The sequence below is a fragment of the Podarcis raffonei genome, chromosome 10 (genome assembly GCF_027172205.1).
Source record: "Podarcis raffonei isolate rPodRaf1 chromosome 10, rPodRaf1.pri, whole genome shotgun sequence".
NCBI lineage: Eukaryota > Metazoa > Chordata > Lepidosauria > Squamata > Lacertidae > Podarcis > Podarcis raffonei.
In genome coordinates, this window is record NC_070611.1 from 75056813 (window position 1) to 75188771 (window position 131959).

The window sequence follows — 131959 nt, forward strand, 5'->3', positions numbered from 1 at the left end:
ATTCAGGCCTCCTCCTGACTTCCTTTGGTGGTGCGTTTTGGTCAGGGCTTTAAAGCTCCATGTCCAAGCAGGGGCTTTTGTCCTGGCTCTCTCTCTCCCCCCCCCGGGAAAACCCTCATTTTACTGCTGAGTTGGTGGAAACAATTGCCTCCAATTCAGTGGTAAAATGCAGATTTTGCCCGGGAAAGAGCTGGGAGAGAAACAAAACTGTTTGGACCTGGAGCTTTCAAGCATGCACCTGTGGCTGGAAAATGAGGTTTGGCTGCAACTCCAGGGAGCACCATGACTTCAGGAATCCCTTTCACCTGGTGCAGGTAGGCCTGCCTTAGCCAATAGAGCATTGCAGCACCCTGGGAACAGCCCGGATCTGCAGCTGAAATATCAGAAGTAGATCACAGCAAGTGACACAAATAATTCACCTTACAGCCTCCCAAGCATGATTCAGGAGAGCTGTTGCTTTGGGTTGCAAAAAGCAGCACACCAACACTCACCTGTTTATCCATTCATTCATGGTTTTATTCATTTTGAGAACTTTGATATTTTGATTTTGTTAAAAAGTGTCACCAACAAGCTGTTTGCAGCATTAAGTCCTCATTTGGAGCAACTTCATATTCAAGCCAGGACCAGCAAAGGACGGGTTGTGGGCTCTGAGATCTGGCAGGGGCAGCCCACCCACCATGCCCATGGGCACCTCGGCATTGCCACCCAAGCCTAGCAGTCCTTATCAGCCCTCGACTGCTACTCTTCCAGTGGCTGAGCTAGGGACCATTTCCATTGTAAGAAACTTGGCTCCCGGGTGGCTCCTGCGCCTGGAACTCAATCCATGGTGGGGGTGTGTGAATCATGACCCATGGCCTGTAAATCTGTGCCTGCAAAGCTGGGGCCCTTGTCCTCAGACGCCACCTTACCGGCTGCCTATACCGTGTACGGCGGGAGTTGGGTCTGTTCGTATACCAGAGCACAGGACGACGCTGAGGGCGGGTCTTGGAGGGTGGCCAAGGCCTGTTTGTGTACCAGGCTGTTGGAGGGGGCCTGGGATATAGCAAATTCCCATTTTGTCCTGGTTGGGGCTGTGGCCTTGGAGGTGGGTGCGGCCGTGGCGTAGCCTGTTGCTCTGCCATTAGCGGTGTGTGGCTGGGTAGGGAAAAGTCCTCCTTGGTCGTCTTCCTGATCCAGTCGAGGTAGAACTGTGTGGAGGTGTAGACCCCCGGCCTCTTTTCCTGGCCGCAGAAGGACGGTCCCCAGCTGGTGATCCCAACCAACCAGTAGCGTTCGGACCTCTGTTCCCGGCACATGAGGGGGCCACCGCTGTCTCCCTGCAAGCGGGAGAGAAAAGGCTTCTGTGAGGAGGAGCGTGCTGACAGCCAGATGGTTCAGAAGTGTAGCTTTGTAAGAGGAAAGGTTTGTGAAGATGTCATATGAAAACTCCGGCTGTGGTGTTGGACCTGTAACAGCACTTTCGCTTGTGCAAATAATCTGTTGCTGTTGGCAGGATGAAGCAATATGTAAGGACTGGCGCTTTGGAAGGTGTTGGGAGCTGCAAAATCAAAGAGCTGGAAGCATCACAAAGTTGCATCCTGCACCATGGACCATCCATTGAGCTGATGGTTGACCTGGGTGAACTTCCAAGGAAGCTCATCTTATCTAAGGGAAGGCTGTAGCTCAGAAACAGAGCCACTGCTCTGAATATTGAGGGTAATAGAATCACAGAGATGGAAGAGTCCCTGAGAATCATTTAGTCCAGGGGTCAGAAACCTTTTTCAGCCATGGGCTGGTCCACCGTCCCTCAGACCATGTGGTGGGCCAGACTATATTAAAATAAAAATGAACGAATTCCTGTGCCCCACAAATAACCCAGAGGTGCATTTTAAATAAAAGCACACATTCTACTCATGTAAAAACATGCTGATTGCCGGACCGTCCGTGGGCTGAATTGAGAAGGCGATTGGGCCGCATCCGGCCCTCGGGCCTTAGGTTGCCTACCCCTCCTCTAGTCCAACTCTTTGGAGCTGTCCCATATGGGGATCGAATCAGCAACCCTGGAATTCTCAGTACCACGCTCGAGCCAACCAGGACAAAGTAGGGCTTTTTGTGTCTGCTGAAAACCGAACCGAGGTCAGCTGTTTGGAGTGCAGCTATGCTCATCACTAGAACACCACCGTCAGTCTCTTGAGGCATCTCCAGAAATGTGGCCACTGTTGGTGACACCCTTCCACTGTGGGGTTTTCTCTTTTGGCAAATATCTTGTTGGGATCTCCACTCGGCCAAACTGATAAAGCTCATTTTCCTCCCGATGAATAATTATCGACCTGAGCCTTTGATGAGGCCTCAGGCACATTTCCATCCAGCAGAGATTCCAGCAGCATGCAGAAGTGATGAGATTTATGGCTACATGCTGTGCTTTATTACTAAGCTACGCAGAGAGCAAAGAAAAATACATCCTCTCTCTGTGAGAGCAGAGAGCAACTCAAACAAAGGAACAAAGGAACAGGAAACCACTAACGTCACATCCCATCTTCCGTGAGACGTCCAACAGCCTGGACTGTCTCTGGAATGTAAACAGAGTCCTGTGACTCTAAGCAGCTGCACAGTGGCAAACAGAAACTAACATATCTAACGTAAAATTGAGCTGACCTTTTTGGTGGTTTGGCATTAAAGGACTCATATCCACCGGTGAGGCAATGGCCCCTACTTGGGTTGTGACGCCTTCTGAGTCCAGATGCTAAGGGTGGCGACCTCTTGAGCAGAGCTTGGAGGGATGCTGAGGGCAAAGGGGATCATTTTCATCTGCCCTGTGTCTGTTAAGGAAGACCCCTGAACTCCAAGCATTTAAGTATATGCAAATGCCTTATGCCAAGTTTTCCACTGGTGAATCTCGCCCTGCATTTTCTGCTCTGGCCAGTTGCAGCATTCCAAGGATTTGTCCTTGGAGTGGCCTTTTCCTTCTCTCACGGCTGATGCCTGTGATGCTGGAGGCTGAATTGCAGGGAAGTTTTGCATGTTCAGAGCAAGTGCTCTGCTGTTCCAGGAGCACCGGAAGGTTTTGCTCCCAAGCCAAACCCGTAGCCTTGATTTTGTCAGAGCTTCACCCACCTTGCATGTAGCTACGCCTCCTTCCAAGCGTCCAGCACAGATGTTCTCCTCGAGGATCAGCTTGGACCACCAGACCGGGCTGCTGCAAGTCGCCGTGGGGATGATGTCAACAGAACCTTCCAGCATGATATCGGGCTTTTCCCCCGCTGAGAGCAGAAAGGGAAAGTGGGGGAAGGGGGAGTCTCAGTTCAGATTTCACTCTCCACACAACTTGCACCCCCAGGACTAATGGAGAGAGACATGAAGGCAGGTGCAGCAATATCACCCCCCCCTAAAACCTGGTTGATGGACTGGGGTGAGATCAGAAACAAGGGTACGTCAGGCTGCAGTGTAGGGTGAGCTCCTGGTTTCCAGGGGCCCTTAGAGACCCCAAAATTCTCCGTTTCCTCCTGAAACCACATCCCTCCCTCCCTATCTCTCCATCTGTCCTAGTATTGCATACACTGAGCGACAGCAGCGTTAGACAGGAGTTTCCACCAGCCCTACCCAGAGATTGAAACTCAATCTTCTGCGTGCTAAGCCATCATTACTAAGCTGAGTTTTGGGGGCAAGCATCTATGTCTGGAGAAGGCGATCTGCCCAGAAGCCGTGAAGTGGAATGGCTCTCAAAACCAACCATCTCCATCCCTTTCTGCCATGTGAAACATGCACACACCTGCCTCACCCCTAAGACTCAGGGCTTCTGATGTACACAGCCCAACCGTAACTATCAACTTAGTATCCTAGAGTGGGAAGGGACCCTAAGGGTCATCCAGCCCAACCCCTTGCAACGCAGGAATCGAAATTCTAGACTGCGATTGCGGCCACTATAATTTACACCCTGACTACCATTGCTATTATGTTTCTTTGGCAAAACTGATCAGCAGGGAAGGTGTGGTCTGCAAATTTACTTTAGGTACACAGCCAGGCCACTCCTTCTGGGGGCCTGGTTTCCCTGCAGATCTCACTTTTCGGGTCCATGGTTCCAAAACCGCTGACATAGCAGTGCTTGAGCAAGGAAACCACCACGCTGTCATCCGGCAAACAGGCTGGCTGAATGTAGTCCGTGCAGTTGACTGGCTCGTTCAGCTCCACCAAGGAAATGTCGTTGTGTATTTTGTTGCCAGAATCACGCCTGTAGAGCTTGTGGTTCACCAGCCTCTTGATCGAGCGCCTCTGGGCATCGGGGCCGGGGCTGGAGATGCGGTTGGCACCAATGGACAGTCTTATCCATGGTATGTCCCTGGAACAAAGAATACGCACAGGGTGGGGGACTGTGCTCCTGAACAAAATGAAGGTCAGCCGGAGTTGGCTGGATGTTGGAGTACAGGGAGCACAGCTGGGTCTGAGGAGAGAGGGGAGCAGGCAGGCCTCACCGCCCTTTGCCTCATTCCCCTCCCCCAATTTGGTTCTGAGCTGCACATCTCCCTTCTCGCATAATGCCACCAGGTGGATCTGGAAAACCAAACGCAAACAACTTACTCATTGGTGGTCCCTGATCAAACTGGGGCGACGTTATGAGTGGAGCGATGAAGAGTTGGTTTGATCCATGACTTTGCTGAAGGGGTGGAGGGAAATCTTTGGAAATTACATTTGGGGTGTTGGTTTTGGTTCCTACCATGTTTCTAATCTTCTCCGCATCATTTTTTTAAAAAGTCCTCATAAAAATTCATCATTGTTTTACTGTAAATTTCTCTTAATGTACACATTTTTGCAGAGCAATTTGCCCCCAAACCAATTGCTTATGTACACTCTTTTCATGAAATATTGCATTTTACAGGACACTTTACCCCAACGCATGCATTCTTACAAACATTGCTATTCATTAATTCTGTTTAAAACCTCTAGTAAATATGCCAATTACTCTTCTTTTTTTAAGTGTAATAAATTTGACTTTTCATCTACCTCTGCTGTTTTCGTTAAACTCTGGAGTGGCAAATTTTGGAGCAAAAGTTTCTCAAAAGAACTCCAGAAAGGCCTGTCCAGTTTGCAGATTTGTGGGCCTGAAACTGAAAACTTCAGTAACACTTCATAGTTGAAAGAACCTATAGGATGAGTCCTGGAAACATGAATCAAAGAGTAGGGGGCCAGCTTAGTCCTAGTGTCCTTCTTTCAAGTTTTGCAGGAGAACCGCTGGACCAGGCATGTCCAACTTCAAGTCAGTTGTGATCTACTATCCACTATCAAATACTGGCAGTGATTTACCACCCTCCGAAGTCATTTAAGTTTATGAAATAAATAAATAAATGGATCTCTATTTCACAAATGCAGTAGTTATGTTTGGATATCATAATGACAGACCCAAATAGTTACCGGATAGACAAGTAACTAAACAAGTGAGAAAAGTCAAACTACAGTATGTTTCTCTCTATAAGATGCACCTTTTCCCCTTCAAAAATTAATGGGAAATGTGTGTGCATCTTACGGAGCGAATGCAGGCTCCTTGGCTTCAGCGATAGCAACGTGAAGCCTCCGAAGCGCAGAGGGAGTGCTCCTGCCACACTCCGGAGGCTTCACGTTGCTTTCGCTGAAGCCGCCTGAAGTCTCCGGAGCGCAGTGGAAACTCCTGCTGCACTCCGAAGGCTTCGGGTTGCCTTCACTGAAGCCTGGAGAGCGAGAGGGGTCGGTGCACAGCAATCCCTCTTGCTCTCCAGGCTTTGCTTTGCTGGAGAGGCGCTGCAAAGTTTTCCCTCTCTGCGCAGCGCCCCTTCAACGAAACAGGAGGAGAAATGGAAGGGGCTCTGTTTCTCCTGCTGCTTCGCTGAAGGGGCGTTGAGCAGAGAGGGGGAGGATCTTTTCCCCCCCGTTCTGCCCCTCTAAAACAAGGTGCGTCCTATGGTCCGGTATGTCCTATAGAGTGAAAAATAAAGAAATGTTTTTACATTACTTTACATGGATCAGAGGAGATAGTAGAAGCACACAGGGCTTTTCTCTCTCCCCGCTCCCAAAGCAGCCCTCTCTCCCCCACCCCCAAAGCGCAGAGCAGGTGGACTTCCGGAGGCGGCGCCTCTGACAATGGCGGATTCCCTCTAACTTAGAGGGAGACAGCTCCGCGGAAATTGGGTCCTACCGCTGCAGCGAAGCGGGGACCCTTTAAAAACCGCAGGCAGAAGAAGCCTGCGGACCTGGGACTCGGCGGGCACCGTTGGCGCCCCCGTTTGGCAAAGGAACCCTATAAAGGGCTCCGGAGGGAGACGGGGGTTGGTGTGGTGCTGAGAGTCAATCGCTATCTCTGCGGAGCGAAGCTGCACAGCTGTTGTCGGAGAGCGCTGTCCTTCTTCCTATGACAATTCGAATTCTAAACAACAACCCGTGAGTAGGACAATTGAAAAATTTGCATTAAAATACAGCCTGGAATTTGACCTGAAACAGGAAGGTGTAAAAAGGAAGTCCACCTCCCGTCCTTTGTATAAAGATCAAAGCAAAGATTTTACAAGCTAAAAGCCGGGAAAACAGATAGCCTGAAGGTTCCTGCACTTTTAACCATCAAAACTCCCCTTGACAGCAGGAGGAAAGGGGGAAAATTTTGACTTTTTAAGCCTGCAGAGAGAGAGTTAAGAAAATAAATTTCCACTGTCCCTAACCTGGGGACGGAATGACAGGAAAGAAACGGTCGGTGATATTTACAATTTGAAAATAGAAAAATTGATATATAGAACTGGAAAAGGGAAAAATAATTCCAAAGCCGCTTTCTGCCTGTTTGTTTTATATTGAAAGGAAATAAAGTATCTGGAAACCGAAAGGAATTTTTCCTTGTTGGATACAATTTAAAGATGGATGCCAAAAAGTAACTACAACCCCTAGAGGAGGCCTGCCAGTGTGTCTGTTTTTCAGCTATAAAGAGAACATTGTATCAGGGAAAACTAGACCATGGGACCAGCTCCCTGACCTTGACAGAAATGAATAGAGAGGAAGTCTTATCTGCTCTGAACAAAATATATGAAGGGCTGCGACAGCTGGAGGAGAAAATGATTTTGTTGAATCAAAAGAGGGACATTACAGCAGCTAAAGTCAGTAAAGAGGCGCCAACGGAAAATGCAGCTACAGAAACTGTACAACAATCTACGCAGGAGACAGATTCAACAGGGCAACTGCAAGGTCAGAGAAAGATGGATGGGATTGTGAATGTATTCCAAAAGACACAGAGAACGCAATACTGGAGGATGGAATTTGGAGGACACTGGCCAAACTTTGGAGTCAAGAAAATGTTTATCTTTGGTGGGACTGTGAAACGAGTGGAAGAATTTTTTTGGAACAATTACTTTTTGGATTACAAACTAAACACTGGGGAGTGCAACACCGGGGAATTGGACAATTGGAGAAAAGGAAATGAAGAAAGTTACTGTACGGAATTACCCGGTGTTTGGACCCCCAAGGAGAAAGAGAAGGAAAGGCGAAAGAACTCAACAGGGATCAAGGATGTATGTAACTACAAACAGGAACAAGAAAACTCGCAGAAGGGGCTTGGAAATGATTTGAGAGCCTCGGACATTAGGACACCTGACTGATAAGGATATAATGATATATGGACTGACATTGCCGTGAACCAGGAAAAGGGGCGCTGGACTAACCTAGAATGAGAAATGTCTTGTGTAATTAACCTATATTTATGGAATTAGTTCAATACTAATGAAATATTAAAAGATGTTGGAAAGGATGTGATTGGCTTTAGCAAAATTTAGTTTAAATTTTGAAAGTTTAATGATTTGAGGACAAGATAAAATTAATGAAATTAATGAAATTATTGTAAAAAAGAAGTGGTTTGAGTAATAAGGTGAAATAAGAATTGGTAAGAACGGTTTGATTATAAATGAAATTATGAGGATATTATATGGGGATATATAATCAAGGGTAAGATAAGAGGTATGAATTTGCTGAACATATTGTGAATTGGAATACAAAGAGGGAGGTGGGAGGGAGTCAGGAAAATAAGTTAAAAAGTGAAAAATGGTGAGAAATTGAAAAGAGAGATTTTTGATTTTCTTGTTTTTTCTTCTTTTTTTGTTTTTCTTTTCTATGTTTTTTTCTATGTTTTTGTGTTGAATTTATTGTTTAAGATTTTGTAAACTTTTTTCTGGTTTGTTAAAATCCAATAAAATATCATTATAAAAAAAAAAAGCGCAGAGCAGGTGGTGGGGAAGGGAGGCAAGCTGACTTTGGAGGAAGAAGGCTCGGCTGGAGAAGGAGGAGCTCAGGCTTGCATGAGAATGGTGGCAGCAGCTACAGCTGCTGCTTTGTTCGAGGCTGCGGAGAAAGGATTTTCTTTCTCAGCCCACGATAGACCAAGATCAGTCCCGCAATTGATGAGTCAATTGCAATTGACCTGTTGGACATGCCTGCAGGGCTTTTCCTGGGCTTCCGATTCCATTGTCCTAAGAGGATGACTCTGAGTTTTGACGCCCTGCGATGCTGACAGCAGCTACCCGTCTGAAGGCAGAAGGTGAGACTCTGCTCCCATGAGATGCCCCCGCCCTGGGTGCCAGGTTTGCAAACCCCGTGACAACACTTCTTGGGAACCCTTTGCTTACTTTGGTTTCTGAAAGCAGTGGGCTGCACTGAGGACCCATCGAGGGCTGATCAGGGAGCCTCCACAGAAACTGACATATCCTTTCCGTGTAATGACTTGGAAGCTGACCATCCAGGGCCACGTTCCAGGGAGAACGTTGCTGCCGCCCACAATCCGGAGGAGGGTATGGGTGCCCGCCATGGGACGCCTTCCGCAGACTCCGCTGAAAAGCAAGACACAGATTGCCATCTAAAGAGGATCAGAGACATTGCATATATATCACCTCCCCCCAGTTTCCTCCAATACTGGTCAGTCCCCTCCTCTTGGCCATCTTGGGAAGAGAGGGATGAAATTGGATATGCCCAGCTGCACCTCTGGATGCCTCCCAAATGCCCATCGCTCCCAGGCTTTTAAGACAGAGGGAACTTTTTCTAGCCCAGGGGCCACATTGTCTTCTGAGGGCCACATCTCAGTGGTGGGTGGGGCCAGAGGCAAAAATGGACTGTTCAGCAAATCCAAATTAGTAAGCTATTTTCTACCTCTTTCTCCCACCCTCCCTCTGTCCTCTTTCTAGAAAAGAAATATTTCCTTTTGTCTGTCCCCCTGACTGGTCCCCCATTCCGCTTCCTTGGGTGACACAGATGGATTCTAGTATTCTGAGATAGGGAGAAAGATGCCCTCTGAGAACAGACTCTGTCTTTACATGCTAGTTTTGACCCACCACAATGAAGGGGAGTGAGAGCAACCATGGGTCAGCCATGGGTCAGCCATGGTCCTCTTCAAGACCACATCCAGAAGGAGTTGGTGGTTGGGATTCCCCCTCCTGCCTCCTCACCATGTCTGGCCTCTCTCTCCACTTACTCGCAGGTGGTTTCCTCGGCATGGGTGGGGCGGAAAGTAGCGAGGGCCAGAACAGGGAGGAGCCACCACCCCATCCTTCTGCCGGCTCCGGGTGCTGCTGCTTCTTCCATGTTTCCCTGGAATCCATGACATCACAAAATGGAAAATCTGTTAGATCAGCAGGTGGAGAGTCTGACATCATCACAAGTTCTCTTCTCTTCTCTTCTCTTCTCTTCTCTTCTCTTCTCTTGAACAACCCTTCCGATTGAGAAAAATGTTTATGTGCCCAGAAGCATGGAAAGAGTAAGGCTTGCACCCGACTTTCTGCCCCATGGAGTGGGCATTCTGTCATGCTGATCCCTGCAGGCGCTGGCCAACTGCAACATCCATTCTTTGCAGCACAGGGTGCCCTTCCTTGTGCCTATGAGAGTGCCAGAATGCCGCTACTTCTTGAAAATACTGATGTATTGGATTTGGAAGGGTTCAATAATGTTTTTGGGTGGCATGCATAATTGTGGTATGATAAGGTCAAAGCACATAAAGCGTTTAAAAACCATATTGTCAGGAAAGCACTGTTTAATGTCTGGATAAGATACAAGGATTTGCTTGAAAACAAAACTCCAAGGTGGTTGTCACCAATGGAAGCAAAGGCTCTGAAAAAGCTCAGTATGGAGGCCAATTGGCCAAAATATTGGGAAATATTGGAACAAGAAGGAGACAGATTAAAGCTGCAGAGTTTTGAAAAACTACAAAACAAAGTACGGGATTGGCTTCATTATTATCAAATAATGGAGGTTTATAATTTGGATAAGAAAATTGGGTTTCAGGTGGAGAAATCAAAATTGGAAACAGAATTGTTAGATCCTAAAACTAAGAATTTGTCAAGAATGTATAACTTGCTGTTGAAATGGAACACTCAGGATGAAACGGTGAAATCAGCTATGATTAAATGGGCACAAGATGTTGGACATAATATTATGATAGCTGACTGGGAACAGTTATGGACCACAGGTATTAAGTTTACGGCATGTAATGCCTTAAGAGAGAATATAATGAAAATGATATACAGGTGGTACATAACACCAGTCAAGCTTGCAAAAATCTATCATTTGCCCGATAATAAATGTTGGAAATGTAAAGAGACCGAAGGTACATTCTTTCACCTTTGGTGGACATGCCCAAGGATTAAGACTTTCTGGGAGATGATCTATAATGAAATGAAAAAGGTATTTAAATATACCTTTCTGAAGAAACCAGAAGCCTTTCTCCTGGGCATGGTCGGCCAGTTGGTGCCAAAGAAGGATAGAACTTTTTTTATGTATGCAACAACAGCAGCAAGAATATTCATCGCAAAGTATTGGAAGACACAAGATCTACCCACCCGGGAAGAATGGCAGATGAAAGTGATGGACTATATGGAACTGGCGGAGATGACTGGCAGAATCCGAGACCAAGGTGAAGAGTTGGTGGAAGAAGATTGGAAAAAATTTAAAGTTTATCTACAGAAACATTGTAAAATTAATGAATGTTAGAAGGATGTTGGAATGAAGTAATGTGGTTTTAGCAGAAATGATATAAAAATTAGGTAAAAATTGATTTTTTAACTGCTGAAAGCCGAGAGTGTAAAATTATAACATTAAGATAAACTAGTAGGATAAAAACCAAGCTGGAAAGGATTTGCTGAAATATTTAATTGAACTAGAATACAAAAAAGGGAGGTGTGAGGAGGTCAGGGAAATAAGTCAATGAAAGACAAGACATGGAAAGATGGAAATGTTTTTAATTGTTTTTATTTTTCTGTATTTTGTATTCTCTGTTTCTTTCTTTTTCTTTCTTTTTTATCTTTCTTTTTTCACATTTTTGTAACTTTTTTGAAACTTTAATAAACATTATTAAAAAAAAAAAAGAGAGAGTGCCAGAGTGCCAAGGCAAGGCACCCATTATAGTCCTAGAAAGAGAAGCACTGGCACTGTGCTCTAAAGCCTATGTTCTAGAGACAGGTTGTGTGTGCAAAGGGCTCCTTTCTGTTCCGTGTGCCCCTTTCGCCCTTCATTACCCATGCACACTCAAATTGTGTACAACAGCGGACCCTCCCAGGGACCCTATTTTCCAGGGATAGTTCCTGGATTTACGGGATCTGACCCAGGTTTTGATTTGATCCTGGAATGTCCCACTTTTCCTTAGGATGTCCCTTTTTTCATCAGAGAAAGGTAAGGAGTTATGGGACACACACACCCCGGGCCAATGAGATAAGTAACTATACATTTTAGAAGACATAGCTGTGATTTGTCTGTTGAAAATAGCATCCAGGCGCAATTTCTGAAAATTGGGACATCCTGGGATCCAAACAGAAGCTGGAAGGGCTTTTGTAATTCTGGGACGTCCTGCTCAAGGTGTGACGGTTGAGGGGTATGCGCTGTGAGCACAGGATGCTGGACCAGATGGGCCATGGGCCGGATCCAGCAGCCTCTTCTTAGGTTCTTATGTCTGTTCACCAGTAAACACTGAGGTCAAAGGGGTTACACCAACGCCTGCTTCATCTACCCAGTGCAACTGGTCAAGGGGATGGGGTGGGGGGAAAGACCCATTGCTTATCTTTGTTGCTGAAAGCTGGCCCTGAATCCTATAAGCCAGTGGGCAGGTGTGGGATCCCTCGACCAGGGATACGTGAGCCTTCTGTGGGCCTCATCCAGCTGCTAAAACAAGTCTGCATTTGGCTCTATTGGCAAACCACAACTAGACACAGAAGGGGGACTAATCAATAATAAATTTCCATATTAACAATAAATTTCCAGAAAACGTGGTTGCCATCTGTCACGGATGCTTTAGCTGAGATCCCTGCACTGCAGGAGGTTGGACTAGATGACCCCTGGGGGTCCCTTCCAACTCTACCGCTCTATGATTCTGTTGCCCAGTGCCAACGTGACTTAGGCCCATTAATTTCAGCAGCTTTCCTCTGAGTAGGACTAGCACTGGGGGGAATAGCAGCCCTTCTTACATTTGTGCTGTATGGGAACCTTGGTTTCCAGGAAGAGACATGCAGAGATGGTTTTCTTAGATCATAGAGTGGGAGATTTAAATGTAACACCCCCTAAGTGGGTATAGACGCCAAGGGTTTGCAAAAAAAGTTGAAAGAGAAACCTTGCTGCAATTGCATCAGATCTTTTAAACCACTTGTCAGAGCTGCCCCAGGTCCCAGCTCACAAAGGACCAACGCTGCTTCGTTGTAAAATACAAAAGTCTTTATTGAAGTTCAGTTTCACTTCCAGAGCCGCAGCGCGCAGCTCTACGTCTCATTGTCAGACCGCTGATGATCCGTCTGAATCTCCTCCCCCTGTACACCAATTTAAGACCCTCGCCTTGCTCCACCTTTTCCGCTGCTCTTTCCTCCTCTGGGTCCGCCTGCCCGCCGGGGTCTCGCCCTTTCTAGCCTCTTCTGACGCTGATTCCCCTGAGCCTTCTCCCTCCCTCCGGCGGGCTTTAGGAGCTGGTTCCCCATCCGGGTCTCCTGCTGTCCCCCGCGCCTGCACATTTGAACTTGGCGCGCGCGCCCAGCCAGCAGCTTTCCTCCTGACCGTTTCACTGCTGCTGTCACTGCTTCCCCCTTCGGGGGGGGCTAGCTGCAACTGACCTCCCCTCCATTCCCCCACTCTCCGATGGAGGCGTGGTCAGCCCTGACTCACTCTCTCTCCCCTCTGGAGGAGACGCTGGCCCTGACACATGTGACTCTTCCCCCCCACTACGCTCTGGTGGGGAAACTGGTCCCGATCCTCCACTGCTGCTTTGGGGTTCCCCTCTGGCTCCTTGTTTCTGGTGCGTCCCCCCTGGGACCCCCCTTGCCCTGACCATAGGCGCCCCCTTCTGGGAATCTTCTGATTCGCTGGAGAAGCTCATGGAATCTCTCGGGCCACTGTCATACTCCCCTACGCTGCCCTCGGATTCTTCCCCTTCGCTCTCCAATTCCTCTCTCCCCAGTGCTCCTGCTCCTGATTCCCTGACACCACTCAAAGAAAGGGGACACAAAGAACAAACGGCAAAGAATGGTCCTGGATTGGATCTTTTTTCAACAAATCTGGGTCCGGCGACAGCACAAAACCTATTGGGTCCAGCGATGGCACAAAACCCATTGGTGCCCACTGCCCAAAGTCCAAAAAGTCTCATCAATTTGCCTTCATTCACATATCTTCATAGGTACATTATACATATCAATGGCGTCCTGGCTGCTTTGACTTTATGCCATGCTCCCCTCATGGCGGCAGCTGCCCGGGTAGCAGAACTGGTGGCTGAGCTTGAGGCCTGGGTTTAATGTACCCCTGATCCCAGCTGTAAAAATCCCCATAGCCTGGAGGTGCTGCCCCCTGGTTTGGCTTGGCACTAGGCCTGGCCTGGCCTGGGGGCCTTCCCTTCTTGGGGTGCCACCTTGTGTGTCTCAGCCGCCCAGATGGTGGTGTAGGACCCTGCTGGGTGGGACTGGTGCAGGGAGCTGTGAGCCGTCTTGCGGGCCTGGGCCAAGGCCTGCCAGTGGCCATGGGCAAAGCCCTACGGTTCTGCTTTGTGCTGGGTGTGGTTGCATCTGATGCCTGGCTCTGTGCCAGGAGTGGTTGGCGGCTGGGCGCAGAGAGCCTCTCCCGGGTGGTCCTTTCAATCCAGTGGAGGTAGTGCTGCGTGGAGATGTAGATGCCCGGCCGCTTCGCCTGGCCGCAGATGGGCACCCCCAAGCTGGCAACGCCAATCACCCAGTAGCGCTCAGACCTTGCTTCCCGGCACATGAGCGGGGCACCAATGTCAGTCTGTGTGTGGGGAGAACAAAGGATGGAGGGAGGTGGTCAGCAGGTGGGCAGATGGGCATTCTGGGGAAAGGAAGCTCTAAGGAGCAGCTGGCCACTTTTGGAGAAGGACAGTGCCACCCAAACCCAGCTGCTGGTTCCTCAGTGTAGCTCAATAGAGAGCTTTGGGTCTGTAGAAGCTGGACTAGGAATATGGAAAAATGCTGGGTCAGATCCAGTTCTCCCTTCTCCTCTCCAGCAGTAGCCCTGGAAGGCTTTGGCCCTTGCCTACCTCACAGGGGCTGTTGCCTCCTTCTTCCTCGTATCCAGCACACAGGATCTCATCGGCCACCTTCCGCTTCCACCAGCTCTTGCTGCCGCAGGTTTGTAGGGAAAGGAGTTTCATCTTTGATTCTTGCAGGATGCCAGATATTTTATGCTCTGTGAGTGGAAGGCAGGAAGAAGCGTTCAGTTGCATCCAGGAATTAAATGAGAGATATTTACGGAGAATGTTGATTTATGACCCTTCGATCAATGCCACGTAGCAAAGGCAGCTGTCAAGATGACTGCCCTCCAAGCCCTCAGAGATAGCCTGAGGATTATGCAACAATATTTATTTTGCTGTCTCTCACTCTCAGGCTAACCTACCTAACAGGGCTGGTCCTGATGATGAACAGGGGTGGAGACCTATGTTTGCCACCTTGAGCTCCTTGTAGAAAACTTGGGATATAAACCTAAGCAGTAAATAAATTCAGGGAGGTAGCCATGTTGGTCTGACGCAGCTGAAATAAATATATATATTTTTGTCCTTAGAGACCAACTAAGATTGTTCTGAGTACTGTATAAGGTCTTCCTCCCAGAGCTTGAGAAAGAGAACTGTCATTGTCTGGGAGGAAGACCTTTCATTGCCTACAGACAGCCACCCAATCTTAAACAACTCCTCACCCACAATAATACAGCAACCAGACTTAACATGGACACTGGTACCAGAGCCTGCAATAAACCCAAATGCCAACTTTGCTGCCACAGACATCCAGACAACACCATCACTGGACCCAACAACATCAAATATACCATCTTAGGCTTGTTTAATTGCTCATCTTCTAACATTGTGTATGCCATCAAGTGCTAGCAGTGCCCTTCAGCTCTCTATCTTGGACAAACAGGCCAAACCCTACGCCAAATGATAAATGGACATAAATCTGACATCAGGAATCATAAGACAGAGAAGCCAGTAGGAGAACACTTCAATCTCCCAGGACATTCAGTACAGGATCTCAAAGCAGCTGTCTTATTACAAAAGAATTTCAGAAATAGACTTGAAAGAGAAGTTGCTGAATTACAACTTATTACTAAACTGAAAACTATGAAGAGACCTGGTCTGAATAGATATAGTGGATTCTTATTTCATTATACATGCTAAAGCTATTTTTGGTCATCTGCATATTTACGGGACCGCCTCTCCTGGTCTGCCCCGCAGAGGACCTTAAGGTCCATGAATAACCATAGTTTAGAGGTCCCGGGCCCTAAGGAAGTCAGACTATCTTCCACCAGGGCCAGGGCCTTCTCAGTGCAAGCAAGGCAGCAAGGAGGGAAGAGAAGGTAGCAGAAGCTCCCCCCATGAGCAGCAGTGTTTTCCCCAAATACGTGAAGGGACATATGGTCTTGTTATACGGTGTTTTCCTGTCATGGGCTGGGTGGAGGATGGTAAGACTTTGGGATTTGGACACAGCTCCTGAAAGAAGGAAATGGGCATTCCAATCCTAGAATCCTAGAATTGGAAGGGTCCCGGGTCATCTAGTCCAACCCCCTGCAATGCGGGGATAGAAGGCCACCCAACCTCGGCAAGGAAGGAGAGTCCACCACCTTCTGTGACCAGACATTTGTTCACAACCGTTCTTGCGATTCTTGTGTGTTTGTTACACTTGGCATTGAAGGCATGGGACATATTTGCACTCTGATCTCCCAGGGTGGGGTCAGTCCTCGCGCGGGGCTGCTTTCGTGGGGAGGTCCTGGGGCTCTCACTTTCCTCACCCATGTCGCCCCAGCCACTGATATAGCAATGAGTGAGCATCGAAAGTACCACGCTGTCGTCAGGCAAACAGGCCGGCTGGACGTAGTCACTGCAGCGGACCGGCTCCATCAGCTCCACCACAGAGAGGCCGTAGCGAAGCGACTCGTCGTCCTCATAGAGTGTGTAGTCCACCACCCTCTTTATCCAGCGCTGCTGGGCATCGGGACCAGGCTGTGAGAGCTTGGTGATGCCAACCACCACCTTAAAGACTTTTCTCAATCTGAAAGGGAAGAATAGGTTCATTGCTGGTGGGACAATGTTCTTGGACCGCAGAAAGGTTACCCAAAGAGGTCTGGATGCTCCCGTGAAAGGCCTAGATCCCCAACCCTGACACAGCTCAGCTGATGGAGGAATAAGACGGAGAGGCAAGTCAGCACCAAGGAGTTTGGTCCAGCTGTCTGGCCAGGGACCCTTTTTCACATCTTTTGCGACCCAGGTGGGAAGGGGCATCGGATTAAAGGGGCTAGAAAGGGGAAAGGGAGGGGTTTGTAAAAGGGTAGAAGGAACCAGCTCATTGTCTGGCAAGGTCATCTCCTGGGTCACTCTAAGGGCTGCATAAATGCCATACATTTAAAGTACATGATGGCTCTGCTCTGCCTCAATGGTTCAAGGCTGCAGTGCTTCTGAAATCCATTTGCTGGAAGCTGCAGAAGGAGAGAGGACTCTTCATGGTCAGACTGCACTTTCAGCAGCCCTAAAGACAAGATTCTTGCTTTCAGAATGTCAGAACTGAGACAGATCCCCCAAGGACTGATCTAGCAGTGGCTTTCACCCATCACAGCTAAAGAGACCTTCACGCTCCATATTGGGCAAAGGCAGAAGATGGGACTCTGCTTCCATGAGATGCCCCCAAGCTGCCTGCTTTGTAGACCCTGCCATGTTCTCCTACCCGAGGAGCAGCTGCTCCTTTGGCTTACATCTTGATCTTCAAGCAGTGGGCTGCACTGAGGACCCAGCGAGAGCTGATGAGCGAACCTCCACAGAAATGGACCCAGTGCCCAGCTTGGTTTGGGTACTGGAAGCTGACTTGCCAGGGCCATGTTCCTGGCAGGACGTCAGTGCCACTCATGGCCTTCCTCAAGTACTGACTGACTGCCAGCGGACGTCTTCCACAGGCTCCCCTGGAAAGGAACATTTTCATTAGTTTTCAGCCGCACATGTGTTGCTGCCGCTGTAGAACCGAAAGGAGTTTGGAGGCTCCATCCGTCAAGGAATTTACTTCCTTTCTTATGCTTTTCACACTATGTGCTACCTGCTTGTTTTGATGCCCAATAGATAGTTGCTGAAGGACCTGTGTGTTGTATTCTTTTAAAATGCAATGCCAGCAAACCGTGGTGCTTAGCACCACATGGAAGGCAGAGCAAGCTTATTTTCTGTTGCTCCAAAGGGAAGACCTGAACCAATGGATTCAAACTGCAAGAAAGGAGATTCTGACTATACACTAGGGAGAGCTTTCTTGAGAGCTGCTCAAGAGTAGAAGTGATAAGCTCAGAAGGTGATGGACTCTCTCCTTCCTTTGTAAACAGAGGTTGGATAGCCTCTGCCCGGAATCTTTTAGCTGTGATTCCTACATTGCAAGGGCTTGGATTAGATCAGTGGCATAGCATGGGTTGCCATCACCCGGGGTCACACAGAGGGGGTGGGCGGGCAGGAAACAGACAGAGTGCACATGTGCATACAACTGTAAGGCGTCCGTGTCACCCAAGAGATCACAGCTGGAGAGATAAGAAGTGTCATTCTGGAGAGATCTCTTCCTGCTTCACATGGAGAAGTCATTTTCTTTTTTAAAAAAAAGATATTTATTGAAATTTTCAACTTTAGTACATTAAAAAAGAATCAAAAAAGAAAAAACAAAAAAGTTCAAAAACACATAAAGTTCACAAATCTTATTTTTCTATAACATATTTCCCTGACTTCCCCACACCTCCCCTTCTTATATTCCAATTCAAATTGTTAGTTCAGCAAGTTCTTATTGACCTTTTTCTATTTAGTTCATTTTAAAGAACCAATTTTGCCTTATCCAAACTTAAACCTCAATACTTATACATCAGTACTCATTCTTAAAACATTTTTCTAACGTCGACCCAAATTCCCTTCCACGAATTTCCCAATTTTCATACAAATAACAAAGCAAAGTAAAAACAAAACAGATTGTAATTATGCACCCTTTGGATTCCCAAACTCCACCCCCCCTTTCCCGGTTTCAATCCCCAACAAATGTCCATCAGTCTTAGTCTACTATCAGCCTGAAGATCTCACGTCCGAGGCACTTAATTCTCTCTCAATTCCTCTCTGCCGGTTTTTTTGATAGTCCTTAATATTAGACACCAGATCTCGGAGAAGCTCTAGCCCAACGGGATCTATGTTTCTTCCAGCCAGACCTCCATACTTAAAAGTGGAGCCCAAATCATGTTTCTTACTCCTTTCAAGTCCAAATGTCCCCAAAGCTCCAACTTCCACCTTAAGCAAATTTGTAATCCTTGGGTCTTCAGATCTCCACATAAGGAGATCTCTCCATTCTTCAATCTCCAATTCAGACCAGATTTTCAACATGAAGTTCTTATTTTCCTTTGTAACCATCATGTCAGACCTCTGGCTCTCCTTTATCATCTGCAAAATTACAGCTCCTCCTTCCTTTTCCTCAGGAACAACATATATCTCCTTCTCCACACTCTCAAAGCTCTCAAGTTTCTCTTTTTGTCCAGCTGCATGGACTTCCTGAATCAAATCCTTATCAAATTCAGTGATGTTATTTACTGTTAAGTTCAGAGTTGCGACATTTGTAGCCAAAACATCAATTTGGCCTTGTAACTTTCCCAAGAGAACAAAAACTCTGTCCAATTGAGCTTGAATTTTCCCTTCTCCAGCCATTCTTGTAATGTCCCTAGAGGGATTTTGGTAACTTAATATTCCTTCCAGTTCAAATCCAAAAGTCAAGTTAGTTTGTAACAGTTCTTCCTTGTTTTCAACAAATTGTAACCGAATTGTAACAAATATAGCCAGCAGAAGCAACAGAAACAAAGTTCTCTTTTCCCATCTTGACAGCTAATTTGACAGCTGTCAAACTCTTCAATACCTCATCAACAGGCTCTCTTGTGGAGTACTCCCGGGTCCGGGGGGGTGGCACTTCAGCTCCCAAGATTAGCTCTTTATCCTCCAGTAAGGTTTCTTATACTGCCAAATCGTGAAATTAATGTCTTTTACCAAGTAAAAAAGAAAGGGTTCTCTTGACCTTAGTTAGCAGGTCCTTGCTTTAGATTATTTACAAGACGGGGAGACGGACTTCCTGTTTGCGCCTTCCCCAATCGTGCCTAATTCAAAAAAAAAATTTTTTTCTTTACAATTCCAATTTCCGTACTACTCACGGGTTGTTGCTTTAAAATCCAATTGCTCACAAAAAGAAGTCAGCGCTCTCCGACCATGGTAATGCGGCTTCACTCCACAGGAGAAGCAGTCGACTCTCAGCACCGCGCCGCTCACCCCGTCCCCCGTTCCGAAGCCTTTAAAAAGGCTCCTTCGCAGGTCAGGGGGCGCAAATGGTGCCCGCCGAGTCACCAGGTTCACAGGCTTCACCGCCTGTGATTTTTGAGGGTCCCCGCGTCGCCGCAGCGGTCAAGACCCAATCCTGCAGAGCCGATTCCCTACGGAGCTCGGAGGGAATCCGCCATTAGCCGATGGCGCTAACCCGGAAGTCTGGAGAAGTCATTTTCAGCTGAGCCCAGTGACAAAAGCACACAGCTGTACTGAAGCATCACTGAGTGTTGAAATGTTGTGCCCTTAACAAATTTTGCATCCAGGGCAGCTGCCCCTGTGCCTGCCTCCCCCATGCTACACCATTTGGGGTCCTTTCTAACTCCACAGTTTTATGATTGTATAATATACCTGTTTAGTCTAGAATAAACCTGTGGGAGATTTCACTTTGCCTAGTGACCTGGGCAACTCACAGTTGATCTAAATGCCAGGGATCTGAAAACACTTATTTCAAAGGCAAAAGATGCCAAGCACCTGTGCCCTCTCCAAGAAGAGGGTTTGACTTTCCTTAGTAGATGTCAGGACACTGAGTGGACCGCAGGGGATATAGATTGGGGAGGAAAATGCCACTCGGGCTCAGTTGTGCCTCCATTGTCATGGAGGCCACATCCAGAGGGAGATGCCTCTGTGCTACCTCCTTGCTACATTGGTCCATTTTGGCACTTACGTGCAGGTAGGGTCTCCGGCATGGGTGGGCCGGAAATCAGCCAGGGCCAGAATGAGGAGAAGCCACCTGCTCATCCTTCTGCCAGCTCCGGGCGCTGATTCCTCCACCATGTTTTCCTGGAATCCATGACGTCACAAACCAGGGATGCCCAGGTTCTGACATCACACAACTGGCTTTGGCAAAGGTGCAAGAACGGAAGAAGCCAGTTTGAAACTCAGCACTTGGTGAGCAGGAAGAGAAAGTGAAGGAAGCTGGAATCAAAGAATTGTCAAGCCAGAAGAGACCCCAAGGACCATCTAGGCCAACCCCTTGCAATACAGGGTTAGGGAAGAGAGAGAATGATTTGTGGCATCAGGGAAACCTGGGCAGAAAGCCGAGAACTACCTGGAAGTTGTGTGTATTTGTGCATGGAGGCAATATGTGTATGGAGGCAGGGAGCATGGCTTAGCAGCATTTATTTTACTAAAACATTTTTACACCACCCTCCCTTAGAAATCCCAAGGTCGTTAACAAAATATCGCAATGGCGTCAATACAACAATCCCAGATTGTTCAAAATATCCATAGCAGAAGCAGCTGTCTACAGAGCCTGCAAACTCAATGGAGAGGAGGAAGTGGAGAGAGGAAGTTAGGATGGGTTTGGACATTAGTTTAGGGGTCAGTGGGTGGAGAACCTTCTTTGTCCGGAGTGACCACATTCCCTTCCAAATAATCTTGCCCATGTTGGGCGGGGCCAGGGCAAAAGTTGGTGGAGCAACAATTCTAAAGCTTGCCTTGGATTCTACACACCAGCCCCATCTACCGGTCAAGTGAGGGGCATTATCAGAGTCCAAGGATACCTTCCATCCAGGTGAAAGCACCAAGGTTGTTGGGAAGCAGGGCTGACGTGGGGCATGGTCTATGGAGACCGGGTGTGGCTGGGAGCAAGTGAGGGCCAGTGAGTAAGGCTTGGAGCACCCTATTTGGCCCTCTGCCTGAGTTTTCCCACTCCTGCTTTAGTCTGTTTGTCTGACAAGGTTTAGGGACACCCCCCTCCAAACCCTAGGAATGAACAAAGTCTAAGATTTTGATCAACTGGGATATGGATTAAAGCACAAGCTGCAGGGCTGTGCCAGACAGGGAATTTCTGGGCTGGCTTTGTCAGTTTGCATTTTGTAGAGCGGAAAGTATTGATCCGATGTATAGAGATCTTTGCTGTACTACTTAATTCAAGAAGGTTCTGGAAGCTTCTCTGTGTGAAAGAAACAAGCAGAAGGTTCTTGATGTTTGGGTTATTCCTTCAGAGAAGCTGAGTACAGCTGATTTAAACTGGTCCTGTTATCTCTTTCAGTCAAGGTTATGCTAACTATGATAATAAGGCCAGAAGGAGCCTGGGTTTCACTTTCTCTTTCCCTTATGTGATGTTCTGTACATAACATACTTAGTGTTAAGGGTTTAGACTTATTTTTGTTAGGATCGTCCTACTTGTGTGTTGGACCCTGGCAGAAACACATGCCCGACTGGCATGTTCTCTCCCTCCTGGTCAGTCAGTCGGGAGCTTCAAAAGCTTTCTTCAGCCCGAATGTCACAGCGACTGATAGCAAGAGGCATCGGCACGCTTAGGATCCTGCAGAGTGTTAGCAGTGCACATAACAGACTCAGTAGCACAGCATTTTGGCTAAGCCACTTTATTTACTGTACATATAATACACTCGGAGCGTTCTGACTCAGCTCCTTCCTCTTTCTCATCAGGCAGCAAACAAAAAGAACAAAGGACAATGGCCCCACACGGAACACAGAAGCAAAAACATCCTGTCTCCGTCACTTCCCACTATATGGAATGAAGACATACACCATCATGTGATAGAAAACAATTCCATGACTGCAAGCACAGAGCAAGAGTCCTAACAATTCTAAGATATTATAAGTTTAGGTCAAGTCTGCTGCAACTGGATTTCTTATGGACAGTGCCAATCCTGAGTGTATTGGATTTGTGACCATGATGCTCATTTGCCTTCAATAGCAGTAAAGCTCTGCTGGATGAAATACAATTGCCTCTGGTCTATTTTATTTTCTTTTTAAAATACTGCAATGTGTTAAAGTTGTTACTCTGCTAACTATACATTGGAATCTGCTCTGGATCAATACTGAGTAGAATTTCAATGGCAGTTGCCTCATTGTTTCTAACCTCCTCAAGATACAAAGGTCTCTCAGATACTGTACATACAGTGATCTTGAGATGGAGAATGCAATCAAAGAGGAGATGTTCTAGACTGGTTGCATATTTCTTCTAAACACGGCAAAGAGCTAACATGGTGGATATGCTAAATGGCTGTCTTAAAACAGTTAGTAATGTAATTGACCAGAAGAACAAAAACTCTGGGTTTTATCTCAAGTGACAGCCAGGATCTGGTTAGAGATGAAAGTGCTGCTGAACTAATTGGGAAGAGTGTCCACAGACTTCCGGTTAGCGCCAGCGCTTAATGGCGGATTTCTCCCGGAGCTCCGGGAGAGATCTGCTTCGTAGGTTCGGGTCCCGTCAGCTACGGCGGAGCGGGGACCCCCAAAAATCACAGGCGCGTAGCCTGTGAACTGGAGACTCGGCGGGCACCTTTGCGCCCCCCCGACGCTGTGAAATAGCCTTTTTAAAGGCTGCGGATCAGCGGAGGGTGTGTGGAGCGGTGCTGAGAGTCGTCTTCACCCAGCCTGCGAAGCGAAGCCGCGTCGCCATTAGCGGAGAGCGCTGACTTCTTCCAGTGAATTTGGACTAAAAGGAACATCTATCCGTGAGTAGGATTGACTGCTAAGACTTAATTGGGCACTAAAATTAAAGAAATTGGATACCGAGACGGACAAGCACCAAAAAGGAAGTCTGCTTTCCGTTCTGTAGCAAGATCAAAGCGAAAGGCATTTCAGCTGTAACTGTCTGAAAGGAGAGTGGTGGGAACTAATAAATCCATCACCAAGTAAAGAACTCCCTCCCCGAAGGCAGGAGGGGGGGGGGAGAGAAGATTTTAAAGTGTTTCCCTGCCATTTTAAAAGAAATTGAGCTATTCATCGCTGCTCCTGTACCAGGGGATCGGACTGCCGGAGAAAAGGCACCGGTTAAGGATTGTTGATATAAGAAGGCAAAAAAGTATCTTTAACTGACTTTGGCTACTCTCAACCTGAAACATTTATTTTGTTGCACAGAAAAGCTACTTGCAGGACATTATTGACTTGGATTCTTTAGAAAGAGAAAGAACAATAGAAAAGAACTTGGTTTATTTTCTGGAGAGTGGGGGACTAATTTGAAAGTAAAGAACTGACTGTACGCCCTCTAGAGGACTTATACATTGTTTCAGCAACAAGTGGAATTTAAAATCTGAGAGCTTTTGTCTGACAGCTCAAGAGTGTGGGAATGACCTTGAGTAAAAGACTTTGTTATGGCAGATGGTAAAGAGAAATCTCACAAGAAAGAGGATTTACAAGAAACAACCTTGAGATCTGGCAGACAATATAAAGTTGAATCTTTTATGCAAAGAAGGGCTTCTGTATCAGGAGCCCCTGGAACTACAGTTATTCCAAAGGCAAAAGTGAAAATAATGTCTTCAGAAGAATCCTTTGCTAAGGTATTGGAGAAGATAAATGACTCTTTAGAGGAATTAAAAAAGCAAGGTGCAGAAACCAAAGTACAAGTTGCTGAAACAAATAAGAAAATTGAAGAAATCTCTGGGAAAATTGATTCAAATACAAAAAGTATAACTGACCTTGGGAATAAAGTGAACTCAAATGCAGAAGCAATTGGGAAATTATTGGAAGAATCTTCTACAACAAGAAAGATAGCTGAGGAAGCTAAAGAAATTGCAACTGCTGCTGAGGGAAAGTTTCCACCAGTGTTCAAGAAACTAGATGAATATGAACTGGCACTTTCTATGCAGGATATGCAACGCAAGGAGAGGAATTTAAGGATCAGACTTGTGCCGGAAAAGGAAGAAGACAACCTGGTGGACTATTTGACAAAAGAATTTTCTGACTTTTGGAAGCAGGAGCTGGACAAAGAAGAATTTAAGATAGAAAGTGCATTTAGACTGGGAGCAAGGCAGAGGAAGAACAGACCCAGAGACTGTTTAATAACTCTGAGATCAAAGGAGGAACGGGACAAAATACTGAACCTGCATTACCAAACAACCCTTCGAATTGAAGATTTTCACATTGAGATTTTTAAAGATATTCCCAAAAGCATTTTGGATGCAAGAGGACACTACAAGGACCTGGTGATACTGCTGAAAAGGAACTACATTCAATTCAGGTGGGAGTTTCCCCAAGGCTTGTCTTTTAAATACAAGGGGAAGAAAAGAAGAATAAAGACAGTGAGTGACAAAGACAAGTTCTTAGGAGAACACGAAGAAGACCTACAGAAAGAGACGTTTCCAGGGCAAGGGCATCCTTCACTAGATACGGACACGGAACCACCGACAAACGAGGAACAAAAATTGGGAGCTGTAGGAGGAAAGAGTAAATAACCCCATCATGGCTCTGCAACTTCTAACCTGGAATTGTAACGGTTTGAACATTCCCAGAAAAAGGAAAAATATATTTCATGCTCTAAAGAAAGACCAATTGGACTTGATTTGCTTACAAGAGACCCATGTGACAAGAGCACATAGGAAATTATTAATAAATAAAAGACTGGGACAAGAATTTATATCTTCAGACAGAGTAAAAAAGAGAGGAGTAGTGATTTATGCAAAGGAAAAGCTGCAACCGAAACAAATCTTTAAAGACGACCAAGGAAGATATTTGGCAATTGAAATCCAATTTCAAGGAGAAAAGTATCTGATAGTGGGAGTTTATGCGCCAAATGAAGGGAAAGCTGAATTCTTCAAGAAGTTGCATGAGACTTTGATGGACTACATGGATTATAATCTAATTATGGTGGGAGACATGAATGGAGTGGTTTCAACAAATATGGACAAAGCACAAAGACAGGTAGTAACAAAAGATGGAAGACTACCAAAGACCTTTTTTGAAATGACTGACAATATGGATTTGATAGACATCTGGAGAACAAAACACCCATTAGAAAGAGAGGGAACCTTCTTTTCTGAAGCCAAAATGACATGGACAAGGATCGACCAAATTTGGGTGACTAGCAGTATGGCGCAGAACATAAAGAGAGTGGAAATCTGCCCAAAAACTTTCTCCGACCATAATGCAGTAAAGATGGTGATGAGGCAAACAACAACTGGCTCCTTCAGATGGAGAATGAATGACACCTTACTTAGAGATGAGGAGATTTGCAAGAAGGCCCAAAAAACTTTGAAAGACTATTTTGAAATTAATCTAAGGACTAAAGTAGAAAAAAGAATAGTATGGGACGCAAGCAAAGCCGTGATGAGAGGGTTTCTGATACAACAAAATACATTAAAGAAAAGAAAACAAAATGAGAGGAAGGAAAAAATTCTGGAAAAGATAAAAGAAGGGGAAAAGAAACTAAGATTGAAGCCAAAATCACAAGAGATTTTAAGAGAAATCAAATTTTATCAAACACAATATATGGAACTGACGAATCAAGAATTAGAGTGGAAAATTAAGCAAATGAGACAAAAGACTTTTGAATCTGCTGACAAATGTGGCAAGCTATTGGCTTGGCAAATAAAGAAGAGACAAAAACTCAACACGGTAACAAACATAGAAGTGGAAGGAAAGAATATAAGTAACCCAGCTGAAATCAGGAACTGTTTTCAGAACTACTTTAGACAACTTTACACACAAGGGCCGCAAAAAGAAACAGATATACAACAATTCCTCGAGAAAAATGGGCTGAAAAAGATTTCGCAGGAAAGTAAGACAATTTTGAACCAGGAGATATCAGCACAGGAAATAGAAGATGCCATTCAAAACATGACATTGGGCAAATCACCTGGACCGGATGGACTGACTTCCAAATATTACAAAGTTTTGAAGGAAGGGCTTATACAACCTTTGAAGGAAGTCTGTAACGAGATTATGGAGGGGAGGAAGGCACCCGATACGTGGAGAGAGGCCTATATTACACTTATACCAAAGACAGAGACTGAAAAGACCCAACTTAAGAACTACCGACCCATCTCGTTACTAAATGTGGATTACAAAATCTTTGCTGATGTTTTAGCAAAGAGACTGAAAAGAGTTTTGATGGAGGAGATTCATGGGGACCAAGCGGGCTTTCTCCCGAAAAGGCATTTGTCGGACAATGTAAGGAATATAATTGACATTTTGGAGAAGTTGGAAGTGAACATAAATACTAAGGCTGTTTTGATATTTGTGGACGCCGAGAAAGCCTTCGACAACATTTCTTGGAGCTTTATGTTGAAGAACCTCCGGGGGATGGGGGTAGGCCAAGGGTTTGAGAATGGTATAGGTGCAATTTATTCTGAACAGAAAGCAAAATTAATTGTAAATAATGTGGTTACAGAAGAGTTCAAGATTGAAAAAGGGACACGACAGGGGTGCCCTATCTCCCCATTACTTTTTATATCGGTCCTGGAGGTTTTGCTTAATATGATTAGGAGGGACCAGTTGGTTAAAGGGATTCAGGTCGGAGCTAAACAATATAAACTGAGAGCATTTGCAGATGACCTAGTACTTACATTGCAAGAGCCAGAAGCTAGTACGAAAAGAGTTTTGGAAATAATCCAAGAGTTTGGTCAATTGGCAGGATTTAAATTGAATAAGTCAAAAACAAAGGTATTGGAGAAAAATCTAACACAGGTTGAAAAAGAAAGGTTTCAGAATGAGACAGGGTTGACTGTGGTTAAAAAAGTGAAATACTTGGGTATAAACATGACAGCCAAGAATGTGAATTTATTTAAAGATAATTATGAAAAAACTTGGACAGAAGTGAAAAAAGACTTGGAGATTTGGTCAAATTTAAAGCTTTCCTTGTTAGGTCGAATTGCAGTCATAAAGATGAATGTATTGCCAAGAATGTTGTTTTTGTTTCAAGCATTGCAAATAATGGATAAAATGGACTGTTTCAAGAAGTGGCAAAAAGACATATCTAAATTTGTCTGGCAGGGCAAAAAGCCCAGAATTAAATTTAAGATATTAACGGATTCAAAGGAAAGAGGGGGGTTTGCCCTGCCAGACTTCAAACTGTACTATGAAGCGGCAGCTTTCTGCTGGCTGAAAGAATGGCTGCTTCTTGAAAACACAGACATTTTGGATTTGGAAGGTTTTAACAATATTTTTGGGTGGCATGCATATCTGTGGTATGACAAGGTCAAAGCACATAAAAGTTTTAAAAACCATATTGTCAGAAAAGCACTATTAAATGTCTGGGTCAGATATAAAGACTTGCTGGAAAACAAAACTCCAAGGTGGCTATCGCCAATGGAAGCAAAGGCTGTTAAAAAGTCTAATATGGAGTCAAAGTGGCCAAGATATTGGGAAATCTTGGAAAAGGAAGGGGACAAATGGAGATTGCAGAGTTTTGAGAAATTAAAAGGGAAGGTGAGAGATTGGTTGCATTATCATCAAATAAATGAAGTGTTTAAAATGGACAGTAAAATTGGTTTCCAGGTGGAAAAATCAAAATTGGAGACAGAACTGTTAGAACCCAGTACTAGAAATTTGTCAAAAATGTATAATTTGCTGCTGAAATGGAATACACAGGATGAAACGGTTAAATCAAGTATGATTAAATGGGCTCAGGACATTGGTCATAACATCATGTTTGCTGACTGGGAAAAGTTGTGGACCACCGGGATGAAATTTACGGCATGTAATGCCTTAAGAGAAAATATTATGAAAATGATCTATAGGTGGTACATAACCCCAGTCAAACTTGCAAAGATTTACCATTTGCCTGACAATAAATGTTGGAAATGTAAAGAAAAGGAAGGTACATTTTTTCACCTTTGGTGGACGTGCCCGAAGATTAAGGCATTCTGGGAAATGATCTATAATGAACTTAAAAAGGTATTTAAATATACTTTCACCAAGAAACCAGAGGCCTTTCTCTTGGGTATTGTCGGCCAAGGGGTGTTAAAGACAGATACAACTTTCTTTATGTATGCTACAACAGCAGCTAGAATACTCATTGCGAAGTACTGGAAGACGCAAGATCTACCCACACTGGAAGAATGGCAGATGAAGGTGATAGACTACATGGGCTTGGCAGAAATGACGAGCAGAATCCGAAACCAGGGAAGAGAAGCAGCGCAAGAAGATTGGAAAAAGTTTAAGGACTATTTAAAGAAATATTACAAAATTAATGAGAGTTAGAATGATGTTGGATTGGAAAGTAAATGGTTACTATTAGTAATGGTTAAGACAAGGAGAATAAGGAAGATTAGCCTGAATTTTTATTAAAATAAGGGAAGATTTGCTGAGTAATTGATAAGAACTTGGAATACAGAGAAGGGAGGCATGAGGAAGTCGGGGAAGAAAGGTGTAAGAAACTAAGATATGAAATGGTACATGTTTTTTGTTTTGATTGTGTTTTTTGTTTGTTTATGTATTTGTTATATGTTTGTGTTGTTATAAAAATCTGTAATAAAAAATTATTATAAAAAAAAAAAAGGGAAGAGTGTCCACAGTGCTATCAAATTCAATTTATATATGTAATGGACAATTGCCAAGTAAGTTCATTGTAGTCATGTTTGACTTCAAAGAAAGGGACTCCCCAAAAATGAGGGAGCTGGTAGAAAGGAAGGTGAAAGGCAAAAACCCTGCAGAACACTTAGGGGTTATTCAAAACCACAATAAGAGGATCTCAACAATAATGTATATTGCACTTGATGAAAAAATAACACCTGGGCCAAGAGGGTGCCAGCACAGCTAAAGAGCAGAGTCCAGGAATCAGGGAATGAGGCAGAGGGCCTTCTCGGTGGTGGCACCCTTCCTATGGAGTACCCTCCCTTCAGATGTCAAGGAGATAAAGAACTATACAACTTTGAGAACACATCTGAAGGCAACCCTGTATTGGGAAGCTTTTAATATTTGCTGCTTTATTATGTTTTATATATTCTGTAAGTTGCCCAGAGTGGCTGGGGGAACCCAGCCAGATGGGTGGGGTATAAATAATAAAATTATTATTGTTGTTACTATTATTATCCTCATTTTGGCATCTTGCCCTGGTGCTTCTGTTAATATTAATAACATTTGTCTGTCTCAAAAAAAGAGAGGAGGAGGAGCATAAAGCAGCGATGATGTTAGGCTGCCCACATGCTCTCTGGACAGAACCTGGATTCATGTGTTTTATGATGTCATGGATTCTAAGGAAAGGTGGTGTGGTGGATCTTGTAGCCTTGGGAGCTGCCCGAAGGATGAGATGGTTGGTCCTCTCTGTTCTGGTTCTTGCTGCATTCCAGCCCACCCATAACGCAACCGTCAGCAATTGCGAGTAAGAGGCCATTGGGTTGATGGGTGGCATTTTGTAAGGAAAGACAAAATAGGGAAGAAGTTTTTTTCCTGGAAAAAGAGCCCAGGTGGTCTTCTGTCTGCCTGTCCATCTACCAGGGTTGCTCTCCTTCCATTTTGCCTTGAGGGTCTCATGAAATTCAGTGGCATTTCAGCCAACCCTCTGAAGTAGACCGATTGAAAGCAATGAACACAAACAAGTTAGGCCCATTACTTTTGGTGGAAGTACTCTGAGACAAGTCTTGTTGATTACCACCTAAAGCCATGGCATCCAAACAGATCTCCCAAGGTTACTATCATGAATTACATAAAACTGACAAGGCTGGATTTTTTTTTAAAAAAAAAATAATAGTAGTAGAATTTTTTCCCCAAAAAATAAAATTTGTTGAACTATATAAAAGACCTGCAAAATACCAGATGATATCTGAGGAGCCTGTGTCAGTAAAAAAGGTAAAATGTGCGATCACAATATTCAAAGAGCTGCACAATCCACCCACGTCATGCACGTGTAGTGGTTAAGAGCGGTAGTCTCGTAATCTGGGGAACCGGGTTCGCGTCTCCGCTCCTCCACATGCAGCTGCTGGGTGACCTTGGGCCAGTCACACTTCTTTGAAGTCTCTCAGCCCCACTCACCTCACAGAGTGTTTGTTGTGGGGGAGGAAGGGAAAGGAGAATGTGAGCCGCTTTGAGACTCCTTAAAGGGAGTGAAAGGCGGGATATCAAATCCAAACTCCATGATCTGTTGACGCTCTCCATCTTTTTCAGTGGCATCTGCGGAAGACGACCCATGGCAAGCAGCCATAAGTTGATGCGTATTATGGGCGGCAGCGATGTTCTTCCAGGGACGTGGCCCTGGATGGTTAGCATCCAGACAAAAGTACGAGGGAACGTCTACTTTCCTAGCTGCGGAGGTTCGCTCATTGGCCCCCAATGGGTCCTCAGTGCAGTCCACTGCTTCCAAAAACCAAAGTAAGCAGAAGGGGAAGTCTACTTAGCAGAAAGTCGTTCCTGGGGAGGGTTGTGGAATCTGCCAGCCCAGCAGCCTGGGGGCATCTCAAGGAAGCAGAGTCCCTTCTTCTTCTGCCTTCCAGGTGATACTTGCAGGAACTGCAGTTTGCCTGAACACAGAGCCATCCTCTTGGGATGGTGGAGTCTACAGCCCAGGAACTGCCCTACCTGATCAGGACTAAGGTCCAGTTGGTCCAGCATCCCATTGGGAACTTCAGAGGGCTGGGCACTCAGAGGCAGAGCAAGGTGGGTGCGGTGACCCTGGGTGTCATCCCTGAGGGGGGGTGACATCATCACACCGCCACCCTGGGACGCTCGTCGTGGGCAGCACACCCCTGGGACGCACACCCCGCAGGACGCTCACTTCACCCCCCTGGGATGCCATCCCCGCCCCCGTGGGTGGCTAGCCCCACCCCCTGGGTGCATTCTGCTCCGGGTGCCAGAGCAGCTAGCTCCGCCACTGTGGGCACTAGGGCCGATCCGCCCCCTTTTGGTTCATAGGAATATAGGGCTTACCCACAATTCCATTTGTCCTGAGACCTTTAGGCATAGATCTGAGAAGCTTCTTCTTTCTCCCTCTGCTTTCCCCAGGAAAACACACTATTCATCGCTGAATCAGAACAAATGTCAATCGAGTTTTCTATGAATTCATGTTTGCTCCAATTTAGATGTAAACAGCAGGTTTTCCCAGAAAAAGCGGCCAGGCACAAAAACGAGGAATGAGGACATGGGAAAGCCCCCTTGTGCTAAAATTGTGCTTTTAATGGGGGTGATGTTATAACTTGGGTGGGTGTTGTTTATTGTTCTTAAGTGTTCTGTGTTAACTGGTATTTTGTATTTGTCTTTTTTGTTTTTGTTTTATAAAGCTGATTAATATTCTACAGTTTTTTTCTCCAAACTAAAAAGTCCCAAGCGTGGCAGCCTTTCCTCATAGGGGAGTCTCTCCACACCCCTGATAATTTTGGTGGTCCTTTTCTGAACCTTCTCCAGCTTTGCAATATCCTTTTGGAGGTGTGGTCAGCTTCACTGGATATCCAGGTGTTCCAGCCTTGTGAGAGAGGGAGGGAGGATGTTTTCTCCATCCTTTCTCTTACATTCAGAGAGTCCAAGAACATCCTCCCACAAGCCATATATCCCTGTTCTTGGTCCCACCTGCAGAGACCAGTACAAGCTTGTTCTTGGCTCCAACCGGATCAAGAAGCTGGGCCCCGAGGCCGAGCAGCGCTTCATTAAGAGGCTGGTGAAACATGAGAAGTATGACAACCAGCTGAATCAAGGAGAGGTGGTGTTTGCAGACATCGCCTTGTTGGAGATGGACGAGCCCGTCAACTGCAGCGACTACATCCAGCCAGCCTGCCTGCCTGATGAAAGAATGGAGGTTTTGACGCTCGGCCATTGCTACGTCAGTGGCTGGGGCGGCCTGCTGCCAAAAGGTGAGAGCAGCCTTGTGAAAAGCAGGACTGGCCTACCTGAAGTGTTTGAAAGAAAGTCATCACCTGTATCTTCACTGCCAGCTGGCATTTTCCAGGGTGGTTTAGGACTTGTCTGCACTTCCGCTTATCCTGCTGTTTCCCCCCAGGGAAAACCTGCAATCAAATTATCCACAGATTGCTGTTTGCTCCTATTCAGCAGTCAAGAGTGGGTTTCCCTGGGGAAAGTAACAGGGCAAGCAGAAAACCACTCGGACTCATGCCAAGGGGGCACAAACCTCTTGGACTCATGCTTTCTAGTCAGGGGATGAGTGGAAGTGTGGACAAGCCCTTCCAGTGGGAGGAAAGTTAGTAAATAAAATGGAAGTGACCATGGCAAAAATTATAGCTCTGAATGAATAAATGCTCCTGGTTGGGGAGCACAAGGTTCATTCCTCGCAGGAGAGGTTTTCTTTCCAGTTGTTCCACCCCTGTTCCACTTCCCCTCTGTCTTGCATGGATGAGTTTGTTTATTCCTTTGACATCTGGTGGGAGGGTGTTCCACAGGGCGGGTGCCACCACCGAGAAGGCCCTCTGCCTGGTTCCCTGTAACCTCACTTCTCGCAGTGAGTGAACTGCCAGAAGGGCCTCGGAGCTGGACCTTGGTGTTAGGGCAGAACAATGGGGGTGGAGACGCTCCTTCAGGTATACTGGGCCGAGGCCATTTAGGGCTATAAAGGTCAACACCAACACCAACTATTTATGAAATCAAAACATGGTTAGCAGGGATTTTTTCAGCCAGAACTCAGTGGAGCTGCATTCTGGCCCCTCTCAGGTGGGCGCCATTGCTGTTATGAGACGAGGGAAGGCATTTGTGCTGAGTTCCGGCACCTCTTTTTCTAGAAAAATAGTACTGCTGGTCCACAGACTGAGAGCAGCTAGCTGTTAGGCAGGTCTTAGTGCTTATCCACACATCTGCTTTCTCGGCGTGGCTCTGAGGGGTCTATCTCCATTTCCACCTTGCTGTTTTCTGCTTACAGATTCCACCCCTCCTGACATCATGCAAGAAGGGGCGACGACTATCTACACTAGAATCCAATGTGGGATGCGGTGGGGCAGGAGGATCCCTACACAGAACGTCTGTGCCGGACACGAAGAAGGAACAATTTCAATCTGCAGGGTAGGGTGAACCATGGTCAGGAATCATAGAATCATAGAGTTGGAAGAGACCACAAGGGCCATTGAGTCCAACCCCCTGCCAAGCAGGAAACACCATCAGAGCACTCCTGACATATGGTTGCCAAGCCTCTGCTTAAAGACCTCCAAAGAAGGAGACTCCACCACACCCCTTGGCAGCAAATTCCACTGTCGAACAGCTCTTACTGTCAGGAAGTTCTTCCTAATGTTTAGGTGGAATGTTTAGGAGCCAAGGTCAGGATTTTGTGCTCACCTGATGAGGGGGGTGGCACCCTGTGGCACTCTATGGCTCCACATCAGAGCTCTTTTGTGGCCCACCAATGCTCCAAGTTTCAACGCCTGGCAAGCTGAGGTGAGGCTGCTCTCCAAGACTGTCTACACACCACACGGTCAAAGCACATTCAAAGTGCAGGACTCTCGCTGCCCCCCCCCCCCCCGCCACCGGAAAAAATAAGAATCTTGAGGAACTGCAATTTGGGTGCCTGGAATCAGATATCCATGAGGAGTAATCTACAGTTCCCACGATTCTTGTGGGGGAGGGAGTCACACACTTTAAATGTAGGATGTTGGTATATGTTTCAATCCGTTTTCAGTTTGTAGCTGGTTTTATCTTCTGAATGTTTTCAAGAGTTGGTTTTACTCGTTATTGTTTTGTTCTCCTCGTGAACCGCCTTGAGGTTGCTGTTGTACAATCAAGCAGGGTATACGTTTAGAATTGTAGAGTTGGAAGGTACCTCGGGGCGGTCAACTAGTCCAACCCCCTGCAAGGCTGGAATTAGATGCAATTAATAATAAGAAGAATAAGCATAAGAATAAGAATAATTTATTCCCCGCCCAAAGCCGGGCTCAGGGCGGTTAACACCAGTAAAATTACAATGGAAACATAATAGGGGGAAAAACAACAACAACCCAATTTAAAATACAGGTTAAAATGCAATTTAAAAAGCAGCCTCATTTTAAAAGTAGCCCATAAATCAAAACCGTAAGGGGAGGGAAGACATAAGGGTCAGACTGAGTCCAAACCAAAGGCCAGGCAGAACAGCTCTGTCTTGCAGGAAAGATGTCAAGTCCTGCAGGGCCCTAGTCTCTTGTGGCAGAGCGTTCCACCAAGTCGGGGCCAGTACTGAAAAGGCCCTGGCCCTAGTTGAGAGCAATCTAACCACCTTGCAACTTGGGACCTCCAAGGTGTTGTCATTTGTGGACCTTAAGGTCCTCCACGGGGCATACCAGGAGAGGTGGTTCCGTAGGTGAGTGGGTCCTAGGCCACAAAGGACTTTAAAGGTCAAAACCAGAACCTTAAACTTGACCCTGTACTCCACGGGGAATAAGTGAAATTGATGTGCTGTGCTGCCCCTGACAGGATGGCTGAGCCTTGTATCCTTACCCCATTTGCCTCTGCCTTGATCTCCACAGCATCATGCCTGCACCTCATTCCACAACCTTCTTTCCCCCCTCCCAGGGTGACAGCGGAGGCCCCCTGATGTGCAGGGAAGAGAGGTCTGAGCGCTACTGGGTGATTGGAGTGGCCAGTTTCGGACCGGTGTACTGCGGCACAGCGAAGGTGCCAAGCGTCTTCATTTCCACGCAGTACTATCTGGACTGGATCCAAAGGACCACTAAGCTGCAGCTCTCAGTTCCCACACACACCCCGCTGCTGGCGCAGACCCAGGCCACAACAACGCGCAAGACCAGGACTTTACCTACAGCGGCCAGGCCAAGACCCCACAGGCCTCCCTGGGTGAGGCCCCCACAGTGGGGTGTGAGGCCTCCTCCCCAGGTGCAGACCACAAGGTCCTCCTTCCCTCCCTGGATGAGGGAGAACTATTTTTGGGGTAACCGGAGGCCTGGCCGCAGGACTAGGTACAGACCGCAGCAGTCCGGGCCCCGGATGGCACCTCGAAGTCAGTTCGCAGATCCACCAGGGTACTACCCTGGCTCCGAAGACTACTACGATCTACTTGTGCCCTCAGGGGAGCAGGATTGAGAGGGGCAGCTGGGGCAGGGGGCAGGCATTATGAAGCAGAGGGGCAGGTTAGAGCCCACCATGATAAGCATCAGATATTCTATAGAATAATAAAATGGAGATGGTTTGAGCAAGCTGCTTGGGATTTGGCAATGGGTCTTTGTGTCTTTCACACCATCATCTCACCAAATCTCAGAGAGATGTGTGGGGAAATGGCCAAATCCAGAGCCATATTCTCCTACTTGTGTTCATAATTCCTCCAGATCTTTCTTTCCATTAAATGGAAGTGGTAGAAAAAGAAAAAGAAAACAAGAAAGAAGGGAAGGGAAGGGAAGGATGAAGGATATTCCACGTTTAAGAATTCCACAATGTATTTTACAACAAATTAGAAACACTTTATATTTCACATTTTACAGTTTATACTCCAAAACTATTGCAGTTAATTTATTACCCCAAAAGAGTTTGCAACGTGGAATGCTCACCCAAAGGAAACATGGCTCAGCAAATGACCTGCTATAAAACCATTAAGACACTTTCCAGTCTCCCAGGCCTAATCAATCACCTACTCCTTTAAGATAGGACTACAGCTTATTTTACCACTGTTAGTAGGCAAATATAAACGTCCCCTGCATACCAGTAAAACCACTGCCAGCTGCCAGCCCCTCTAGGTTCTCCATACCTCCCAATGCTGCATCTGCACCAACCACTGACAGCCATCTCCAGAATCAAGCCTCTTCCGGCTTCTCAGCACTGCAAGGCTGTTCCACAATAGCTACCCAGCTCATAAATCACCACGGCCGGCATCCACTTCAGCTGCTTCACCACTGCTGCCCAGGCATGGAGACTCTCCAGGTCCTCCTCACCCTCCAGCATTTTGGTGCAGCTACTCCTTTGCTCATTCACAGCAAACACTCTGGCACTGCACAACCAGATCTCCTCAGCACTCTGCTCAGCCTCAGGAACCCATCAGCACATCAAAAGAACTTTCTGGGCCCATAACCTGTCAATAAATTCTACTCAATATTGATCCAGAGCAGAATTCTGACCTATAGTTAGCAGAGTAAAAACTTAAACACTTTGCAGGATTCCAAAAAAATAGACCAGAGGCAATTAATATTTCATCCAGCAGAGCTTTACTGCTACGGAAGGCAAATGAGCATCATGGTCACAAATCCAATACATTCACTGTCCATAAGAAATCCAGTTGCTGTAGACTTAACTTATAAAAACTTATAAGTCTAAACCTTAACAGTGTATACAGAACACCACACTAGAAGGAAGAGAGACAGAAAGAGAAAGTGAAACCTAGGCTCCTTCTGTCCTTCCTTTTATAGTCAGCATGACCTTGAAGAAGAGATAAAAAAACCTGTTTAAGCCAGCTGTACTCAACTTTTATGAAGGAATAACCCAAACATCATGAATCTTCTGAAGCTACCAAAACCCTCTTGAATTAAATAGAATAGGAAAGATCTCTACACATCAGATCAATACTTTCTGCACTAAGAAACGCAAACTGACACCCCACCCCCAAATCCTAGGAATGAATAAAGGCTGGGATTTTGATTAATTGGGATATGGGTTAAAGGGACAATCTGCAGAGCTGTGCCAGACAGGAAATTTCTGGGCTGGGTTATGCAAACCAGCCTGGCTGACTTAGGGAACAGCAAACCTGTTAACATGACAAAAAGTGTCAATAGGCCATTGGAGAGAATCCTTTCACTTGGGGAGAGAGACCTGACCAAAGTGATGGTGTGTGTTTGAGGGGACAGGAAAAGGAAGATATTTGAGCAAGGTCTGTTGGGAAAGAGAAGAAGGGAGAAGAGCTGAGATCCATCTTGGGCAGGCTGGCAGACGGTTGCCTACGTTGCTGCCTCTGGAAATGTGTACGCCGTAAGATCTGGACTCCCTCCATGTAGACTAGAGGTGTGACCAGGTAAATAAATTATATTTCTTAAAGCTGCAACCGTCTCTGCCATGTCTTCAGTTCTCCAAAGGAGCACAGACACTGTGTGAGTGTCTGGGACCCTGTGTGAGTGTCTGGGACCCCGTGGGCTCTTGCTATCGCTTGGCAGAGAGAGGTAGTGTCAGGCATGGAGAATCCTCTCCTCCCCCAGTAGCACCAAAGGCAAGAAGAACAAGCATGCCCGTATTTATGGTTTTATTCAGTCATCTGGTAGCAAGACAAAGAATCCATGTCTCCATGCAAAGGAGACGTTGCCTACTCTGAGCCCCCCTCTTCCGTCCCCAACAACATCCTGAGTACCTACGGAAAGTCCCAGGTGTCACACTCCTCTGCAATCTCTGTTCTTGAATTCAGAGGGACTGGCAGGACCTTGGGGAGGGAGGATCTCCCAGACTCTTCAAGGAGGTCTCTGCTTGCTGCTCCTTCCCTCCTCCCTCCTCCTCTACAATCTTGTAACTAGGCAATTCTTCATTCAGCTGTAATTCGACCCTGTCCCCTTCTCATCTAGTGTCAGGAGCCCAGGCTGCAGTCTTGATAACACAACACGCAAGTCATAGTTAGTTTGAAGATTTATTGCAATACAAACAATTAGCCTTGGACGTCTAACCGAGCGTCCACCTCTTACAAGTCAGTTGACCCTTCTGAGGAGTGCTTCCTGGTTCTGCAGAATATCCTGAACCTATGACCCTTACATTTCTGGGTTTATTTCCTGTGTAATACCTTTCCCATATGTCTACTCTTTGGACTCAGGGGATTTATTGCCACCTCTTCCAGTGAGGAAATGCTACCCCTCCTGCTTTCTGAAGCTGCCTGTGCTTCTTGAGCGAGCTGACTTCTCTCCCTCCCACTCTCTGCCAATGCCTTATCTACATTCCATTCCATGTCAGGGGAAGGAGGACTGCTCCCAGCTGTCTGACTGCTTCCTAACTCATGCTGTGTTTCTCTACTTGGGTCAGATGTGTTCATGACATCTAGAAACTGCTGGAGACAAAGGGTGAGGGTGAAGCTTCCCACTCCCCCTCCTCTTCCAAGAGGAGCCAAGCAGACTGAGGGTACACTCCCCAGCCTTCCTGTTTGGTCCAGTCCCTGACATCACACCCCTATCCAGAGCTTTCCTCCTCCCTTTCTTCCTCCCCCCACCCCTTCAGTATTGGTCTGTTGGTGTGGCTCCTATGAAACTCCCTTTGCAATTCCTGGGCATGAACATGTTCTGCATATTTCCACGATCTTTCTTCAGGCCCATAACCCTTCCATGCAATCAAGTATTGCAGTCTCTTTTGTGTCATGTGTGAGTCTAGAATTTACTCCAAACTCCTCCTCTCCCTCTACCAGAACAGGAAGTGGGAGTGCTTGCCTGAGAGTTTGTTAGGCGTGTGCTGGCACTACTGGGGACAGCACGGATCTTTGGAATACAGTGTGTATCTTCATTGATACTGGCAATCTGAGTCTGCAAGTACACTTTAAATAGCCCCACCTACCGAGAATCTAGTTTCCTGCATCTACCTCTCTGGGGCAAATCAAGTGTAGACAGACACCTTTATCTCACTACCTGGTTGTCTATGGGCATCTGCTGCTCTCTTATACAACTCCTTAGCATGGTCCAAGCATTTCCTTAGCAAACTTTGGATGGCTGTTAAGTCTCCTATGAAGTCCTCTGCTGCTGGTACTGACAGGGTGTCTGTCTGTGATGGGAAAGTACATGGATGGTATCTGTAACTGGCATAAAAGGGGGGGAGGCCTGCTGAATTGAAGTATGAAGTGCATTGTGGTACGCAAACACTGCCAAGAGCAATTTGGATACCCAATCATCTTGCTGGTAGTTCACATAACACCGGAGGTCCTGCTTAACATGGCGTTAGCCCTTTCCAACTCCCCATTAGTCTCTGGGTGTCAGGCTGAGTGAGGGACACTTCTACCTTGAGTAACTGCATGAGCTTCTTCCAGAACTGCAAGGTGAATTGGGTCCCCCAATCTGAAATCACTTTAAGGGGAGCCCATGTGACTTAAATACATTTTCTACAAAGAGTTGTGCCACCTCTTGTGTGGTCAGCAGTCCCTTACAGGGCATGAAGTGAGCCATCTTTGTGAACAAGTCTACCACCACCCAGATCACTGTCTTCTGCAGTGACTCTGGCAGATCAGTGATGTAGTCCATAGCTATGGCTTCCCATGGTCCTTGCAGTGTGGTTAGTGGTTGAAGCAATCCTGAAGGTGCTTCCCTGGGTCTTTTTACCCGCTGACAAACCTCACAGGCTTGGACGCATTCCTTGACCTCCTCCCTCAATCTTGGCCACCAGAATTGCTTTGTCACGTGGTATAGCTATTTGTGCTGCCCAAAGTGTCCCACTGTAGTGTTGTCATGGCATTGATGTAGGACCTTGGCTCAGAGATCTCCTTCTGGAACATAGCGAGCTCCCCCTCCATACAGTAGCCCATCCTTTTCCATGAACCCCTCAGCGCCACCTGGGTCTCCACGCAGCACTACTAACTTGCACTTTGCAAAAGCATCCTCCTGTGTCTTCAACTGGAATTCAGAAACTTTGACAACTGACCTAGCTGCTAGCTGTAGCTGCTCTGGTTTCAAGATGTGCTGATACACTGGAACTGGCTCATCATCCTGGTACTCCAGCTTCCTGGAAATAGCACCCGCCCTTTGATTCTGACTGCCAGACACATACTGTACTCTAAAGTCGAAGCTGGCACAGAAGTGTGCCCAGCGAATCTGCTGTTGATTGAGATGTCTCATTGTCTGCCCTTACTCCAGATTCAGATGGCCAGTGCACACCTCCACCTTGTGTTGTGCCCCCTCAAGGAAATGTCTCCACACTTCAAGGGCTTCGCGGATAGTCAAAAGTTCCTTTTTCCAAATGGTGTAGTTCTGCTCGGAAGAAGTCAGCTTCCTAGAGTGGAAGGCACAAGCGTTTGGTTGCCATCTTGGTCCTCTTGCAGCAGTACCACCCCCCACTGCTTTGTCAGAGGCATCTGTTTCCATGATCAGCAGCCAGTGAGGGTCAGCATGAACTAGGTACACCTCTGAGGAAAACATGGTTTTGAGCTGCTCAAACGCCTGTTGTGCCTCAGCAGTCCACTGGAAGCACTTCTTGCCCCTCAAACAATCCGTGAGAGCTGCTGTGAGTCTTCAATAGACCGGAACGATCTTGTGGTAGTTGTTGGTGAACCTCAAGAATCTCTGCAGGTTTTTCTTCATCTTGGGTTCCTGCCATGGCACTACGCTCTGCACCTTAGCTGGATCAATGTGTACCCCCTCTGCTGTGAGGCGGTAATGCAGGAAATCTACTGTAGAGACGTGGAACTGGCATTTTTCTAACTTAGCATAAAGCCGGTGGAGGTGTTCTCTCAGCCTCTACAGCACCTTTGCCACATGTCTCATGTGCTGTTCCTGGCTTTCAGAGAAGTTAAAAATATCATCAAGGTAAACAATCATGAATTTATCCACCAGGCCGCTGAGGATGTGGTTGATGAAGGCTTGGATCGTTGCTGTCCCTAACTGAAGTCCAAAGGGCACAACCAGGTATTCGAAGCTGCCATACCTAGTGCAGAACATTGTTTTCCACTCGTCTCCCTCCCTCACACGGATCAGGTTATAAGCCCCCCTTAAGTCCAGCTTCGTGAAAAATTTCTCTGACCTCAGCCTTTCTAACAAATCCCCAATAGTTGGTAGAGGATAATGATTAGGAACCATTAGGGCATCAATCTTCCTATAGTCCACACATAATCTAAATTCTGTAGTGTCCTTCTTCTTCACAAATAGCATTGGGGCACCACCTGGTGCCTTGGAAGGTCTGGTGAAGCCCCTTACCAGATTCTTCTCTAAAAAAACTCCCTCAAGGCTGTCATTTCTGTCTCGGACAGGCAGGCACGCGTCTTTGGTAACAATATTTTGGTATTTTTCTCCATATAGTGTTGTGAGTTGCCATGAGCACAAGATGTGGGTTGGAGCAGGTGAAGAAACACAGGCCTTAGTGTCAGAAGGGTGCAGCAGGACTTTTTTAAAAATGGCTGTTTTCTCACTCTAATTAAAGTGGCAATTACTAAGAAATATTGTGTAACATTGGGGGAGGGTTTTTATTTTCACAGGAACATAATGCATTTTATACATTTTGGAATTATTAAATATAGAATATCCTTCATCCTTCCCTTCCCTTCTTTCTTGTTTTCTTTTTCTTTTTCTACCACTTCCATTTAATGGAAGAAAGATCTGGAGGAATTATGAACATAAGTAAGAGAATATGGCTCTGGATTTGGCCATTTCCCAACACATGTCTCTGAGATTTGGTGAGATGATGGTGTGAAAGACACAAAGACCCATTGCCAAATCCCAAGCAGCTTGCTCAAACCATCTTCATTTTATTATTCTATAGAATATCCGAGGCCTATCATGGTGAGCTCTAACCTGCCCCTCTGCTTTATAATGCCTGCCCCAACTGCCCCTCTCAATCCTGCTCTCCTGAGGGCACAAGCAGATCGTAGTAGTCTTCGGAGCCAGGGTAGTACCCTGGTAGATCTGCGAACTGGCTTTGAGGTGCCATCTGGGGCCAGGGCTGCTGATATCTATACCCTGGCCTGTGGTCAGGCCTTGGGCGCCTCCCATAGTTCTCCCTCATCCAGGGAGGGATGGAGGATGTTGTGGTCTTTACCCAGGGAGGAAGCCCCCCACTCCACAGTGGGGGCCTCACCCAGAGAGGCCAGTGGTTTTTTGGCCTGGCTGTGATAGGTGAAGTCCTGGGTTTGTGCGATTTTGTGGCCTGCGCCAGCAGCGGGGTGGGTCTGGGAGCTGAGAGCTGCAGCTTAGAGTTCCTTTCGATCCAGCCTAGATAGTACTGCGTGGAAATGAAGACGCTTGGCACCTTCGCTGCGCCACAGTACATGGGTCCGAAACTGGCAACTCCAATCACCCAGTAGCGCTCAGACCTCTCTTCCCTGCACATCAGGGGGCCTCCGCTGTCACCCTGGGAGGGAGGAAAGAAGGTTGTGGAATGAGGTGCAGACATGATGCCGTGGAGACCGAGGCAGAGGCTACTGAAAAGAGGCAAATAGGGTAAGGATAGAAGGCTCAACCATCCTGTCAGGAGGCAGCACAGTGCACTAATTTCATTTATTTATTTCATTTATTGCCACTGGGTGCCACCCCCTTCATCAAGTAAGCACAAAATCCTGACCGTGGTTCACCTACCTTGCAGATTGCAACCTTTCCTTCTTCGTGTCCAGCACAGATGTTCTGTGTAGGGATCTTCCGGCGCCACCAGTTCCCACATTTTTTTCTGCTGAAGATATTCATTGGCGCTTCCTGCATGATGTCAGGAGGAGTGAAATCTGTGAGCAGAAAGTAGTGGGGTGGGAATGGGGATGACCAGGGGGTGCCCTGCCCTTGAATCCTAACTGGGTCAGGGGAAGGAGAGAGGAAAGGGGGGAAACCCTCAGAGCCATGCCTAGAAAGCAGACGTGTGGACAAGCCTTAAGACCTGCCTAACGGCTAGCTGCTCTCTGTCCGCGGACCAGCAGTGCTGTAGCACCCTGCTTGTGGTTAACGCTTAGCTGGAATGAAATATTCAACGCAGCAATAGAGAAATTAAAATAATAATTTATTTGTCAGACAAATAAATGAGAGGCACAGTGGTATATGGTTACCAAGCTCTGGCCTGCCCTCCTGCCATTATGGCCAGCACTTATATTTCCTCAATCCAGCCCCTTTGCTCCTCCTTTGGCTGCCTCTGTCCAATCAGCCTGGTTGAAATTCCTATTGGCTGTTTGCTAGAACCAATCATAAAAGATACACCCATTTCCTATTACCTTTTATGGGAGACAGAGAGCTATATTTTCTTCTATTTATAAATGGCAAATAAGTAGTCATATATCTTACATTTACCTCGACCAGGCACCTTAATTACCAGATAACCTTTGGCCCCTCTTGCCCTATTCCCTGCAAAACAGATGGCTAATGGTTCTGATTTCAACTTAAACAGATATCTTGGGTTCATCTCCTCACACACCATCTATGAAAGATCTCCTTCTTTGGAGGTCTTTAAGCAAAGGCTCGACAACCATATGTCAGGAGTGCTCTGATGGTGTTTCCTGCTCGGCAGGGGTTTGGACTCGATGGCCCTTGTGGTCTCTTCCAACTTTATGATTCTATGATTCTATGAAATAAGAATCTAACATTTCTTACTTTCTAAATCCTTTGCATAATTACATTTAAGCCAATATATTTCATAACATATATAGTTTTTTAGAAGAAAGGGAACTTAGTAAAAGCTAAGATAAATTATAAGTTTTCTAAAGATTCAAAGCAGTTTCAGAGAGCTGCTTTGCCTAGTCCAGCTGCTGTTTCTATTTGCCCTTTTAACCTTATGAAAATGTGGCTCAAGTCTCTAATGGGAGGCACAATAATTCTTACTATTTACCAACTCTTAATTGTGTTTTGCAACTTGATTATTCTGTAATTTGTATGGTCAGTGTGACCTTTTGCTCCTAGCCTGTAATTTCCTTTTACAACCGTGAGGCACTGCTATAGATCAGGGGGGCCCTTGATCAAGAAGATAAACAGCTGCCAGAGTATGGTTTCTGCCTGGCATGAGAGATACAAACATTTACAAATATTTTTTTTAAGCTCATTTTAAAATACAAATCTTGATCAGATGCCTCAGTGCTATTTTTCTAGAAACAAGGTGCCAGAACTCACCACAAACGCCTTCCCTGGTCTCTTATAATGGCAATGGCACCCACCTGAGAGGTGCTGGAACAGAGTTCCAGTGAGTTATGGCTGCAAAAATCCCTGCTAACCATGCTTTTATTTCATAAATAGACATCCTGAGCCTTCAACCATGAAGATTCCAAAAGTGATAAATACAGCAAAAAAAAACAACCCCCCGGTATATTTCTAAAGCAAAATAATTACAGGCAAGAACGAGGAAAATCTCATCCATGCAAGACAGAGGGGAAGTGGAACAGGGGTGGAACACCCCGAAAGAAAACCTCTCCTGCGAGGAATGAACCTTCTGCTGCCCAACCAGGAGCATTTATTCATTCAGAGCTATAATTTTTGCCATGGTCACTTTCATTTTATTTACTAACTTTCCTCCCACTGGAAGGGCTTGTCCACACTTCCACTCGTCCCCTGACTAGAAAGCATGACTCCAAGAGGTTTGTGCCCCCTTGGCATGAGTCCGAGTGGTTTTCTGCTTGCCCTGTTACTTTCCCCAGGGAAACCCACTCTTGACTGCTGAATAGGAGCAAACAGCAATCTGTGGATAATTCGATTGCAGGTTTTCCCTGGGGGGAAACAGCAGGATAAGCGGAAGTGCAGATGAGCCCTAAACCACCCTGGAAAATGCCGGCTGGCAGTGAAGATACAGGTGATGACTTTCTTTCGAACACTTCAGGGGAGCCAGTCCTCCTGCTTTTCACAAGGTTGCTCTCACTTTTTGGCAGCAGGCCGCCCCAGCCGCTGACGTAGCAATGGCCGAGCGTCAAAACCGGCAGGCTTTTGTCAGGCAGGCAGGCTGGCTGGATGTAGTCACTGCAGTTGATGGGCTCGTCCATCTCCAGCAAGGCAATGTCTCTATACACCACCTCTCCTTGCTTCAGCTTGTTGTCGTACCTCTCGTGTTTCACCAGTGTCCTGATGAAGCGCTGCTCAGTCTCAGGGCCCAGATTGGTGAGCCGGCTGGAGCCAAGAACAAGCTTGTACTGGTCTCTGCAGGTGGGACCAAGAACAGGGATATATGGCTTGTGGGAGGCTGCACGAGCGTTCTGAGGTTGGGGGTGCCATTCCAAAGGGAGGGTGACAAAATGCCAACCCCCGATCAGTGGCACGCCTCGGGACATGCACCACGCCTCCAGGACACGTGCCACGCTCTCCATGGGTTGTGCACCACGCCCCTGGGTGGCATGCCACGCCCCTGGGGGAGTGCCACACCCCCAGGATGTGGGCCATGCCCCCCATGCGGAGCACATCATGTCCCCTGGGATGCACACTGCTCTAGGTACCAGAGCAGGATGGGAGGCTGGACTCCCTGAATATCAGAGAAAGGATGGAGAAAAAATCCTCCCTCCCTCTCTCACAAGGGTGGAACACCTGGATATCCAGTGAAGCTGACCTCACCTCCAAAATGATATTGCAGAGCTGGAGAAGGTTCAGAAAAGGGCCACCACAATTATCAGGGGGTGTGGAGGGACTCCCCTAGGAGGAAAGGCTGCCACGCTTGGGACTTTTTAGTTTGGAGAAAATGTGGGGAAGAGGTGACATGGTTGAGGTTGCTGGAACTATGCATGGTGCGGAGAAAGTTGAAAGAGAAAAGTTTTCCTCCCTCTCCTGAAACGCCAGAAGTTGTGGACACCCCATGAAGATTCAGGAGAAACTAAAGGACATCCTGCATGCAGCACATAGCTAAGATGGGGAACTTGCCCCCACTAAAGGCAGCAATGGGGCACCAGTCTACATGGCTTTAAAAGACGATTGGGCAAATTCTCGGATAGTTATGCTCTTCCATCATAGTCAGAGGTAGCAATGCTCTCTGAGGCTCCTGCCCACTTCTGTTTCTTCCGTTTGTTCCCTTTGATTCTATGATTCCCCGTGATTTCAAGACATGGGTCTGAGAGGTTATTTTTTTTTATTTGATTTGACTTTTTTTATTTGATTTGATCACAAGATCTCAGGGTGGTTCACAGGATAAAAATCCAAGGGAAAAACACAATAGTCAAAACAAAAAAAAATAATGAAACAATGACTCCATTCCTACAAACATATTTTTTTAAAAAACTGTAGAATATGAATCAGCTTTATAAAACAAAAAAGACAAATACAAATTGACATGTAACACTTAAGAACAATAAGCAACACCCACCCGAGTTAGAACAACACCCCCATTAAAAGCACAATTTTAGCACAAGGGGGCTGGCCCACGTCCTCAGTCCTTGTTCCTGTGCCTGGCCATTTTCCCTGGGGAAACCTGCCGTTTACATCTAAATCGGAGCAAACATGAATTCATAGAAAACCCGATTGGTGTTTGTTCTGATTCAGTGATGAACAGTGTGTTTTCTTGGGGAAAGCAGTGGGAGAAAGGAGAAGCCTCTCAGATCTGTGCCTAAAGGTCACAGGACAAATGGAATTGTGGGTGAGCCCTATATTCCTATGAACCAAAAGGGGGCAGATCGGCCTGAGTACCCACAGTGGCGGAGCGAGCTGCTCTGGCACCCGGAGCGGAGTGCACCCAGGGGGCGGGGCTAGCCACCCATGGGCGTGGGGCTGGCATCCCAGGGGGGTGAGGTGAGTGTCCTGCGGGGTGCACTGCCCACCGCGAGCGTCTCAGGGCGGCGGCGTGGTGATGTCACGCACCCTCAGGGATGACACTGAGTGCCAGCCGCACCCACCGCACCCACCTTGCTCCGCCTCTGAGTACCCAGCCCTCTGAGGTTCCCAATGGGATGCTGGACTAACTGGACCTTAGTCCTGATCAGGTAGGGCAGTTCCTGGGCTGTAGACTCCACCATCCCAAGAGGACAGCTATGTGTTCAGGCGAACTGCAGTTCCTCCAAGTATCACCTGGAAGGCAGAAGAAGGGACTCTGCTTCCTTGAGATGTCCCCAGGCTGCCGGGCTTGCAGATTCCACAACCCTCCCCAGGAATGACCTTCTGCTAAGTAGACTTCCCTTTCTGCTTACTTTCCTTTTGGGAAGCAGTGACCTGCACTGAGGACCCATTGGGGGCCAATGAGCGAACCTCCGCAGGAATGGATGTAGACTTTCCCTCGTCCTTTTGTCTGGATGCTGACCGTCCAGGGCCACGTCCCTGGAAGAACATCGCTGCCGCCCATAATATGCATCAACTTATGGCTGCTTGCCAAGGGTCGTCTTCCGCAGATGCCACTGAAAAAGATAGAGAGCGTCAATAGATCATGTGCATGACGTGGGTGGATTGTGCAGCTGGCATAAGAGACTCGGACACGCTTGACTTCCACACTTCTCCCCAAAATGCTTTCTTGCAGCAGACAAGCATCTCTTTCTTGACCTCCTTGGCAGAGTGAGGTACAAAGCTGGAGACACCCAAGGGACCAGATCCCTGTGCACCAGAGATCCCATTCACTGCCCATGAGCTAAGTGAGCTTTGGACAACATGGTGTCCTCCAGGGCTGGCCACCTGCAAACACCCTTGCAGAAGACCAGGGCTGTTTATGTTAAGTAGAATTGCTTAATTCACACTGAGATGGAGAATGCTGAAAGGTTTTAACAGGAAGATTCCGCTGAAGAGCAAGAAGAGCTCTACAAGCACCTCAATGGGTTGATAATTAACTGCTATTGATCTCTGCTAGCTAGCGCATGGGTGTTTAACCTTAGGTCACATGAGTAAGGTATTCAATGTGCAAATCACCATCTTGGGGAGTTGGTCTTTGGTCCTTTGTTCCCAGTCAGAGTGGGGGGAAGATAATGCAACTCTCCAGGAGATGCATAGCCTTAGGTAGGTGAATGCAGGCTAGAATGGGAGAGAGACACAGTTTTGATTTCTGGAAGAAGTTATTTCTTATAAGATGCTGAGCCTGTGCTGGACATGCACAAGATATTGTAAATTTATTTAGATGCATTGTTGATGTTTCTGTCCTGTTTTGAATAAAGTTCTGCAATAAAGCACTGAATCAAACATATGGGCCTGGACAATGTTTTATACCAAAAGTAGCCAGTTTTGTATGCATCCAGTTGCTTCAAGTGGCACAATATAAATACCGTATATGCAATAGTTTGTGTTTTAGGACCTTCCCCTTTGGACTGCTCTACAGTCCAATCTTTGATCAAGATTTTGGTTGCCTCCAACATGACATAACCTTGGGAGATCTCTCTGGATGCCGTGGCTATAGGTGGTAAACACCACAATTAATTCACCAAAATTAATGTGTTCGTTGCTTTCAATGGGTCTACTCCAGAGGGTTGGATGAAATCTCAAATATCACAAGATCCTCAAGGCAAAATGGAAGGAGAGCAACCCTGGTAGATGGACAGGCAGACAGAAGACCAATAAAAAAACTTCTTCCCTCTTTTGTCTTTCCTTACAAAATGCCACCTTTGGCCTCTTACTCGCAGTTGCTGACAGTGGCGTTGTGAGTGGGCTGGAATGTAGCAAGGACCAGAACAGAGAGGACCAACCATCTCATCCTTTGGGCAGCTCCCAAGGCTACAAGATCCACCACCACCACCACCTTGTCTTAGAATTCATGACATCATAAAACATATGAATCCAGGTTCTGTCCAGAGAGCATGTGGGCAGCCTGACATAATTGCTGCTTTATGCTCCTCCTTCTCTCTCTTTTTTAATTAATATTAACAGAAGCACCAGGGCAAGATGCCCAAATGAGGATGCACCAATTTTTAAATATTGCTTCTTTTCAGCTTGCACTTTTTTTTGCCAAAGTTTGCATTCCTTTGTTTTCTCCTCAAGGAAGCCTTCCTGCCTCTAATAGCTTCCTAACAACAACAACAACTTTATTATTTATACCCCACCCATCTGGCTGGGTTCCCCCAGCCACTCTGGGCAACTTACAAAATATATAAAACATAATAAAGCAGCAAACATTAAAAGTTTCCCAATACAGGGCTGCCTTCAGATGTGTTCTCAAAGTTGTATAGTTCTTTATCTCCTTGACATCTGAAGGTAGGGTGTTCCATAGGGAGGGTGCCACCACCGAGAAGGCCCTGTGCCTGGTTCCCTGGTTCCTGGACTATGCTCTTTAGCTGTGCTGGCATCCTCTTGGCCCAGGTTGTATTTTTTCCTGAAGTGCAATATACATTATAGTTGAGATCCCCTTATTGTGATTTTGAGTAACCCCTAAGTGTTCTGCAGGGTTTTTGCCTTTCACCTTCCTTTCTACCAGCTCCCTCATTTTTGGGGAGTCCCTTTCTTTGAGTCAAAGGTGACTACAATGAACTTACTTTGCAATTGTCCAGTACATATATAAATTGAATTTGACAGCACCGTGGTCACTCTTCCCAATTAGTTCAGCAACACTTTCATCTCTAACCAGATCCTGGCTGTCACTTAAGGTAAAACCCAGAGTTTATGTTCTTCTGGTCAATTCCATTACTAACTGTTTTAGGACAGTCATTAAGTGTATCTATAAATGTTAGCTCTTTGCTGTGTTTAGAAGAAATATGCAGCCAGTCTAGAACATCTTCTCTTTGATTGCATTTTCCACCTCAAGATCACTGTATATACAGTATATACAGTATCTGAAAGACCTTTGTATCTTGAGGTTAGAAACGATGCTCAGAAACTGCCATTGAAATTCTACTTAGTATTGATCCAGAGCAGGGACGCGGGTGGCGCTGTGGGTTAAACCACAGAGCCTAGGACTTGCCGATCAGAAGGTCAGCGGTTTGAATCACCGCAACGGGGTGAGCTCCCGTTGCTCAGTCCCTGTTCCTGCCAACCTAGCAGTTTAAAAGCATGTCAAAGTGCAAGTAGATAAATAGGTACTGCTCCAGCGGGAAGGTAAACGGCGTTTCCGTGCGCTGCTCTGGTTTGCCAGAAGAGGCTTAGTCATGCTGGCCACATGACCCGGAAGCTGTACACCGGCTCCCTCGGCCAGTAAAGTGAGATGAGCGCCGCAACCCCAGAGTCGGTCACGACTGGACCTAATAGTCAGGGGTCCCTTTACCTTTACATTTAGGGATCCAGAGCAGATTCCAATGTATATTTAGCAGAGTAACAAGACCAGAGGCAATTGTATTTCACTCAGCAGAGCTTTACTGCTACTGAAGGCAAATGAGCATAATGTTCACAAATCCAATAGAATCAGGATTGGCACTGTCCATAAGAAATCCAGTTGCAGCAGACTTGACCTAAACTTATAATAACTTAAAATTCAAGGGCATGCAGTGCCTGCACCTCTTTCTTGTTGTTGCTAAAAAGTGTGGCACTTATGGTAACAACTTCATGGTGAGTACCATGTCTAGGAAAAAAGCACTGATTGGAAGGGTCATTAAGTACAACCTCCTACAATGCAGCAATCTCAACTAAAGCATCCAAGAGAGGTGACAGAAAAGAGATGACAGAAAACCTCCAGCTCACCCATCTTGGCTCAGAAAAATGAGAGGCACAAATACAAGATGGGTGACACCTGGCTTGAGAGCAGTACATGTGAAAAGGATCTAGGAGTCTTGGTTGACCACAAACTTGACATGAGCCAACAGTGTGACGCGGCAGCTAAAAAAGCCAATGCAATTCTGGGCTGCATCAATAGGCGTATAGCATCTAGATCAAGGGAGGTAATAGTGCCACTGTATTCTGCTCTGGTCAGACCTCACCTGGAGTACTGTGTCCAGTTCTGGGCACCACAGTTCAAGAAGGACACTGACAAACTGGAACGTGTCCAGAGGAGGGCAACCAAAATGGTCAAAGGCCCGGAAACGATGCCTTATGAGGAACGGCTAAGGGAGCTGGGCATGTTTAGCCTGGAGAAGAGGAGGTTAAGGGGTGATATGATAGCCATGTTCAAATATATAAAAGGATGTCACATAGAGGAGGGAGAAAGGTTGTTTTCTGCTGCTCCAGAGAAGCGGACACGGAGCAATGGATCCAAACTACAAGAAAGAAGATTCCACCTAAACATTAGGAAGAACTTCCTGACAGTAAGAGCTGTTCGACAGTGGAATTTGCTGCCAAGGAGTGTGGTGGAGTCTCCTTCTTTGGAGGTCTTTAAGCAGAGGCTTGACAACCATATGTCAGGAGTGCTCTGATGGTGTTTCCTGCTTGGCAGGGGGTTGGACTCGATGGCCCTTGTGGTCTCTTCCAACTCTATGATTCTATGATTCTAAGAAGCTTCTCATATTGCCATAGTGTTGCCCACCACCCCACAACCCTTGAACTCCCCATATATGACCCAATGCAACCGCACCAACATATACATTAGAGGAAATCCACACTAAAATGCTGTGTGTGTGTGTGTCCCCACCCACCACGAATGAAGAATTCTCAAACTGATATGGACATGTTTAGAAAGGAACGTGAGACTGCGAAAATGAGGGAATGAAACGGACAGCTCCTCCCACGCATAATCCCATACCAAGCAACAGAATAAGCAGGGAGAGCCAGCTGAGAAAGCACCAATTTATTGCAGATGTGCCTTGCACGTTACAGAACAGCTGCCGGGAGACAGCTGGAACCACAAGGTCTTCCCACAAAGGCTTTGGTGTGGACGCACAAGCGAACTGAAATGTCTGGGGTGCATTTGGGAACCCCCTTGCCCCTCTAGTGAGCCCCAGGGGGGGCAGAGTACAGGCAGCAGCGTTGGGTCCTCTGGAGCAGATTGATCTCAGAAGCGAGCTTTGCCCCTACATGCAACTCTTGCCTGTTTCCTGCCCCATCCCTCCAGCAATTTCTGTGGCTTGCCAAAAAAGTGCATATGTGTGTGATTGTGTCTGTATCTCTATGTACTTAAAAGATAACTATTTTGTCCCGGGAAGACGGCTTGCGAGATCTGATTTCATGTGCAGTAAGGGAAGGGGAACCGAGCTGACGGCTGCAGCAGCTTGTACAGGGTTAATTTGAAAAGGGGAGGGCAGGGAGGGCAGGGCAGCTGAGTGGCCAGGGGCCGGGATGGACTGTCCGGCTACTTGACTGGCCTGTTCTTCCTAATGTTCCAGTAGTAAGTCCCCACCCAAGAAGGCTTACCAAATGTCCACTTCTGCGTGAGCCTGGTCCTGGGGGGAGGCCGGGTCACCTGTATGTTCCACGAAGGGTATTGCTGCACAGTGTATGGTGGGTAGGTTCTGGGGGGTGGCTTAGTCAGCACCCACATATTCCACGCTGGTCGGGCTGGAGCCACGGTCCACGTCTGGGTCCAGCCGTAGGACCCCCAGGGCGGCTGGGTTTGCACGGGCTGCAGGGGGGGTTCGGTCTCGGCTGGCGGTTGCTGCCAAAGGGGAGGGGGGGTCGTCATGACAGGCTGGGTGTAAGCCCAGTTCTCGAACTGCTGGATTTCATTGGGGGAGGCTGGCCGCTGCCTGGTGGTTTTCTTCCAAGGATTGGCAAAGGTCTCAAGCGGCATGTGGATGTAGGGGCCCGTGGGCCACCACACCTGGGACGTTGAGCTCTGTGCTGGGGGCGGGGGCGGGGCTATCGTTGTAGGTTTCCCCACAAAGCCGCCCTGGAAGAAGTCCTCCTTGGTCGACCACTTTATCCAGTCGAGGAAGTGCTGTGTGGACGTGTAGATGCCCGGCTTCTGTGCCTTGGCACAGCCCGTCCCCCAGCTGGTGACTCCGATGACCCAGAAGCGCTCGGACCTCATTTCCCGGCACATGAGGGGGCCTCCGCTGTCACCCTGAGGCAGGAGGAAAAGACGGGAGACGAGTGAAGAGGGTGCAGCTGCACTCAGGAGAACTGGGTTGCACATCCGCCAGAAGCAGCACCAAGGAGCTCTCATGAGGACCACAAAGGATGGAGGCATCCCTCATCTTGCATGCAAGAGAGACGGGGTCACATAAAAAGCAGGGCTTCTGCAGATGGGCAGAGAATATCACGCTGGGGTTGTTTCACTCAGGCTTTGCCTCAGCTCTATTTCAGCAGTGAGGTGAAATTCTGGGAAGGGCAGAGCAAAAGAGAGCCATACGACCCCTGGAAGCCACTTTACACGAAATCCGCCTGTTGCTCCAATTAGCTCAGGACTGTCTATGTTGATTGGCAGCACCTTTCCAGGGTCTGAGGTCTCATTCACTCTTCCTTTCTGCCCGCTCTTTCCAGGCACTCTTTCCATGTTTTAAAGCTCTGAATCTGAGGGTGGATCTACACTGATGGTTTCAAATGTTAAGGAAGGGTTAAGGAATGACTCTGAAAATGTATATGGACACATGATGTTCCGCTTTTAACATTCATAATGTGTTATTAAGGCGTGGCACCAAAGGGCACAGCAGAGCAACCAGCAGCAGGAAGACTCCATTTTGATGAAAAAGACCAAGGTAAAAAAACCACCACTTTAATTAACAAGTATGCCTTGTGACATTTTAGAATGACATATCTAATAACGTTCTAATAACGTTAAACAGGTCAGTGTAGATCCAGCCTAAGTGTCTTTTCCCCCCATGAAAACCTGCTCTTGAGCACTCTATTGAAGCAAACATCAATTTGGGTTTTCCAAGGATTGTGTTTGCTTTCGCTGAGCTTAAAGCACAGACCTGTGCCTGGAAAGAGCTGAAGAAAGGTAATTGTGGATAAGTTCCCAGGCAGAGAAGCTGGCTGGAGATGCCCAAACCTGAGACCTTCTGCATGTAATGGAGATTCGGGGGACCAATCTTCTGACTTGGGATAAGGCAGCTTCCTATGTCCCCAATGCCAAAAAGATGAATAATCTGGGAGGAAGAGGACTCTGTGGTGGGACAGGCAAACCTTGCAGGGTGGGAAATTCTGAGGGACAGCCAAGCACGTCTTCTGGAGCAGGCGAGAGAGAGCCCCGAATGAGATTTACCTGCCTTTCCCTCCTTGCTGAGAGCTGCAGTGTGGCGTAGTGGTCAGACTAGGACCTGGGAGAGACCAGGGCTCAAATCTCCACTCAGCCAGGAAGCTCACTGGATGAGCTTAGGGGGCCGTCACTGCTTCTCAGCCCAACCTACCTCACAGGGTTGTTGCGGGGATTAAATGAGGAGGAGAAACACGTCCGACACCTGGATCTCCTTGGAGGGAAAGGCAGGAAGATAATAACATAACCACGGGGGCTGCCTGAATATGGAATGGAAGGGGGATTTCCCTGGGTGGGGCAGAGTTAGGCCATTCCTCCAAGAGGAGGGGGCTTCCCTCGTCCTGCCCCTCCCCCCCACTTGCCTCCCTCCCTGGAGAAGCAGCCTCTGGCTTTGCGTCACTGCATACCTGGCAGCTGTCGATGCCCCCTTGCTCATGCCCAGCACAGATGTTGTTGGGGTGGATGCGCTTATTGTACCAGCCGGTGCTGTTGCAGATGTGGGAAGGGATGAGGTTGACTTTGGCCTCTTGCAGGACGTCCGAGGTCACGCCTGGCTCTGCAAGCAGGAAGTCTCACTTTAGCATCTCGCCTCGGGACGCAACCTGGCTTCCAAGTCAAAACAACTGATCCGGGAACTCTCTGAACCAGCTCTCACCAACCTGGTGCCCTCCAGGTGGTTTTGGGATATGATTCCCATTGGCCCCTCTTATCAGCTGGGAGGTCGTACACCCTCTGGAGAAGCAATATCCGCTTCCCAGTCCTGCCATCTTTGGCCATCTGGATGCACCCCTTAGTAGGTAGGAATATAGCCACCCACCAACCCTTCTCGGTCCAGGAGCTGGGTGAATCACAACATTACTTTTAGTTTAGGGACTTCCAGTACATCCAAGAGGTGGCTGGTCTCTGGTTATGTATGCAGGTGTGGTGTCTTCCCACCAGGCGTTGCCAGGCAACGCTTCCCCTGTGAGACCCTCTTTGATGTACATCCCACCCCAGGACTCTCACTTGACACATCTGTTACTCCCCAGCCGCTGACGTAGCAATGCGTCAGAGACATCACATCCACGTCCATGTCAGGCAAGCAGGCCGGCTGGATGTAGTCGCTGCAGTTGAACGGCGCACTCATCTCCATCAAGGCAATGTCATTGAGGTTTATCCGTTGGATATACTGCGGGTGTACAATCAGGTCCTTGATGGTGCGCGCCTGGGCGTTGGGGCCAGGGTCAGAAAGCTGGTTGGCTCCCATCACCAGCTTCCATTGATCGAGAAACCTGTAGCAGAGAAAGATGGAAAACTGGCCCACCAAGGGGGAAGAAAGAGGTTCTCTTCGAACCGTGTGCCATTCATATATGATTTTGGGTAGAGATTCAGGAACCCCATGAAAAGCGGTTAGACTGAATGGTATTGCAGGTGTCTCTGAGTTTCCAAGGATGGTGTGAGGGAGGGACTATTTTAAATTGTTGTTGTTGTTACTATTCATTTATTTATTACGTTTCTATGCCACCCTTCACCGGAGGACGACAGGGCAGTTTACAATATAAAAACACAAAAATACAAAACATAATAAGAAATGAAACAATACCCACCACACTTTAAAAGGCCACAAATGGTTTAATTAGCCAGAGGCCTGAGAGAAGGGGAACGTTTTTGCCTGGTGCCTAAAGATATGTGATGATGGCGCCAGGCGAGCCTCCCTGGGGAGAGCATCCCACAAGTGGGGAGCCACCACAGAAAAGGCCCTGTTCTCGTGTTGCCGCCCTCTAGGTAGCTGGGGAAATATTCATATAATATAATGGCATATATAATTGTTATATAATATAATGTATATGCTATTTATTATCTCAGTCAGTAGAGCATGAGACTCGTAATCTCAGCACCATGGTTTTGAGGATGAACAATTCCTGCATTGCAGGGGTTGGACAAGATGATCCTCCTGGTCCCTTCCAACTCTACAGTTCTATGATTCTGTGATTTGAACAAGGAAATTCCTGGCTGCCTGCAGCACTGTTCAGGGCATTTTATGGAGAGAGATAAGTACCATGAGCGTGGCACCCAAATAATAATGCCAGCGATAACAATGACCATCGCTTTAGCTGTTATTATGGTTATTAACCTCTGTACAAGCAGTGCATGTAGGGCAACTATGCTTTCAGGGTGGCTAGCAGAATAGATCATAAGCAATCATTGCAATGCACCATACCCATGTGGAATTAATGATACAAAACAGTTCATAAAACCACAGGGTTCAGACTAGGCTGAGGTACCCCATAGACTTAAACTAGGTTAATGCTAATTTCACCTCCCCTGGGAACTGTAATGAGGTGACAAAATCTGTATCGTGTCAGCACTTGCCACTCTGGTGCCATCCAAATGTTTTGGACTACAACTATCCTGAAACATCCATTAATTCCTGGCTGAGGAAGGTCATAAACTTGGGGCTTTCTGGCACACACCTCACTGTACCAATTTTTAAATTCTAGAACTTCATAGCTAGAAACCTGCGTTTCTTTTTTCCTCCTCCATCCCAAGCCCCTTTCCTTTTGTGCCATGCCTTTCAGATATGAAGGAGGGAGCCATCTTTCTGCTGCTTGTTGCCTCTCCGACCCCCTTTTTTTGGCTGTGGTGAGGGGCAAAAATCTTTTAAAGGATGAAATGAGCTATAATGATCTCTGGTAGGCAAGCAGCCTAATAAGCAACAATGTCTCTCTGACATTATGTAGGTTTATTTACAAGAAAAACACATCCAGAGCATGCCTTCCCACCTGTTCATATTAATAGTAGTTGATCAGTCTGAATCACCGTCCCTCTCCCAACAGGAAGGACGCCAAAATCCTGCCTTTCTTTCCCTTCCCTTCCATTGTTCTCTGAGCCCCTCCAGTCTCCTAGTACAGGGACTTCTAATACTGCCTCCTCCTCACTCCCAGATGACGCAGCCTCAGACTCTGGCTTATCTGCTGGCTGCCTGGCAACGCTCTGGCCGCCTTCCAACTCTCCCTCTTCTTGAGAGCAAACAGCCTCTTCCCTGGGAATGAGGGGGGCTGGACTGCCCTTTCTGGACTCTGACAGCCAGCTCTCATCTGCAGAGATAGCCCCTTGCTCACTTAGTTCAATTTCTGAGGCCGACTCTTCCGCTGCACTCTGGGGGGCCATGTTCCTGACATGAGCTCCACAGCTCAGCTGGCATTACAAGTGCCAGGCTGAATGATCTACAGGGCCAGCACATCTGGAAACTCTACAGCAAAGTCCCCCACCCCTTGCCACATGTAGCTGCCCCCTGGTACCCTGCTCACCTTCTGTCTAAGAAGCAGTGTGCTGCAGTAAGGACCCAGCGAGAGCTGATGAGGGAGCCTCCGCAGGTGTGCCTGTAGCCCTGGTTGGATGGGACCTGGATGCTGACGAGCCAGGGCCATGTCCCAGGGAGAGCCTGTGTGCCTCCAATAATCCGAACTGAGCCACCATGGCTGGGCGCCAATGGACGTCTCCCGCAGACTCCACTGGAAAGGAACACAAAGCACGGGCAGCCCACACATGCCATGTGTGACAGGTGAGAGGCACACGAGACTTAGGAAAGAAGAGCGGCCTTCCCTGAAAGGTCCACCTTCTGCCACAGGAACCCGCCCAAGCCAAGCCTTTGCCAGAGGCCCTTTCCCAAGCAACCCCACCTTGGGATGCAAGGCAGGTGACTTTGTGGGGAAAGGATTTCTCTGTGATGGCACCTGAGTTGTTGTTGACATTGGTCTGTCTCAAGAGACAATGGGGTGCACCTCCGGGGGTGAAGTCAAAGTACTGCATTAGCAGGACTGAAGAAGAAGTGTTTTGGATTTGATATCCTGCTTTATCACTACCCTAAGGAGTCTCAAAGTGGCTCACAGTCTCCTTTCCTTTCCTCCCCCACAACAAACACTCTGTGAGGTGAGTGGGGCTGAGAGACTTCAGAGAAGCGTGACTGGCCCAAAGTCACCCAGCAGCTGCATTTGGAGGAGCGGAGACACGAACCCAGTTCACCAGATTACGAGTCCACCACTCTTAACCACCACACCACGCTGGCTCGAAGTGACCTCCCGGGGATCAAGCCTGGGCAATGTGTCTGGAGGTCCTGGGCTGCCCAGACGACAAGACCCCCCTCTTGGCCTCATTGATGTGGTCCAAAGGAAAGCAGAGCAAGATGTTTGGCACCAGTTAGGCTGCAGGAGTTGCCGGAAGGAGGCATACAAGACGCCATCCAACCACCTTAGGAACTCCACTCCAGATTTGTATAGGGTTTACTCCTGAGCCTTTTGGTTTAGGACCAGAGTTTTTCTTCTCCTCTATGGGCTCCCTTCCCAGGTGGATGATCCCCACCTGCCCCTCACTTCCATCTCTTGGTTTCTTCTGCTCCATCTGCTGGAATCTGTCTTCGCATGCAGGGGAAGCCCCTAACTCACCCAAGTTGTAAGAACGTGGCAACATAAGATGAGCCTGCAGGATCAGGCCAATGGCCCTTCCAGTCCAGCATCATGTTCTCACGGTGGCTGGCCAGACGCCCATGGGAAACCAGAAAGCAGGATTCAGTTATGGAACTCCCTCCCTAGATGTGTTTGCCTGGTGCCCTGCAGCCCATGTCTAATCACACCTACTCAGTAGTAAGTCCCATTGAGTTCAATGGGGCTTACTTCCAAGTAAGTGTGGTTAGGATTGCAGGCATGTTCTTGGTTGGAACACAGCTGAAAGGCACAGGGGTTGGCGGAACAACAGGAAGGATGTCAAAAAGGGGATTCACATTAAAAGTGATCTAAATGTCTGACGTGGGTGGCGCTGTGGGTTAAACCACAGAGCCTAGGACTTGCCGATCAGAAGGTCGGCGATTCGAATCCCCGCGACGGGGTGAGCTCCCGTTGCTCGGTCCCTGCTCCTGCCAAGCTAGCAGTTCGAAAGCACATCAAAGTGCAAGTAGATAAATAGGTACCGCTACGGCGGGAAGGTAAACGGCGTTTCCGTGCGCTGCTCTGGTTTGCCAGAAGCAGCTTAGTCATGCTGGCCACATGACCCGGAAGCTGTACGCCGGCTCCCTCGGCCAATAAAGTGAGATGAGCGCTGCAACCCCAGAGTCGGCCACGAGTGGACCTAATGGTCAGGGGTCCCTTTACCTTTAAATGTCTTACTTAGGGCTCATTCACACTTCTGTTTGCCCTGCTCCTTTCCCCCAGGGAAACCCATGGGGTAAAAGGCAACTCACAAAAAAGACGGTTGCCGATTGCTCTGGACTAATCCACACTTCCGCTTCTGCCATACTTAGAAAACATGGGGCTAAGAGGCTTTCCTCTTGTCACACTGCTTTTTCCTAGGGAAAGGTGCTCTTGAGCACACAGTTGGAGGAGTGGGATGTTGAGTATAATTGTTTAATTAAATTGTTTAATTAAATTTCCATTAAAATGGAAAATAACTCTGTATGCGTGCTGCTAAATGCAGAGCGTGCAAACTTCCACTGCAGCTAAACAAAGGAGTTGCATAATTAACTTTGAATGTATCTCTGCTACTCTGTCACAAGGTGTTTAACCTTTGGATCCCACGGGGTGTATGCAATTAGTATTCACTTGCAAACCTACATTTCGTGGGAGTTGGGTCCTTGTTCTCTCTCAAGCACCTTGGAAGAAAAGACGTGAGGAGGTGATTCTCTCTAGGAAAACACAACCTCCAGCTGTAATAGGGGCTGTGGGAGAGACACGGCTTTGTTTTCCGCTCTGGAAGAAGTAATTTTATAGTTCCAAGATGCTGTGCCTGTGCTTGGTCAAGCATGTGATATCATGAAACTATTTGGATGTAACTTACTTTGTTTTTGTGTCTGTTTTGGAAGAGGTTCTATTAGTAAAGCTTACGAACCATATTTTTGGACTGGGCAATTTTTAGTCGAAGAAGAGTGTGTTGTATTCATCCAATTACTTTCCTATGTGCAATACGAATAACTGCAAAAAGAGTGATTCAGATTCCACCCTGGTTGCCATTTGTTCCAATCTATCACTAAAGAGCGGGTTTTCCATGGGAAAGGAGTGGGAGAGGAGGAAGACTGCTTGGAGCCCTACATTTTATGCATGGGGAAAGTGGAAGTGTGGGTGAACCCTAAATTTAAGGAGGCCAGAAAAGACCAGCCAGGGACAAAGGCAGGGGAGAAAGTGTCTGCAGCAGCTGCAATATGTGTGACCTGATACGAAAGCCAAAGGTTTGGGTTGGTGTCCACCACAACGGATGCCTGTCTGAGCAGGAGGGCTGGGCTGGGGCTCTCATCTCCCTCCCACCTTCCCGCTGGATTCTGATGCCACTTACCTGCAAGGTTCACCTAGAGCATGTTCAGAGAAGAATACGGAAAGGACCAAAAGAGGAAGAGGAAGCCACTTCATCCTACATGTCTCGACAGGTGGCAGCTTCCGCCGCCTGTTCCCTTTGCTCATGTGACATCACAAACCATGCACTTCTGGAGCTCCGGGCAATCAGCACAAGGCAAGTATGACATCACGCCGGAAGAGCCTGCCATTCTCTTTCAGCTGGCCTGAGGCCTGAGGGGCTGGCCTGAGGCAGGGTTGACCGGGCAATGCAGCAGAACAACCCCTGGCTCTCCTCTTGCGCCATAGCCATTGTAACCCAAGAGTATTGTCCTCAAGAAGGGATGGGGATCAGGAGCAGAAGACCCCCAGCTTCAATCCCCGCTGCCATCTCCAGATGTGGAGAGCTGCTGCCAGTCAGTGTAGACAATACTAAACTAGGTGGACCGTTGTTCCAACTAACTATAAGGCAGTTCTGTATGTGCCACATATTCTGGTTGGGCAGGGGGTGGGAATCCTCATCCAACAGGGGTTGTTTCTGGCATTTGAAATCATTTTTATTGGTTTTCCATGGGTCTCCTGTGGCCAAAGCCAATGAGGGCAACTCTAAACCATCTGCAAAGCCTAGCAAGTTTGCACATAGCCTTTTGTCTGCTCATGTGGTGGGCAAGAGCTATAAAGAGGTGTAGCAACACTTATCTCATTGTCACCCCATTTGCCACAGTCTCCTGTCTCTGCTACTCCTTTTGCAATCTGGAGGTAGTTAGAGGATGGATGGCAGCTAACAGATTGAGGCTGAATCCTGACAAGATAGAAGTACTGTTTTGGGGAAACAGGGGGCAGGCTGGTGTGGGGGTCTCCCTGGTCCTGAATGGGGTAACTGTGCCCCTGAAGGACCAGGTGCGCAGCCTGGGAGTCATTTTGGACTCACAATTGGACTCACAGAGGCACAGGTCCATTCTGTGTCCAGGGCAGCTGTCTACCAGCTCCATCTGGTACACAGGCTGAGACCCTCCCTGCCCACAGACTGTCTCGCCAGAGTGGTGCATGCTCTGGTTATCTCCCACTTGGACTACTGCCATGTGCTCTACGTGGAGCTACCTTTGAAGGTGACCCGGAAACTGCAACTAATCCAGAATGTGGCAGGATCTAATCCAGGATCACAACTAATCCAGGATCACAGGAAGCGGCCGCCGGGACCATATAACCCCAGTCCTGAAAGACCTACAGTGGCTCCCAGTACATTTCCGAGCACAATTCAAAGTGCTGGTGCCGACCTTTAAAGCCCTAAACAGCCTCGATCCAGTATACCTGAAGGAGCGTCTCCACCCCCATCACTCAGCCTGGACACTGAGGGCCTTCTGGCGGTTCCCTCATTGCGAGAAGCAAAGCTACAGGGAACCAGGCAGAGGGCCTTCTCGGTGGTGGCGCCCGCCCTGTGGAACGCCCTCCCACCAGATGTCAAGGAGATAAAAAACTACCTAACTTTTAGAAGACATCTGAAGGCAGCCCTGTTTAGGGAAGTTTTTAATGTTTTATGTTTTATTGTGTTTTTAATATTCTGTTGGGAGCTGCTCAGAGTGGCTGGGGAAACCCAGCCAGATGGGTGGGCTATAAATAAAAAAATATTATTATTAATTATCATCATCATCCTTAAGCTATGAGATCCTAGCCCTGTCCTGCCAGCCCATGGCACAGGTTATGGGGTCACATGGCAGTTTGCTTCTGCCAGGAGTACTCTTTTCTCTGCCACAGCCAGTGCTGGTGAGACATCAGGGCCAAGTCCAAGGAACATCTTGTTGCAGTGCTTCTGTCAAAAACATGGAACTCTCTGAGGCCTCATCCACACTTCGGCCTGTCCTGTGTTTTCAAGGCCCAGATCCAAGAGGTTTTCATTTGCCCTGCTCTTTGCCTGGGAAAACCCAGTGTTGAATCAGAACGAACGCCACTCCACAGAAAACCCAATTTGTGTTTATTCTGATTCAGCGGTAAACAATGGATTTTTCCCAGTGAAAGCAGCAAGAGAAGCAGAATTGTGGGCAAGATCTCAGACTATCAGATTGTTGGTTGATTTAATGTGGGTTTTATTTTATCTTGTGTTTCCTCCGTTTTTAAGCTGCTTTAGAAACCCATGTAGAAAAGGAGGGCATAAATTAAATAAACTGAGCTGAGCCAAACATGACTCTGGTGTGATCTTTCCATGTCTGAACTATTGGTCAAAAGAGACTGCAACACCCCACACCCCACCCCGAAATGTTCATGATGTTGTATCTGCGTTCTGTGCAAGACGAAAAAGTGGATGGAATTCCTTGTTTTGTGTTCTACCCTCTAGATTTTATAATCAACAGCAGAGTAATTAAAACCAAACATTCCTAAATACTACCAGAAAAGAACATGCCAAAGAGAAAGAGAAAGACTTGTGGTACCAAAATTGTGCAATACGGGTTTGTCTATTTTGAAATTAAATTTTGTAAAATATTGCAGTGAGTTGTGTCAATCATCCTGCTCCACGAAGGAGAAATTGTATACCTGCTTTTCAACTGGTAGGAGTTGAAGCATCTGAGTTTGTCACAAAAGAGAGGAAAAGTTTTGGGATGCCTTGTCAGGAATGAGCTAGCTCCAAGTAAAGGTTTGCAGCCAATTGCAGAAAGCAGCCAGTAACAGACAGGCTTAGATGTTAGTCAGGCAGGGGAGAGCTGGCAGCTGCAGACTTCGGCTCTTCCTGACCTTGACAGGCAGGATGATAAGGCAGTAGTTGAGAGAAGGCTAGAACACAGCCAAAGCTCGCAGGAAGCACAAATAGGCACGAATAGACTCAGAGATAGCCTCTCAGAAAAGGAAGAGGTTGGAGCTGATCCACTAAGTCAGAAGAGTCAGCGAATGGGAGGGCTGCTAGATAGGAAGCAAAACAAGAGACGTAAAGTTCCTAAGTTCAATGTCTTCTGTCGACAACGGAAGGAGTCTTCAGAAGAGTCACCTTGAGTACTATGCTGGAGACTTTGTTAGAGCCATCCGGAGCTGTTTGTTTTTGCAATAAATCCTTTTTAATTATCTACGCTTACTGTGTTATCAAGCTGGGAACTTGGACTCCTGATATGTCTGTAATTGTGGCTGCTCTCATAAATAAGTATGTTATTTGCCAAGACCTGTATGTGGTCAAGTCATTTTGGAATAATGGCCTAGAAATATCATAAATACCTATAGATAAATGGAAAGGTGTGTTGGGAAACTGTGTACATGCAGCTACTCACACAGAGTCAATTAAGGTTTGGCAGACAGCCAAAAGGTTATGTGAAGGAGTAAGTCTGCCTGGTGATAACAGAGGCATGGGGACAGCTCCATGATTGGTCAAGCTCTCTCAAGGGAGTGATGGCCTACTAACTGGAGTCGTGTCAGAGAGAGCTAGCAAAGATCCGTGTTCTGTTCCTGTAAATATTCCACTGTATATAATAAACACCTAACTACAAGTTCCTGCTTCGTCCATCCTGTCTGCAGCCAAGTCGCCAATTCCTTCCGTGGATTCTGCGTTTACTCTGCTAGGTCTGTCTAAGGTCCTGCAACTAGTCAGAAAGTTGCGAAACACCAATAGGTTTTGCCAATATGATGGACCATGAAGCCTGAGGTCAAAAGGATGCCTGGAAAAGTGGAGGGAGGAGATGCAGACAAAAAGCAGATAGGCCAGTAATCCTCTCTTGGGACTCATCCACACTCCCTTTCATACTGCACTTTCTAGGGATTCCAGGTCTGTGCCCCAGTGGCATTTATTTTCTGCCCTGCTACTTTCTCTGGGAGAGCCTGCATTTTACTGCTGAGTTGGAGCAAACGGCAGTCGGCTTTTCCGCAGCAACGCTGACAGCAGCGAAGGCAACATCAATTCCGAAATGTCAAAGCTTGCAATATTGGGACTCCGAGCAATTGCCATTCGAACACAAGCAAAGCGTGGCATGTCTTTATTTTTAAGCACAACGATTTCAACACATTGGATATACCGACACGCTCCATTGTGGAACACTTTGCTTGCGTAAATGAACGTTTATAAAGTTAATAAAAGGATGGGCTGCATCACAAACGCCGACGTCAGGCTTGTAATGGCGCCCGTTTGCCAGGCCAGTTACCCCAACTGCTGCCGTACATGACGCTGGTGATCATTTCTCTGTTCTTTTTGCGTTTTGGAATAAATGGCCTGAAATCATACGGGGTCGTTGTTGTTGTTGTGGGTGTTGTGGTAGTAGTTGTGGGTGTCGTGGTGGTAGTGGTGGTGGTAGTTGTGGGTGTCGTGGTGGTAGTGGTGGTGGTAGTGGTGGGTGTCGTGGTGGTAGTGGTGGTGGTAGTGGTGGTGGTGGTGGTAGTGGTGGTAGTGGTGGTCATGGTGTCTGTTACAGGCTGTGGCTCTGCCCTTTGGGGTGGTGCTTCAGATGCGGGCGGCAGCTCTGGAAACCGAAGCAATCTCGGTCGTTTGGGTTTCTGGGGTGGGAGCTGAGGATTTGGTTCGGGTGCTGTTTCCGTTTGCGGCGGGGCTAATATCTCTGACCAGTCCGACTCAGACATGTGCAGATTTGGCTCGAGTGGCGGAGGCGGCTCAGTTTCTTCAGGCGCCTGCTCTTCCTCCTCGGTCGGCACCGGGGGCGGTTGTGAGTTCGGCCTTGTGTAGCTCTGGATCCAGTCGAAGAAGTGCTGCGTGGACGTGTAGACGCCAGGTTTCTGGGCTCTGGCGCAGCCCAGTCCCCAGCTGGTGATCCCGACCACCCAGTAGCGCTCGGAGCGATCCTCCCGGCACATGAGGGGTCCGCCACTGTCGCCCTGCAGTGGGAAGGGAGAGGACAGCCGTGTGAGGAAGGGGAAGGCCAGCCGCTCAATGGATAGAGCCCCTGCCCCGCAAGAGGAAGGTCCCAGGTTCAGTCCCCGGTGGCATCTCCAGGTGGGCAGGGGGACTCCTGCCAAAAACCTGGAGGGCCATGGCTGCCGGTCAGTGTAGACCAGGGGTGTCAAACTCAAATTCATCGGGGGCCGCATCAGCAGTTTGGTCACCCTCAAAGGGCCGGTTGTATCTGTAGGACTATGCGTCCACTCTTTATTATCATAAATTATTGTCACTGCATTCAATTATTACTGTTTTTTGTAATAATGTAGACGGTCCAGAAGGATGTTATGGTCGATTGTATCAAAGGCCGCTGAGAGATTCAGCAGAACTAGGAAACAAAGTTGTTACAAATAATGAGCCCTTGCATTTACTTGAAACTCCTGTCGAAGAAAGTGAGGCTGGCTTCTGAGTAAACATACACGGCATGGGGCTGTAAATAAAATGTGTGTGGGGGAGAGAAAGAGAGAGAGAGAGCTCTGGCAGGAAAGCATCAACATGCCTTGTGCACTCTCATTTTCCTTGGCTAATTCCCCTGCCCCCCCCCCATCTCGGGGTGCCATTGCATAGTGCAAAAGGCGAAAGAGCGCGAGCACGCTGCCTGCAACTGGATCTCCGGCTTTTTCCTTTCCTTCCCCGAGACGGGAGGGAGAGATCAAGACGGAGCTGCTGGCAGGGCGGAGAGCGAGCCGCCCAATTGTGTGACCGAGTGATGGAAGGGCTGCAAGGAGCCGCAGTCCGATCTCCTCCCAGGAATGTGCCAGCGGGACTGACATGTGCCGGACGGGGAGAACCGCCCAGCGCCGCTGCGCGGGCGCAGAGTCCAACTTGTGGAGCTGAGATAGAGAGCCGGGCGCCAGATCGCCTTCCTCGCTTGGCTTGCCTCGAAATTGCAAGAGGAGGAGGAGGAGGAGGAAGGCGGCGGTGGGGTGCAGGGAGTGGAGGGGGTGCCAGGGAACACAGCCCCCTCCCATCACGGCCATCATCATCGCCGCCCCCACTTTACATTTATTTTAAGGGTGTTTGGAGTGTGCGCGCGCGCGCCCCTCTCTCTCTCCCACTCACCCCCCCACACACACCAGCCACCCCATATTCCCAAAGAACACGGGCATCGTCGGTCCTGGAAAGGCTGGCCGTGCAAAGATGGAGAGGGAGGCGAAATGCAGAGGAAGGGAAGGGAAATGAAGAGGAAGGCGAAATGAAGAGGAAGAGGCTGGTGAAATCCAGCGCGGAGGAGAAGAGGACGCCTCCCGCAGGGCGAGTTTGCACACCGGGATCCAGCATCCCCAGAGAAGATCTAAGGCTGGAATAAAAAAGTTTCTCCGAGGAGAAAGACTCCCCCTCCGCGGCGCGGAGAGACCTGACCTTCCGCTTGCTCTTTTTGAGCAGTGAGTGGGAGAGAGAAGCAAGCTGCCCGCCTCGCTTCAGCCCCCGGACGACGAAGGTGCAAGTTGAGAGACACGGGGACATTTGAAGCAGCAGCCACGTCCTTAAGAGCGATGGGGGGAGGCGAGTAGGGAGGCGCACCATGTAAACTTTATTGTGTAAAAAAAACACACAAGCGAGAATAAAAGGTGAAGGCTGGTGGCCGGCGGCGGCTACACGGGCCACATGATGAGGTCTGGCGGGCCGGATTTGGCCCGCGGGCCTTGTGTCTGACACCCGTGGTGTAGACAATACTGAGAAAGATGGACCAGGGGTCTGACTCAGGGGTCATCCACACTAACCTTTCTAGGCACAGGTCTGTGCTTCCAAGCTCAAGGTCTGTGTGCTTTTCGTATGTTTGTCCTGCCACTTTCCCCTGGAAAACACATTCTTTTGTCTTCAATCGGAACAAAAAGCAATTTGGGTTTTTCTGCAGATTGCTGTTTGCTCCAATTCAGCAGTAAAGAGCAGATTTTCCTGAGGAAAGGAGCAGGAATTTTAAAAACCCACTTGGACATGGCACTTTAAAGTGTGGTTCAGTGCCTAGGTATGCAGCAGGAAAGGAAATACAGTGGTACCTCGGGTTAAGTACTTAATTCGTTCCAGAGGACCGTACTTAACCTGAAACTGTTCTTAACCTGAAGCACCACTTTAGCTAATGGGACCTCCCGCTGCCGCTGCGCCACCGGCGCACGATTTCTGTTCTTATCCTGAAGCAAAGTTCTTAACCTGAAGCACTATTTCTGGGTTAGCGGAGTCTGTAACCTGAAGCGTATGTAACCTGAAGCGTATGTAACCCGAGGTACCACTGTATATAATAAAATAATAAGTCATAGAAAAAAATGCTGTTCTTCTTATTTTTATATAACAATATTACCTCAGTATATTATTTTTATATATTACATTATATTAGTTTTAATAATATGTTTTAATACAGGCATAGGCAACTCGGCCCTCCGGATGTTTTGAGACTCAATTCCCATCGTCCCTGACCACTGGTCCTTGTTGGTTTCTATTTCCCTCACTGAGCAGCAACTGCAGTCACAAGACATTGTTTTGCATTCCACAGTCAGAGTTACTGTTGGATTCCCATGGGAAAGGGAGACTGGATGTGACGTTCACTGGTTTCCTGTTTTTCACTGTTCTCTCGGTTTCTTTGTTAGAGAGACAGTTGCTTCTCTGCTCTCACAGAGGCAAGATGCATGTTTGTATTCTCTCAGCATAGAGTGGAAATAAAGTTAAGAATGTGGCACATACTGCTTATCCTTCTGCTGTGTGGACTACTCTGCTTGGGCTCAAGATAAGATGAGCCTGTATCAGCTTCAGAGGGGCCGAAGCTGGTCAAAATCTCACAGTCCTGTTAGCTAGGGATGATGGGAGTTGTAGTCCCAAAACATCTGGAGGGCTGAGTTTGCCAATACCTGTTTTAATATAATAAAAATGTCAATGAATCATTGAATCATCAAATTATCGAGTTGGAAGGGCCCCAAGGGTCATCTAGTCCAAGCCTCATGATGCAGGAATCTCAGCTAAAGCATCCATGGTAGATGGCTACCCAACCTCTGCTTAAAAACCTCCAGGAAAGTCCCTCATCTTCCCTCTGTGCTAGGTTGTAAGAAAGTATTAGAAAGTATATTAAATGTAAGGTAATAATTATGTTCATTCAAAATCACACATGTCAACTATATCGGGAAATGATGGGAAGTCTATATTTATTTTACTTTAGTTTGTTGTTGTTTTACTTTATTTTATGTACCATTATATGATTTTAGCTTAGCTGGTATCTAAGTGGAATTAAAAGGTTAAATTAACATTCTAACTTAAACTAATTTAAGACTATCTATCTATCTATCTATCTATCTATCTATCTATCTATATATATATAATGTATGTGTGATATATATATATATATATTGTATATATGTAATGTATATGTGTGAAGTTAAATCTGTAATGACATTAATGAATTTCAATAAAGAATTTTTTCACCCAGACCCCCCCCCAGACCCCCTGAACTTTGGTGAGGTGTCATCTTTCGTAAGGCGCTGTTTCTCTGGGACGTTTGCAAATCGCTTTGACTTGCATGCAGAAGGTGCTAGGTTTCATCAGACTGGGAGCATGTACGTTTTCTGAATGGCACAGAACACAGTGATGGCAGATGCCCTTGCCAGTGGTGGACTCTCCTTCCTTCGAGGTTTTTCAGCAAAGGTCCAGGATGCTTTAGCTGAGATTCCTGCATTGCGGGGGGTGGGGGTTGAGCTAGATGCCCCCCTGGGGTCCCTTCCAACGATTCTACTCCCCTTTTAAATGCTTGGCCTTGATGCTTGCTGGGGCACACCTCAGCCCTGCTTTGTAACTTTTCCTCAGCACTAGCCGGTGATGAGAGAATTGAAGAAGTATCTGGCTGAAGACGCAGGAAAGTTGGAAGATGCAGGTGTGTGGCAGTGGCCCAAATTCACATACCTGGCAAGTGTCAATGCCTCCTGCCTCGAACCCTGCACACAGGTTGTTGACTCTGATGCTTCCATAGTACCAGGAAGTGCTATTGCACCTTTCTTGGGAAATAAGTTCCACTTTGGCCTCCTTCAGGATGTCGGATGGAGCATTCGCTGTAAGGAGAAAGCAGTTACGAAATTTCTACATGCACAGTGAATGCTCCAGCCTTCTTCTCTGTTGTCTACTCATTTTCTATTCCTGGGGAAAACCCTTGGAACCAGCCATCCTTCCCCTCCCTATGTGGTGAGTTATGCTAAGAAGGCTGTTTGACCTAGTAGCTCCTTGCCAGGGACTAGGGGCGGGGGATCCCATTCCCTGGCGAATCTCACTCCATGTGCTTGACTGGGTCAATAAAAGAAGTCAATATCAGAATGTGTGCAGAGGCAGAACTTCTGAAATAGGTGCAGATCGACTTGCACAAAGGCAACAGTTGGGCCAGTGTATCTCTAAAAACAGACTACAGTTCAGTGTTCAAAATTCCCATTGTTCTGGGAGTGCCTAAATGAATACCTCAAAAGTCAAACTTCGAGGACAGAAATCTGGCTGAGTCTAGAATAACCTTGTGAATTGAAAGGATAAGAAAGAGGGATTTATATCTAGATGCTAGGATAGAGATGATCAGGAAAACAGGAAGACACAATGAGAGATAAAGGAGGTGCTGTGGGATTGGTGGAAGTCAATATCTTCTTGTTGTTTTAGTGTTTATAGTATTAACTTGTAGGATATGGATCTGTGTTTTTTTGTTTTTGTTTTTTTGTTGTTCCTTTCTTCAGTTTTCGAATGTTGGTTTTTGTGTGTTGTGTATTGTTGTTTTTCGATATTTTTCGTGTTGTTGTGTGGAAAATACTAATAAATTTTTTTTTTAAAAAAAACCCCATTGTTTTATGCGCATTTTGCAATGGGATTTCATTAGGGCAAGCGGTTTCTGAGCTCTGGGCACAGTACTGCACCTAAAATTTCAGACTGAAACTGCAGAGTGGAAGGAAAGGAGGACCATTTTTCTGCCTCCTCACTTCCAGCTACTCTCTTGAAGGCAGGAGAAGAGACCCCCTAAGAATATTAGGGGGATGGGCAGCGGAAGGACTAGAGCAGACCATGTGAAAAACAAACATAATATTTTAGCTGCAGTTCATTCACTTTCAGCTTTGTATTCTTGTTATTAAAAAGTGTGTCTAGATATTCCATTGTTGTGCCCATGTCCTCAGCTTAAGGTGTCATTTAGCTCCTAGCTTCCATATATCAGTTTCTAGCTTTCATATCTCCGTTTCTAACACTGCTACAGTTTATGAGAGGTTTGCGTCTTAGCCATACCTTCAGAGTGACATATTGAATGATTTCATTTTCCACTCAGCGATTTTATCTACATTTCCTGAGAGCTTATTATTTGAAGGACTGTGCCAGGGCTTGCCACTCTGGTGCCAAACCAGACGTTGTTGGACTCGAACTCCCATAATCCTCTACCATGGGTGATGCTGGCTGGGGTTGATGGAAGATGGTGTTGAACAACATTTATAGGGCATCAGGTTTGCCTAAGCCACGCATGTCCAAAGTCCGTTTTGGGGGCCTAATATCGGTTCAATCCTGGCAGTAAAATCCTAAAAAAGCCCTCAACAACTCTAACCCTGAAAAAAGCTCAAGAACTCCAACCCTCAACAACTTTGCGGTGAAATTGTTAAAAAAAGCTCAACATCATCAATCCTAAAAAAAGGTCAATAAGTTTGGTTGGCCCTTCGGTCACTTCATCAAATCTGGCCCTCTTTGAAAAAAGTTTGGACACGGCTGGCCTAAACTGTGCACCCTTTGCAGCCCGTATAAATCTGTGCACCCTTCCCTCCTTCCTCTTCATCCCTAGCCCCCACTTTTGTGCATGGTTCTGTATTTTTGGAAACCATCTCCATCATTTGTCCTGTTCCAACTCTGCATATCAAAGGACGTGACTTGAACTGGGACAACAACCCACAGACTTGAACTGGTTTCATAGTTATCTCACCAAGGGACCCTGGGATGAGTGTCAAGAGATCTCTAACACATGCATCTCAGCATCCTCCTGAACTACAATGCCCAGGATTCCCTGGGGAAAGCAACAACAGTTATATTGATGTCGAGCCAAACTGAGTTTGTAAACTACTGCTTGCAGTCCAATATTACACGGTGTGTCTATTTTTCTCCTTTGACGCCTTCACTCTCTCTTGGCTTTGCCACCCCTTTCCTGCTTTCCTCTCTTCATTTTTCTTCTTCTTTTGAAACAGGGGTAGGCAACCTAAGGCCCAGGGGCCGGATCTGGCCCAATCGCCTTCTCAATCCGGCCCGTGGACAGTCCAGAAATCAGCGTGCTTTTACATGAGTACAATGTGTGCTTTTATTTAAAATGCATCTCTTGAGTTATTTTTGGGGAATAGGAATTCGTTCATATTTTTCCCCAAAATATAGTCCGGCCCACCACATGGTCTGAGGGACGGTGGACCAGCCCACGGCTGAAAAAGGTTGCTGACCCCTGTTTTAAAAGCATACATAACCGTTCTTAGCTCAAGGCATCTCAGTTATGACCTCAGCCCACCAGCTGCAGCCCCAAGGTGTATGGAGATCATATGACCTTGGCTCACGGTACAGCTTTTCTGCTGCAAACTTCGGATTTTGCAGCATTGATGCTTTTAGGGCCTTGGAGGCTGGGTTTTTTGGGGGTGAGGAGAGAGACTGCCAGCAGAGACTGGGCTTCCTTCTGATTAATTGCATGGTTGTTTCACTGCTTCCCATCCTTTCCCAGGCCTAAAGGAGCATCAGGGCATTGCTGCATCTCTCTCACATTTCTCATGCGTGTAACCCCAGCCAGCGATGTAGCAATGGGCCATGGCAGCCACGTCCACAAAGCTCTCTGGCAGGCAGGCAGGCTGGATGTAGTCACTGCACTGGACCGGGTCATCCAGCTCTATCAAGGCGATGTCGTTGACTTGCTGCTGTGGTATGTAGCTCTCGTGCTCCACCACCCTCTTGAGGAAGCGCACCTCCGCATCAGGGCCAGGCCGGGAGAGCACGGTGGAACCCAACAGCAGCTCCCAATTTTCTAGATATCTAGAGCAGAGAAAGAAAACAGGAAGCGTCTTACACAACACTTTGCCCATTTACCCCAGTATTGTCTGCTCAGGTGGGCATCAGGTGGGGTTTTCTCAGGCAGAGATGGGTCTTCCCCATCACCTGCTCTTTGATCCCTTTTTGACTGAAGCTGACAAGGGTTCAACCTGGGACCATTTGATGGCAACACCTGTACTCTACCACTCAGTTCTGCCCCTTCCCCAAGAAGGGGAAGAAGACCCCCTTCATGCTTTTCCTTGGCATCTGTGTGAAATCTCTGCCTCTCTCCCTCCCTCCGCTCTCAATGCTCACTGCCCTCTTTAAGAGGTGCCGAAGGTCAGAAAAGCCCTGCAGCAGGGTTAGACCAAAGGAGGCCCATCTGGTCCAACATCCTGTCCTCACAGTGGCCAATGAAATGTCCCAGTGAGAAGCCAGCAAGCAAGACTTGAGTGCGACAGTGTAGGAAGTATCATCACTGAAGCAGTCAAACACAGCATTTCCTATTGCCTAGAGTGGACACGGAAGTGAGAGCTGGACCATAAAGAAGGCTGATCGCCGAAGAAACTCTTGAGAGTCCCATGGACTGCAAGAAGATCAAACCTCTCCATTCTTAAGAAAATCAACCCTGGGTGCTCACTGGAAGGACAGATGCTGAAACTGAGGCTCCAAGACTTTGGCCACCTCATGAGAAGAGAAGACTCCCTGGAAAAGACCCTGATGTTGGGAAAGATGGAGGGCACAAGGAGAAGGGGATGACAGAGGACGAGATGGTGGGATAGTGTTCTCGAAGCTACGAACATGAGTGTGACCAAACTGCGGGAGGCAGTGGAAGACAGGAGTGCCTGGCGTGCTCTGGTCCAGGGGGTCACGAAGAGTCGGACACAACTAAATGACTAAACAACAACAGTGGACACACAGGGGAATGTGGCTCCAGAGAGGGAGGACTTCCTGTCATACCTGCTGTGGAGCCTCCTCCCCCTTTGTGTGACCAGGTAGATGGGCATGGTCCTAGCAGACCCTACAAAAGGGCTAGCCATGCAGCATCTTCCCCCTTTTGCTCTTTCCCTCTTTTGCCATCTTCCTCTCTTCTGACTCTTCGCCAGCAGCACATGGCTGACCCTTCCAGAGGATGGAAGCCACAAGGTAGAAAGTCTGAGGCCTAGCTCAAACTTCTTTTCTCTACACATGTTCCTGTAACTACAAGATAAAGCCTGCCTTCAGGACAATACTGTGAACTGAATGTAAGTAAGCTTTACTCTTTGTTATGTATTGAGCTTGGATCCTAGAACAATAGGCAGGTAGGATCCTAGAACGCAACAACCGGTTGGCTTGCAGGAGCATCCCAATCAGGCTCTAGGAGGGAAGCAGAGTCAGCCAATCACACAGGACCCATTGTGTAAATAATGTAAATAAATCCCAAGGTTTTGAGGGAAATTCATTCATTACGAGCTGCAATAAAGAGCATGAAATCACTATGTGACTTGTCGTGTTATTACAGTGGTACCTCTGGATGCGAATGGGATCCGTTCTGGAGCCCCGTTCGCTTCCTGAGTAGAACGCAACCGGTGACTGCGCATGCACGGGTCATGATTCGCTGCTTCTGCGCATGTGTGTGACATCATTTTGAGCATCTGCGCATGCATGAGTGGTGAAACCCGGAAGTAATGAGTTCCGTTACTTCTGGGTTGCCACGGAGCGTAACCTGAAAACGCTCAACCTGAAGCATATTTAACCCAAGGTATGACTGTATTTTTAAGAGGGAAATAAAAGGGGAAACTTAGCAAGAACAATTGACTGGACAAGCCAGTCTGGATTGCTCAACATACTGTATTTTTTGCACCATAACACTCACTTTTTTCCTCCTAAAAAGTAAGGGGAAATGTCTGTGCGTGTTATGGAGGGAATGCCTATGGGTGGCATGCCTACGGATTTTCCTCCTCTAAAAACTACGTGTGTGTTATCGTCGGGTGCGTGTTATAGAGCGAAAAATACGGTAAGTGATTATAATGAATCCATCAACTTAGTGCCAGCAATGTGCAAGGGGAATGTGCTCTGCTGCTTGCTCACTAGCGGGAGTGAGGAGGGATAATATTTACTCAATATATCCTCTCCTACTTTCCTCAACATTCCCACAGACAGCAACTGTCTCCACTTGCGATTCGCAGCAGCTGGCATTCAGAAGCATGAGGGGCAGAGCATAGCAACTGTGGCTTCTAGGCACTGACAGCTTGACCTCTGTGGTTTTGTCCAGTCCTCTTTTAAAGCCGCCCTACAAGTCTATTTCTCGCCCCCAGATGCTTTGGCTCACCTCTTATCTCTAAAGCAGTGGGCTGCGGTCAGAATCCACTTGGCGCTGATGAGGGACCCTCCGCAGGTGTGCTGATAACCTGACCGGAAAGGCGTCCGGATACTGACCATCCAAGGCCAGGTTCCTGGCAAGGCGTTGACGCCTCCCCCCATCTGAAGGGAGCTGCTGTGGCTGGATGCCAAGGGGCGCCTCCCACAAATTCCACTGGAAAGGAGAACAGCGGAAAGAGCATCAAGGATACAGGCAGGATTTATTCCTCGGTTAGCTTATATATCCTGCCCTTCAATAGCTTCTCCAAGACGATTTACACCACTGTCAGAAATGAAAATGTTGCGCTTTTCCTCCACCAAAGACCAGAAGGTTACAACAGCTAATGTATACCTGAAGGAGCGTCTCCACCCCCATCGTTCAGCCCGGACACTGAGGTCCAGCTCCGAGGGTCTTCTGGTGGTTCCCTCATTGCGAGAAGTGAGGTTACAGGGAACCAGACAGAGGGCCTTCTCGGTGGTGGCGCCCGCCCTGTGGAACGCCCTCCCTTCAGATGTAGAAGAAGAAGAGTTTGGATTTGATATCCCGCCTTTCACTCCCCTTCAGGAGTCTCAAAGCGGCTAACATTCTCCTTTCCCTTCCTCCCCCACAACAAACACTCTGTGAGGTAAGTGGGGCTGAGAGACTTCAAAGAAGTGTGACTAGCCCAAGGTCACCCAGCAGCTGCATGTGGAGGAGCGGAGACTCGAACCCGGTTCCCCAGATTACAAGACTACCGCTCTTAACCACTACACCACACTGGCTCTCAGTGAAGGAAATAAGCAGCTATCCTATCTTTAAAAGACATCTGAAGGCAGCCCTGTTCAGGGAAGTTTTTAATATTTAATTCTGTATTATTTTTAACACTCAATTGGGAGCCACCCAGAGTGGCTGGGGAGACTCAGCCAGATGGGCGGGGTATAAACAAATTTTTATTATTATTATTATTATTATTATTATTATTATTATTATTATTATTATTATTATTTTATAATGTTATGTACTAAGCTTGGATCCTAGAATGCAACAACTGATTGGCTTGCAGGAGAAAACCAATCAGGCTCCAGGAGGAAGCTAACTAGCCTCTTAGGCTGGTAGGATCCTAGAATGCAACAACTGATTGGCCTGCAGGAAAAGACCAATCAAGCTCCAGGAGGGAAGCAGAACCAGCCAATCAGAAGGGACTCATTGTGTAAATAATGTATATAAAAGCCTGAGGTTTGGGGGGTAATTCAGTCACTGTTTTACAAGCTGCAATAAAGAGCATGAAATCACTACAGCACTCCGAGCATATTTCAACTAAGTAACCGCCGACTCGCTTAGAAGCTTATCTTTAACAGAGCTTGTGGTTAGAACACCTGAAAACAGGGCATCTTGCAGCTGAAATGGGGTTCATCTATACACTTCAGCAGATATAGAACCTGTGTCCCAGGAGACCAGGGCCCTGCAGGATTTAACCTCCTTCCGTTGGGCCTGTAAGACAGAGCTATTCCGCCTGGCTTTCAATTTGAACTTAGCCTGATCTTTTATTCCCCTTCCTTCCTTCCCTCCCCCTCCCCTTTTTGTGAAGATTACCCACTCTGGGACCCCACAGCTAATTCTCCCCTGGTCTCCTCGCTGGCCCAAATAGGACTAATTTAGCCAGATAGCCCTGGTGATCATCTAATGTTTATTGGATGGATTCCCCCCCCCCCAAATTGATTTTTGAATTCCGAATTTATTGTTATTCATGTTTTATACCGTATTTTATGCTGTTTTTTGTTGCATCAATTAAGTGTTTTAAATTTGTTGTTAGCTGCCCTGAGCCCGGTTTTCTGAACCGGGAAGGGCAGGGTATAAATAAAAAAATATTATTATTATTATTATTATTATTATTATTATTATTATTATTATTTCCAATGCTTTCAGGAGCTGAACCCAACTCTTCTAAATTCAGGGAAAGTGGGCTATCCTATTCTACCAGGAGAGGTCCACCTCTCCACATTACTTATGCTGCCTCTCAGAGGGGTGATTTGTGGGATCCACAATTTCGGTGGCATCCTAAAAAGAAAAGCTCAACAACTTGTGGGGTGTCCTGGTTTTTACTTTTTGAAAGACAGCAACCCTAGGTACCTAGTAGCACCCAAGCCTGTCCCCAGCCTGGCAAAGCTGTGCGCCCTGCAGGCTGTGGAACTGATGCCGTCTGCATAATTCATCTTTCTGGGAAAGACGTCTTTGCAATGAGCTAGTGGTATCTGTTGAATGGTGTCTTTAAATGTAAAGGTTCATTATTGTTCCACAAGATGTGTATTTCTTTAAGGGCCAGAGCAAATAACGTGACCTAGTTTTACAGCTGTGAAGCAGTATAGCAGGTGCTGTTAAGTTGTGTTAATTAAGCTGTGTCAGCAATTGGGTATAGTATATAAAGAGCAGCACCTAGTTCTCTCAGTAGCCTGGTGGATGGGTCAAGCTTATTGATATATCATAAAAGGTGTTTCTGTTTTTGTTATTAAAACCTAGCGAAAGTTACTTTTGCATTCCTTGTAATGTGTGGTCTCCCCAGCAAGCTCTCTGCAGCGCAACTAGTCTGCAAATAGCCAACAGGGGCATCCTTTCTGCCTCCGGAAAAACGACTCCTTCCCCCAGAGCGAGACATTGTGGGCGTACCTGGCACCAGAGAAATCACGTGGCACTGCTGCTTTGCCACAACAGACACAACGACTCTTTAACATTTCACTGCTTCTGTTCAACTTTGTGACTGCTTAGCACTGAGCAGGAGTCCATCAGAGGGTGCCGGACTCTCCTTCCTTGGAGGTTTTTAAGCAGAGGCCAGAGGGTCGTTTGTCATTGATGCTTGAGTTGTGATTCTAGGATTTGCTCCCGCTGTGGCAAAGAGGCAGGTGCATGACGTCTATGGTACAATACACCCACAATGCCTCACACTGAGGAAGGACCCCTTCTATGGGATGAGTTGTGGTGGGCCCAGAAATCCCTGTCAGTGTTGCTGACAGTTCCCCTCACAGCAGAGGAGCCCCATTGGGCATGATCCACTACCGCCTGTGCTGACCTGCTACCTGAGGCAACTGCTTCTCACTCTCTCATGACAGGGCTGTCCTGGTCATTACTGTTGACATTTCCATTCCACCTTAAGGAACCTTGTAATGTGTGGTCTCCACAGCACGCCTTCTGCAGCGCAACTAGTCTGCAAATAGCCAACAGTATCATCCAGGGGAACAGAGGCGGCTCCTGCTGTGGCCACTCACCTGCAGCTGTCATCTGCGCCATGCATAGGGCAGGTTGTGATGAGGGCCAGGAGAGCAAGAAGCAGCCTTCTCATCCTCTTTGCGATTGCTGCTTCCTGCTCTCTCGCCGCTTGACATCATATAGAACTATGTTCTATATGACATCACACAGAAGTGCCAGCAGTTGTTCTTTAGTTTCCTTTGGAACGAGTCATTGAGCCCCAGGAAGGTGCATTGAGAAGTCTCAGGGCTGCACCGCAGATACATTCAAGCACCTGAGCATGGAGCTAGAGGGAAACTGGGAAGGAACCTTTTACTCTTTGTTCACCATGCCCAGCTGAAGAGGAGGATTGCCATAACCCTGCAGAGTGCTTGAAGATAGTTTACTTAGAATTATTACTATTATTATTTGTTAAATTTGGATTAGAATAGAGCATGTGCAGTGTAGGGTTGGACTGGAACTGCGGGGTAAAAGGTAAAGGGACCCTGACCATTAGGTCCAGTCATGACCGACTCTGGGGTTGCAGCACTCATCTTGCTTTATTGGCCGAGGGAGCCGGCGTACGGCGTACATGTGGCCAGCATGACTAAGATGCTTCTGGTGAACCAGAGCAGCGCACAGAAATGCCGTTTACCTTCCCGCCGGAGTGGTACCTATTTATCTACTTGCAGTGCTTTCAAACTGCTAGGTTGGCAGGAGCAGGGACCGAGCAATGGGAGCTCACCCCGTCGCGGGGATTCGAACCGCCGACTTTCTGATCGGGAAGTCCTAGGCTCTGTGGTTTAACCCACAGCACCACCAGAACTGCGGGGACCTGGGTTCAAATCCCTCTTCAGTCACCAAGCTTACTGGGTGTCCTAGAGCAATCTGCTGTCCCGCTTCTTAAACCACAGATTTGCAGTGACAATAAAATGTGGACTATGCAGAGATGGCAAGATTAACCAGGAAAATCAGAAACCAGGAGGATCAAAACATCAACAAAGAATGGGACAAATTTATATTATATTTGAAAGACCACTGTAAACACCTGAACTCTTTGGCAGGTTTTAAATGACTCTTGTAATGTTACACAGATTTTGGATACAATGGAGGATTGTAAATTAGATGGACTTATAATATCCAGTTAAAAAAAGTTACTTAAATAACCCACGGAGGGGAGGAGGAAAGTCTTGATATTCAGAAGAATCATGTGTAATGTTTATTATTTGTGATTATGAGTGTGAAGGAATTTGTAAAATCATATAAATTTTTAAAGAGAGAGAGAGAATAAAATATAGAGGATCTCTTATGCATAAATGTGATCGCGTGAGGGATACAAAAATTTGAAGTGGCTTATTCGTATATTTAGAATGTCATCATAACCAATTACATATTCACTAACAGTTATTAGCCAGCGTGTTGCGTTTGCATTTTGGTAGATTGTTACATTTTGCAACACAGGGGTTTGTGTTTGTTCAGATTCTAGAAATTCAGCAGAGAGAAGCTTCAGTTGTTAAGCAAATAATGTCTTGTCTTATTCACACTTATCTCTTGTCCGACGCCTTCCAGGAGCATGTGTGTGCCCTTCCCCTGGGAGCTTTCCCCACAAAAACCTGCTCTTTAAAGCTGAATCAGAGCAAAAGTCAATTCAGGTTTCCCATGGATTTCCATTTGCTCCGATTGTGCTTTAAAGAGCGGATTTCTGTGGGGAAAGCTTTGGTGTGAAAAAAAGGGCACTTGGACACAGAGCTCTAAATTGTGGGCTGTGCCTGGAAAGAGCAAAGGAAAGGTATCAATTTGCCATCAATTTGATTTGAATTAATTTTATAATGAAATGATTTTAGAATGTTGTACTATTTTATTGTTGTTAGCCACCCTGAGCCCGGCTTCGGCTGGGGAGGGCGGGATATAAATAATTTTTATTATTATTATTAAGTGTGGATGAGACCTCAGGTGGTGCACTTACTGTTGCATTTACTCAAATATCTCACCTGCAAAAGCAGGAGTACCGAATGCAGATATAAAGTCAAGTATACTGTTGTTAAGCACCATCAATGTACATGGTTCTCTTCAAAGTAATAAAAGGGTGGATGGGGGAATACATTAAGGGCTCATCCACGCTCACCTTTTGCCTTGTGCTTTTTAGGTACAGGCAGCTGAGCAATTTATTTATTTATTTATTGCCTCAGCACTTTCCCCACAAAACTCGCCCTTTAATACTGAATTGGAACAAACAACAATTCGGGGTTTCTGTGAGTTGATATTCAGCAGTAAAGAGTGGGTTTTCGTGGGGAAAGCTTGAAAAAGGTGATTAAGCATGGAACTGTAAAGCACGGACCTGTGCCTTTAAGCACTAGCCAGATCAAGCTTTGCTTTCCTGGCTGAGTTCCACAAAGAACTAGCATTGCCACTTGTAAAGGGAGGCTGGAGAGATAGAAAAAATCCCCTGGCAAATAGTCTGATCTGTGCTGGATTTTTGAGTTCCCTGGATCCCTTAAACAGGATTACTGAGCAGTCACAGCCATTGCCATATTCCCTTCACCTTATTTGCGTTAACCACTTCTATATTTGTGTATTGATTGCTGTCCTTTCCCATTACCTATTTGCAATTCTCCAAGACTGGATTCTGTCTACGTCAGCGGTTCTCAACCTGTGGGTCCCCAGATGTTGTTGGACTACAACTCCCATCATCCCTGAGCTCTGGCCTTGCTAGCTAGGAGTGAGGGGAATTGTAGTTCAACAACATCTGGGGATCCACAGGTTAAGAAAGGCTGGTCTACGTGATCCTGTGCCTTGGAGATTGTGGCAGTTTGTGGTTGGGTCAGGCACTGCAACCTGGAACCTCTTTGGTTAACGTGTGTGATCTTTGCTTTGACTTTTATTTGCAATCAAACCATTTCCATACCATTTGTAGTGTTCATTCATGTTTCTCCTGAATTTCCATTCATAAAATTGGCCGAGATCAATAACTTCTGCTAATTGCAGCCTTATCTGACTCCGCTGGTTTGCCAAGTCTCTGTCGTTCTCCGTTGCTTCTCAGTGGAGGCGATGCCTGCTGTTCTTTGCCTAATCCCTATAGGGGGAGCTGTTGCGTGAGGGGATTTAAAGTTTAAATGGCCCCTAGGGACTCAGCTACATTAGTCAAACTACAACATTATAAATGCGTTATAACACTGTGACACCAGTGTAGAACTGAAATCGCAACACAATGATATTTTCCATTGTGAGCTTTACAACAATTTCCCCCCAAGAGTGTTTTCAAAGCAGTTTTTTTTTTACTGCGTAGATCTAGCCTGGCTCTGGTTGGATCACTGTCAGTGGTGTGTTTGGTTGCATATATTGGTGTGTGTGTGAATACACTTATCTACATGCACCAATGTTTCTGAATGTTAGTTGCTGGAAACCTCAGGAGAGGAGAGGGCCCTTGTGCTCATGTTCTGCCCATAGGCATCTGACTGGATGCTGGACTAGATGGACCCTCTTTGGCCTGATCCAGTAGGCTATTATATTCTTGTGATCCTTTGGGGAGATAAAGCACTTCTTGCAGCCCGGTGGGCTGGATCTGGCCATCCTAGTGCAAATATTCATATCTGAGAAATGATTGGATTGGTTCTACTAGAAGAGCCTAGCAGAGGGAATTAATTCAGAGATTCACTGCTGGGCTATCCAGCTCCGGCTTAGACTGGGTACTATTAACCAAGTTGTTGTTTAAAAGAGATTTACGGAGCCATCGGATGGAAGCGTACTTGGAAGTGCATCCCGGCAACAGTCAACTGAGCTTAACGAAAGGTCTATATGATTTCAACCTTAATGTTTGCAATTAAAAATAAATAAGCGCAGGCCAATTTAATTTCCCCTCCCTCTTTTTATAATCGATTTTTGTTCTGAACCATGTTCTGAACCAGAGTTACTGGAGCAATAGCTTTCTGTCCTCCAGTGGGAATAGAAGAGGCAGAATTCCTACACCGCCAGATTTCCTCCAGTTGCCCATAGTTCCTGAGGGTGAGGGTGGGCACTGGCAGGACCCGGAATCAGGTTCTCAGGCACATGCTAGACCTGCGTGTTTCCAAGCAAGCATGGTAGCATTTTCCTCCGACTGCTTCCCCTCTGGAATTAAGGCATTCCTGCGGCTGCAGCAGAGGGTGAGCCCACGTGGCAGGTCTGTGCATGGATTCTCAGTGATGTGGATGTTCCCTCATGCATCTCCTCCTCTTTTACTTTGAATTAACCACCTCGTAGTTCCAAGGCCACCAGCGACATAAAGCAGGGCAGGTTTTGCACCCTGTGTGCCATCCCGTTGCTCCACCGTAAGTCCATATGTTCCCACTGAAAGCTCCTTCCTGACAGTCCTGAATATAAGTCCCGCTATCTGCTACGGACTGGCGATCAACTGCTTTAATCGCATCCCTTCTCTTTGGTAATCTTGGAAATCCAAGGGAGCTTTGGGCCCTGGCATGTGAGGATGGAGGTCATGGTATCGAAGTGCAAATTACAGTATTTGGGAGAGGGATGGCACTTCCTGCTGCATGGCCTTTCGAAGAACTGGCTAGTTGAGGACAGCCTGAGGGTCAGACGGACAAAGAGCTGTAGGCAGGATGCACCCCATGTGTGGACTCTCTTATTTGGAAGGTTGCCAGCGTCGGCCTGGAGGAGCAGCTCGGGGAATGCGAATAGCATAGAATGCTGGAGAACGCTTGTAAGACTTGGGAGGGTCAGCAGCCACTTGAATGCTATATGGTGCCTCTGGGTTCTCAGCTGAACCTTCTGGGATATTTTGGGCCTCTGGAGGGATGTATGGAGGGTATGGATCAGTGTACGGGATCTCAGGGGGAGTGTAGGGGGCTTCCAGGGTGACAGGTGTCTCTGGGAGATTGTATGGAGGCTCCAAAGTGAGAGGTGTCTCTGGGGGGATATATGGGGGTTCTAGGGTGGCAGGTGGTTCTGGAGGAATATATGGGGGTTCTAGGGTGACAGGTGGCTCTGGAGGGGTGTATGGAGGCTCCAGTGTGAGAGGTGGCTCTGGAGGGGTATATGGGGGTTCTAGGGCAACAGGTGTCTCTGGTGGGGTGTATGGAGGTTCCAGAGTGGCAGGTGTCTCTGGTGGGGTGTATGGGGATTCTAGAGTGACAAGTGCCTCTGGTGGGGTGTATGGAGGCTCCAGAGTGGCAGGTGTCTCTGGAGGGGTGTATGGGGGTTCTAGAGTGACAAGTGCCTCTGGTGGGGTGTATGGAGGCTCCAGAGTGGCAGGTGTCTCTGGTGGGGTGTATGGGGGTTCTAGAGTGACAAGTGCCTCTGGTGGGGTGTATGGAGGCTCCAGAGTGGCAGGTGTCTCTGGTGGGGTGTATGGGGGTTCTAGAGTGACAAGTGCCTCTGGTGGGGTGTATGGAGGCTCCAGAGTGGCAGGTGTCTCTGGAGGAGTGTATGGGGGTTCTAGGGTGACTGATGTCTCTGGGGGAGTGTATGGAGGTTCTAGAGTGACTGATGTCTCTGGGGGAGTGTATGGGGGTTGTAGGGTGACTGATGTCTCTGAAGGAGTGTATGGGGGTTCTAGAGTGATTGATGTCTCTGAAGGAGTGTATGGGGGTTGTAGGGTGACCAGCGTCTCTGGAGGAGTGTATGGGGGTTCTAGGGTGACCGGTGTCTCTGACAGGGTGTATGGAGGCTCCAGAGTGACCGGTTTGTCTTGAGGCATGTATGGAGCCTGTAAAATGACAGGGTTCTCTGGGGGGATGAATGGGGGTTCTATAGTGACGGGGTTCTCTGGCGGAGTGTATGGGCGATCCAGAATGGCAGTTGCCCCTGGGGGTGTTTCTTGGGGGATGTATGGAGGCTCCAGAGTGACTGATGTCTCTGGAGGAATATATGGGGGATCCAGAGCGAATGGTCTGTCTTGTGGGACATACGGGGACTCTGAGGAATTGGATGAGACACTGCCTTGTTTTGGAGAGATGTATTTGGGTGGTGGGGGAAGAAATGGAGGCTCTGGGGCAGTGTAAGGCTCCCCCAGAGGAATATAGGGGGGCTCCAGAGATGCAGTCACGTCAGGGGGGATGTAGGGGGCCTCTAGAGCAGTGGGCTGTATTTCTTTAGGAATACGTGGAGGAGCTAGAGGTTTGGGTGCTGTTTCTTGAGGGAAATAGGGTGCTTCCAGGGTGACCGTTCGTTCTGAAGGGACATATGGGGCTTCAATAGGGGGAGGTGTAATTATTGGGGGTATGAAAGGGGGCTCCACAAGGATGGTTGGCTCTGGATCTTTGTGCGGGGACCTCAAAGTTGCCTTGGGCCTTCGAGGACGGCGTTTGGTGGGATGTGTTGCGTGAGCACCATGGGCTTTTGGAGAAGCAGCTGTGGGCAGAGGGACAGTGAGCACCTGTGCGGTCTTTTTGGAGGCATCTGTGGGCAGAGGGACCGTGAGCACCTGTGAGGAAGTTTCAGAGGCATTTGTGGGCGGAGGGACTGTGAGCGCCTGTGGGGACTTTTTGGAGGCATCTGTGGGCAGAGGGACCGTGAGCACCTGTGCGGTCTTTTTGGAGGCATCTGTGGGCAGAGGGACCGTGAGCACCTGTGAGGAAGTTTCAGAGGCATTTGTGGGCAGAGGAACTGTGAGCCCCTGTGAGGAAGTTTCTGGGGCATCTGTGGGCAGAGGGACTGTGAGCACCTCTGTGGGGGTTTCAGGTGCTGCTGAAGGAGCGCTTGTGGACAGAGGACCAGTGGCCACCTTTGGGTTAGTTGCTGGCTCTTGTGTCATCAAGATGTCCTTTCTGTTAGGCAGGAGCGTTATTCCACCGGGTGACTTTCTCTTCTTCTTCTTCTTGGGCTTCTGCCCTTTGGCTTCCACCATCTCCCCCAAGATCCATTCAAGGAAGTCTTTGGTAAAGGTATAGATTCCTGGGTTGTTTGCCTGGGCACAGCCCTTTCCCCAGCTGGTGATGCCAATCACATAATACGGGGAATCTTGGCTTGTCTTGCACATCAGGGGGCCCCCACTGTCACCCTGCAGAGAGAAGGAAGGAAGGAACTTAAGTAGTCTTTCAGGAAAGCAAAGCAAGGTCCCCCTCACACTTATGGTGTAGGTGCAAGTCTAAGCCCGTCCAGCCACCAGGACCAAAGACCACATGAACCTTCTTAGCTGCTACATGACATCACAGACTCACCCCCTGCCATTCATCTCATCATTGCTTGCCAAGAAACGCCCATCTGTCTTGTGCTTCTGACTGTGTTACCAGGAACACATTCACACTATTCATTTAAACCACATGGCTTCCCTCAGCAATCCCAGGAACCATAACTTATCTTTCACAGAATTACAATTTCCAGCAAACTGCATTTCCCAGGATTCTTTGGGGCAAGCCAAACTTTAAATGGGCTTTAAATACATGGCGCTATCACTACATAATGAAGTTGCCGCGTCTGTTTCCAAGGTGAGTGTGAAGTTCCTTAGAACGTACCTTCAGGGAAAGAGCTGACATTTGTCATAATAGAGCAGACGCTCTCTCTAAATGCATTTGTTCGTAAAAATGATTATCAGAATCGATTAGTTCTGAGCTTTTTTTTTTGTAATTGTTTTAAAACTGTATTGCTCTCCCTATTTTTGCATATGCTGCCATGAGATTTATGGTTTGGGAGAGAAAGTCTGAATTGTATTTTCAGAAAATCTGTTCCCCATCTGAAATTCAATGGTACAAGGCACAAATTCACTTTTGGAGTCCCAATGACTACAGGGCTACAGTGTTTTCTCAACCAATCCCTTAGTTTGATTAACTTGGGTGAGGAGGTCTGTTGGGGACTGGGCAGAGGAAGAATGGTGGAGACCACATCCCCAGCCTGACCCTCCCAGGAAGGGGGAAGAGGAAGACAGTTTAGATTTACAACATGGGTTTGAGGGAGATCACAGCTCAGAAGCAGATGGGGGGAAAGTTGGGAAATAATGGGAGAGGAGGAGGAGGAGGCAGAAGCGGAGCGGCAGCTAGCTGACATGGTGTCATCAGAAAGCTTCCCAGACCCTCCATCTCCCAGCACCCGGTGAGCCTTGAAAGTAGGAGAGAAAAGAACTCAAAGACAGAGGGCACATAACAGCACCCGTAGAAGTGACGAATGAGGTGAGTGTAGATTCACTCGGGACAATGCCATTATCCAAGAGGCTGGGTTCTACATCCTCTCTCTGTAAATATTGAATAAAAAAGGACAGTAAGAAACCTTCCCTTGACTTTATAGTTTCCTGGGCAACAGCTGAGACCCACCGACAACATCCTGACATGGTCTTGGAGAGGGGGGGGAGATTAACCCTGGGCTTATTCATGCTTTCTCTTGTCCTGCTGCTTCCCTCCTTCAGCCTCAGAAAAAATGCTCTTTAGTGCTCAGTTGGAGCAAACAGCATTTCAGGCTTTCCCCCATTGCCATTGGTTCCAATCGCTAAAGAGCAGGTTTTCCCTGGGGCAAAAGGAAAACCGCTCAGACCTGTGTCTAGAAAGCACAGGTTGCTGGTGACATGCGGAAGTCAGTTGGCAGCTCACCACACTTTGACCTCAGCTGTGCATGCAAAGCCCCAGTAGAGTCTTCAGAGATCTCCCGCTCCCAGCAGAACAGTTTTTTCCCCCAGAGTCCCCAGTTAAGGGGAAAACTCCTCTTCCACACAGTTCATATCAACTGTTTATTATCTCCAGATGCCAGACAAAGCTAAATAATACTAGATTCAATTCATCTGGTCTCTGAAGTAAGCATACATATGTACAGACAGATCTGCTAACATTATCCCCATGGTAGATTATGCTGCTGTGTAAAGCCCACAGCCTTTCCTCCGACTCTCGCAGATTCAGAATCAGACCCTGACGGCAAACAGGACAAGACACGAATGTGCAACAGGACAGGAACATAATGAAAACAATGCCCTATTATGCTCATTGGTCTACATTCCTGGACCAATGGGAGGGTGGAAGAATCGGGAAGTCATACATTCAACCTCGCGGGTGTTGCTTTGGTAACCCAGTACACCTGGCACCCTTATCTCTGAACATCCAGACATGGGAAGATGTGCTAACTCAAGACATGAGTCCAAGCACTGTGCAGTTTCACCCATTGTCCACATGATGCCAACACAGATCGAGCGGCAAACCACTCCGACCCATGCTTTCTGGGCGTGAGACGAACAGAAGTATGGACGAGCCCAAATACAGAAGTGAGATGAGGGAAAGCAGGCCACAGTTATGCAGACTCCATGCAGCAAGGCAGACAGAAAGCAGAGAGTAAGGTATTATTAGAGTGTGAGGAAGGAGTGGCGAACCTGTGGCCCTCCAGCTGCTGACGAATTGCAACTTGCATCAACCTTGGCCACTGGCCATTCTTGCTGGGGCTGATGGGCATTGTAGCTCAGCAATGTCTAGAGGGCCAGAGGTTCCCCACCCTTGGTGGAGGGGAAGAGGTGAGGAAGAGTGGTCTCAAGTTTTAGGTTCAAAGGGTGTCCACTGTGTGTGGGAGAGGGCACTGCTAGGATATAGTTCCATTCCACCTTTAGAACAGGCATGTGGAGTTGTTGTATGTCACATGTCTGTTTACTTCCAGCACAGTCTGCTGGGAACTTCCGCTGTATATAGCTTTTGCCTATGCTTTTTGCTTGGACACGAAGGGAAGCAGACATGTTTTTCCTTTGTCCTGCTGCTGAATAAAATGCTGTAAATATGCCTACATATGCCTCTGTCTGCTACTTCCGTTGCAAAGAGTTCTTATCTCTGCTGGCTTGCGTGCTCAGTCTCTAAAGGTCTCTGAGGCTTGAGTCACAGTTTTTGATGCTGTTCCGAGAACCAGAGTTCGCCCGGCTGCCAGCCGAAGGGCTGGAGCCAGCTGGGGGCCTGCCAAATGCCCCCATCTCCCCAGACACATCCCAACAGGCACTGCCGCAGTTGCCCAAAGCAAAAGGTGTTCCTTAGCTCAGCGACGGAGCATATGCTTTGCTCATCAAAGGTTCAATCCCGGGCATCTTCAGTTAGTGTCAGGGACTGGGCAGAGGAGGAATGGTGGAGACCTCTTCCCCAGCCTGACCCTTCCAGAGGAGGAGACAGTTCAGAATTACAACAGGGGTTTGAGGGAGGTCACAACTCAGAGGCAGATGAGGGGGAAATAATGAGAGGAGGAGGAGGAGAGAAGAAGCACAGGGGAGTGACAGCTGATGGACTCAGTGTCTTTAGAAAGCATTCCAGACCCTCCCTCTCCCAAGACATGGCAGGCCTTGAAAGCAGGAGAGCAAAGAGCTCAAAGGCTAAAGGCCCTTTCCAACACCCGTAGCGATGACTCGTGAGGAAGTGGGAGAGACGGAGGAAGTGGAGACTCATGAGGAGCAACACCATTATTCTGAGGCGCCACATTCCCAAGCCTCTCTCTGTGGATATTGAATAAAAGCAGATGGTAAGGAGTTTTCCTTGTCTTGTCCATCCCTGGCAACCTGCCTTGTGGGTCGGTTCCTCTGCAGTCTGACAGTTAGAGGGATCTCAAGCATCTGTGCTAAGGAAGACCTATCTCTGCCAGCAATACTGGAGAGCCGGTGCCAGTGTGAATAAACTGTGGAGAGAATCAGAACTTACAGGGTTAAGAAGTTCTGAGTGACGTCTCACATTCTGAGGCGTGGTTTAGAATACTGAGGGGAGTGTTTTACTGTGTCTCTCTCAGTGTGTGTTTTGCTCCGTTGCGAGGAAGGAGCGAGATGTGTGCTTTGTCACCAGGAGAGTTATGAACTGTTTGTTTTGCTACAAGAATAAAGACTGAAAGTAAGATAAAGGAGACACCGTGCGTTAAGCCTGATTTATTACGCACACACGGCAACTGGTCCTGCTTCTACGCTGTGTTTACACTCTGCTGAAACTGAGAGGAGCCCCGGGAACGCAGAGTCGCTCAGAGGAAGCGTGTGGACCCCCAGGGGCTGGTAAAGCTACAAATAACTCATTCCATATAAACGGCAGTGGGATTCCTTACCTGGCAGCTGTCAATGCCCCCTTCCTCATATCCTGCACATATGGTGTGAGGACTCATGGCCCCATTGTACCACTGGCTGCTGTTGCATTTCTTGGTGTCCAGAATGTTGATTCTCGCCTCCTGAAGGATGTCCGATGTCTTCACACCTGTCAGGAAAGCCAGCAGATTAGGTTGGTTTCTGTTTTCTCCAAGCACTGCAATCCACAGCTCTTCCCTTCCCTAGCCACACACACACACACACACACGCAATTTCCCTGCTGGAATATACAGCTTGACACAGAGCGAAACTACACGTTACATTAAATAGGTATTTGTATCTGTGTGTGCAGTAGTTGCTGTTTTTAAAGTTGCAGGTTCAGGAGCACACACACACAAATGAAAACATGCATTCACTGTAAAATGTAGCTTGGCAGAGGAAGAAACCAAAACAAGTTACAAACACACCCTCATTTTGTGTGCTACCCAAAGCATTTCAGCACCTTAGGGTATTTTTAAAGCTCCTGTGAGCAAAATGGAAGGAGGAAGGTGTGGGAGTTGCAGTTAAACATGCATGAGTGCTAGTTAGTGCATGAAGGTGTTAAGACCAGCTAGGCCACTCCCCCTTACCGCCATGAGGGGGGAAGCGAAGCTGCTTCTCTTTCTTTTGCTCACTCTCCTCTAGTCATGTAACTGACCAGGGCAGACATGTCTGAACTTGTTCCAAAGTACAGACCGTATGTATTTTACACCCAAGACAATTCTACCTGTGTTCTCCTTGCTGCTGCATGGAATAATGCATGAACCAGACCTTTCAATTTAGTAAGTAAAGCTTTTAAACGTACTTAACAGGGTGTTGTCTGTTCATTGCAAGAGGGGTGAAGTAAGTGGGCAAAATATCCCAATTTCTACGCTATTCTGGGGGTTAACTCTGAGAGTGTTGTAAGCTCTGCTGGAGGCTCTCTCCTGCGGGAGAGTGTGCAAAGCCTCATGTTTTGAATCTAGGCGCCTGGCCAGTTTTTTTTTAGTATTAATTACCCACATGTGGGCTGGATCTATTTTCCACTTCCAGAGAAGGAAGCACCAGAAAACAACTACCTTTGTATGGAGGGGAAGCAGACAGATTTCCATCTGACCTGAAATAAGCCTTCATTAATTCCTGTTCTCCCAGATCTGAAGTTTGTGGGGACTGGGGTACCAGCCATCCACAGCAGCACCTCTATCTCCCCCTGCCCTGTGTGTTATCTACACAGCTGCGTGTCCACCCCTACTTGAGCTGCCCCAGTCCCTGCCTCCCTCTGCTCCCAGTCTCTCACTGTTCTGGGAGGTGGTGCCCCAGCCACTGATATGGCAATCTGAGAAGCTGGTATCAGAGCCCATGGTGACAAGAGGCAGGCAGGCTGGCTGAACGTAGTCACTAAATGCCACAGGTTTCTCGAGCTTTATCAGTGCAATGTCGTTGGCCTCCGTGCGCGGGTTGTAATCCTGGTGGAGGAGGACTTTGTGCACCGAGCGGATTTGCACATCGTCCGGCAACTTGGAAAGGTCGGTGGCACCCACCACAATCCTCCAGCGATTCAGTGAGCTGCAGGTAAAACAGAACATGGTTAGCGCAAGGCCCTCTGGAGTTCTTTTAAACAGAGTTCTCCCTGACTACTGCTGCAAAAACGGGGGAAATAATAATTCCTGGACACCCTAATACTGATAAACGTATTGTATATGCCATCAAATGCCAACAGTGTCCTTCAGCTCTCTATATTGGACAAACAGGCCAAACCTTACGCCAAAGAATAAACGGACATAAATCGGACATCAAGAATCACAAGACAGAGAAACCAGTAGGAGAACACTTCAATCTCCCAGGACATTCTATACAAGATCTCAAAGTAGCTGTTTTACTACAAAGGAATTTCAGAAATAGACTGGAAAGAGAAGCTGCTGAATTGCAACTCATTACCAAACTTAAAACCATGGAGAGACCTGGTCTGAACAAAGACATTGGATTCTTATCTCATTATACATGACAAAGCCATTTTTCACCTTCTCACCCCTTGCTTTTTCCTGTAAGACCTATTGCAGTCGTTAAGAGTCGTCAACAGGCTCATCACAGCTATCTGCCAATCACCCATTCCCACCACCCTTCTGAGTAATACCCCTCCCCACCTTCTCACTATATAGAGGGATCTGGCAACTTCTGTTTCAGTGTATCTGAAGAAGTGTGCATGCACACGAAAGCTCATACCAAGAACTAACTTAGTTGGTCTTTAAGGTGCTACTGGAAGGGGGAAAAAATTGTTTTGACTATGGCAGACCAACACGGCTACCTATCTGTAACTGGAACTGATAAACATGTATACCTGAAGGAGCATCTTCACCCCCACCATCCAGCCCGGACACTGAAGTCCAGCGCCGAGGGCCTTCTGGTGGTGACCCACTGCAGGGAAACATCTGATGAGCCAATGAAGCAACATAAAGTTTCTGAGACATGGCGAAAGGACAGGAGGAAGCGGACAGCTCCCACCAGTGTCCAGTTTCAAGCAAGCAGCTGAGTCTGCCTAGAATCTCTGCCCACTATTCTGTGGGATGTAATCCACTGGGAGCAGTCAAGTACAACATTCCTTGTTTTGCTAGAGTGGACATGCAGGGGATGTTTGGTCCAGCTCCTCCTGGCCTGGAGCATCCTTCCTTGCATGTGACTAGTGGGTGGGCGTGACCTTACCTGTCCAGGTAAAAGGCCAAGGCATGCTGCCACTCTTTCTCTTTTCCATCTTCATCTTGCAAACTTCCTGGACTAAACTGCTGGCTGCCAGCCAAACAGTTGCCCAGGTCATCTCCCTTCTGGGTTAATCCTGTTTGCACATGTTTGTTTGTTTTTAATCTATTTAATCATTTTTTCGATACAAACAACAACCGCAAATGACACATACAACAAAAACCATAGTAACAATAATAACACAATTTGACAATTCAGATTTGAATACACTGATATACCTATGAATACACTTTTTTAAACAATATGTTCCCACCTCTCTCTCCTCCCCCTACTTCACACCACTAACATGCTTGTACATTTTTTTAACTTTAAGCCTAAGTCCTGCCTTCAGGGATCACACTGTGCTCTGCCTGATTGTCAGTAAACTTTATTTTTATTGCTTATGAATAAGACTGTGGTGCCTTTATTCTTTTAGGAGGGATTCAAGGGGTCTTACCAGGAAAATATTAGAACACATTTCAATCTGGACAAGCCAGATGGAATTGCGTATTGTCTTAAGAAACTCACACGAGTTTGCAACTAGTTTTCTGCTGTGTAAAGGGGAATGCACTCTGCTAAGTAAAGGAACTTGCTGGTTCAAGTTAGGAAGGATACTAATAAACAATATATCCTCTCCTGCCACCCTGAACATCCCTACATATTCTGACATGTTGGAGAGGTTCTTGTGGATAGACAAAGGCAATCTGCACATGCTCAGAGAAACCACACATCTTCAGCCTGTGGCAAAAATCTTGCCTTGCCTTCCCACCTTGGGGACATTCTGCTTGTCCTCAGCAGGCCAGACATCCATTTTCCTGCCATCTTTCATACTTGCCTTCTCTTAGTCTTGAAGCAGTGAGCTGCTGTGACGACCCAGCGCTTGGAAAGGATGGACCCCCCGCACGAGTGCCGCGTTCCCTTGGAAGAGGGGATCTGGACGCTGACAAGCCAGGGCCACTCTCCAGCCAGGGCGTCGACACCACCCACAATTCTCATGCTGCCGCCGTGGATGGGGGCCAGGGGTCGTTTCCCGCAGTCTGATGGGAAGGAAAGAACATTGAAAGCGGCTCAGGGAGGCAGGACTTCAGGAATGCGCAGCAAACACCTAACCGACTTCTTCAAGAAAGCACCAGAGGACGAAAGGCTCTGCAGCTGACAGGGCCAAACTTGCCAGGGAACTTTGCTCCAGCCTGGCATCAAGAAATATAGGTGTGGGGAGCTTCATTCAAGAAGCTAAGCTGCTGGGGCTCAAGAAATCCTGGCAGCAAATTTTGGTCACAAATTAAGCCATACTTCCCCTTGCATCAGCCCCAGAGAGCATGGTCAGAGCTCATGTTCGGCAACATCTCCAGGGCCAAAGATCCTCCCTGCCCCACATCTGGACCTACACATCTCCAGTGTGTTACAGAAATGATGGGGAGGGCATCTTTAAAGTTGTTACAATGGCCTGAATGTATCCTTTCGAGTTGACAGCTCAGTTTTATAAATAGGCAGAAAATCCATACTTTAACCGACTCTCCTCATTCCAACGCCATTTTAACCCTTAAAGAAAGGGGAATTTGGGCTCCACCTCCCTCCATGAACCAAGAAGCAGGAAGTCATGTAGGCAGCAGGAACAGGGCATCCCGCCATAATTCCCCAAGTGTGAGAGCACAGACACGACCCCCCACCCAGGGAGTGACCAAGGGGGCAAAAATAGACATCCGCAGAGGCAGTTGAGCAAGTCAGGTGTTCTGAAAGCCCATCTCCAGACAAGCCTTGTGTGAAAGGAGATGTCAAGGGTTTTATTGTTCTTCTGGTGATGGGGACTTAAGAGGTATTGGGGAAGGTGTCTGATAAAGGGACCTAATGTTGAACTTGTGTAACCCTTGTATAAGGTAAAGGGTAAAGGGACCCCTGACCATTAGGTCCAGTCCCAGATGACTCTGGGGTTGCGGCGCTCATCTCGCTTTATTGGCCGAGGGAGCTGGTGTACAGCTTCCGGGTCATGTGGCCAGCATGACTAAGCCGCTTCTGGCGAACCAGAGCAGCGCACGGAAACGCCGTTTACCTTCCCACCAGAGCGGGAAGTTTTAAAAGAGGAGGTCACCCCTTACTCAGGGTTCTTACTCCTGTGGGGACCTGTTGCGCAACAATAAAGATCATAGTGTACGGACCACTGTTTTGCTCCAGATTACTTGGCTGGAGTTTCCTTCTTTTACTGACCTCATGGGCCCGTAGGGGACTTGCACCCAGACGAGCTGGGCTGGATAATTGGATAATATTTAAATAATTTCTTTAAAATTACTGTGACAATGTTAACCTCCTGACAGACATAGAATGAATCTTTAAATATAGAGAAAGTACACAGCAAAATTTTTCCTGATAAAAAATGGGAAAGTAAAATAATAATTAAAAAGATGTGTATAGATAAACAAAGTGTAAAATAGCACAACGAGAAGAATCGGAAGTTAGTGTCTATGGTGTGTCTATGTAGTGGTGTGTATTGTATGTATTGTCTAAGTTGTATGTAAACTGATGTAAATTGATATATAATAAAGGTGATTTAAAAAGAAAAGAAACTTGTCAGTATGCAAAGAAGTTTGATTCTGAGGTCTCAGCTCCTGTTTTTGGCAGTCAGTGGTGCCATCGTGTGGCCAGCTTGTGCAAAGACAGCTTGAATATCCCACAAAGGGGGACATTGTGGCATCAGAAAGCCTGAGCTTCATAGGATAGTGCAGTTCTTTACTTCTAGGAAAAATGGTGCTGGTACTGCGAGCCCTTCAGTACCTCTGGGGGGGGAGCACTGGGAGAGAGGACACTTACGTATGTATCATAGGGTGAGGCTCTATGATGTCATGGGCCTGCCAACTTTTAAAAGACAATCCAATATCTGAGCAAGGCTGAAGAATGGAACCGTTAGAATTCCTGATCTATGATTGCAGTCATGAGATTTTTGTCTATCACATGACAGTGTATGTTTTGACTCAACAGAGTGGGAAGTGACAGAGACAGGATGTTCGTGTTACCGTGTTCCGTGAAGTGGGACTATTGTCCTTTGTTCTTTCTCTCTCTGCTCTCTGATGCTAGAGAGAGAGGGAGCCATGTTGCAGTGCTCCGTGTCTGTTTATATGTAAATAAAGTAGATTAGCCAAAATGCTGAGTTGCTGAGGTCCATTACGCAAGCTGCGAAGACTCTGCGTATCCCTAAGTGTGCCGATGTCTTGGCATTGGTCACTGTGATGTTCGGGCTGAAGAAAGCTTTTGAAGCTCCCGGACAATCGACCAGGAGGGAGAGAACATGCCAGTCGGGCAAGTGTCTCTGCCAGGGTCCTACTCGAGTGTAGGCTGAACTCCTGACAGGAACATGGCAGTCAAGGTGCAGAATTACAGAATTGACCTTGAAGGGCAATTGGGAAAGGAGAAGGTGTGTGTGTGTGTGTACGTATTTTCATTTCAGGTTGTTTTGTTTTGTTTCCCCCTGGATTTTTTTGCGGAAACAGAGGTTGGGGAAACTCTTCTGCAAATGTTTCCTCTTTTAGAACGATGTCTGCTGTGGCTTCTAAGTGGCCTTTTAGAATGATACAGCTGCAAACCTTAAAGGTCAAAGTTTCAAAGATGAGGTGGTGAGGTTCTGTGGTGAGGTTCACGCTTTGCAAGGTCTAGGTTGAGTCTCCAGCAGCGGTGGACCATATGCCCACTCTGCCCAGGGTGGGCGTGCTCCCGAGGGGTGTGTGGCATGGAGGGTGCCCTCCCAGGCATGGGATAGCTGCCCGGGTGCCCGGAGTGGCGCATGCAACCTGAAGCTGGGGGAGGAGCAAGCCGTCCATGGCGGACATTTGGCACTCCACCCACGACTCCCAAGCCTCCCCCAAGCTGTCAAAATGAAGGGGGAAGGGGGGAAATGCCACTGGCAAAGTGGCACAGCTCCCCCCTTACCCCGAAGGCTCGGGATAGGCTAGGGAGTCGCGGGCAGGAGGCATGTTGAATGTCACCCCCCTCAGTGAGGGCACCTGGGGTGGACTGCCCCCACAGCTCCCCTTCCAACGCCCCTGGTCTCTAGAATGCTCAGATAGGGCTGTCAAGGCCCCCGTTTGAAGCCATGAAGATACACCTGAAACAAATGGAGCAGCTGTCTCAGCCTAAGCGATCGTCTTCTGTTTGTCCCATGATATTTTCCATTTGTGTTTTTCTTCTGTCCCGCCACTTCCCCTGGGAAAATCCGCTGTCTACCACTGAATCAGAGCAAATTTCCATCCTCAGTAAACCCAATTAGCATTTTTCCCCCCACCGGTTTTCCTGGGGAAAGAGACAGCGCAAGAGAAAAACTATGGACCCACGCCTAAAAATCATGGGGCAAGTGTGAATGAGCTCTAAGGCAGTAGCCTGTGTTTCTATGGTCTGTGTGTGTGGTTTGGGAGCTGCACGGTCAGAGAAAAAGCAATGCTGTCCAGGGTTGTAAAGACTGCGGAGAGGATAATTGGGTGCCCTCTTCCCACCTTGGATCAAATCTACGCTTCCAGGTGCCCTAAGAAAGCTGCAGAGATAGCGCAGGATAGTGCGCACCCCGGAAATGATCTCTTCCAGCTTCTGCCTTCTGGAAGAAGGTACAGGGTTATCAAAACCAGCACTAGCCGCCTCAGAAACAGTTTCTACCCAAATGCGATTTTGGTTTTAAACGCAGTGTAAGGAATCTCTATGGGAGTATGTTGTATTTAAAAATGGGGTATCAGAGTTTTTAGGGGGCTAACCAGGTTGAGATAGCTGGGATAGCAGGCTTGTTGGTTTTGAATGTCTTATGTAGATTTTTTTCCCCAATTTCGTTTTTCTGTTTGGGACAATGACAATAAAGATTATCGTATCGTATCATATTGTATCATATAAAAGAAATAATTTTAGACTAGCTGATAGTCCTGAGCTTTAAATTGCCACCCTGAGAATGCCACCCCCCCAAAAAAAAAACAGACCTGACATGGGGCTTTACCCATCAAGGGGATTATCTGGTGGGGCCCCTAAAATAAAGAGAGACAAACCAGTTGCAAGAGGCAGGTTCAAACAGTTGCTAGCATTTGCATCCACAAAAGCAGATAACTAATTGTAGCCTGAAATGATATGTAAGAAGGACTGCCACGTTCCATGGGACTTACTTCATAGCAGACATAAGCCAAGGGGAATCGGGACCTGGAAGTGTGTGTGGGCTTGTCTGCACTTCTGTTTATCTTGGACCTAGCAAGGATTGTTCTGAAATGGTTTCTGCTTGCCCCATGCTTTGTAGCCATGAGTCTGAATGGTTTTCAATTTGCCCCACCACATTTCCCAGGAAAATTTGCTCTTTACCGCTGATTTGGAACAAATGTCAATCCACAGAAAACCCAATTGATGTTTGGTCCGATTCAGAGGTGAAGAGCAAGTTTTCCCCAGGGAAAGAGAGAGGACAAGCGGAAGTCTGGATGAGCCCTCAGTCTAGTAAAAACTTCATTCCTTCTGCCTCACCTTAGGATGGGAACGATGCAGAGAGCAAGAAACATCCTTTCCCCCCCTTTTACAGTTATTTTTTGTTTCTTCGGCATCTAGCTAGGGACGGACCTCCTGCGGCACTTGAAGGTGCTTTGTGAGTTTGGGTTGGTCTTCATAAAAGATCTGTTCTCCATCTTGGGGCAAATCTACGGCAATTTCTATCAGACGAAAGGTATTCAGGATACCCAGTATTGTCCCATAACACATATTAACCATCTCTCCAAACTCTCAGGGTGATAGTGAGAGTGGTTTGCTTTCACTTCTCCAATATATAGACATTTCTACAGCTACCTACTTAGGAGAACACTAAGCGCTCCAAGTGCCGACTGAGACAGTGCGAAATGAATTATTGCTTCAACACCAATTTTTAGGCCGGAGGGCCGTTTGAATCCTGGGTTTTCCAGCTCACAGCAAACAGAGAATCAGGCCCTAAGGCAGGCATCGTAATAATATTCCACCAGGTATGTTGAAGAGCTGGTTGGATGCCCTGACTTTCAACATCTGCCTGCACCAAAGCCTCAGACACAGGGCCAAAATAATCAGGACTCTGTAATGGGTGGAACAGGAGCCTATCTTATGTTCAGCCTCCTTAACCAGACTTGTCTCAGGAGCCCAGAAGATGACCATCATTTTGCTTTTCTCTTCTGCCCTAGTTAATCTGAATAATAGACAGCTACAATTCACTTCTCATGGATCACAGCCAGCTCCAAAAATGGGTGGGTCTGGCTTCATTAAGATCTGGGTTGTGTTTTGGTGGGAAGATGCCTAAAGAGGACGGCTGAGTGAGAGCTCTAGTGTGGGCCTGGTCAAAGGGACTACGAGATAAAGGTCTCACCCCTAGCCACAGACCCCAAGCCCCACTTACCCGCTGGATCGTAGCCATGTGTCCCCAACAACCTCAGCAAGGCCACAACCCCCAGAAGCAGCCCAGCTGGGACTCCCTTTATGAGCTGTGGTTCCTGGTAGCGGTTCCACATCGTTTGGCCTCAGCAGCAAGATGTCGACATCGGTGGGTTCTCCTTCTGCGTTGCTAGGAGACAGAGCCTGGCCATCTCCACCGAGAAAGGGGGTGGGATGAACAGGTCACCCATCCCCTGTGGACCAGGCACAGGGTAGCACCACCTCCAAGGAAAGAGTCTCCAGAAGCAGGCAGAACCTCTCTGCGGGCAGTAGAGCACTGGGCGTTACAGTGTCTCCAAAGAACTTCTGGAGGAGGACTGGTCATCATGGCTGGGCTGTGGAACCTCTACACAATAGACCTTCTGGAAGCCTGCAATCTTCTGGAAGCCCAGCAAGGCCTTTATGTTTGGTCTGATCTGAGCAGCAGATGTCGGGACTCAATCCACAGCCTGCCCAATTTCACAAATAACCCCAGCAGTCCCTTGGAAGGATGCTCTTAGAGAAACCCATAGAGCTATGGAAACATCACAGGGGCTGTTGAGAACAACTCAACTTGGATCCACCTCAGCCTGCAAGACACCTTGGGGCCAGGCTGGCAAATGCCTCCACATCACCAAGAGACCTTTGGCCAAGTGGTGAGGCTGAAATCGGTTTCCCAATTCCTTCTCTGACGTTTCTTGTGCCCAAAGGTTCTTCTTCTCACATGTCATATCCACTTGCCTTAGCTAGCTAGTTATTTTTCTAAAACTGATTACAGTGGTGCCTTGTGTTATGGACAGGGTCCATTCCGGAGACCCGTCCGCAATGTGAAATGCCTGCAACTTGAAGCGCTGTGTCTGTGCAGGCGCGTAGCGCGATTTGGCGCTTCTGCGCATACACGAAGCGCGATTTAGCACTTCTGTGCATGCGCGAGTGGCAAAACCCGGAAGTAACCTGTTCTGGTACTTCTGGGTTGCCATGGGACATAATGCGAAAAGACGCAACATGAAGCGGATGCAACACGAGGTATGACTGTATAAGTTGTTGTTATATTAGCAAATGCAAATTGTATGCCATTCACTACTCTTATTACATTTTCTTACCTACCTTTCCCAAAACATCCAGAAGCAATTTAAAGAGGGGCGAAATTCAAATATATGCATGGTTTTAAACCAGACAATAAACAGCAAATAATCCATATAATACTACCCCCACCCATTTTTTAGAAACAAAATCACCCGGTAAAATGCAGACCTGACTACATCTCTTTCCTGGAAAAAATACCTCTGTGAGCCCAAGTTTATTATAATTTCATTTATTATTCCTGGGACCGAACCCAAAGGGTGCTCATCAATGGTTCCTCTTCATCCTGGAGAAGAGTGACTAGTGGGGTGCCACAGGGTTCTGTCTTGGGACCAGTCTTATTCAACATCTTTATCAACAACTTGGATGATGGACTCAAGGGCATCCTGATCAAATTTGCAGATGACACCAAACTGGGAGGGGTGGCTAACACCCCAGAGGACAGGATCACACTTCAAAACGACCTTGACAGATTGGAGAACTGGGCCAAAACAAACAAGATGAACTTTAACAGGGAGAAATGTAAAGTATTGCACTTGGGCAAAAAAAATGAGAGGCACAAATACAAGATGGGTGACACGTGGCTTGAGAGCAGTACATGTGAAAAGGATCTAGGAGTCTTGGTTGACCACAAACTTGACATGAGCCAACAGTGTGACGCGGCAGCTAAAAAAGCCAATGCAATTCTGGGCTGCATCAATAGGAGTATAGCATCTAGATCAAGGGAAGTAATAGTGCCACTGTATTCTGCTCTGGTCAGACCTCACCTGGAGTACTGTGTCCAGTTCTGGGCACCACAGTTCAAGAAGGACACTGACAAACTGGAACGTGTCCAGAGGAGGGCAACCAAAATGGTCAAAGGCCTGGAAACGATGCCTTATGAGGAACGGCTAAGGGAGCTGGGCATGTTTAGCCTGGAGAAGAGGAGGTTAAGGGGTGATATGATAGCCATGTTCAAATATATAAAAGGATGTCACATAGAGGAGGGAGAAAGGTTGTTTTCTGCTGCTCCAGAGAAGCAGACACGGAGCAATGGATCCAAACTGCAGGAAAGAAGATTCCACCTAAACATTAGGAAGAACTTCCTGACAGTAAGAGCTGTTTGACAGTGGAATTTGCTGCCAAGGAGTGTGGTGGAGTCTCCTTCTTTGGAGGTCTTTAAGCAGAGGCTTGACAATCATATGTCAGGAGTGCTCTGATGGTGTTTCCTGCTTGGCAGGGGGTTGGACTCGATGGCCCTTGTGGTCTCTTCCAACTCTATGATTCTATGATTCTATGACTGAAGGATCATATACCAAAATACGGTATGAAAGGTGAAATAAAAAGACTGCTTTAAAAAAGGGCATTTTGAGCCTTGAAAGGATATCTCAGCCACATTTGCAACATCCTTATTAGGCAGACCACTGTTACAATTTCCAGCTGGGGGAAAGGAGGAAGAAGACTGCCTACAAGCCAGGATGGCATTCAAATCCACATGATGCTTCATTAGCTCACAAGCAGAGAGATACTACGGAGAGTCCAGCCTTCCTCCAGATTAGTGCACCATTTGCTTCCCATGAGGAAGTTTGCTTTTAGTTTCCAGAAGATTTGCCTCTCCAGTCACCTGCAGGAAATATGGGAAACACCTTCCTGATGTTGCTGTGGAAGACCCTGCCAGTGTCTCCAAGAGGTTGCAGGATACTTTCCACAACATTGTATCCCTGAAGGAGCGTCTCCACCCCCATCATTCAGCCCGGACACTGAGGTCCAGCTCCGAGGGCCTTCTGGTGGTTCCCTCCCTGCGAGAAGTGAGGTTACAGGGAGGGCCTTCTCAGTAGTGGCGCATGCCCTGTGGAACACCCTCCCATCAGATGTCAAAGAGATAAACAACTATCTGACTTTTACAAGACATCTGAAGGCAGTCCTGTTTAGGGAAGTTTTTAATGACTGATGTTTTATCGTGCTTTTAATATTCTGTTGAGAGCCGCCCAGAGTGGCTGGGGAAACGCAGCCAGATGGGTGGGGTATAAGTAATAAATTATTCTCAAGTTCAAGGGCCGTCTGATGGACTGAGAGAGGGTGCAACAGAGGGCATAGGGAAGGTGTAGGGAGAAGACAGTACGATGTATGCTTCCGCAGTTAAGCCAAGCCCTACCAGCCCCTGCCTGAAGACTGGCGAATTCCAGTGAGCAGAGAGACATTTGTCACAGAGAACACAGAGCACACCGGGCAACCTCTGCCTGGAAGGAATTCTTTCCTAAATGCAAGTCACCCAGAACACTGCCCTCGGGGGAGATGAGTGAGGCACAGTTGGAAGTTGATCCCACAAAGTCCTCCTCCAAGGAGAAAGAGGAAGATGATCAGTCATCGCGAACACTCGAAGTGGCAAGGTTTTACAGAGTATGTTGGCATGGGCAGAGGCAAAGCTGCCTGCTGCAACCACCTCTAAGACCATGTCTTGCTTTCGCACTGTCGGACCAGCCTCTCTGAGGATCCAGGGACATTTAAAGCAGGGGCAGGGGTAGGCAACCTAAGGCCCGTGGGTCGGATCCGGCCCAATCGCCTTCTCAATCTGGCCCGCTGACAGTCTGGGAATCAGCATGTTTTTACATGAGTAGAATGTGTCCTTTTATTTAAAATGCATCTCTGGGTTATTTAAAGGTAGCCGTGTTGGTCTGCCATAGTCAAAACAAATTTTTCCCCCCCTTCCAGTAGCACCTTAAAGACCAACTAAGTTAGTTCTTGATATGAGCTTTCGTGTGCATGCACACTTCTGAAGTGTATCTGAAGAAGTGTGCATGCACACGAAAGCTCATACCAAGAACTATCTTAGTTGGTCTTTAAGGTGCTACTGGAAGGAAAAAATTTTTTTGTTCTGGGTTATTTGTGGGACATAGGAATTTGTTCATAATTTTTTCCAAAATATAGTCCGGCCCACCACATGGTCTGAGAGATGCTGACCCCTGTTTTAAAGGCACTGAGGTCCTGAGTGCAAATCCAGCATCTCTAGGCAGGGCTGGGGACTTCCCTTCCTTGAAACCCCAGGAAGCTGCTGCCAGTCAGTTTAGACAATACAGACCTAGTTGGGCCAAATGGTCTGACTCAGTATGGTTTCCTATGTCCCTAACATGTGGATTTCCCTCAATGAAAAGGGTGCTGAAAGCCCTCATTGGAGTTCGCAACTGTTCAGCTGTGCATGTACAGAGTATGGCGAGTGGCAGGAGTTATGCAAGGGAGGCTAAGAGTCCGACGCGCAGTTGCAGCACAAAGGCTTTGGGCTACACGAAGGAGAACAGCAGGGCTCCAGCGAAGGGTCGCTGCCCCTCGCAAGCTGACTCTCCCCAAACTCCATCTGTTTATCGAAAAGCGCCTTCTGAAAACAGAGCTCCTTGAGGGCAGACAGGACGTCGGGTCCCACAGGGCCGTCTCGAAGGAGGTTGTAATTCTCTGCAGGATCTGACTCCAGGTCAAAGAGCAGCGGGGGCTCGTGGCTCGTCAGGGGGGTCGTCCCATGGCAGTCCTGGTCGGGGGTCGTGCCGCTAAGGAAGGCTCCTGCAATGACACAAAAAGGAGACATGGCGCACCATGGCCGTCCCAGGTCAGGAAGGGGTTCAGGTGACCATAGGGAGCTCAAGGCAGGATCAAGCCCTGGGCTTACCTTGCGTGAAGAAGTGGGCTTTGTATTTTCCATAGCGGACTGCGAAGACGCCGAGCGACTGGCTGGGGTCTGGGGGGTAATAGAAGATGGTCTGACGGGGACTCTGAAAGAGGAGCCAGAATGATATGCCTTGTGATATTTGGTTGAAAGGCAGCATATAAATTTAAGGAACAACAATGTGGGGAGGGTAATATGCAAAGCATGAGATTTTCCACTTCATTGGCTGCCAACAGAGAAAACGTTGAGTGGGACGCCTTCAGCAACAGGTCTGCTTTGTGGGGTGTAATCCACTGGTGCAGTCAAATGCAACATTCCTTATTTCTCTAGAATGGGCACAAGCAGGGGGACATCCGGTCAGTGTAACTTCCTGTTCCTCTGGTCTGGAGCATCCCCCCCCTGTGTGTGACCAGGGAAATGGGCATGGCTCTGGCTGACTCCATGAAAGAGACGAGTCACGCAGCCATCTCTCTTTCTTGATTCCATACTGCTCTCCTGCTGCCATTTTTCTTCTCTTGATGCTGTTCTCTTAATGTATTTCGCTGTCTGCTGGCTCTCAGCCAGCAGCACATGGGCTTTGAACCTTACAAAGGATGTAAGCCACACTTTTCTCTGTATTTGTAACTGCTAGCTAAAGCCTGCCTTCGGGGATCATACCATGAACTGAATGTGAGTAAACTTCTTGTTACTTTTAAAGAGAAACTCTTGTGTCCTTATTCTTTTAAGGAGGATAAAAGGGGACACCAGGAATAATCCAATCTGCTTAACTAAAGAGATTCAAACTAATCTGCAAACTAGCTTTCTGCTCTGCTACATGACTCACAAGAGTGAGTGAAGGAAGGATAATATTTAATCAATATATCCTCTCCTACTATCCTTAACATTCCCACATGCTTAGCCTAACCTTACCTGGAAGCACAGAAGTATTTGCTCCAGCAGCAGCAGCTGGACATATCAAGGGCCCCATTACCTTCAGTAGTTTAGGGCTTCATCAAACCTAAATCCAGCACGCTTCTCAAACTAGGTAGCACAGTTGCTCTCCAGCGTCACCAAGCTCCCCCCAAGCACCATGCCCGCAGAGATTTGCTCGACACCTTGCGGTCCCGCAAATCATGTCAGAGGGAACGTGGTGGAACAGCTGCAATCCCGGAAGACCAGTCTGCAGTGGCACGAAGGAAGCAGGATGGAGTGCAGAGGGGTCAACGGACCACCCCGCCTCCCTGCCCCTACTTGCCCCACACCCGGCAGCCCATTTCAATTCACGCTGACTGTGTCGGCCAATGCTGAGACGGAGAAACCAACCGGAAGCTCACCTTCCCACTTTCAAAGAGGATGGGGCTGAGGTTGTAGCCGTCCAGTGTGACATTGGGGAGAGGAACCCCAGCCAAGGCTGCCACTGTAGGCAGGATGTCTAGGGTGCTGGCCAGCTCATGGGTCACACCTGAATGCAGAAACAGACAGGAAAAGAAGGGGCAGCGAAAGACAATGGTGGTATGGTACTTTAAATTTTGGCGTTGACTTGTTTTAGCCCACCCGGGGAAGGTATACCCCCTAGAAATCCATTAAAAATAGTATTAATTATAATACCCCCATGTAACCGACAGGCAAGCAATACACCCAGTTTCACCGCCAGCCAAAGCAACCTCTGTCCTTCTTGCTGGATTGTAAGCACGGCCTGCAAGGTCCAGGATGGGGAGACAGTCCTTAATTTTTTTTAAAAAAAGAAAAGAAACCACAAGGTGCCAAGCCCAGATTGGGAAGCCATGTGCTGTGACATCCTCTGAACACAAGGCAGGAAGGGTAGCCAGGGCAGATGCAAGCAGTGGCGTAGCAAGGTTAGGTGGTACCCAGTGTGGAAAATTTCTTGTCAACCCCTCCCCCCTTGAAGTCTAGTTGGACTCCCAAGAGACTGAGATCTACTCACAGTATAAAAAGACTGGCTGTGATCTACCCACTGTCATTGTCAGGAGTTGTTGAGGTTTTTTTAGGGGTAAAGGTAAAGGGCCCCCTGACCGTTAGGTTCAGTCATGGCCGACTCTGTGGTTGTGGCGCTCATCTCCAAGGGAGCCAGCGTACAGCTTCCGGGTCATGTGGCCAGCAGGACTAAACCGCTTCTGGCAAACCAGAGCAGCGCACGGAAACACCGTTTAGCTTCCCGCCAGAGCTGTTCCTATTTATCTACTTGCACTTTGACGTGCTTTTGAACTGCTAGGTTGGCAGGAGCAGGGACCGAGCAACGGGAGCTCACCCCGTCGCGGGGATTCGAACCGCCGACTTTCTGATCGGGAAGTCCTAGGCTCTGTGGTTTAACCCACAGCGCCACCCATGTCCCTTTTTTTTAGGGGAGGGTTGGCCAAAGTTCTTGAGCTTCTTTTGGGGTTACAGGCTTTGGGTCCTGAGTTGAGGGAAATTCTCCTTCTCTCCTTCCTTTCACCCTCCACTTGTTTGCTTGCCTGCCTCCTTCCCATCCTCTCCTTGCCTGCCTGCCTCCTAAAGCAGCCTGGGAGCGCGGGGCTGTCAAAGCGAGGGGGGAGTGAAGGCCACTGGCAAAGCGGCACAGATCTACCCCTTCCCCTGACAGATCGTGGTAGGCGGGAATCACAGGCAGGCAGGTGTGCAGAATGTCACCTCCCTCAGTAATGACACCTGGGGCAGTCCACCCCCACTTTGCTCCACCCCTGGATGCAGGACTGCACCTGCTCTAGTGGTTGCTGCAACCCTGAGGCTGCAAGGGCCGGACGTACCTGGGGCAATGCGGCCTGGCCAGTAGGCCACAGCAGGCTCCCTCACTCCACCCTCATACGTTGTGCCTTTGCCACACTTGAGGTGGCCAGAGCTCCCTCCTCGGGACATGCGCATAGTTTCAGGGCTGTAAGTGAGAGGAAATGAACATTAGGATGCAATATTCCCCCACCCCACCCCTTTTTCATTTAAAACGTTTTCTAAATTACATTTCAAAATATTCATTTAAGCAACCTTAAATCAATAACCTCCCTTCTCTTCTTTCCATGGTTCATTTTACATACCTTAAAGGTAAAGGGACCCCTGACCATTAGATCCAGTCGTGGTCAACTCTGGGGTTGTAGCGCTCATCTCGCTTTACTGGCTGAGGGAGCTGCCATTTGTCTGCAGACAGCTTCCAGGTCATGTGACCAGCATGACTAAGCCACTTCTGGCGAACCACTGCAGCACACGGAAACACCGTCTACCTTCCCACTGGAGCAGTACCTATTTATCTACTTGCATTTTGATGTGCTTTCGAACTGCTAGGTTGGCAGGAGCAGGGACTGAGCAACGGGAACTCATCCCATCGCAGGGATTCGAACTGCCGACCTTCTGATCAGCAAGTCCTAGGCTCTGTGGTTTAACCCACAGCGCCACCCACATCCTTTTACATACCTTAGGTAAAGGTACCCCTGCCCGTACGGGCCAGTCGTGTCGGACTTTAGGGTTGTGCACCCATCTCACTTAAGAGGCCGGGGGCCAGCGCTGTCCGGAGACACTTCCGGGTCACGTGGCCAGCGTGACAAAGCTGCTCTGGTGAGCCGGCACCAGCGCAGCACACGGAAACGCCATTTACCTTTCCGCTAGAAAGCGGTCCCTATTTATCTACTTGCACTTTAGGGGTGCTTTCGAACTGCTAGGTGGGCAGGAGCTGGGACCAAAAGATGGGAGCTCACCCCGCCACGGGGATTCGAACCGCCGACCATGCGATCGGCAAGCCCTAGGTGCTGAGGTTTTACCCACAGCGCCACCCGCGTCACTTTTACATACCTTACATCCTTGCATATTTTACATGAACTAAACCGCTCAGTAATCAATTGCTACATCCATCAAATCTTATTTGCACTGTCAAATTTATCTTAATGCTACCAGCGTTTTCAAATGAACACAATTTTCACCCATATTTTCAGGAAACATTTTCCAGTCTTCTTTAAATGTGCATTTTTCTTGTTTTCTTATTCTATAGGTTAGATATATTCCATCAGTTTAAGTTACCATTCTTCTTTGGTTGGGACCTCGCTCCTTTTCCATTAAAACATCCCCTTTCTAACAAACGTGGTGCAGATCACTTGTGTCTTACGCAGGGATTAATGTCCCAGGGCTGTGTGTATAAAGCCAAAATCGCGTATGGTCAAAACAACTCCTTGGAAGCGCCCCTGTGTGATCATCTTTACCTTCCATAGCCGGCATGCCAAAGGGGTCTTAACCCCTCACCACAAGAGGAACAGAGAGCTTTCCAACACTGAGACTTTCTTACTGGTCTCTGCGAGGCTCTTGCAAGATCTTGCATGGCCATCCCAAGATCTCATGAGAGCCTCCCAGAGCCCAGTAAGGAAGTCTGAGAGTTTAAATGCTCCTTCCACACTGGGAAAGCCCTGCGCAAAAAGAGCTTTTAAGCTCTCTGCCTTCCATGTGTTTAATTTGTGCAATGTCAACGGCATACAGTTGAACTTGCATGTGTTCAATGCACATAAGTTGCCTGGAACTCAAAGCTTCCCAAATTCTGCAGCCATATCTTATGGTCAGATGGAGCAATCTGCCTTCAAGGAGCTGAGGAGCTCGGCCGTAGTCAAAAAGTATATATGGCAGCAGAACTAGTCTGCAATGTCAGCAATTCACTGTCCGTCCTAATCAAATCCGCCACAGTCTATGCAAATCTTTCCTGTTTCCCGAGCAAAAAAAATGTTGAGACCCAGTTCTGGGTTAGATATCTTGGAGATGAGAAGCAGCCTCACCCGTTGTCAGCGGTGAAGAACACCAGGGTGTTTTCGGCTATCCCGCCGTCCTGCAGCGCTTGCAAAATGTGCCCCACAGATCCATCAAACTCAAGGAGGGCGTCTCCGAAAGGGCCCCTGGGCGAGCGGCCTGCGTATTCTTGGCTCCCAAACTGGGGATAATGCGTGTGCTGTGGATGAGCAGAGAACAAGGCACTTGTCAATGTTCCTAACTTCAGCAGAATAGTTTCACCAGGAAACCTCGGAAGAGCCTTGCTGGTTCCAGTGACCAAGGTGGCCCAGCAAGACGCCTCTGGGGAGCTTGCAAGGACGATGCGGGAGGGAATAGCTCTCTCCCCCTTTAGACATCCTGGCTCATTGCAGTTGATAGAGCAGATGCTATGAAATTAAAACTATGTGTACCACCATGCTCCACCCCCACCCCCAGCTTAATTTGTCCAAAAGTTGATCTCTACCATTCCCATTTTCCTGGCTGGGGTTTCTCTGTGGTGGCTCCCTTGTTATATACAGTGGTACCTCAAGTTACAAATGCCTCAAGTTACAAATGCTTCAGGTTACAAACTCTGCTAACCTGGAAGAGGTACCTCGAGTTGAGAACTTTGCCCCAGGATGAGAACGGAAATCGTGTGCCGGTGGCACAGCGGCAGCAAGAGGCCCCATTAGCGAAAGCACACCTCTGGCTAAGAACAGTTTTAGGTTAAGAACGGACCTCCGGAACGAATTACCGGTAAGTTCGTAACTAGAGGTACCACTGTATAAGTCTTTCCATCTGGAGATATGCCCCCCCCCTCATGAATTCTAGGAGACAACTTAAAGAAACACATTTTCTCACAGGCTTTTGAACTGATTACAAGGCTGCTGCAGCATTACTAACTGGTTTAATCGCCTTGTTGCAGTGTTTTAATGGTGTTTTAACTTCATTATTTTGTTTTGTTCCCACTAAACACCAGGAAGAACTTTCTGACAACACAAGTCATACACAGTAGCAGAACAGACCATCTACAATAGCAGATGATGGACTTTCCTTCCTTGGAGGGTTTTAAGCAGAGGTCGGACGGCCATCTACCATGTATGTTTTCGTTAAGAGTCCGGCATTGTGTGGGGTTAGGCTAGAGGACCCTCAGAGTCCCTTCCAACTCTTACAATTCTTTGTTAAAGACAGGGGCAGCCCAGCAGTGCTCTTAACTGCCCACACCTGGTGGTCAGAAACATGCAGCATTTTATATTTATAAAATCATTATTTGGCAGCAGAAGAGCCTTGAGGTTTTGAGAAGGGTCTGGACCATCAGAAATGTGCATACATGCGATTATTTTGCAGGATGCATTTCATCACCCAAGGGTGGGGCTAAGCATGATACGGGGAACTCAGACTATTCTTTTAAAGCACCCAACCCTTTTTCAAAAGCCACTCAAGACAAGAGATTTGCAGCAGTTCTGCTCTTTGTGAAGAAACACCTGCTGCAGTTATCTCCCACTTGGACTACTGCAATATGCGCTACGTGGGGCTACCTTTGATGGTGACCCAGAAACTACCACTAATCCAGAATGCAGCAGCTAGACTGGTGACTGGGAGTGGCTGCCAAGACCATGTAACACCAGTCCTGAAAGACCTACATTGGCCCCCAGTACGTTTCCGAGCACAATTCAAATTTCTGGTGCTTTAAAGCCCTAAATGGCCTCGGTCCAGTATACCTGAAGGAGCGTCTCCACCCCCATCATTCAGCCCGGACACTGAGGTCCAGCGCCGAGGGCCTTCTGGAGGTTCCCTCCCTGTGAGAAATGAGGTTACAGGGAACCAGGCAGAGGGCCTTCTCGGTGGTGGCGCCCGCCCTGGAACACCCTCCCATCAGATGTCAAGGAAATAAACAACTATCTGACTTTTAGAAGACATCTGAAGGCAGCCCTGTTTAGGGAAGTTTTTAATGTTTGAAGTTTTATTGTGCTTTTAATATTCTGTTGGGTGCCGCCCAGAGTGGCTGGGGAAACCCAGACAGATGGGCAGGGTATAAATAATAAATCATCATTAATAATAATATTAGCTTCAGAGGGGAGCGGGGTGCATCAAAATCCCCATCAACAAGAGAGGTGGAAGACCATGTGGCTGCTCATTCTTGCCTGTGTGACATACAAGCGCATCTCACACAGCCGCAGGCAGCGCTGGAGCTCTGCTGGACTCCAGAGAACAGGCTCCAGCCCATCCGAAGGACAGGAATAAAACTTAACTGCCTGGGTTCTTTGCCCCAAGCCTGCACAAAGAGCTCTGGAACTTACATGGGAGGCATAATATAGCAGGAAGGGCTGCCTGCGCCGTGCGCAAGCAAGAATGAAGTCTTGGGCAAAGCCGTTGTAGAGACCCTGCAAGTGTGGGAAGGACACAGGTTGCTCTATGATGCTCTGGTTCCAGAACAGGGGGACGGGAACCACTCCCTGCTTGCAGGTCCCAAAGCAGGGCGTGTCCGGGGGGAAGCAGGTGAGGTTCTGGCAGGGGCCCTGCAGCAGGACAAGAAAGGAGAAAGGCGGTGTTATCACAGGAGAGAGGAGCAGTCAGAGCATGCCAGAGGCACAGAATGCACACAAAACCACAGGCGCTCATTGCCTTAGAAGCCCATTTAAGGGCTTCCACTCATTGTTCTAGCTCCACCAGCACCACTCCCATATGGGCGATGATGAAGTTTAACCTTAATCTCTCTCTCTCTCTCTCTCTCTCTCACACACACACACACACACGGCCGGATTTAGGTTTGACGAGGCCCTAAGCTACTGAAGGTAATGGGGCCCTTGATATGTCCAGCTGCCCTTTGTCAACAACAAATGGTCACTGTTTTGTGTGTTGAATGTATGCTATATGGTAATTGATGGACCTCATAGGTATCTCAAGCCATTTGCACATGTTGGCATGCAACTAGTCCATGCAGAATGTAGGCACCCTATATACAGAAATATACCTGAAGGAGCGTCTCCACCCCATCGTTCAGCCCGGACACTGAGATCCAGTGCTGAGGGCCTTCTGGTGCATCCCTCATTGCAAGAAGTGAGGTTACAGGGAACCAGGCAGAGGGCCTTCTCGGTGGTGGCGCCCGCCCTGTGGAACACCCTCCCATCAGATGTCAAGGAAATAAGCAGCTATCCTATTTTTAAAAGACATCTGAAGGCAGCCCTGTTTAGGGACATTTTTAATATTTAATGCTGTATTGTTTTTAACACTCGATTGGGAGCCGCCCAGAGTGGCTGGGGAAACTCAGCCAGATGGGCGGGGTATAAATAATAAATTATTATAATATTATTATTATTATTATAGAAAGGAACAAACTAGTGATATTTTAGGGAGCAGGCTAGCAGGCCGGGCCCATGACTTACATCATAGGAGCCTACACAACACAAAACACTGTTGCTGTATGTAGGTTTTATTTTATTGGTTATTTAGCTTATATTTTTGAAATGTACATCCAGGGTTTTTTCCTTTACTTTTTTTTTTGGGGGGGGGGCCAAGAGAGTGTGCCTCCAAGCTGGAGCTTGTTTAGCTTATACGTAAATCTGGCACTGCTCTCTCTCACACACAATTCATCAACATTTCACAGTGAAGAACTTAACAAGAGGCTTGCCAGAGCAGACCAAATGCCCATCCAGACCAGCAGCCCGTTCCCAAGAGGGGCAACTACACAGATGCTCCCAGGAAACCCCCAAATTCCAGGCCCAAAGGCAACAGCCTTCTCTTGCTGCCGCTTCCCAGTAAATAGGGCTCAGGGCCATATTCTGAAATGTAATGTTTAAAGTTCATTGCATTGTTAATTTAATGCTTAAAGATCCCTGCATTGCAGAGGGTTGGACTAGATAACGCTCTGCGTCCCTTCCAACTCTACAGTTCTGTGATTCGTTTGTGAGAAGCATTTTCCAAAGAATTAAGTGATATTATATTGCCAATATAATATCAATGTAAAGGTAAAAGGTAAAGGGACTCCTGACCATTGGGGCCAGTCGTGGCCGACTCTGGGGTTGCGGTGCTCATCTCGCTTTACTGGCCGAGGGTACAGCTTCCAGGTCATGTGGCCAGCATGACTAAGCCGCTTCTGGCGAACCAGAGCTGCGCACGGAAATGCCGTTTACCTTCCCGCTGGAGCGGTACCTATTTATCTACTTGCACTTTGACGTGCTTTCGAACTGCTAGGTGGGCAGGAGCAGGGACCGAGCAACGGGAGCTCACCCCGTCGCGGGGATTCGAACCGCCAACCTTCTGATTGGCAAGTCCTAGGCTCTGTGGTTTAACCCACAGCACCACCCATGTCCCAAGGTAGTCAGGCTCAAATCCGAACCTGCTGAATTCAGTGCTTTTCTTTTTATATATAAAAAAACGAACAAACCACCAAATTCACAGTGAATGCTGTAACTGTGGGGGGAAACCTCGCATTTCCCCAAGCAGATCTGAGTTAGACCCTCTCATTAAAACTGCTTCAACTGCAGCCTAAAGCACAGCACAAGGGTCTCCTAGCCCAGCTCTCCTCCTTTCCTGCAGCGACTCCAAGCCTTCCCCCTTCTGAGCCTGCGCTGCTCCCTGCTTTGCCCACCGGGCTGCATCTCACCTGGTCATGCGAGTAGGGCACCCCCAGGAAGTCGTCGAACCCTTGGTGCATGGGCAGGAACGTCCCATTCGGTCCGAGGCCCAGGTGCCACTTGCCTACCATGGCGGTGGCATAGCCTCGCCCCTTCAGCAGCTCCGCCAGAGTCACCTCGGCCAAGGGGAGGCCTCCTCGGGAGCCAGGGTAGAACACGCCGGGGTAGATGCCGGAGCGGGTCTGGTAGCGACCCGTCAGCAGGGCTGCCCTGGAGGGGTGAGAGCAAGTAGGAAAGACACTAGACTTCCGGGACAACAGCCAGGCAGTCACCTAGCTCCAGCCAAACCCCACCCACTCCAAAAGGAACATGCAGTCACCTGCCCACTCAAGGAAAGGTGCCCCAGGCAGCGCCAGATTTAGGGAAATGTGGGCAGTTCCCCCCCCAACTGGGCGCTGAGTAGAGGGGGTGCAGAATAATACCGTATTGGCCTGAATATAAGCCTCACTCCCCCCCCCGCCAAATTCCGACCGTGAAAAGTTAAACTGCAGCTTAAATTTGCGACCTCACAAAAATGGGTTTTTACGATATCACTGCTGAAACAGACGTACAGTAAAAAGGAACAAAACATGTTTTCTTGCCAATTTGCAAGCTTCAGACTGTTGCCATTTACAAGTGTGAGTGCCTGTGGAATTGTGGCGACTGAATAGTGATTTGTGATTTTAGCGGTTGTATGGAAACTTTTGCGGGCTTGCAAGCTCAAAGGCTTCAATTGGCTCGGAGTTACAATTCTACCCAATGCAGCGATTTTCAGCCTGTAACCCAATTTTAAGGGAGCAGCTTATATTTGGGTATTGTCTTTTCTCTCTCTCTTCCCCACCCTAAATTTTAAAGGTGTGGCTTAGTTGCGGGTGCGGCTTATATCCCAGCCAATACGGTAAGAATAATACTCAATAATAATGACTCAAGGTTGGAAGGGGTGCCCAATTTTGTCCTTCCTCAGGGTGCCATATTACCAAAGTCCACCCCTGCCCAAGGACTGAGGGAAGGGAGCGATAGAACATGCAAGGACCAGTCATCATGTGTGTACTGGTGTCCAGAACATTTTACGGTTAGCATAGTCTGTATAACTGCATATCTGTGGTGTTGGGAGAAGGGACTGAGTCCGGGAAAGATGACTGTCCCCTTTGGTGTGACTTATGTCACATTAACTAACTCCCAACAATTGAGCAAGAAAGGGAGATGGGGATTGGCGTACCGGGAGGGGCTGCAGACAGGACTGGTGCTATAGAAGTCGGTGAACCGTAGGCCGGCGGCCGCCATCTTGTCCAGGTTGGGTGTCGAGGAGGTGGGATGCCCATAGCTGCCGAGATCTCCAAAGCCCAGGTCATCAGCGAAAATGAGGACAATGTTGGGGGGCTGGCTGGCGGAACTCAGCGGAGCCAGGGCCACCAGGGACAGAAGCACAAGTCCTAGTGGAGGCATGGCTAATGAAGGCGTGTTCCCAAAGACCATCCCCAGATGCTGCCCAGGTACTTAATGCCAAGGTTGGTGCCAGGAAGCCTGTTGGCCTACAGTCAGAAGAAGCTTTGCTGGAGTGACTACAGAGACAGGACAGGAACCAAATATTCTAGCCTCTCCAGCTCAAAACAACCATTGCCTCTTCTCACCTACCCGCACCCCGACTCTAGAATTGCAAGATCACAGCACTAGGAGGTTGTCGCGGATAATCCTCCTCTTTGAGGCAGATGGCAGGTGCTCTGCAGAAGACAAGTCTACAAGGAGAACCGACAGCTCGGCAGGGATGGAGATATTGAAGAGGGCCTCACTGAAAACATGAAGACAAAAGAAAGAAGACTCTCTTAAAACAAAAGAAGAACATTGCTGCATCAAGCCAAAGGAGGCCCATCTAATCCAGGATCCTGTTATCCCAGGGCCAACCAGATGCTCCGGTGGGAAGTCCCAAGCAGGATCCAAGCACAACAGCTCCTCTCCCCAGTTGGGAATCCCAGGAGCTGGTGTCCTGATTCTGAAGAGCACTAGCGCTTATCCACCATGAATCTGCCAAACCCTCTTTTCGAGTCATTTAAGGCGGCAGCCAACACTGTTTAAGGATACACTGAGTGAGGTAGGACTTCGTTTCGTCTGCCCTGAAATCTTCCAACATTCAGCTTCACTGAAGGGCTCTGAGTTCCAGCATTATAAGAGGGGGGAAAGAAACCTTTGCTCTTTCCACTTCCCCTACACCCATGTTTCCAACATTCATAGAACCTGTAATGGGAGACAAAAAAATGCATATGCCCTATTCTTCTCATTTTCCACAGGGATTTCTAGCCAGCTCCACACTTTCTGTGTTTAACTTTCCTCCCCCCAGCCGGAAGAACTCCTGCAGATGTCCATACCATGAATATGATCATGTTTGCCACACCATTCCTGTGACTAACTGCTTTTCTAATCTAAAAAGCCACAAACATTGCAACTTTTCCACACAGAGAATTTTCGCTTCTCCTTTCCTGCCCTGTGTGCTGCTCTGCAATATCCCTTTGCAATATATTGACCAGGTTTTGATGCGGTCACAGCAAAGATGTGCAGAGCACATTACAAATGATCTGCAGTTTTGTTTTTGATCCTTTTCTTAAGGAACCCTAGCATGGAATTTGCCTTTTGCTTATCTAGACACTGGGTTAATGATCCCACGATGCCAAGATCCCATTCCCAGTAAGTCACTGCCAGGTCAGACGCTGTCAGCCTCTGTGTGAATTCAGGATCTGTCCCAGTTTCCATCAATTCACACTTACACCTGCCATTTTGTTGTCATCCAGTTCGGAGAAATCTTTCTGGAACTACACACAATTCTTTTATGTTTCGACCACACGGAATATTGTGATGTTATCTGGAAGCAGGACCACGTCACTGCCAACCCTTCCTTGAGATTATTTCTGAACATTTTTAAAAACAACAACACTGGTTGGGACTTCGGATTTTGGAGGGCACTGCTTTCTACATCCCTCCACCAGCAAAACTCTCCACTGATTCCTACTTGTGTATTCCTGTTCTTTAACAGGTTAGCTGACCTTGAGCCAGACATCCTGGAGAGTGAAGTCAAATGGGCCTTAGAAAGCACTGCAAATAACAAGGCCAGTGGAAGTGAAGGTATTCCAGCTGAACTATTTAAAATTTTAAAAGGCGATGCTGTTAAGGTGCTACACTCAATATGCCAGCAAATTTGGAAAACTCAACAGTGGCCAGAGGATTGGAGAAGATCAGTCTACATCCCAATCCCAAAGAAGGGCAGTGCCAAAAGAATGCTCCAACTACCACACAACTGCACTCATTTCACACTCTAGCAAGGTTATGCTTAAAATTCTACAAGGCAGGCTTAAGCAGTATGTGGACCGAGAGCTCCCAGAAGTGCAAGCTGGATTTCGAAGAGGCAGAGGAACCAGAGACCAAATTGCAAACATGCGCTGGATAATGGAGAAAGCTAGAGAGTTCCAGAAAGACATCTGTCTCCTGAGAAATCTCTATGTGGGACAAGAAGCTACAGTTAGAACTGGATATGGAACAACAGATTGGTTCAAAATTGGGAAAGGAGTGTGACAAGGCTGTATATTGTCTCCCTGCTTATTTAACTTATATGCATAATTCATCATGCAAAAGGCTGGGCTAGATGAATCCCTAGCCGTAATTAAGATTGCTGGAAGAAATATCAACAACCTCAGATATGCAGATGACACAACCTTGATGGCAGAAAGTGAGGAGGAATTAAAGAACCTTTTAATGAGGGTGAAAGAGGAGAGCACAAAATATGGTTTAAAGCTCAACATCAAAAAAAGAAGATCATGGCCACTGGTCCCATCACCTCCTGGCAAATAGAAGGGGAAGAAATGGAGGCAGTGAGAGATTTTACTTTCTTGGGCTCCATGATCACTGCAGATGGTGACAGCAGCCACGAAATTAAAAGACGCCTGATTCTTAGGAGAAAAGCAATGACCAACCTAGACAGCATCCTAAAAAGCAGAGACATCACCTTGCCAACAAAGGTCTGTATAGTTAAAGCTATGGTTTTCCCAGTCGTGATGTATGGAAGTGAGAGCTGGACCATAAAGAAGGCTGATCGCCGAAGAATGGATGCTTTTGAATTCTGGTGCTGGAGGAGACTCTTGAGAGTCCTATGGACTGCAAGAAGATCAAACCGAACTATTCTTAAGGAAATCAGCCCTGAGTGCTCACTGGAAGGACAGATCCTGAACTGAGGCTCCAATACTTTGGCCACCTCGTGAGAAGAGAAGACTCCCTGGAAAAGACCCTGATGTTGGTAAAGATGGAAGGCAAAAGGAGAAGGGAACAACAGAGGACGAGATGGTTGGATAGTGCTTTCGAGGTTACCAGCATGAGTTTGACCAAACTGCGGGAGGCAGTGGAGGACAGGAGTGCCTGGCGTGCTCTGGTCCAGGGGGTCACGAAGAGTCAGACACGACTAAACGATTAAACAACAACAGCAACAGGTTAGCAGCCCACATGAGGACACCTTTTCTCACCTTCTTGCCAAGTTCCCATGGAGTTAGGGCCTTTGTGAAATCTAAGTACACTGTGTTCCCCAGCAAAACCCATGCAACTGGTTTCTTACATTCTCAAAGAACTCTAAAAGCTTAGGGCTCATCCACACCCAAGGCTGGATTTAGGTTTGACGAGGCCTTAAGCCAGGCACCCCCAAACTCGGCCCTCGAGATGTTTTGGGACTACAGTCCCCATCATCCCTGACCACTGGTCGTGTTAGCTAGGGATGATGGGGGTTGTAGTCCCAAAACAGCTGGAAGGCCGAGTTTGGGGATGCCTGCCTAAGCTACTGAAGGTAATGGGGCCCTTTATATGTCCAGCTGTCCTTTGTCAACAACTATTTGTCGCTGTTTCCTGTGCTGAATAGATGTTATAAGGTAATTTGTGGACCTAATAGCTATCTAAAGCCATTTTATTTGTTTTTTATCTTATATTTTGGAAATGTACATGCAGTTTATTTTTCCTTTAATTTTTTTGCAGCCCCCAAGAGAGTGGGGCCCTAAGAAATAGTTTGTTTAGCTTATTCGTAAATCCGGCCCTGATCCACACCAACCTTTGTTCCACAGTTCCGTCTGAGTGCATATATATTTTTTTGCTTCTTCAGAAACTCACCTCCGTCTAATCCAGTGGGGTCCCCTTCAGCCTCTGCGTCTTAGGCCAGCTCCCAAGGCAGAGCACCTAAATCAGTCTTCCCCAGAAGCACCTGCAAAAGCTCCTCTTAGTCCCCCACCACAAAGCCCACATCCGCCCAGAGCAACACTCACCCAACCTCAGAAATGCTCCAGAAATGCCTGGAGAGGGGCAGGAGAACGTCCCTGGCGATGCCTTGAGGCATCAGGAGGCGCAGGGTCCGGCAGCTGACTTCACGGGGCACGCCCACACTTTCGCTTCCCCAGTGCTTCAAAAAGGTCGTGGAAAAGCCTTAAAAATGCTCAGTTACCTGAGGTTCTGCCCACCCCACCCCCGGCGAGCAGAAGCCCGCCCCACTCAACAAAAGAAGCGCAACAATTTGGGGGCGATCGCCGCCCTCCTCCCGAACAAAAATCCTGTCTACGCCTGTGCACTTTCCCCGGCAAACGTCACTGTGTCTTCCCCGGATTGGGTTTCGCTCCGAATTCGCTCTAGGCATGGCACCAGCAGAAGTGTGGCCACTCTCGAGCCCCGCCCGGGCATCTATCCCCCCGTTTGCAGAACTGGGGGGAATCCGGGGCGCGAGAGCGCAAAGGGCGCGCGAAGGGGCATCGCGGTGCCAGCTGTGCCCGCAGAGAGAGGTCGCCCGCCCCCCCGCCCGCCTGTCCCTTTCCCACGACCCGGCGAGGCTGCCCAGACCGGGTGCAGCCCCGCCATGATCCGCCCGACCCTCCACCTTCCCTCCCATCGCGGGGAGACCCACCGGGTTGAGCGACAGCGCCGGCGACAGCTGCTCTTGCGCGCGCGCCCGAGATCCTGCGGCGCGGGGCAGGCTGGGAATTGCTGTCCCGGAGAGTTGGTGAGTCTATTGAAGGGCGGTCCCCTGGAACGGATCCCAGAGCAGGATCCTCTCCTAGCGCCTGCGTCGCCGCCGCCACCTCCCGCCCTTGCGCCTCCTCCGCTTGGAAGGGGTTCCCCAGCAGCCAGGGTCATCTAGTCCGGCCCTTTGCAGTGCAGGAATCTCCACTGAGATGATTCGTTCTTCCTATTAACCCCCCTTCCTCCCTAAGGAGATCCCGTAAAGTGCAACAGATCAATGGGGCTGGCTGCATCTCAGGCAGACTGTATCGCATTCTGTGTATGCTCAGGGGTCTCCAGTATCCCTCCCATGCTCCATGCCTTTTAAACATGCCCAGAATCTGATGCTGTGCCTTCCTCGCTTCCGTGCTCACCCCGTCTGCCCTGCCTCTCTTCCTCTGGATCTCAGCTGCGTGTGCGCAACGCGCGTGCAAAGCAGCGTCACTGGGCCCGGGGCTGCGCTGCGGGTGGAAGGCGTGGGATGATGCGACAGCACCTTCCGGGAAAGCTCTCTGCAAAAAGCGCAGCGCAGCTTTCTGTCTGAAGCCGACAACTCTGGATCAGGGCTGCCGCGCGAACCTTTTGCGAGAGATTTTGGGCAGCGGAGATGCGAGGAGGGAGCCGGCCCTTGCCTTCTTGCCGAGCAAGGGCTTTGCTCTAGAGAAGGGTGGCCACTCAGGCGCAAAAAATTCTCCTTGGCCGTGGCAGAAGCCGTGAAATAGAGAACAGAGGCATGGCGGGTTGAGGGAGGCAGAAGGGAGAGAGGGACTTGAGAAACAGGCTGGGCGGGGAGGAAGGGAAAGAAAGAAAGAAAGAAAGAGAGAGAGAGAGAGAGAGAGAGAGAGAGAGAGAGAGGTCTAGATGGGGCCTGTGCCATCTGCAGGCAAAGACCAGTAGTGAGCATGGTGGGAAAGTCAGAGGGCACAACATGGGCAGCAAGCAGAGGCCTCGATGTTCGAGGGTGCCCCTTGCATGCCCAGCCTTGCTCACAGCTGGCATGGGCCTCCCATCGTCTTGCCACAAAGATGCCCTCCTCCCGGATCTGGCAGTGCCTGCTTGAAGACGGGCCTCGCCCACCACTTGGGCACAAATGGCACAGGGTGGCATTTCCAGGAGTCGGCACGGTGCCCAGCCAGAAGGGAGGAGCGGAGGAGGCACCGGGCCAGACAGAACCCCAGCGACAGACGGCGCTGGGGGGGGGTGGGTGGGCCAGACGGTTAATTGCAGGCCTGCTTCATTTGTACTCAATTAACAGACTGGAGAGCTGGTGCCAAGGAAATGCCAGGAACAGGGACCCAGAGGCGGAGGGGGGGGGGAGGTGAGAGGAAGGTGGGGGCACGGAGGGAGGGAGAGAGAGAAAAATCACCCAACATTAGCACCCAAAGGGAGCAAGCATGGCGACTAGCCAGGTTTAGATTTGGGGCGAGGAGCAATACATTTAACAATGTAAAATATCTTCATCCAATTAAAAAGTAAAACTCTGGATATTGAAGCCCCTGAGGGTTTAACCCTCTCTCACTGCAGCCATGCTCTTATGCAGAAGGCGCTGTCACGAAAAGTGATGCTGACCCCCCCTTCCTTACATGGCTGTTTTCTTCGTTCTTTTTTAAAAAAGGCTTATTAGATAAAAGACCGGAAGCTTTTTTGCTAGGTCTAATGGGAAGGGAGATTAAAATAAAAGATCAGAATTTGTTTATGTATGCCAAAACTGCTGCAAGAACCCTAAAGGTAAAGGGACCCCTGACCATTAGGTCCAGTCGTGGCCGACTCTGGGGTTGCGGTGCTCATCTCGCTTTGCTGGCCAAGGGAGCCGGCGTACAGCTTCCGGGTCATGTGGCCAGCATGACTAAGCCGCTTCTGGCGAACCAGAGCAGAGCATGGAAACGCTGTTTACCTTCCCGCCAGAGCAGTACCTATTTATCTACTTGCACTTTGACGTGCTTTCGAACTGCTAGGTTGGCAGGAGCAGGGACTGAGCAACGGGAGCTCACCCTGTTGCGGGGATTCGAACCGCTGACCTTCTGATCTGCAAGTCCTAGGCTCTGTGGCCCCAAAATGGAAAACACAAGATATACCAACCATCCAGGAGTGGCAGGTAAAGATGACAGATTTTGCGGAACTTGACAAATTGACAGGGAGGATCTAGACCAAGAGGACCAGAGATACAAGAACAATTGGAGTAAATTTATTGAATACCTAAAGGAGAACTGTAAAAACTTAAATACACCAGCAGGACTGGAATAATACCTTCAATGTAAAATAGTAGAGCTATAAGAGTAATATACACAATAAGAATGTGATAAATATACCAACTGAAGGGAGGGAAGGAAGTCAAGACTCGGCAGAGTCAAAGAGAATATATTGTGATGGTACCGATTGTTGGAAAAAGAATATTTAAAGAAGTCAATAAAAATTTATTGGGGGGGGGGGAGATAAAATTCCTAGAGAATTAATGGGCTGTCTGTGGGGAGAGGGGACATGTCTCCAGATTATATCATCCCGTAGCAAACTCATTCCCTGAGCTTAGAACGTTATTGCCTGGGTGGGGGCCAATAAATTGAATCTTGGAAAGATGGAGGTGTGGGGTGTCTTCCAAGTTGTCAAGTCCAAGAGGTGGGGGTGACAGCTTGTTCTGGGTGGGCTTGCAGGCCCCTGGGAGGAGCAGGGCCAGAGCTTGGGGTGTCTCTTGGAGCCAACATTTTCACTTGAGGCCACAGTTACTCCAGTGGCCAGGAGTGCTGGTCTCCGCCTCTGGCTGGTTCACCACCTCCAGCCCCTTTTGGACAGAGATGAGAAGGCACCAAGTAAGCCTCCCTGGGGGAGCATGCCGCAAACAGGGAGCCACCCCAGAAAAGGCCCTGTTCTCGTGTTACTGCCCCCTGGACCTCTCACAAACCACTTAGAGGGTCTTTCAACAATCTGGTGGAATCTGAGGGCTGGAAGAACTTGAAATGGGGTGTGATACACCAGTAGAAGTCAAGTACAACATTCCTTGTTTGCCTAGAGTGGACATGCAAAGGGGATGTTTGATCCAGTCTTTTAAGAGGGAAAGTAAGAAGAAGCCAAAAATGAAGAACATGCGCATCTCTCTCCCTCTCTCCCTCTCTCTCTCTCTCTCTCTCTCTCTCTCTCTCCCTCTCTCCCTCTCTCCCTCTCTCCCTCACACACACACACACACACACACAGCGCTTCAGTGCAAAGATGGGCATTCCCCCTGCTGCCTTTTTAGATTAACAGGGACGTGGGGTGGTGGGAGATTTTATTTTTTTGTGGGGGGCACAGTGCCAGCCACTTCCCCATCACCCTCCCTGCAGCAGCCACCCAAAGGGGCACCGGCTGAATGGGCAGTTTGATGGCCCCCGTGCTGAAGCGTGGGAGGGGGATTCCTTTCCTCGCATGCCTGTCCCCCCCCCATCTACATTGAAAGGCCTTTTTTGTGCAAAGGGTGGGGGTGGATTCCAGCAGGCAGCTCCTAGGGAACAGCCAGCAGAGACTCTTTCCAGGGAGGGCCACCCTGATGGGCTCCGGCTTCCACTCTGGCCGCTGCCAGCCCCCTCCCCCAGGAAGCCACCCGTTGGGAATCTGGGCATGACTGAGCATGCAAGGCACCCATTCTGCCCTGCCGCAGCCCAGCGGTCCCTTCCTGATGCCAGGAGATGCGCTGCCAGTTACCTTGAGGGACAGGAAACGTTCAAGGAGAAGCACGGGCCTCTCAGACCCTGATTGGGATCCTGCTACCAAGGTAGGTGCTGCCGCCCTCTGAGCTTCTGCCATCCCCTCAGGGGCCCTGGCATGACCTGCACCCTTGTGAACCATCTTCTAGCACAAACCCTGCTTCAAGTCCAAGCCAGGAAGGTTGGAGGAGGCCTGGCAGGGCTTCATCTGGGACGAATTCAGGCTTGAAGGTACAGCCTGTTCGGGATAAGGCTGAATTTGCTCTGAAGGAACAGAAGTGCTCTTGGGTGCACCAGGTGGCCTGCTTTTGCCCAGCTTTTACTTGTGTGCTAGCTGAGCCCCTTCCTGCAGGATGTGGATCAGGCCACAACAACACACGCCTCGGTCACCTCCGGGCTAGATTACTGCGATTTGCTCTGCATCTACATCCCCTTGCATGTCCACTAAGGGCAAACAAGGCATGTTGTACTTGACTGCTATCTATGTATCACATCCCAAAATAAAGGTTTAAAATCATGCCTGGCCTGCAGTAAGTGGGTGGAGAAATCCTCTGGTGGGCATCCACTGAAGCTGGCTATTGGGAGACTCCAGATGGAAAACAGAAAGTCCAGCAGGGCTGGAGAAGTTTGCCTTGGCCGTGGGGTGTCTTCTTTTTGTCCCTGGGCCTGCCATGAAGCGAGATCTGGCGTTTGCCACTCAAAGGCTGCTCTGCCTTCTCTCTCTCTCTCTCCTCCAGTGTCTTGGAGAGCAGGAACAGACTGAAGGTTTAACTTGGCAAGGGAGATGAAAGGATGAGAAAAGCTTCACCCACATAAATTCTGTGTGTCAGGCTGCTGTTAAAGGCATGAGGACAGGGCCAGGGAAAAGCTGGCGAGCTCTGTGCCCACTTGCTTGGTTGTGTGACTGTCGGCAGGACTTGAGAACCCTCTCTGCCACAAATTTGCCTTTTTGTTATTGTTGTTTAGTCGTTTAGTTATGTCCGCCTCTTCGTGACCCCATGGACCAGAGCACGCCAGGCCCTCCTGTCTTCCACTGCCCCCGCAGTTTGGTCAATCTCATGCTGGTAGCTTCGAGAACACTGTCCAACCATCTCGTCCTCTGCCGTCCCCTTCTCCCTGTGCCCTCCATCTTTCCCAACATCAGTGTCTTCTCCAGGGAGTCTTCTCTTCTCATGAGGTGGCCAAAGTCTTGGAGCCTCAGCTTCAGGATCTGTCCTTCCAGTGAGCACTCAGGGCTGATTTCCTTCAGACTGGAGAGGTTTGATCTTCTTGCAGTCCATGGGACTCTCAAGAGTCTTTTTGAATTTGCCTAATCCTCTTCTAAAGTTGGTGGTCATCACTGTATCAGTCCATTTTGCTCAGTACAGTGGAACCTCAGGTTACAGATGCTTCAGGTTACAGACTCAGCTAACCCAGAAATAGTACCTCGAGTTAAGAACTTTGCTTCAGGATGAGAACAGAAATCATGTGGTGGTGGTGTGGCAGCAGAAGGAGGCCCCATTAGCTAAAGTGGTACCTCAGGCTAAGAACAGTTTCAGGTTAAGAACGGACCTCCAGAACGAATTAAGTTCTTAACCCGAGGTACCACTGTATTGGCTCTTAGCTGAAGGTCGGTGGCTCTCTGGGGTTTCAGGACAGGTGACATTCCCAACCCCACCAGGAGATGCCAGGGATTGAACCTGGCACCTGCTGCATGCCAAGCAGGCGCACTGTCTCCCTGAGTTTACCCCTCTTCCCCTTGGGTTTACATCAGCCAGGCTGTGAACCAGAGCTTATTGCCATAAGTTCCCTGAAAGGGGGAAGGCAGCCTTTCCCAACCCGGTGCACCCCAAAGGTTTAGGACTACAACCCCCATCAGCCCCAACAAGTGCAGGCCAGTGTGAGCTGCAGTCTAAAACATCTGGAGGGCGCCTGGTTGGGGAAAGATGAGGTGTTCCTCTGAACATATGCAGAGTGCCTCCTCTCACTGCCAGCTTGCTCTCGCTTTGCAACACTGCAGTGCAGTGTTGTCACTCTCTGCTCTTTCTGTCAGCAAACGGGGGGGGGGGGCAAGGTAGATGGGGGGGGAGAGAGGTTGGCGACCGGAGAGGGGAGCTCTCATTGGCAGCCCCCCCCCCCGGGGATCAGCAAGGGCAGCCGTGAGGCGCTTAAGCCGGCTGCAGCGGCCGAGGGAGTCGGATTAAGGGATCCGGGAGGTGGCTGTGCTTGGCTGGCTCTCCCTTATTAAGTCTCATTTTTAATAAGCGTCCAGCCAAGGGAAACGACAGAAAGAGCGAATACGTGCTGGGGGTGAAGATGGGCAGGCTGGGTCCTCGGGGGCGGATTCTCTCTCTCTCTCTGTGTGTGTGTGTGTGTGTGTGTGTAGGGAAAAGCTCAGCCTTGCATCCGAAGGGAAAGTCAAAAAACAGGAGGCCTGGCTCAGAGGCAACCCTGTCGTGAAGCAAAGGCAACTCTGCTGGGGTATTTGGGGACCGGTTGAAGCCCAGCAGAGACGGAGGCAGGGAGATCTATAGGAAGAGATGGAGGCAGGGAGACCGATAGGAAGGAAGCAGTTGGGGCAGTGGTGCAGGAAAAACAACTTACTCCTTAACTTAAAGAAAACAAAAGAGATTATTGTGGACTTTAGGAAATGTAAATTGAATATTCAGCCACTGATTATTGAGGGGAAGTGCGTGGAACAGGTCTCGGTGCTTCGATTTCTGGGAATGGAGTTGAGAGATTATCTTTGCACCACGGCACCAGATATGCTTAAGACGGCCCTCTGTAAAGCAGTAGATTCCTCACCGTTGCCTCCATAAAGTCCCCATTGTGCTTGACAACACACCATCCCCGCGAGGTGGGCTTTAACTGATTCCCATTTTCCAGCTGGGAAACTGAATCTGGGAAATGGAGCCGCTCGCCCAGGCCTCTGCAGCAGCCCCAAGCCCAGCTTGCCTGGGCAGGGGGGCCAAGGGTTGCTTGTTGGCCCCTGGGCTACACTGGCTGTCGTACATCTCCGAATCCTGGCAGGGCTTGCCTCTTAATTAATCCCTTTGGAAAGGGACCACCAAGCCCATCTTGACAGGGGCTAATTAATCCTAGAAGCACAGGAAGACGTTCTTCTTGTCAGCGAGGACTTGGCAGGTCTTTCCTTTCTCCCTGGCTGCACAAAGTTCGCAAAGCGCCATGGCTGCGGCTGCATCGGAGAGCCTGCCACTGCTGGCTCCTGGAGGACAGATCCAGAGACAGTGGTCCCTTGGTTCTCAAACTTAATCCGTTCCAGAAGTCCGTTCCAAAACCAAAGCGTTCCAAAACCAAGGCGTGCTTTCCCATAGAAAGTAACGCAAAACGGATTAATCTGTTCCAGACTTTTAAAGACAACCCCTAAAACAGCAATTTAACATGAATTTTACTATCTGACGAGACCATGGATCCATAAAATGAAAGCAATATACAATGTACTGCAGGGACACAATCAACCAATAGCTGTACTGGGTTCCACACAGTCACAAAAGCGAAAAATAAGAGCCGCAAAAATAAAAACGCAAAATAAATAGCAAAAACAGACAGACCTCAACGTAACACTTCAATAATAATAATATTAATTGTACCCCGCCCATCTGGCTGGGCTTCCCCAGCCACTCTGGGCGGCTTCCAACAAAGATTAAAAATACATTAAAATGTCACACATTTAAAACTTCCCTGAACAGGACTGCCTTCAGATGTCTTCTAAATGTCAGGTAGTTGTTTATCTCTTTGGCATCTGGTGGGAGGGCATTCCACAGGGCGGGTGCCACCACTGAGAAGGCCCTCTGCCTGGTTCCCTGTAGCTTTGCTTCTTGCAGGGAGGGAACCGCCAGAAGGCCCTCGGAGCTGGACCTCAGTGTCCGGGCAGAACGATGGGGGTGGAGACACTCCTTCAGGTATACTGGACAGAGGCCAAACGGAAGTGTGGCACTCAAATCGGAAGCGTAACGCTCAAAATGGAGCATGTTCAGCTTCCGAAAAAAGTTTGCAAACCGGAACACTTACTTCCAGGTTTGCAGTGTTTGGGTTCCAAGTTGTTTGAGTACCAAGGCAGTTGAGAACCAAGGTGCCACTGTACCTTGGAAGCAAGCACCACCTGCAGCACTTTGATGTAAAGGGGAGAAGGATCCATAGGCAGGCCAGTCATTTCCCCCAGTTTTGGGGTGAAAGGGACCCAGTTTAAAGGGCTAATGAGAGCCTCGCTTGCTTTCAACAGGAAGCCGGCTTGAGGCAGAAGCGGCACTTGCACAGTTTTACAAAGTGGGGTTGCGTGGCGTCAGATAAGGCCAGGGAGATTTCAGTCCAGAGCAGACCCTTTCCATATTCTTCTTCGGCCTGACCTACACCACAGGGTTCTTGTGTGGACAAAATGGGGGACGGGCATTTTGTACGTGCTCCATAGAGAAAGTTCATAATGAAAAATGAAGTTCAAAATAAAATATGAAATTATTATCACCCAAAGTTTATTTAGTATTTTACTTAAAAACAAAAACCACCCAAATTAGGCAACTGCCAACGGGGGCTTCCCCTTCCTTCCTTCCTTCCTTCCTTCCTTCCTTCCTTCCTTCCTTCCTTCCTCCCTCCCTCCCTCCCTCCCTCCCTTCCTTCCTTCCTTCCTTCCTTCCTTCCTTTTGATTTAGGCAAAACAAACTTACAATAGCGGCAAAATCAGTCAGCATTTCAATAAGGATACCAGCAATGCATTTCAAAACATTATATCAACATTTCAGCAATGTCTTCACAGCAATTAACTGAAAAGCATTCCCCCCCCCCCAATCCAACCTAAAGCACTGCATAGATGTTAAAAATTAACTATAGGAAAACACCCAACACCAGTCACTTCAGTAACGGGAGTTTTCAAAAGCTCAACAAACTGGTTTGGTCGCTCACCTTATCTCTAGATTGCCCTCCATCCTGTGTGTCTGTGCCCATTCAATGCCACCCATTCTCAAGTGTGCAATATTGCAATCTTATGCACCTGGGTATAAGGGTGTGCTCGCATTGTGCCCTTAAAACACAGAATTTGGCTACCCTTAAAGTGATCTAAGGATCCTTGTCCTCTACCAGGGATTTGAGATTTTCATGTCTGAGCAGAGGACACCAGCAGAAATTGCACAGAGGCATCCAGAACTCACTTTAACCCAATCTTTACCCCCTTGGTGTTCTCTAGGTGTTTTGGGACTACAACTCCCATCAGCCCCTGCCAGCACCAGACGGCAAAGTCTGTTTTAACCCCACCCCTTCCACAAGCAAGCAGATGAATGCACAGGAAATATGTTGACTCAGCACGAGGGCTAATAGCACAGACTCTGCACACAGATGCAGGGCTCACCCAGCCAGGCTTCCTTTTGCGCCACATTTTGCACTTTCCCAGCTTTGTGGGTTCCCTTTAGAGGGAAAGGGCTCAGATGCACAGCACTGAAAGCTCGCACACCTGTCAATCTGGTACCCTCCAGATGTTCTGCACCGCAATTCTCACTGGCCGTGAAAGGCCGAGCGGGAGTTGTAGTCCGAAAACATCTGGGTTGGCGCAGGCCTGTGTGCACACAGACACAAATTCTGTTGCCATGGCAGTGAGTCATGCCCGGCTGTGTGATTGGCACCTGCCAGAAAGTGTGAGTCAGGCTTGAGGTGGCAGCTCCACAGCAGCCTTCTCACTCCCTTGCTGTGTGACTTTGCTCCTGCTCCGGGGGCAAGGCCGACGGAATACATTTTTTGGTGCCGGGGATGAAAAATCTCCCCCACCCACACCCCCACACTCTGCACACATACTAATTAGCAGCAGACTCAACCTGCAGGGAGATTCTGGCACACGTACCTCATTGATATGAGCACCCTAAGACCACAGTCACTTGAGGGATCAACATAACGTGCATTGGGCTACCACTGCGCCTAAACTCTCTCTCACTCCCAGCTCCACAGCCAACTTCTAAAAGCTGGTGCAGGTTCTGTGGCTTCAACATTAGCCTTTTTTAAAAAAATCCACAAGGAGTTCTGCAGAACCCAAAAACTCGTGTATTCTCGTGCAATCTTTTGGGTGGCTTAAACAAGATATTTCCCTAATACAGTGGTACCTCAGGTTACATACGCTTCAGTTACAGACTCCGCTAACCCAGAAATAGTACCTCGAGTTAAGAACTTTGCTTCAGGATGAGAACAGAAATCGCGTGGCGGCAGTGGGAGGCCCCATTAGCTAAAGTGGTGCTTCAGGTTAAGAACAGTTTCAGGTTAAGAACAGACCTCTGGAACGAATTAAGTATGTAACCAGAGGTACCACTGTACAGTCGTACCTTGGAAATCGAACGGAAGCCGTTCCAGAAATCTGTTCAACTTCCAAAACATTCAAAAACCAAAGCGTGGCTTCTGATTGGCTGCAGAAAGCTCCAATCAGCCAATCAGAAGCCGTGGAAGCCCCACCGGACGTTTGGCTTCCAAAAATAGTTCGCAAACTGGAACAGTCACTCCCAGGTTTGCGGTGTTCGGGAGCCAAAATGTTCGAGAGCTAAGCTGTTTGAAAACCAAGGTATGACTGTATGGGTTTTTTGAATATTCTAAGATTGAAAATGGGACGCGGGTGGCGCTGTGAGTTAAACCACAGAGCCTAGGACTTGCCAATCAGAAGGTTGGCGGTTAGAATCCCTGCGACGGGGTGAGCTCCTGCTGCTCGGTCCCTGCTCCTGCCAACCTAGCAGTTCAAAAGCACGTCAAAGAGTAAGTAGATAAATAGGTACTGCTCCGGTGGGAAGGTAAATGGTGTTTCCGTGCGCTGCTCTGGTTCTCCAGAAGCGGCTTAGTCATGCTGGCCACATGACCTGGAAGCTGTATGCTGGCTCCCTCGGCCAATAAAGCGAGATGAGCGCCGCAACCCCAGAGTCAGTCACAACTGGACCTAATGGTCAGGGGTCCCCTTTACCTTTAAGATTGAAAATAACAGCCACCCTGCAGCTCCATTCCCATGGGTTTATTAAGTCAGCAGCATTTCAGTCCATTCACAAACAAATTAATTAACCAAATGAATTTCAATAGGGACAAATGTCAGGTTCTGCACTTATGCAGGAAGAACCAGATGCACAAATATAGGATGGGGAACACCTGGCTCACTAGCAGGACATGTGAAAAGGATCCAGGGGTCTCAGTGGACCACAAGCTGAACATGAGTCCACAGCGTGATGCAGCAGCAAAAAAGGCCAATGAATGCTATTCTAGGCTGCATGAACAGAAGTTTAGTGTACATGCTCAGAACCTCCGTTCTCTTTAGCATTGCAACTATTTAACAGTACGGGGCTTACCTAGATTCTGGAGCACAGCTGAGGCCCAAAATAACCGCTTCTCCACCCACCACAATGTAGAAATAAACTTGCATCTGTCAACTCACGCAATGAAGATTCAGACAGGTTTTGTAGGGCAAGATTGGACTGAGCAGTACAGAAGAAGCCCATTCTCTATGTGCTGGACCCAGGGGTTAACCCAAGCAACGTGGTCCAGGTCTGGTCCCGAATCCAAGAAGTCCACAAGGAGTCCGTCCGACAGGGTCAAGGCAGGACACCAGACTAGGTCAGGCACAGGGTCTCAGGCAGGTTCTACCAAACAGCAACGTTGCTCCCGCAACCTGGGGCGGGGTCCGACAGCCTTTTATCTCTGACGGGGTAACGGCCGGTCCTGATCCCCCGGCGACTCACCTCCCTGTCTTGCCCAAAGGCGAGCACTCCTCCTGCGAGTACTCAGGTCTCTCCTTCTCTCAAACCTCAGTCTCTGCAGCTCAGGAGACGTCGGTGGGTTACTAGACCCAGAGGCCACCTCAACCTCTCCTGACCCAACTGGTAGTGGAGCAGCTGTAAGTGATGGCCCAGCAGAGGGCAAGGAGGGAATCCCCGCATCTGGAGCCAGGGCAGGCTCAGGCCCCTGACTCGGCCCAGCTGGTGCTTGTTGCAGGGGAACCTGTGCAGACTGGGGCTCTTCAGAATCAGGCCCCAGACTAGGTTCAGATGCTGCCTGAGGCAAAGGATCCGGTACGGACTGAGACTCCTCTGGTTCCGAGTCTGAGCCCGAGTCCCAGGCCATCACACTTTATAGGGACACATCTGTAAGATTCACAGCTCATTTATCCGTGTGGAAGAGACAACAAGCTGTGTACAGCACACTGGTTTGTGCGGAAGAATGCATTTGTGCAGGCCTGGTCTGGCTGCCCCAGTAGTTTCCAACATTACTGGGCCCAGACTGGGTAATGTTGGACAGGATTAGAATCATAGAACTTTAAAGTTGGAAGGGACACCAAGGGGCATCTAGTACAACCCCCTGCAATGCAGGTGTCTCAACCGAAGTATCCGTGATAGAGGCCATCCAACCTCTGCTTAGAAACCTCCAAGGAAGGAAAGCCCACCACCTCCCGAGGGAGACCGTTCCACATCAAGGAAAGTCATAGTAGTGCTCTATTTTGCCTCGGTCAGACCACATCTGGAATACTGTGTCCAATTCTGGGCACCACAATTTAAGAAGGATCTAAACTGCTGTGACATGGAAGATGGAGCGAGCTTTTCTTTCTCCTGCTCTGGAGGGTAGGACCCAAACCAATAGATTCAAGTTACAATAAAGGAGATTCAGACGAAAGCTTAGGAAGAACTTTCTGATGGTAAGAGCTGCTAAAGAGAAGGGAGGTTCTGAGCATGTACAGACTGCTTTCCTCAATCACATGCAGAGTGCTTTTCTTGTGTTGGTGCTATGAAGGATATGGGGCTGTAGATCAGCGCAATGGATCTCTAAGAAGGGTTGGGGTCTAGCTCCACTTTCCTTCCTTTACGGTACAGCCTCTGAGGGTTTTCCACGCCAGTGGGGTTGGAGTACAAGGCAGCCAACTGTCAGAGACCAGTCTGAGGAGTACAACTCTGATGAGGAGTGGTAGGAGCCTGCTACTCTCCCTGTTAATGGCCAGGATCCTGAAACTCCACAGGAGCAGCGGAGTATTGTTGATTTGGACAACGGTTTGCTGAGGGGCACAGTTAGGAAGACAATAGTTGGGCGGAACTGGGAGGTGAACAGCAAGAAGAATGGGAAGAGAGTGAGCTAGATGACTCTTTCTCACTGGAAGATGTGCAGTGTCTCAGTCCCAAGGCTAGGAGGTTAGATAAGGTGGCTTCACAAAAGGCTCAATGGTTGAGAAATCAGGTGGCTAGGAGATGAAAGGACGGAAGTGACTAGAGGGAAGTGGCAGAATCTTAATTGGGTTCACCTGCGCTCCAAGAATGGTCGCTTGTTCTTTGCTGTGCTCATTAAACATTTCTGTGGCTGGTAAGAGACTGCTTTCTCTTTGTACTGCTTATCTACAGCCAAGTGGGGAGGAAGCCGAGCCCCCAAAGTCTGACATTGACAGGCACTAGGAGCCAGCAGCAGAGCAAGCCGATCAGGCACCTGGGGCGGCATGCATACCCTGCGCCCAGGGGCGGAGCCAACCGTCTGCGGGGTGGGGCAAGCCAGGACAGGACACTCTGTGGGGCCTTGGAGGAGTCTGCCTGCCTCCTCCCACTCAGCCGCCCTACAGCTGAGGGGGAGGCGGCGGGCAGACCATTTGGGGCAGCAAAGAGCTTGCGGGCACCCAAGCCACCACGTCACTCCCAGGACAGATGCATGGCTTGGGCATGCTGCAGGCCCCATGGTGAGTGCCGCCCAGCATTTTGTCACCCCCCCTCTCAGTGGTGACACCCAGGGTGACTTGCCCCCACCGCACCCCCATTCCTCCACCCGTGGTGTGATGGCCTGGGACTCAGGCTCGGACTCGGAGCCAGAGGAGTCTCAGTCTGCACCGGATCTTTTGCCTCAGGCGGCAGCTGAACCAAGTCTGGGGCCTGATCCTGAAGAGCCCCAGTCTGCACAGGTTCCCCTGCAACAAGCACCAGCTGGGCTGAGTCAGGGGCCTGAGCCTGCCCTGGCTCCAGATGCGGGGATGACCTCATTGCCTTCAGCTGGGCCATCACTTACAGCTGCTCCACTACCAGTTGGGTCAGGAGAGGCTGAGGCGGCCTCTGGGTCTAGTAACCCACCGACATCTCCCAAGCTGCAGAGACTAAGATCTGAGAGAAGGAGAGACCTGAGTACTCGCAGGAGGAGTGCTCGCCTTTGGGCAAGACAGGGAGGTGAGTCACCGGGGGATCAGGACCGGCCGTTACCCCGTCAGAGATAAAAGGCTGTCGGACCCTGCCCCAGGTTGCGGGAGCAACATTGCTGTTTGCCAGAACCTGCCTGTGATCCCGTGCCTGGTTTCCTGCCTCGTATCCTGCCTTGGCCATGTCGGACTGACTTCTCACGGAACCCTTGGATTTGGGACTGGACTTGAACCGCATTGCTCAGGTCACCCCGGGGCCCGGCATACCTGCTATGAGCGATCCTTGACCCACTCTGCCACTCTGGCCACTTGCCGTCATAGGTCATCTCACCATGCAACCTGACACCTCACCCTCAAAGGTGCCTGAGGGTCTTCTGCACATTGTACAAGACTATGGGGTGTTTCACACAATAGACTCCAAGGTCTATGCCTCTCCCACCTATGCACATGACAGACAGCTGCGTGTTGTCTGGCTGGATCCCTCTGTGGGACCTTCAAGGTTCTCAGGTGTGCAATGAGCAAAGGAAGTCTGAAGCCTTCCATCGGTCTCAGGTACTCATGGAAGGAA

General features: G+C 48.3%; 6 protein-coding genes and 1 long non-coding RNA gene across 8 annotated transcripts; 1 reads left to right on the top strand and 6 right to left on the bottom strand.

The window, feature by feature from the left end:
* Positions 1–494: 494 nt before the first annotated feature.
* Positions 495–20574, bottom strand: LOC128422888 (uncharacterized). Its single transcript, XM_053407507.1, has 10 exons — positions 20457–20574; positions 17176–17379; positions 16219–16478; positions 14477–14625; positions 13669–14208; positions 9440–9555; positions 8601–8801; positions 4041–4315; positions 3094–3239; positions 495–1316 (listed from the first exon to the last, which is right to left on the bottom strand). Exons 1-10 carry the CDS (start codon positions 20564–20566, stop codon positions 759–761), a joined length of 2559 nt encoding a protein of 852 aa, XP_053263482.1. The 5' UTR covers positions 20567–20574; the 3' UTR covers positions 495–758.
* LOC128421988 (acrosin-like) lies at positions 11540–37345 on the top strand. Of its 2 annotated transcripts, none has more exons than XM_053405400.1 (5): positions 11540–11628; positions 30587–30790; positions 31988–32262; positions 33279–33418; positions 34895–37345. In XM_053405400.1, the coding sequence occupies exons 2-5, from the start codon at positions 30609–30611 to the stop codon at positions 35417–35419; spliced, it is 1122 nt and encodes a 373-aa protein (XP_053261375.1). In that variant the 5' UTR covers positions 11540–11628; positions 30587–30608; the 3' UTR covers positions 35420–37345. The 2 variants fall into 2 exon arrangements, with proteins under 2 accessions (XP_053261375.1, XP_053261374.1); XM_053405399.1 differs by lacking the exon at positions 11540–11628 and adding an exon at positions 29593–29804.
* A 4364-nt stretch (positions 37346–41709) lies between these two features.
* LOC128421990 (acrosin-like) lies at positions 41710–48541 on the bottom strand. The gene is made up of 5 exons (XM_053405402.1): positions 48447–48541; positions 47043–47246; positions 44801–45075; positions 42556–42695; positions 41710–42331 (listed from the first exon to the last, which is right to left on the bottom strand). The coding sequence occupies exons 1-5, from the start codon at positions 48521–48523 to the stop codon at positions 41816–41818; spliced, it is 1212 nt and encodes a 403-aa protein (XP_053261377.1). The 5' UTR covers positions 48524–48541; the 3' UTR covers positions 41710–41815.
* Positions 48542–51460: 2919 nt separating this feature from the next.
* Positions 51461–60257, bottom strand: LOC128421986 (acrosin-like). The gene is made up of 5 exons (XM_053405396.1): positions 60119–60257; positions 57109–57312; positions 54824–55089; positions 54226–54374; positions 51461–52687 (listed from the first exon to the last, which is right to left on the bottom strand). The coding sequence occupies exons 1-5, from the start codon at positions 60241–60243 to the stop codon at positions 51977–51979; spliced, it is 1455 nt and encodes a 484-aa protein (XP_053261371.1). The 5' UTR covers positions 60244–60257; the 3' UTR covers positions 51461–51976.
* A 3778-nt stretch (positions 60258–64035) lies between these two features.
* Positions 64036–97887, bottom strand: LOC128422889 (uncharacterized). Its single transcript, XM_053407508.1, has 10 exons — positions 97550–97887; positions 92024–92225; positions 89753–90021; positions 88461–88606; positions 82128–84492; positions 77540–77648; positions 74271–74474; positions 71697–71962; positions 68861–69006; positions 64036–64914 (listed from the first exon to the last, which is right to left on the bottom strand). The coding sequence occupies exons 1-10, from the start codon at positions 97659–97661 to the stop codon at positions 64192–64194; spliced, it is 4542 nt and encodes a 1513-aa protein (XP_053263483.1). The 5' UTR covers positions 97662–97887; the 3' UTR covers positions 64036–64191.
* A 3698-nt stretch (positions 97888–101585) lies between these two features.
* On the bottom strand, positions 101586–113601 carry ARSA (arylsulfatase A). The gene is made up of 8 exons (XM_053405395.1): positions 112826–113601; positions 111597–111837; positions 109291–109509; positions 107020–107189; positions 105025–105149; positions 103594–103721; positions 102284–102386; positions 101586–102177 (listed from the first exon to the last, which is right to left on the bottom strand). Exons 1-8 carry the CDS (start codon positions 113080–113082, stop codon positions 101864–101866), a joined length of 1557 nt encoding a protein of 518 aa, XP_053261370.1. The 5' UTR covers positions 113083–113601; the 3' UTR covers positions 101586–101863.
* Positions 113602–113611: 10 nt separating this feature from the next.
* On the bottom strand, positions 113612–117632 carry LOC128422022 (uncharacterized). The gene is made up of 3 exons (XR_008332414.1): positions 117521–117632; positions 116892–117025; positions 113612–113838 (listed from the first exon to the last, which is right to left on the bottom strand). It is a non-coding gene; the product is annotated as an uncharacterized LOC128422022 (long non-coding RNA).
* Positions 117633–131959: the final 14327 nt, after the last annotated feature.

Bases quoted from the DNA above. Each gene is read 5' to 3' on its own strand.
- LOC128422888 (XM_053407507.1), bottom strand. From the start codon at position 20,566: ATGGTGGAGGAATCAGCGCCCGGAGCTGGCAGAAGGATGAGCAGGTGG. The intron at 17,380-20,456 runs GTAAGTGCCAAA...GTTCCTTTCCAG, and splicing joins GCCGGAGACCCTACCTGCAC to GGGAGCCTGTGGAAGACGTC. The intron at 8,802-9,439 runs GTAAGTGGAGAG...CTTGCTTTTCAG, and splicing joins GCCGAGGAAACCACCTGCGA to CGGAGTCTGCGGAAGGCGTC.
- LOC128421988 (XM_053405399.1), top strand. From the start codon at position 29,608: ATGATGTTAGGCTGCCCACATGCTCTCTGGACAGAACCTGGATTCATG. The intron at 29,805-30,586 runs GTAAGAGGCCAT...CATCTTTTTCAG, and splicing joins GCAACCGTCAGCAATTGCGA to TGGCATCTGCGGAAGACGAC. The intron at 33,419-34,894 runs GTAGGGTGAACC...CCCCCCTCCCAG, and splicing joins GAACAATTTCAATCTGCAGG to GGTGACAGCGGAGGCCCCCT.
- LOC128421990 (XM_053405402.1), bottom strand. From the start codon at position 48,523: ATGAGATGGTTGGTCCTCTCTGTTCTGGTCCTTGCTACATTCCAGCCC. The intron at 47,247-48,446 runs GTAAGAGGCCAA...TATCTTTTTCAG, and splicing joins GCCACTGTCAGCAACTGCGA to TGGCATCTGCGGAAGACGAC. The intron at 42,696-44,800 runs GTGAGAGCAACC...TTCTGCTCACAG, and splicing joins GGGCGGCCTGCTGCCAAAAA to ATTTCACTCCTCCTGACATC.
- LOC128421986 (XM_053405396.1), bottom strand. From the start codon at position 60,243: ATGAGCAAAGGGAACAGGCGGCGGAAGCTGCCACCTGTCGAGACATGT. The intron at 57,313-60,118 runs GTAAGTGGCATC...GTTCCTTTCCAG, and splicing joins GCTCTAGGTGAACCTTGCAG to TGGAGTCTGCGGGAGACGTC. The intron at 54,375-54,823 runs GTGAGAGTCCTG...TCCTGCTTGCAG, and splicing joins GGGAGTAACAGATGTGTCAA to AGCCAGGCGTGACCTCGGAC.
- LOC128422889 (XM_053407508.1), bottom strand. From the start codon at position 97,661: ATGTGGAACCGCTACCAGGAACCACAGCTCATAAAGGGAGTCCCAGCT. The intron at 92,226-97,549 runs GTAAGTGGGGCT...CCTTCCCATCAG, and splicing joins ACATGGCTACGATCCAGCGG to ACTGCGGGAAACGACCCCTG. The intron at 74,475-77,539 runs GTGAGTGGCCAC...TCTCCTTTCCAG, and splicing joins GGCGCAGATGACAGCTGCAG to TGGAATTTGTGGGAGGCGCC.
- ARSA (XM_053405395.1), bottom strand. From the start codon at position 113,082: ATGGTCTTTGGGAACACGCCTTCATTAGCCATGCCTCCACTAGGACTT. The intron at 109,510-111,596 runs GTGAGATGCAGC...GTCCTGCTGCAG, and splicing joins TGCCCTACTCGCATGACCAG to GGCCCCTGCCAGAACCTCAC. The intron at 103,722-105,024 runs GTACGTCCGGCC...TTCTGCATTCAG, and splicing joins GCCAGGCCGCATTGCCCCAG to GTGTGACCCATGAGCTGGCC.